At 44.5% G+C, this 144,179-nt stretch overlaps 6 protein-coding genes and 1 non-coding gene across 7 annotated transcripts; 5 read left to right on the plus strand and 2 right to left on the minus strand.

The window, feature by feature from the left end:
• Positions 1-28,651: 28,651 nt before the first annotated feature.
• Positions 28,652-32,184, plus strand: LOC124648630 (phosphoenolpyruvate/phosphate translocator 3, chloroplastic-like). The gene is made up of 9 exons (XM_047188356.1): positions 28,652-29,292; positions 29,411-29,533; positions 29,676-29,828; positions 29,925-30,010; positions 30,520-30,604; positions 30,695-30,814; positions 30,908-30,976; positions 31,626-31,755; positions 31,852-32,184. Exons 1-9 carry the CDS (start codon positions 28,900-28,902, stop codon positions 31,926-31,928), a joined length of 1,236 nt encoding a protein of 411 aa, XP_047044312.1. The 5' UTR covers positions 28,652-28,899; the 3' UTR covers positions 31,929-32,184.
• Positions 32,185-33,613: 1,429 nt separating this feature from the next.
• Positions 33,614-37,672, minus strand: LOC124647263 (phospholipase D alpha 1-like). Its single transcript, XM_047187230.1, has 4 exons — positions 37,565-37,672; positions 36,389-36,392; positions 34,263-36,188; positions 33,614-34,188 (listed from the first exon to the last, which is right to left on the minus strand). The coding sequence occupies exons 1-4, from the start codon at positions 37,670-37,672 to the stop codon at positions 33,755-33,757; spliced, it is 2,472 nt and encodes an 823-aa protein (XP_047043186.1). The 3' UTR covers positions 33,614-33,754.
• A 12,088-nt stretch (positions 37,673-49,760) lies between these two features.
• Positions 49,761-49,832, plus strand: TRNAP-AGG. Its single transcript has one exon. It is a non-coding gene; the product is annotated as a tRNA-Pro (tRNA).
• A 66-nt stretch (positions 49,833-49,898) lies between these two features.
• On the plus strand, positions 49,899-51,029 carry LOC124647264. The gene is made up of 3 exons (XM_047187231.1): positions 49,899-50,090; positions 50,187-50,399; positions 50,498-51,029. Exons 1-3 carry the CDS (start codon positions 49,899-49,901, stop codon positions 50,939-50,941), a joined length of 849 nt encoding a protein of 282 aa, XP_047043187.1. The 3' UTR covers positions 50,942-51,029.
• A 35,945-nt stretch (positions 51,030-86,974) lies between these two features.
• Positions 86,975-90,725, plus strand: LOC124708082 (adenine nucleotide transporter BT1, chloroplastic/mitochondrial-like). Its single transcript, XM_047239770.1, has 4 exons — positions 86,975-87,086; positions 87,178-87,967; positions 89,595-89,756; positions 89,853-90,725. Exons 2-4 carry the CDS (start codon positions 87,380-87,382, stop codon positions 90,321-90,323), a joined length of 1,221 nt encoding a protein of 406 aa, XP_047095726.1. The 5' UTR covers positions 86,975-87,086; positions 87,178-87,379; the 3' UTR covers positions 90,324-90,725.
• A 286-nt stretch (positions 90,726-91,011) lies between these two features.
• LOC124647265 (uncharacterized protein At2g34160-like) lies at positions 91,012-98,496 on the minus strand. The gene is made up of 6 exons (XM_047187232.1): positions 98,489-98,496; positions 91,814-91,979; positions 91,670-91,718; positions 91,384-91,446; positions 91,182-91,246; positions 91,012-91,113 (listed from the first exon to the last, which is right to left on the minus strand). Exons 1-6 carry the CDS (start codon positions 98,494-98,496, stop codon positions 91,012-91,014), a joined length of 453 nt encoding a protein of 150 aa, XP_047043188.1.
• A 10,523-nt stretch (positions 98,497-109,019) lies between these two features.
• On the plus strand, positions 109,020-112,135 carry LOC124648726 (glyoxylase I 4-like). Its single transcript, XM_047188440.1, has 3 exons — positions 109,020-109,353; positions 109,525-109,630; positions 111,444-112,135. Exons 1-3 carry the CDS (start codon positions 109,175-109,177, stop codon positions 111,792-111,794), a joined length of 636 nt encoding a protein of 211 aa, XP_047044396.1. The 5' UTR covers positions 109,020-109,174; the 3' UTR covers positions 111,795-112,135.
• The last annotated feature ends 32,044 nt before the right edge of the window (positions 112,136-144,179 follow it).

The raw sequence follows: 144,179 nt of genomic DNA on the forward strand, positions 1-144,179 counted from the left end.
CAATTGCAATAATTCACATTTAACAAACTCTAATTTACTATGTAAAAATATGATATATGTTTTGTACATGATCATGGGCTAGAATCAAAATATTGGCTATGTAGTCAATACTAGTCCATTTTAAACTATACCAAATTTTAGAATTTAAATCTATGAGGTGTAGCACCTCATTTAAATCATTTTCTCAAGTATTATGAAGTAATATGAGGACCTCTACTGCCTAGGTTCATACTTGCTCACTTGTAGAATTTAAATCAAATTAGTATTTAAAATTGCCATGGTTATTTTAAATCACATGAGATGATGAATCTCATTTAAATCACTTTTCTCAAATACTAAGTGTGAAGTGTTGACCTTGGTCAACATGGGATCATCACTCGGTTATGTGAGAAGATTAAATATTAAGAAGAATTCAATGAGAGGAAATTATTTCTCCCCAAACTAAATAGAAACCCTAACTCACATTTTCAATGAGAGGAAATTATTTTCCTAATATTAAATAAAGAAACCCTAGCATAATTTGTGAATAAATGTTAAGTAGTGGTGCTAGATCATTTGAGTGAGCCATTAAGGCTAATTAAGAGTACTTAAGTATTGTTTGGTGATTGTATCCTCGTTTTCGTTTTTAGACGCTAGTACCAGAGACTATCAAGAGGAGGAGGTATTCTACCAGGAGGAAGAGCAAGAGAACTTTGATCACATCACCAATCAAGGCAAGCTAGACTAATGCATGCTAATATTCTTGCAAGCTAACACTCTTGCAAGGTTCCCTTGTGCAAAGCTCTACAAGAGCAAGGCACCAATATTTTTTACTTTATGCTTAATGCTCCTATCCCAAGTTTTTACTTTACAAGCTTTTCTAAATTTTGTTTATCAAAGTTTACCTTTTGATTCATGATTCACTTGGTTTAGATATAGAGTAGAACAAGGGCATCAAAGTTAGCCTAGAGCAAGACAAGTTAGTTAGCACCCCTCATGACTAGTTGCTATTGCTAAACAAATAGAATTGACTACTCTAGATGGGATCATGTGAAATGAAATGACTTTGAAAACCTTGGAATGATGCTTCATTCTATTGAAAGATTTTGAAGGTGAATATGACTGGTGAAGGACTTGGTGAATTTTACAAAAACTGATGGTTGGGTTCGGATGCGATACCATTCCAATTTGAAAGTACCCCCACAATACCCAATATGGGTAAGGGCTTAACTAGAAATTTATGTGCTTTAGTATGGGTTCCCTCTAACAAGCGTCATCGGGGTTAGGCCGAGGGCTGCCTCCACAACAAACAAAACGATGCAATATGACGTGGAATGAGGTGAATGTCCGGCCCAAGCCCCGTGCGGCTTCCCGGGTTGATCGCGGTTTTCACCGGGAGGCCAAGCTCATGGGGAGAGGTGCCTATACTAGAGTATGTAAGTGAAAGGTTATGGTTGGTAGTCCGCATACGGAGTATGGTAAATCAGGGCCGCTTAACCCCGACGGATTATTGCAAATATTGTGGCACAAGTGTACGACCTCTCGCAGAGTGTAGAACTATTCGAATAGCCGTGTCCACGGTTATGGACGGTTGGAAAGGCCATACTGTTCCGTCATCAGACCCTTTTCAAAAATGTGACATACTTGTGACTTGAATTTGAAAGGTGAATGGTGACTTTGCATTGAATCACAACGAGTTGTGGGAATGACACTAATGTTCCCACTTGAGTTAGTTTAGCAAATGAAGAGTCTTTTCTAAATGTTTATGAAATAAACTTGGCTTTATGCAAATAAACTTAGAGCTTAGCACCCCCTTACTATAGTTTATAGTACTTACACTAGTATTAGTTTGCGAGTACTTTAAAAGTACTCATGGCTTTGTCCCTGGCTATTCAAATGGCCGGACTATGAAGGTGAACAACAGATGACGAGGAAGATGGACAGCAGGACGTCTACGACAACTAGGACCGCTCCCGACGTCAAGCGTTGGCCTCGTGGATTAGATAGCCACTACTACTTCGCTTCCGCTATTTGTGATGTTCGTTGATCGATAGATCAACTACTATTGTAATTTTGGATCATGTGATCTACCTTTGTAAGACGATTATGTGTTGTAATAAATGATGACTCTATGATATTCAACTATTATGTCTTGCAACAACAATATTCCTGGGATTGCGATGTATGGCATAATAGGCATCTGGACTTAAAAATCCGGGTGTTGACAAGTTGGTATCGAGCCATTGTTTGACCTTAGGAGACCCTAGTTAGAATGGACGTCCGAAAAACTTAGTTTCAAAACCAATGAAGTGAATATTTGTGAAAACATATTCTCACTCTTACCCTTGAGATCTTTTCAAAATAATAAATCCATGCTCTACTTTTATTTGAAATGGTACATAAAATTTTGCACACTTGATCACTTCATTAACTTACTTATCCTAATTGCTCACAGATGGAGTACCAATGGGAGTCCTATCAGCTTGGTTCCGGAGGCGACCTAAGGTTCGAAAAGGAGTTGAAGCAAGCTGGTTGACCATCTAGGACACCCGTATCCCGAATTCTTCGGAATACCCCTCAAAGCTCGGTTAGGAGAACCACCTCGGTGGGACGTTTCTACCGATCTACGAAGGAAGCTTGATGCCCCGGTATGGGAAACCATATGGTTTTCCGTAACGGGAAACACTTGGAAGGAAGGGCTAGACAAAGCTATGCAAGAAGCAATTTTCCGTCTGTGTGGACAAAATGAGGACAAGATCAAGAACACTCGTTTCATCTACTACCCAAGACATGACTCCATGGGAAGACCGATGACCATGCCTCCACCACAACCAAAGATGAACCCCTATGAAGCACCTCAGGACTTCAGGCAGTACAAAACCCGCAGGGATTTGGACAACGCCCTCGCCTCTCGCCAAGCACATTACCCGTGAAGACGCAGAATTCCACCCTGAAGAGTAGTATCACCCAAGCACTTAAGTAGGTGTGAGTTGTATCAGGATCCCCTTGTATCGTAGAGCGATGAATGGTTCTTCAAACCAACGGTGTGTTAGCTTTGTAATGTATGATGCTTGGTATGAATGAAAAAAGTGTTGTTGGTTTTTACCCCCGCAACACTACTCAAGTTTTCAATATTATGAACTTTTTAAACTTTAACAAAACAAACCATAGAAATTTCCCTCTTATCTTATCATCTACCTCAATGTTCAGATGGCCCCACCAACCCGCAACGCCACCCAGGATGCCATGATGCAACTGCTGCAGACAATGATGGCAGACCGAGAAGCCGAGAGAGCTGAACGCCAAGCAAACCTTGCCGCACTGCAACAGATAGCTCAGAACAATCAAGGCCACGGAAACAATGATCACCCTGGATCAAAGCTGAAGAACTTTCAGCACACCAACCCTCCGGTGTTCAACAAGACCGAAGAGCCCCTAGATGCCGATGACCGGCTCCGGACCATGGAGAATAACCTCGAAGTTGCGGGAGTTGAAGCCGCGAGAAAAGTACTGTTCGCCACCCACTACCCGTCGGGACCTGCCGAGCCCGGTGGACAAGTGCCCGTGCAATGAATGCGGGACAAATGATGACCCGGGAAGACTTCAAGCTGAAATTTAGCAAGTATCATGTGCCCCAAGGACTGATCAAGAAAATGAGAGACGAGTTCCGTGAACTCAAACAAGGAAGGATGTCCGTGGTGGAATATCGCGACAGGTTTCTCACTCTGTCAAGGTACGCCCCGGATGAGATCGACACCAATGAGAAGAGGAAGGAAAGATTCCTGAACGGACTACACGACGAGATGCAGACTGTGTTAGTGAACATTCCGTTCGCTGACTTAGAAGCCCTCGTAGACTCAGCCATACGTGATGGAAGGAAAGCTGCATCAGGCCAATGAGAACCGCAAGCGCAGAATGATGAATCAGAATGGACCCCACCATACCCAGAAGTACCGCAATAACTCCTCTGGAGGATTCACCCCAAGATACAACAAGCCCCCTGCTCAGAATTATCGCCCCAACTACCCCAACAACAACGGAGGACCCCCGAAGACCGGAGGCAACAACAACAACAACCACAACAACAACAACCACCACCACATCAACCACAACAATGGGAACAACAACACCAATACTGCCCGAGAACTGGAAACAATGCCATCCCCGTCAACCCCAAGGACAAATCCACGATCAACTGCTATGAATGTGGAGTTGTGGGTCATTACTCCAATGAATGCCCCAAGAAGCTTGCCAAGATTGCCGCCAACACCGCTGCACCTGCCCAGCAACAGCGTCGCTTCGCCGGTAGAAGGAACCAGAACAACAACAACGGCCGCCTCTACCACATGACTGCCACTGAAGTCCAGGAAGCACCCCAGACCATGACAAGTATGTCTTCCTGTTAATCAAAATGCTCAATCTCTCTTAGGAACCTAACTTTTCTTAAAATCTCGGGACGAGATTTGTTTAAGGGGGAAGGGTTTGTAACATCCCAAGAATTTCAAAATAAAACAAATGAATTTCACTAGTTCCAAATTTTGGAACCAACAAAAACTTTTATTAAATGAAGTATGATACATAGTGATCTTGTTTAATTCTTGTGCTATTGCGATGATTGATTGTTATAGTAGTTTGAAATAAACTTAAACCCTAAACCTCACCCCTCTTTTCATCATCCTAGTTAAAATGAAATAAAAAGAAATTAAATAAGAAAAAGGCATATGTGCCTATGACTATAATTATAAATCTTTACCCTAAACCTTTCCACTTTGCATAGAGGTTTGGAAAACCTTCATACACCTTACCAAAGGCTTATCAAATCAAATCCAAGTGTTTTCCAAAGAAATTAAAAAGAAACTAAAAATGCCATAGAGGCATATGAGAGTAAAATAGTAAATAAGGGAATTGAAGAAAATTGACCCTAGGACTTATTATAAATGGAGGGATCACCTCCATATATCATGTCAACACTTAAACAACACCCTCGTGACTCAAACCAAGTCATCTTAAAAATAAAATACCACCTATGCATAGAAGCCTATGTGACACATAGCCATTTCACTAAAACTTGACCTAGGTCTCTAAACCTTGACCAAATGGTGTGAAACCATCTCTAAACCTATTATAACACTAAATGGACCCTAACCCATGCCCAAGTAAGGCAAGAACAACCCTAGTACAAGTTTATGAAAATTTGACACCTCATCTCTTATGTATTAAGGCCAAATTTGCAAATCTTTGAACAAGACCCTTTGATTTAGTTTCAATGCTCTTAAAAGGTTTCTAAACTCATAAGAACCCCATTAGAGTCAACCAAAGTCAAATTAAAGGGAAAGAAATCAAATAGGGAGAAAACTCCCAAAATTCACTCACATACACATAACCCAATTTGCAAATCTTCAAACAAGGCCACAATTGCTTGATCCCTTGCTTGTAGAATGTTTATATATGATAAATAAACACAATTGCATCAAAGAAACCAAAAACAAATCGAAGCAAAACTCAAAATCAACATACATGTGATAATGGTCATTTTGTCACTTTATAAAATGTTCCCCACTTTACCCCTCTGTATTTCTCAAATCTCAAACTAAACTGGGTCAACTATGACCATGTCATCCAAGACCATGTCAAGGTCAACAACTTTCATGTTGACCATCTCTGCTAAGGTTGACTAGGTTGACCAGAAAGACAGGTACAAGTGGAGACTTTGGATTAATGTGAAGATGACCCCCATTTTGGAAATCTCACAAACCACCACCAAAATGGACACCACCACCACCATTCCATCACTTTATTTATATAATTGAATTGCACCAAAAAGAATTTCGAAATTTGAAAAGAATTTTCATGCGGCCATTTCATCAAACACATGGCAGGCAGCATCTTTGTTTCATGTTACATGCTATTATCCGAGAGGATTTTGGCCTAAACCCCTTTCAACTCGTGATGATCACCACCCTCTCGCAACCCCTGCATCAAGCCAGGTCCTTGCACCGTCGATTAAAGCGTGGAGAAAACCTAAACTAAGCAATGCCGTGCACCATGCCGGCCATGCTTGCCACTCCTCTCTCGGCCTTCCCCTCTCACTTTAACCATGTCACGGAGCTCCCCTAGCACACAAGGACGAAGCCGGCACCAAGCCCTAGCTCTCCAAGCCAAAGCATTGGCCGAACCAGGCGCGCCCATGCACGCCCGTAAACGTGCCGGGCACGCGGTGACCGTGCCCCGACACGACCCCGGGCGCCGCAAGACACGTCCTCGCCCCGACAGCCTCGTCCTCCCCGCCAAGTCTAGAACCGCGTCGAGCACCGCCTCACCACCCTCTGCAAGCTAGACAGCGTCGCTAGCCTGCGGCCGCCGTGTCACCGTCGCCATCATCAAAACTCGGCCGCGCCATACCGAGAGCACTCGAGCGTCGCCTGCACGCCTCTGTCCACCATTTGATGTGCCGTCGCGCTCAATAGCTCCTCCTAGCAGTCGCCTACACGCCGCGCGTCGTAGCTTGACCCTTCGCGCCTCAGAACGCCGGCGCCATGGACGACCCCTCTCAGCACCCACGGCCTCCTCCCCTCCGCTATAAATAGAGAAGCTCTGAGCCTCGATTCTTCACAACATCTGCTCCCCTCTCATCCTTGATCCTTCTCCACCCCTCAATTTCACCAGCCATCGCCGGAGCAGCCCCAATCGCAAGCTCGTTCCCGCCGGAGCCCGCAGATCATCTGCTTCGACTGGAGCCGCCCGAGCCTCGAAGCCGTACCAGGAGCCTCTTCGTCCTCGCCAACGACGCCTCGCACCTCTCCCTCGACCGCCGGCGGCCCAGGACGCTCCCCGACCCCCAACCTCCGTCGCCGGCACGCCCTCCTCTCGCCGGAGAAGAAGACGAACCCGAACCGCACGATTCAATTCTAATCCAACGGTCGACGTTGCAGGTACCGATTCGGTGTAAAATAGAGACTGACATGTAGGCCCCACCCCTGACAGCCCACTAAAACACCGAACCGTTACTGGGCCTGTTTCCCCCATTCAAACCATTTCGGCCCAACTCCGTTCCCGCCCCCGTTTGAATTCAAATTTGGTTTAATTCTTTTTCATTTAAAGTGCTATCGGATGCTTTGCTAGAAATCAAATATCTCCAAATCTACTTGGCAATTTTTAGTGAATTTCATATGGTTGGAAAGCCTGTGAAATTATCTATCCAATGCCACTGGATTCAAACCAATAGCTGTTTTAGAATTAAAGTAGCAAAATAAACAAGACATAGACTTTTCCGACTTAGAATAAATCTTAAAAATCAACCACTTTGAATTTTGAAGTGAATCCAATTGCAATAATTCACATTTAACAAACTCTAATTTACTATGTAAAAATATGATATATGTTTTGTACATGATCATGGGCTAGAATCAAAATATTGGCTATGTAGTCAATACTAGTCCATTTTAAACTATACCAAATTTTAGAATTTAAATCTATGAGGTGTAGCACCTCATTTAAATCATTTTCTCAAGTATTATGAAGTAATATGAGGACCTCTACTGCCTAGGTTCATACTTGCTCACTTGTAGAATTTAAATCAAATTAGTATTTAAAATTGCCATGGTTATTTTAAATCACATGAGATGATGAATCTCATTTAAATCACTTTTCTCAAATACTAAGTGTGAAGTGTTGACCTTGGTCAACATGGGATCATCACTGGTTATGTGAGAAGATTAAATATTAAGAAGAATTCAATGAGAGGAAATTATTTCTCCCCAAACTAAATAGAAACCCTAACTCACATTTTCAATGAGAGGAAATTATTTTCCTAATATTAAATAAAGAAACCCTAGCATAATTTGTGAATAAATGTTAAGTAGTGGTGCTAGATCATTTGAGTGAGCCATTAAGGCTAATTAAGAGTACTTAAGTATTGTTTGGTGATTGTATCCTCGTTTTCGTTTTTAGACGCTAGTACCAGAGACTATCAAGAGGAGGAGGTATTCTACCAGGAGGAAGAGCAAGAGAACTTTGATCACATCACCAATCAAGGCAAGCTAGACTAATGCATGCTAATATTCTTGCAAGCTAACACTCTTGCAAGGTTCCCTTGTGCAAAGCTCTACAAGAGCAAGGCACCAATATTTTTTACTTTATGCTTAATGCTCCTATCCCAAGTTTTTACTTTACAAGCTTTTCTAAATTTTGTTTATCAAAGTTTACCTTTTGATTCATGATTCACTTGGTTTAGATATAGAGTAGAACAAGGGCATCAAAGTTAGCCTAGAGCAAGACAAGTTAGTTAGCACCCCTCATGACTAGTTGCTATTGCTAAACAAATAGAATTGACTACTCTAGATGGGATCATGTGAAATGAAATGACTTTGAAAACCTTGGAATGATGCTTCATTCTATTGAAAGATTTTGAAGGTGAATATGACTGGTGAAGGACTTGGTGAATTTTACAAAAACTGATGGTTGGGTTCGGATGCGATACCATTCCAATTTGAAAGTACCCCCACAATACCCAATATGGGTAAGGGCTTAACTAGAAATTTATGTGCTTTAGTATGGGTTCCCTCTAACAAGCGTCATCGGGGTTAGGCCGAGGGCTGCCTCCACAACAAACAAAACGATGCAATATGACGTGGAATGAGGTGAATGTCCGGCCCAAGCCCCGTGCGGTTCCGGGTTGATCTGCGGTTTTCACCGGGAGGCCAAGCTCATGGGGAGAGGTGCCTATACTAGAGTATGTAAGTGAAAGGTTATGGTTGGTAGTCCGCATACGGAGTATGGTAAATCAGGGCCGCTTAACCCCGACGGATTATTGCAAATATTGTGGCACAAGTGTACGACCTCTGCAGAGTGTAGAACTATTCGAATAGCCGTGTCCACGGTTATGGACGGTTGGAAAGGCCATACTGTTCCGTCATCAGACCCTTTTCAAAAATGTGACATACTTGTGACTTGAATTTGAAAGGTGAATGGTGACTTTGCATTGAATCACAACGAGTTGTGGGAATGACACTAATGTTCCCACTTGAGTTAGTTTAGCAAATGAAGAGTCTTTTCTAAATGTTTATGAAATAAACTTGGCTTTATGCAAATAAACTTAGAGCTTAGCACCCCCTTACTATAGTTTATAGTACTTACACTAGTATTAGTTTGCGAGTACTTTAAAAGTACTCATGGCTTTGTCCCCGGCTATTCAAATGGCCGGACTATGAAGGTGAACAAGCAAGTACGAGGAAGATGGACAGCGGGACGTCTACGACAACTAGGACCGCTCCCGACGTCAAGCGTTGGCCTGTGGATTAGATAGCCACTACTACTTCGCTTCCGCTATTTGTGATGTTCGTTGATCGATAGATCAACTACTATTGTAATTTTGGATCATGTGATCTACCTTTGTAAGACGATTATGTGTTGTAATAAATGATGACTCTATGATATTCAACTATTATGTCTCGCAACAACAATATTCCTGGGATTGCGATGTATGGCATAATAGGCATCTGGACTTAAAAAATCCGGGTGTTGACAGATCATTCCATAGAAGCCCAATTGCGTTTGATGTTCCAAAAATTGTTCATTCAATGTATGACTTTGGTCTTTGATGTACTAGCTTTTTCTGAATATAGCGTGAAGCCTGCATAATAGAACACGTCGCTCGAAGTTTTAGTTACCCCTTTTAATCGCTCACGAGTGATGCACCTGTACCACGAGTGCCGCAGCCTACCAAATAGCATCCCTCCACGATTGGTGCTCATTTGTCGATTTCTTGCGCAGTTGATGCTTTTTGTGTTGATATGTCAATCACTATTTGCTTTCTTCGGTGATGCCTACTATTTGTTCAAGTGAGTAGGTTCATTCGGTTTTAACCGAAAACCGAACCGAATTTGTCGGTTAACCGAATCTTCGGTTTCCTAAATTTTCATGCCAATTTCGGTTAGCATTTTTAAAAACCGAATTTGTTTAAAAACCACAAAAACCGAACCGAAATTTCGGTTAAAACTGAATGCCCACCCTGGGTTATAACTTACTTTCTATATATCATCTTGCCGATGCCGGTTACAATTCATATTTTACTAAGTATTATGTGCAAGTCTTTAGGAGTGACAATCTCAAATTGGTCCTTGTTGGACATGTGGAGAACAACCTTTATGTGGTTGACCTCTCGAAAGAGAGCCCTCTCCCTCCACATGTCTAATGGCGGCCAAGCATGATGAAGGATGGTTGTGGCATCGCCGCCTTGGTCATGTTAACATGAGAAATCTTAAACAACTCCTAAAGGGTGAGCACATTGTTGGACTAACCGGCATTTCTTTTGAGAAAGATCGTGTATGCAGTGCATGTGTAGCCGGAAAACAACTCAAGAAGAAACATCCTATCAAGAGTATTGTCACCACATCTAGGCCTCTGGAGCTCCTTCATTTGGATCTCTTTGGGCCATCACATTATGATACTCTTGGTGGAAGCAAGTATGGACTCGTCATTGTTGATGATTACTCAAGATACTCTTGGGTCTTTCTCCTTAAGTCTAAGGATGAGACACATAGAGAGTTCATCACCTTCGCCAAGAAAGCTCAACGTACATATGAATCCGAGATCAAGGCGATTAGGACCGACAATGGCACCGAGTTCAAGAACTATACTATGCAAGAGTTTGTTGATGATGAGGGCATCAAGCATGAGTTTTCGGCGCCATACACCCCTCAACAAAATGTTGTTGTTGAAAGGAAGAACCGGACTATCATTGAGATGGCAAGAACCATGTTGAGTGAATTCAACTCACCCCACAACTTTTGGGGAGAAGCCATCTCTACGGCCGTCCACTACTCCAACCGGCTCTTCCTCCGTCCCCTCCACAACAAAACTCCATACGAGCTTCTTACCGGTAACAAGCCTAATGTCATGTATATTCGTGTCTTTGGATGCAAATGCCTTGTTAAGAACAACAAAGGAAAGCTCGGTAAATTTGAAACTAGAACCATAGAGGGTATATTTGTTGGATATGCGGAGAACTCTCACGCCTATAGATACTACAACCGTTCCACCGGGACTATTGAAGTATCTTGTGACGTGGTGTTCTTGGAGGATAATGGCTCCCAAGTGGAGCAATTTGATCCATGTGTTGCAGGTAATGATGATGATCCATCTAGTGCCATCAAGCATATGGGCATTGGACACATCCGGCCCATGGAAGTTCATAATGATGATCAAGATGATGGAGTAGATGTATCAAGCACGGCTCAAGTGGAGCCTAGCTCAACTCATGCCGAACCATCAAGTGCAACTCAAGAATCATCCTCTACTCAAGATGAGTCACGTTCCGAAGAACAAGAAGAAGATCCTCATTCCACGGAGCAAGACCATGATAATGATCAAGAAACATCCTCAACTCATGATCAAGCTCAAGTGGTCCCTCATGATCAAGTACTAGCAAGAGATGAATTCATTGATCATGAAGGAACCATTCGGAAGATCAAGGCCGCTACAAGGGCAAGTGACATGAAAGTGGATCATGTCCTTGGTAGCATCTCAAGAGGAGTGGTAACTCGTAGACACCATGCATTACTTATCACGTATTGTCAACATCATGCTTTCGTGTCTAGTTTTGAACCACTTAAGGTACATGAAGCCTTGGTCGATCCGGATTGGGTAATTGCCATGCAAGAAGAATTGGAGTGTTTCACTCGTAATGAAGTATGGTCTCTAGTTGAGAGACCCAAAGATATCGCATCAATGTTATTGGGACCAAATGGGTGTTCAAGAACAAGCAAGATGAGAATGGCATTGTCATACGAAACAAAGCAAGGTTAGTGGCGCAAGGGTTTGCCCAAATAGAAGGTATGGACTTTGAGGATACCTTTGCGCCGGTAGCCCGTCTTGAAGCTATTCGTCTTTTGCTTGCATTTGCATCTTTCCACAATTTCAAATTATTTCAAATGGATGTGAAAAGTGCATTTTTAAATGGTCCTCTAAAAGAAACCGCATATGTGGCTCAACCCCCGGGTTTCGAAGACCCATGCCGACCCAACCACGTGTATTTACTCCATAAGGCACTCTACGGTCTCAAGCAAGCTCCACGTGCTTGGTATGAGTTCCTTAGGGATTTCTTACTACATGATGGGTTTTGCATGGGTACGGTCGATTCCACCCTTTTCACCAAACGGGTTAAAGGGGGTGGCTTATTTATATGTCAAATATATGTTGATGATATTATCTTTGGTGGAACTAACCCCAACCATAACAAAGCTTTTGAGCTATTGATGACTAGGAAATTTGAGATGTCCATGATGGGAGAGTTGAAGTTCTTCCTAGGCTTCCAAGTGAGGCAACTTGCAAAAGGCACCTTCATCTCTCAAGAAAAGTATGTGAAGGACATGCTCAAGAAATTCAACATGACCAATGCAAGCCCAATGAAGACACCCATGCCCGTAAAGGGGCAACTTGGTTCATGTGACGGTGAGAAGGATGTGGACATAAAGGTATACCGCTCCATGATAGGATCCTTGCTCTACCTTTGTGCCTCTAGGCCGGATATCATGCTAAGTGTAGGGATGTGTGCTCGTTTTCAATCCGCTCCCAAGGAGAGCCATTTAATGGCGGTCAAACGGATTCTAAGATACCTTGTTCTCACTCCTACTCTCGGGCTATGGTATCCAAAGGGGTCAACCTTTGAACTCATTGGCTATTCGGATTCCGATTGGGCCGGTGATAAGGTTGACCGGAAGTCTACCTCCGGGGCTTGGCATTTTATTGGCCGGTCATTGGTGAGTTGGTCATCCAAGAAACAAAACTCCACCGCCTTATCCACTGCCGAAGCCGAATACATATCCGCGGCATCTTGTTGCACTCAATTGTTATGGATGAAGCAAACCTTGAAAGACTATGGTGTGTCTCTTGGTACGGTGCCTCTTCTTTGTGACAATGAAAGTGCAATTAAGATCGCCAATAACCCGGTTCAACATTGTCGCACCAAACATATTGACATTCGCCATCACTTCCTACGTGATCATGTTGCCAATAAGGATATTGATCTCACTCATGTGGGAACAACCTACCAATTGGCGGATATTTTCACTAAGCCTTTGGATGAAGCCCGCTTTGTTAACTTGAGAGGAGAACTTGGTATTCTTGATCCTAAAAACTTGGATTGATTAACTTCTTGCACTATATTCTTGCATTTATCTTGCTATCTAGCTTAGAGGCATAGCACATGTGGGGATAGTCATCCTACCATGTCTTGGTAAGATGCATACCTATGTGTGCAACATAAATAGACCCAATGTCATTATATGGACCCAAGCATGTCTCTTCGAGGTCTCATGACATTTGCGCTTTCACATAGGGGGAGTAATCCCCCGCCCCTCATTGAGCCTTCATTACAACTTGATTTGACTATATAAGGCCAAATGATCTTATTGCAAAAATCATTTCAAAATGACTTATGATTCTTGATATAAATATACTTCGAATCATACCCATTGTCGCTATTTATATTTTGTTTGGATTTCATTCCAATGGGTATGCCTAGAGAACTTTGTGTTTCCAACCCCATGTCTATGCTCATCTCATCATCATCTATCTATCTATATGTACATGTCATCATCCGAGCACTCACACACATTTACACAAAGAATAGGGGCAAAACGAGGCAAAATGACACATTTTTGGGCAAATTGACTCCGGCCGGTCACTGGCCCGGTCGGACCGGCCTTTGCGCCGGGTCGTCCGGCGTCTGGCCCGGTCGACCGGGCGCCCGACCGGCCGTGCGGGCTGTTATGTCTTGGGAGAGGATACCCCTTGGGGATCTTCTTCCTCATTATCCCCCACCTCTCAAACCTCCATGGCCGCCGCCTCCACCATCTCCACCACGCCCTAGGCACTTCCCACCACTAGTTTCTCCCCAAACTTCACACAACCATAGATCGGGATCTCTCAAGCCTCTTCACCAAAGGATTTGGTCCCTCTCAAGCTATTTTGGGAGATCTTGGGGATTTGGTCCTCAAGCCTTCTTCACGAGTTCTTCCTGCTCACTTGGGCAAAGAGGACGATGTCTTCGGGTATATCTTTCTCCCTATCCCTCTCCCTCTTGCTTTCCCTCTCCCGTTGCCCATTTTTTTAGGAAAGTTGAGAAAAGTTGAGAAAAGTTGAGAAAAGTTAGGGTTAGGGTTAGGGTTAGTAAGTCCTCATGCCACCTAGAGTGTCACACCCCTCCTATGCACATTGTTCACTCTCCTGGTATAATCTATGTTCAAGTTTGTGAGTTTTTGCATGAGTTTGTGTCGAATTTCTGGGCAGACATCACAACTCAGCACGACCCGGTTTACAGCCCGGTCGACCGGCCTCTCAACCGGCTGGTCCGGCGCACCGCCCGGTCAACCGGATGGCCAACCGGCTCGTCCGGTCTGTCGTCCGGTCGGACCGGCCCCTGCGCCGGCTCGCCCAGCTTTTTCGCATGATCTCGTCGAAACACTTGGATATAGGCTATGCTTTTGGCTTCCTCATATATGCTGATGACATGTACACTTACCTCATTGCTCTCCTCGCCCTATATTGCTTATTCACAGGAGACTGGAGCGGTGAGGACCGTGACACCACTGCCAAGAGAGGGAGGCATGCAGGACACCCACCATGCCGTACTAGTGGTCGTGCACCTCAGCCCACTGGTGGCAGCTCAGCTAGGGGCCGAACCAAGACATCTGCCAGTAAGAGGAAAGATAAACATGCAGCACAGGATGGTGATGAGGTACTGCCAGAGTTCCATGTTGGTGATGTACATATTGGTGCATGGAGAAGACTCAGAGAGTCCAACCCCTATCGCTTTGAGGAACCCACTTACACAGGGGGAGATAAGTTTTTCTGGACCAAGACACAACAAGTCATGTGGGACGACTACTATAACTCCCAAGAGCACATGAAGAAAGGCACCATTGTTATGCCCAAGGCCATCAAGGATGTCATTGGAATGTATGAAGCCACCAAGTTTCGCTTTGTGGTTGAGACCTTGAGGCGGATGGGGTTGTATGATCTTATGTGCTTGACACCTACTGATGGGTGCTATTGTCCAATCTTGGTGAGACAGTTTCACTGCACAGTCTTTTTCCATGATGATGCAGCTCGGACTATGACTTGGATGACTGGCAAACAGAAATACACTTGCAACTATCTTGATTTATGTGAAGCCTTGGGGTTTGGTGGAGGCAGTGCTTCTGGTTTCAAGATATATTCTCAGCAGAAGTTCACCAGAGGGGACATTGCCTTTTGCTATCCTCCGGAACCCACACCTGGACCTCCCACCATCTCTGGCATGTACTACTCCTACCTTATACTTGCCAAGCTATTCCGTGAGACTCTCATCAGCAAGTCCGGCGATACAAGTGAATGCCGTGCATATCATCTGAACTTGATGTACTACTGTCACCCTGAGCACCGGAAACTTATTGATGGCTGTGATCTCATCTATCGTGAGTTACGGCGCTGTGTTCGCGAACGGTTGACTCCTAATCTTGCCCAGTACATTCAGCTGCTCATCAACAAGGTTGTGCCCGCACCTCTCAATACTCAAGGTGAGCGGGTCAGGATGGAAGCTTTCAAGGTACCTGCCCAAGGTGATAGACCGGATGTTGCTGACATGATGCCTTCTGAGCGCCGGTCCAAGGAACGCCATGACCATGCTAGCTCCAGCTACTCTAGGCGCCCACAGCGTGGTGTCTCACGGTTCTTCTCTAGCTTATGGCAGATGTGCAAAAATACCAATGATGTTGCACATCAAAGTCTTTCTTTGAACCAAGAGACAAGGAGGCGCCAAAATGAGTTCATGGCTACTAGGAATGTACTTGTCCCTCCTCCTGGCCCTGAGTTGGAGCCTGTCCACGCACCAAACTGGGAGATGCCTCTTCTTTCTGATGAGATGTTCCAGAACTTTGATCCTTCCTTGTACTTTGGTGGTCCTCCTCCTAGACCTGCTCGTGCACCTCCTGCTGATGCTGATGATGAAGAGGATGAAGGTGATGAGGATGACAATGGCGAGGATGATGATGAAGAGGATGACGATGAGGATGGTGATGGCAGCTCTCCATCCGCGGGGCACGAGTTCTATTGATGGGACGCTAGCATCTCTCCTCTTTTCTTCGCCTTTTTGGTGTTCCGATGCCAAAGGGGGAGAAGAGAGTAGAGTCTAGAATCACGGGGTTCTTTGATTGTCACAAGTCATGGGAGTTGCTTTATTTGAATTTTATATGGCTTGTGCGTATTTGCTTTGATTTCTCAAGAACCATTTGCTACTTTGAATAATTCATGTATGGATATGTATGGACGACTATTATGTGTGCTACTCTATGTTAGGATAATCATGCTTTATGGATAATCATGCTTTATGCTTATATATCTTGATATACTTGTCCATACCATGCTTGTTTCCTAAAGATATTGGGGGAGCTTCTCATATTCCACAAATGGTGCACTTTGCATTCAAACGCAAATTCTCCAAGTGCGCACATTATGGGGGAGCTGTCGTAATATCTTATATGGAATCAAGGTTTAGAGCTTATCATAATATCTATATGTAACTCTAGCTCGGTTTGTCATCGTATACCAAAAAGGGGGAGATTGTAAGGGTATTTTACCCTTATCCATTATTTTGGTATCTATGATACCGTGCTAGAGTATTTGGTCTAATACATGTCTACAAGATGACTTTCAGGTATTAGCCAAAGAGGTATGATGGTGTAGCAATGGAACAAAAGGCAACGGGAGACCCCCCCCCCAATTCGACGAAAAATCAGCAAGTTTTTCAGAGTCTGGCCGGTCCCAGATCCGGTCGGACCGGCCCTGGCACCGGACAGCCCGGTCACCAACCGGACCCAGCACCGGTGCCATCCGGGCATGTTCCAGTAAAGAAGGGCAAGCCCTCCGGTCGGCGTCCGGTCGCCAGCCCGGTTTGGACCGGCTGCTCCGGTCCATGTCCCGGTCGGACCGGGCACCAGACCGAGCGGCCCGGTCTGCAACCGGATTTTGCGCCTGTGCCATCCGGGCGCCATCCAGTAACCTCAGACGCCTGCCCGGTCAAGACCCGGTCCCAGCTCCGATTGGAAACCGGCCGGCCCGGTCTGTGGCCCGGTCTGACCGGGCTGTGGACCGGCCTGTCCGGCGCCAAATCCGGTCGACCGGGTTCCTCGACGAATCTGCTGATGTGGCAAGTGACCAACGGCCTTATTTCGAAGAACACTATAAATAGGTCTTCTCCTACCTCTGAACGGTTAGGCAACATACTACAAGCTGTTCTTGAGCTCTCTCTCTCTCTTACTCCATTGCTAGAAACACCAAAAGCCTCAGATCTCCCTCCTCCTCCACTCAAACTCAAATCCCTCCGGGGAATCACTAGAGGAGGACCCGATCTACCGTTCTACCAAGCCAAATCTCATTCCCCCTTGTATTCATTGAGAAGCTTGCTTCCTAGGGTTCCTTGGAAACCCTAGGTGGGCAAGAGGAGTCCGGAAGCATCCGGGCTGTGGATTTGCTCCGGGCAAGATTGTGAAGGTTTGGAGGCTACCTCAAAGTCTACCACAAGTGAGTGAGCTATTCCTTCGTGGGATAGGCTCCGGAGAATAGGGTGAGCCTTCGTGGCGCGGGAATCCTTCGTGGGACCTCCACTCCTCCAAACGTGACGTACCTTGTTGCAAAGCAAGGGAACACGGGAATACATCCTCGTCTCCGCGTGCTATCGGTTATCTCTAATCGAACTCCTTACTTGTGATTTAATCGCTCGTGAGAGCCTTCGTGCTCGAGTTAGTTGTATCCTCATATAGGTTGCTTCACCTAGTTTGCATTAGGCTCACCTTTATATTCCGCAGAGCCTAATATTGCAAAGAAAGAATTAAAATCTGTAGAAACCTATTCACCCCCCCCCCCTCTAGGTTTACCATCTTTATAATTTCAGTTTATATGAGGCATGGGTGAAGTGTTTTTGGGATAGTCATGATTAACTTCATGGAAATTCCCTAGAGAGGCCGAGGCCGTACTAGGAGGAGGTCCACTAGTTAATTTTTTAAGCATGGAAGACATTTCTGTCATTTGGTTTTGTAGCTCATCCTCCTTTTTCTTCTTCTCGGCATCATATGCCAAGAGTCTAGATTTCATCTCTTTAACCGAAAGGTTAGAGTCGTCATCTAGACCCTCGAAGAGTTTATCCATCTCACTCTTAAGGCGGTGAAGCCCTTAATAAGAGTCAGACTCTGATACCCATTGAAAGTATAGAGATGGTAAACCTAGAGGGGGGGGTGAATAGGTTTCTACAAGTTTTAATTATTTCTTTGCAATATTAGGCTTTGCGGAATATAAAGGTGAGCCTAATGCAAACTAGGTGAAGCAACCTATATGAGGATACAACTAACTCGAGCACGAAGGCTCTCACGAGCGGTTAAATCACAAGTAAGGAGTTCGGTTAGAGATAACCGATAGCACGCGGAGACGAGGATGTATTCCCGTGTTCCCTTGCTTTGCAACAAGGTACGTCACGTTTGGAGGGGTGGAGGTCCCACGAAGGATTCCCCACGCCACGAAGGCTCACCCTATTCTCCGGAGCCTATCCCACGAAGGAATAGCTCACTCACTTGTGGTAGACTTTGAGGTAGCCTCCAAACCTTCACAATCTTGCCCGGAGCAAATCCACAGCCCGAATGCTTCCGGACTCCTTCTTGCCCACCTAGGGTTTCCAAGGAACCCTAGGAAGCAAGCTTCTCGATGATTACAAGGGGGAATGAGATTTGGCTTGGTAGAACAAGAGATCGGGTCCTCCTCCGACGATCCCCGGAGGGATTTGAGTTTGGGTGGAGGAGGAGGTAGATCTGAGGCTTTTGGTGTTTCTAGCAATGGAGTAAGAGAGAGAGAGCTCAAGAACAGCTTGTAGTGTAGTTCCTAACTGTTCAGAGGTAGGAGAAGGCCTATTTATAGTGTTCTTCGAAATATGGCCGTTGGTCACTTGCCACCTCAGCTTTTCCCTCGACAAACCCGGTTGACCGGGCCACAGACCGGACTGCCCGGTGGTGAGGCCGGTCGGACCGGGCCAGTGACCGGATGCCCTTTGCTGGTCCTGGAGCTCCTCCGGTTGGCGGCCGGTTGGCGCCCGGTTGGCGACCGATCGACCGGGCCGTGCGCCGGACTCGCCGGTCTGTAGGCCGGTTGACCGGTCGGCAACCGGATTTGCTGTGTTCTCGTGTGGAGCCCGGTTGGCGGCCGGTCGACCGGGTCGTGCGCCGGACTTGCCCCGGTTGGCGACCGGTGGACCGAGCAGCACGCCGGACTGGCCGGTTGCTGGCCCGGTTGGACCGGGCTGCAGACCGGATTTCTGCTGTAAACCCCTTTTCGATTGTTGTTGAAGTGGGGGGTCTCCTTTAGCCTTCTTGTTCCTTTGATACACCATTTACGCCTCATTGCCTAATACCTGAGATTATCCTTATAAACATATTAGGCCAAATACTCTAGCACGGTGTCATTGTTACCAAAATAATGGATAAGGGTAAAATACCCTTACAGCCGGAGGCGGCGAGGATAAATCGGAGAAGGCGGCGGCGACCGCGGGTCGCCAGAGCGAGAGGAGATTAGGGTTCATCGAGGCGACACGGGGGAGAAGCGGTGTGAGCGACCGAATGGGTCGGTTGGACCCGAGTGTGTCTAACCCAACCCATTCGGCTCCACTGACAGGTGGGCCCAGGGGCAAAAATGTCATTTCACAATTTTGTTTAAAATAGAAACTTTGAATAAAGTTAGAAAATAGATAAGAACTCTAAAAAAATAAATAAAAATATGTAAACCACTCAGCATAAAATTCTCTATCATAATAAATTATGAAATGGAAATTTTGAGACAATTAAAAATTGAGTCATAATTAAATGCAAGGAATAAATATTTTAATCATTAAAAATCTCACTTTATATTTTTAATGATAAAATAAGTCCATACATACATTTGGACTTAAAAACACCTTGGCAATATTCCAAGGTAGAATTTTACTCTTAAGGAGTATCCCTAAATTGTTCTTAGTAATTACCTCTGACATGAAATAATAAAACACCGGGAAGGGGGAACAAAACCCTAAAAGCTGAAAGCATGCATAATTGCTTCTTTAACCATTGCCCTTATCGAACAATGATGCTATCTTTCAGAAACAGAGGACAAGGGTCAGTCCACACCATCGAAATGCAACACTTTGCAGTCTACAGGCAAGTTCATCGCTTGCTCATGTCAATTTGAGTGTTTTTACCAAATTACTTGCAAATTACTATACTTATAACTCTTGCATGAAAAGTAAAATTTGTTATCTTCATAACTATGAATGTGACTAAATGGTGGGCAATGGAACCATGGTATGAGTATGGTGGAGGTTCCATTGCAATGGGTTTGTATCCATCTAGGATTAACAACAAATGTCGTCCAGTGATTCTTGTGCCGTAATAACCATGTTAACCATGAGATCTGGAGTGGGATAGAGTAGTCAGTTGTGTTTCTCCCTCTCGTTCTTCAACGAATGCGCTTACCGTAGTCACTTGAATCCCGAGGGACAAGCGGAGTGGTTGGGGAGCCCTAAGTCCCCACGGTAATGCGGTCTATGATGGGTTGCAACGACCGGCGAAGGTATGAGGTCGGATGGTATCCTATGGATACGCTGGCCGGCGAGAACCCAAGGTCGGAATTGCAATAAAGGGTGGGTGTTCGGGGTTGCGGAGAAACATAATGAATGGCTAGGACCTTATATCGGGCCTCACACCAAAGGAAGTGTGGACGGGAAAGCTGCCCGGTTGACACCAAGGTTAAGATCTCGTACGGGTAAAGCAACACGCCTCTGCAGAGTGTAATGAATCGTGACCTGTCACTCCTTGTTCCGGGATTTGGAACTGCGAACGCTGCCGGAAAGGAACTCCATGAAGTTCTAGTAAACCGGTGAAGGCTGACGAACATAGTTCTTCTGAATAAAAGCAACTTTTTGAAGAAATGATTATAAAAACATGCATTGGTATTAGATTTTCTAGTCTAATATCGTAGCTAGTGCATTAAACACCTATTTCCTAATATGAACTTGTTGAGTACGCTTGTACTCATACCTCTTATAATCCCTTGCTTAGACTGTCTGAATCACCTCGAGGAGGCAACTGACGGACAAGGCAGAGCAGAGGAGATCTGCTATGAGGAGCCAGACCTCTCAGGTGGTGTAGAAGGCGTAGACTACCTTATCGTCTACGGAACAGGGGAGGCTTCCGAAGGAGAACAATCTTAGACTACCGTAGTAATAGTAGTAACCGAGCAGTGCGAACACTTTAGTACTTAGCTGCTCGGGTGGAATAAATGTATAACATGTTAAGACTCTTATATTGTAAGTTAAGTTGGGTTCACCTCGAACCCAGGAGTAAACCTCTCTGGACCCAGGAGGAGCTCCGAGATGATGTATATGTTTGGATTGTAATAATATGTGAATGAGTTATGGACCAACTATGTTCTGTTGTACTACTCTAAGGGATGTAATATTTGCGGATTGGTACTTCGCGGATATTATATCAACGACTGGCATACTACAACATGCAGTGGTATGCAAGGTCACCACAAGTATCGCCCCCACCTCCGCGCGTGCAGCCCCATTTGGCCCTGCCAACACTGGCCGGTAGTACCGGGCCTGCCTGGCCGGTACTACCGGGCTGCCCCTACGCCCTCGCCCGCTGCCGCCTCCCCTCGCTACGCGCCCAGGCGGTAGTACCGCCGGGGCTGGCCGGTACTACCGACCCCAAGTCGAGCCAGCCCCAACGAGCAGAGTGTGGCAGCCCCTATTTTAAGTCTTTTTCCTCTCTCTCTCTCTCTCTCTCTCTCTCTCTCTCTCTCTCTCTCTCTCTCCAAGTGTTTCTTCTTCCTCCTCCTACTCTCTCTCTCAAGCTTTCTCTCTCACCACTATTGTTCATTCCTTGAGCTTGAGATCTCTCTCTCCTTCCAATGATTCTTCCATCTATTTGAGAGAAAGATTGAGAAGATCTAGATCCACACTTTGACCAAACCAAATCATCTCTTTGTGAGTGAATATTTGGGATGTAGATCTTGAGGAACTTTGTGTTCTTCTTTTGTTCTTCCTCTCTTATTCCCCCAATAGCTTTAGTAGCTTTGTTGGAATTTGAGAGTGAAGGATTTGGGCATCTTTGTGGTGTTCTTGCCATTGCATTTGGTGCATCGGTTTGACTTCTCCGCGGTGATACGTGGAGGTGAAAGTTCGTGAGATATTCACTTCGGGAGCTTGTTCCCGGAGCTTGTTCCTCTTGGGTCTTTGGACCCTAGACGTCTTAGTGGTCTTTGTGGTCTCTGTGGTGTTCTTGGGGACTCCAATTAAATTGTGGAGATTCTTCAAGGGCAAGGCCTTTGTGGCAATTTATTGTGAGCCTCCAATTAAGTTGTGGAGATAGCCCAAGCTTTGTGTGGGTTCGGTGACCATCCTAAGGTTCCATAGTGGATCGAGGATATCCCTTTTGGTGGGAATTCGCGAGGAGAATACGGTGGCCTTCGTGTGTTTGGAGTGACTTGTCCTCCACACCACTCCAACGAAGAGTAGCACTCGCAAGAGTGTGAACTTCGGGATACATCGTTGTCTCCACGTCGGTTATTCCTATACCCGTGCTCTTTACTTATGCACTTTACTTTGTGATAACCTTCGTGCTTGAAGTTATATATCTTGCTATCACATAGTTTCTTGAATTTTTTAGCATAAGTTGTTGGTGCACATATGTGAACCCTAGTTATATAGGTTTTGTGCTTGACAACTTAAATTTAAACCGCCTATTCAACCCCCCCCCTCTAGGCGGCATCTGTGTCCTTTGACATGGACTTTTTTTGTGTGCAAATCTCTATACTATCATGTTTTTATTGTTATCCCTACGTTTCTAAAAAAAAGCTCAGGCAGTGATGGTTGATTCCACACAAGGTCACAAGTGGACAGTAAAGCCAAATATCTACAAAATCTCTTCATGCAAACTGATAAAGATAAGTTCTCCAACCTTGAATTCACGAAAAAAAGTTCTCCAACCTTGTCATGTTATATTTATTTTCAATGGTTATACTTTTAAAGGTTTTGCTTCCTTATGCTTATGCCTCCATGGGCTTTTCCGTGTTGCCATCGCTGGAGAGTAAAATAATTCAATCTCACGACATGCAATTGAAATTACAAAGAACTAGTCATCAACCCGTGCGCTGCACGGGGCCTAAAATTTAAAATGTAGACTACGCATTTTCCACAATTTTCGTAGTGTCATATTTGCTACTCAACAGTCAAAAAAATTATAATATTTCACTTATGTTCTTACTTAGTATTCAATCATGTTCATCTACATGTGTATGTTTGCGTGAGTTATACTACAAAAAAGTAAGCTATAATTCATTATTCGATTGGAAGTTAGTGCTGCTTTTGTCAAGTTAGGATTTCTTCAACTCATTCTAGCTCAGCATTAGCTCATAGATCAGTATTCCAAATCCCAGATGCTCTATCTTTTTTTTTTTTTGAGCTGCATATGGTATATCTTGCATCATAGTAAATCTGTCACATAGTTCAAATCCGTTGTCTTTTGTGTATATATTCTTACCAGTTATTAGCAAATCAAAGAAAATAACCAATTCATGGTTATCAAATATGTAGACATAGTTTAAACCACATGACTACAAATTAAGCTCATCTACAACTCTGTCAGAAGCTTATGTCGTCATCCCTTTGTATTAGACATCTATGCTTATCTTTTTGGCCTTAACTTTCTAATATTTTCCTTCTCGGGTGGTGGTGAAATTAAGCTCACATACAAAAGAGTACCAAAAATGCTCCGTTCGTTGTTAAGAAAGCTGAACCCATTCATCAAAACTAACTGATCCGTGAAATAAATTTGAAATCGAATTAGTTTACCTTCCTTGAGTGAGTTTGCATATAAGTTCTGAACAGGCAGGATTGGTTGTATATACTCCAAGATTTCATAATCAAGCTTATGCGTTCTGGACTAAAGAAAAAAATAAAATCAGCATAAGAATTAGTACCAGAAGAAAATTCAAATACGAAGTCAAATGTAATCTTACATAAATTCATTTTTAGATCTTATGATGACTGTTCCTAAAATCCAGCAATAATTGGACTTTGTATCTGCCACTCAAATACAAAAAGCTCAATTTCAGCAAGTTACATTCAGTAATAGGTATTCAAAAGAAATTTCATGGACATGCAATTTCTCGGATGCAAAATAAAATACTCTGCACATATGAATTCCGACTTGCACTCGCCAGCCATGCGTCCTAATAACCATGGAAAGCGATGCTTAATTTAGCTTGAGCCAGGACTGAACTTGCAGTTTACACAACAAATACTTATCCATGGTGTTATGTTTTTAAGTAGGATAACTTTTTGTGCACAACGAAGAGCTATAGGTCCAATAAAATACATGATACGACATTCCAAATACCTATTACTAAATGTGCCATATTGTAGCTTAGCTCTCACGTACGCCTTCACCCACATTCAAATTTTGGTTTTTTTCATGCAACTATCTTGCCACAGATTACTGCAACCGGTGGATCTATGCATCAACTAACTACTACGTATTTCACGTGGACTCCAAGTCTGAAAGCGTATGCAAAAAAGTCATATGTGACCAATGTATTTACTTTCAAAAATTCAATGCAATCTGATATGTTTCTACATACTAAAACCCAGGTAAATAAAATTAGTGAACTAATTACCGTAACATATCATCACATTGTAGGGAAGATCATGTCGTCACGTACGTGAGGGAAACCCTAAACGATGGGATTCCGACCGTTGGCACCCGCTGTTGCCGACGATGTGTTGACTGAGACAATTCGTTGGCATCCGATGTTACCGATGATGTGCTGCATAAGATGACTTGATGTCTGCCACCGGCTGTTGCCAAGTTCAGGAGATCAGTCAAGGAGTGAAGGTGTTGACGGCGACTTGCTCACGATATAATTTCTGGGACAATCCATTGACATCCGTTGTTTCCGATGATGTGTTGCCAGAGATGACTGGATATCTGCCACACGCTGCTGCCGAGTTCAGGTGATCACAGTCAAGCAGTGAAATTGTTTCCGGCGATGGGATTCCGGCTCTCGTCGGCCGACGTGATGAGAAACATCACCCATGATTTCCTTGCCGAGCAAAAACCTGATGTCTAGATGCATCCTGTTGGCCAAGCTAAACTTGGATGATAATGGATGACCAAATGGAGGCATTGCGCACAGTAGTTCTGTAATGCACATCGCACGCGCCAGGCTTGTGATCTGCATGTGCGTCACCGCCCCGCTAAATCTGCATCTACATGCAATGGTTAAACAAACAGGATAAAAGATATTAAATTTGTCTAGCTAGATGAAACTAATCTGTGCACAGAGTCTGGCCAAATAATGTCTCAATTCAGCCGCGAGATCATAACAGTCTGTTTTGTTTCTCTTGTCTTTTTTCATGTGCGATGCTAGCCTGTTAGTCACGTCCTAGAGGAAGGAGAGTCCGTGCTATACATGATGCTGGCTCTATTCAACCGTTTAAAAAGTATATAAGATATAAGGATTGGGCTCGTTTGTACGTGGTGAGCCCCATATCTGGCGTATAAACACCACAAAACAAATCTAACGTGCCAACATGACCTTTTACGTTACATTACAAATCATGACTTTTTGATTAATCCTAGCCGTAAATTTTAGATCTAATTGTCTTAATTATTTTAATGATGTGGATTAATGTGGTGGCTCCTATGGTGCCTCCAATTAGTAAATATAAGATTTCAATCTATCTAAGCAACGCCGTCACGTTAGTACAACCCATCTTGGATGTTGATATACCTTTCTCGCTACCTACATCATCAGCTGGTATTCCAGAAAGTCCAGATAGGTGAATGCTCAAAAAACAAACGCAAATATTTTACTATGTTTCTTTAATATTCAACATAGTGATGAAGCATTCATATACATGTATGCCATCGGGTTATTTTTTTAATTATGCTCTCAAGGAATGGTAAAAAAGTGGTTCATCCAATATGCATGGTGGGTATCCTACACTGCTATTTTTCATGTGAATTATGCATACTAATGACAAGTATTATTGTGTAGGATGTTTAGAAGACGAGGAAGAATTTCTTGGTATGTTTGCTCAACTACCATGGAAATACGAGTGCACCCAAAATATCCCTAATATTGTCGGATAGTATCTAAGGAGCATCCAGGAGTAGGTATTTGTTAATAGACAAAATAATTTCCTGGATGGCTTATTTCATATTCAAACATTGTCAATGTCACTTATATTGATTGTCAAAATATAATTCAAACGAGGTAGAATCTTATGGATTTTAATATATTGTGGCTATTTTCATACATGTGAATTTTTGCATGTATTGTATTGACATGTTGCGAGGAAAAATAAGGACCCTAGCAACGCACGAACATTCAACTAGTTTGTTATAATAGATATCAAGAAAAAACATAAAAGGATGGATCGAGGTCTAAAATTGGCAAGAAAGGATAGACAAATGGAATCATGAAAATTCACCAAAATCAACCTAATAAATATGACGAATGGGTTGACAAAAGAAAAGCATCATTATTAGGCAAAGTTAAGTTCTAAAATTGCTCGGTGAAAAATTCTTCAAAATTTGTCTCCGCCTACACCACCGCCTTTGGAACGGAACTAGTCATACTCCTCCTCTGACTCCACTGAAGACTCCGGGAATGTTGCGCGAAGAGAGGCCAATATATTCCTCTATTGCTGTTGGAGAGACCACGACACGATCATAATGATCTAGAGGTCGTCGGGGAGATGAGTTCTAACTACCCAAAGGATAGGTATGCGGAGTACGAGCTTGATGTAATTGTGGTGACGCTCACACACGTCATCAGCCTCATGCGGCCACACTGTAAGTGCAAACTTGCCAAAAACAAGGCATGTACGCAGATTTTTCGTTCTGTTGAATCCCGTTTCAACGCATGAGTTTGTGTGCTAGTTTGTTATTATAAAGCAAGAAAAAATGAAAGGATGAATCAAGGTTTAAAATTGACAAAATACAATAAACAAATAAAATTACAATAATTCACCAAAATCAACCTAATAAATGTGGGTACTCACAACTTTTGGAAATCCCTTTTCGAAGATTTTTTTTCCAAAGATCAAACCAAACTGATACTGACAAAAACTAGTTGAGCAACCGGTGCCCACGAAAACAAATCCTTTTTTCGAGAGTACGCCGAAAACGCACCTTATCTTTATAGAAGGCATATATTTGATTACAAGACTACCACAACTAGTTGCGAACAAACGATCGTAGTTCGGCTCCACATAGGCTAGTTTGAAGACAACCACCACCGAAATTACAACTCCGACGCAAAAGATCATATCCTAAGAAGAACACCCAAGCCATGTCTCTCTCCACGCCGGTCCCCTAGGAAGAACAACTACTCCTACTGAACTCTCCTTGTCAACGCACCTTCAAAGGAGAAGATGGCAGGACTTGGTCGGTCCCGAGAAAGGCGTCGTCTTGGACTCTCCGACGACGTCATACATAGCGCCCCAGACGATCAACCTTGGGTAGGGATGAGCACCGGAGGAGCGCAAGAAGACATGACATGCCATGTCTCCAAACGCAATGCTCCCAACGGAGCGACGACATCGATATGCCGCCATTGCGCTGATTCTACTCCGAACCTAGGCAAACCAAAGCGGGAGCGGGGAAGTGCCGACACACCTCAACGACGCCTCCATGGAGGGGAACGACGCGCACGGGGATGCATCCTCCAAACCACCATTTGCACGCACCAGGCCACTCACCACGGTCCGTCAGGCCACTCCTGGCTGTTAACCATGCAAAGCTCCTGGCCCGTGAAACCCAAATCGGGCCTAGGAAGGACCCAGATTGCCGCCCCTCCGCCTCCTACTCAGTCGCCAGCACCACCGAGGGGCTCCACCGCGCGTCCACATGCCATATCTCCTGGGAACTCCTACCTGGACGCACTCCAGGGCCGCCTTCGCCTCACCCGGCGCCAAGCCACCACGCGCCCGCTTCCGCTGCCTCCTCCGCCTAGCTCCGCCTAGCTCCGCCACTCCTCAACGCCTTCCCACCGTGCTCCGGCAAACACCACCAGCTCCACGCACCCACATCACCTGCGTCGCCCTAGATACGTCTCCCACCGCGCGAGAGAAACCCGTCAGGGCGCGCAGACTCTACACTCCGCCTTTAACGGCCGGGCGTGGCCCACCACCGCCAGCGGCAGCAGCCAGGGAAAGCAGATCGACGTCGGCCTTCTAGGGTTTCGGTGGGGGGCCTCCGGAGCCGCTCGCGCAAGTGGGCCAGGAGGGACAAGGATATATATGACGACAAAACAATTCCCACACGACATTACAAACCAAACCCCACGTGAGCTGAAACCATCCCTGGACGAAAACATGCGGGAAGAAGACGCCTGCCATGCTCTCCGAAGCGCAACCAGATTTGGAATTGCCAGATGGATATCAGTAGGTGTATCCCACACCGTAAAAGATTCCAAGAAATTAAAACCCCGCCGTCGTCGTCGGAGAAAAAATCCGAGCAACGTCGGCCAGAAAAAGGCAAGCGCTCCGTTTAATCCCTCCTTTGTTTCGTGGAAGAAAACTGCTTTGATGAGAGCAAGATGGCGGCAGGATCTCGTCTTTACTCCGCTCCTTCCAGCACCTTCTCTGGCGTTCGCAGCGAGAGGAGGACGGCAGCGGCCGCGTTTGCGTATCTTCTTCCCCATCCCCCGCTCTCCATAAATAGCGCCGGCGTGTGTAGGGACCGCGGCATCGCCTGCTACTGCTACTGCTACTGCCACCTGTGTTTCCACCGAGATTCAGTTGGCACAGTCGCGCGGTGCGTTTGAATCCAAGAACCGGCGGAGTTGGGCCGCGAGATGCAGACCATGGCGGCGACGGCGGCGTCCTCCTCTTCCTCTTCCGTTTCTAGAGGCTGGGCGGCGGTGCGCCGGTGCCCCTCTCCTTCCCTGGCCTTGCGGCACGCGGCGTTCTCCTCCTCCGCCTCTTGCTGCCGGGTGGCGGGCGCCGGCGCGCCCGTGCTGCCACTTGGCATTCGCGGCGGCCGCCTGCTGCTCCCATGCCCCTTGCTCCCCGAAGGCGGCAAGAACGGCCCCTCGACGAGAAGGATGACAGCGGCCGCGGCGGCGGCGGCGGCGTCGCCGTCTGCCGAGGGAGGCGGGAAGCCTGCCATTCCGCGGACTGTGCAGCTCGGCGCCATGATCCTCGTCTGGTACCTCCTCAACATCTACTTCAACATCTACAACAAGCTGGTTCGTCCCCAATCAATACCATTCCCCTTTCTTCTTCTAGGATCGCAGATCGTTTCTTATTTGATACTAATCCAATCTTCTGAGTTTGCATGTGATTAATGATGATGATGCTACGCAGATTCTGAAAGCGGTGCCCTTCCCTTACACCATCACCACCTTCCAGTTCGCATCCGGCTCCTTCTTCATCACTCTCATGTGGCTGCTGAATCTGCATCCCAAGCCAAGGCTCTCCCTTCAACAGGTGAGACACAACACTTGCCTTTTTCATTTACCTGATCCTGTAAAAATAAACGTGTTTCCTTTTCAGTAACAGATTCCTGTTTCATGTAAAGCTGTAAAGTAATGTAAATAAATTGGCACACTTTTAACTGTTGGTGATGCAGTACGCAAAGATCCTACCTTTGGCAATTATACACGTGATGGGCAATGCATTCACCAACATGAGTCTGGGCAAGGTAGCCGTCTCCTTCACGCACACCATCAAGGCCATGGAGCCCTTCTTCTCTGTTCTACTCTCCGCGCTGTTTCTCGGGCAGGTATTTGATTTCAGGCTCCTTTAAGTGATCTACTGTGATAATTGGAATATGCTGAAAGAGTTGAATATGTTGTCCTCAACTGTTTTCTTCTTGCAGGCACCTTCTTTACTGATATTAGGTTCTCTCGTGCCGGTTGTCGGTGGAGTTGTACTGGCATCTATGACTGAAGTGTCTTTTAACTGGTTAGTGGTACATTTTGCACCATTTCTAAATTTCCAATGTCAAAGAACTAGGGAAACATTTTGCACCCACTTTGACAACTAATATGGAACGGAGGGAGTATATAAATATGCAATGTATGACACTGTCCATTTGTTGAGTCAACCTTATTCAACGTCGTTTTTGAAAGAAAGGAACCACTAGTTCAATTATTAGCAATTGAGTTAGTCTTGTATGTTTGCGTACATTCTGCAGAAAGTCATCTTTTGACCTAAACATTTATATTGATGTATCAGTATCACTCAAAAGTCAAAATATTGTAGTATTGAAGAGTGAGGTGTCAAATTTGGATAGATCTTGGTTAAGTTACAGCTGTACACATTACCAAATACGCAAACGACAATATTTTTGCGGTTAGTTTACCTAGAATTATGCAGCATATTTTTTTCGCGATACAAAACATTGGTTTCTTGTGGTCTTATTCAGAGCCCTCTTGTATCATGTATAATAGCTGTGTACTCTGCGAAAACAGGATAGGATTTTGGAGCGCCATGGCTTCCAATGTTACAAATCAATCACGAAATGTTTTCAGCAAGAAACTTCTTGCTGACAAAGAGGTGATTTTACCACTTTATTTTTCTCACTGGAGACTCACATCATGGGAGCATAATAAATGTCATTCCCCTTACACATTTTTGTTACTACAGGAAACACTGGACGACATAAATCTCTTTTCAATTATGACTGTCATGTCATTTTTGTTGTCAGTCCCATTAATGCTATATGTAGAGGGCATCAAGTTTAGTCCATCTTACCTACAGAGTACTGTGAGTATTGCCAGCTTTCAAAAACAGAGATGGATTATTTATCTCTTCTTTTGGCTAATCATGAATTTTCCGAACACTGTACCTTTTATATAGGGTGTAAATCTTCAAGAACTATGCTTGAAAGCGGCAATTGCTGGTACTTGCTTCCATTTTTACCAACAGGTGAGCTAATCTTCATCAAAAATCAGTTCCCTCAAGAAATATGTGTTAATAAGTTTTGGGGGTTCTACAAATTACAAAGTTTCTTAGAATTATCCAATTAGGCCATCTCCAGTGCTAGACGCTTACATAGACTTGCTGAGAAATCCAATGCATGAAAAATAAGCGCTTAATTACAGATGTGTTTGTTGTAAGACTTGTACGTTTCTGTTGGACTTTCTGCTTTCTTTTTTGTCGTCCTGGATAGCGCCAGATGCTTGTCAAACCAGATTTGCGCGGGAAAAAAAGCTGGGGCGCTTGGCGACAAGTTGAACGCTCACACAATCTTTTCCGCTGGTATTGGACCGGAAGCGAGCGTAACGGCTGGGAATCCTGTCCTAGCTCCTGGCGTTAGCGCCCCCATTAGGGATGGCTTTAGTAGCTTTAGGGGTTGGGTTTTTTCCATTTTGTATTACGATGGTGATTAGCTTTTGAGAGAACGGTTATATCTTACCTTTAGTGGTATTGGATGAGTGGTCCTGCATAATAAATTTCATGACGTGAAATCCAACTTGTACCACTTCTCTGTTTTTCCAACTTGATATATACCATGACTTTATTTAAGTTTGTCTTTAATTACCTGTAACAAAGTTTATTTTTGTTTCCGAGGCAGGTTTCATATAGTTTATTGGCCAGAATATCCCCTGTGACCCATTCTGTTGCGAACTCTGTCAAACGGGTGGCTGTCATCGTGTCGTCAGTTATCTTCTTCAGAACTCCTATTTCACCTATAAATGCCTTTGGTAACTCCATCTCCAATCGACCCCATCTTACCAGAAGATTCTAACAATTCACACTCTCATTTATGTGTCTGAAATATGTTGTTTCCATGACTGCAGGAACTGCTTTGGCTCTAGTCGGAGTTTTCCTGTACTCTCAATTAAAGAAAGCAAAACCAAAGACAAAGACTGCATAAAGATAGCTTACATAAAATAAAATTAACTGCAGAAGGATCAGGATCAGGATCAGGATCAGGATCAGGATTAGGGGAAATGGACTGCTTTAACTGGTAGCATACACTTGGCTTTCCCCAGTTTACCTCCACCATGTTCAATCATCTTCTTATTTGGCTGTTACTACCTTGTATAGAAGATTTTTCTGAAGGTTGTGGTGGAGCAACAAAGACATAGCATTGTCAAAACATTTTACAATTGAACAATAATTTTGGCATATACTTCTGAAAGTTCCAGTATAGATTATTGACCTTTTTACAGTGATCCTCTTATAAATAAATCTTAACATGTGGATGAAACTTATACCTCTGGTGCAGTCTGCATCTGTTGTTTTCCAGGCAAGTGCAACCAGATGCATTATTGGTCAGCGTCTAATATTTTATTCATTCCATGACTTCTGCTAAATATTGTTTGAGTACCTCAGTGATACTGACGTCCAAGGTTCTAACTTGTCAAAAGGAAAGTCCTAATATTCAATAAGATTCAGTGGCATCATGAAAGCAAGACCATATCTAGTTCCCATACTTTCTAATTTTGTCCAAATGATCATGTTGCTTTACTCAATGGACTGAAATGTTTAACTGCCATGTTGTTTTGGTATATATTGTCAGGTGTATGATCCAATGACTTCATATATTGTTATGCACTTCAAAATTTTAAGATATAGCAACGATTTAAACTTATTCATACATATATATTTGGTTTCGTGTAATCAAATATGCATTATAAAGTTAGTGTCTTATATACGGAAATGCACTTTTGATCCCAGGTTAATATGTGCAACTTAAGTGTGGTTCAAAAGTTCTCTTTTAGGGAAAATTTGCTCACTAGGCACGAAAATAATTCTCTAGGTGAATTAGAAACGTCCACATCAATTCAGTTCCTCACAAAATAGATAAACATGTTCTCTTTTTATTTCATTTTGCTTCAAAGAATGGAACATTCTGGACATGTACTGGGTGAAACAGATGGTTCATTGGTGACATTCAGTGGCCATAATAACTTGTTGATAATTTCATAAAATTGATGTTGCCTTTGTGGACAAGGAGCTAAGAAGTGATGCACCATAAAAATAAGAGAAGATTGACAACAACACAATAAAGATGTGGACGGAGAGAGCTTCTATCTCTGATTCAGAGTGAAAACCAGAGGACTGTGCTTCTCTTCACACAACTTCATGTCCAAGGTGAGGTGGAGAAGAACTTCAAACAGATTAGCCCATACTCCAACCATCCAATAAAATCTAATTTACGCCACAGATAACTTAGAGAAGGAAAAAGGTACAACAGGAAGTCTATAGAAAGTAGTTTTTTTTATAGTCCATATGTATGATGCCTTGATAGTGAAATCTACCAAAATAATAATAACATAGTACTAGCTGGTAGGAGTAGTTCTCCATGGTTATCCGACAAGAAGTAACGCACATTGAGTAGAGTAATCAAGCAAACAGACAATCCTGGATGAATTAAATCAAAAAAATTCTTTTTTTTTTGCGGGGGAAATCAAAAAAAATTCGATAATGAATTAAATCAAATTAACTTCATAAAGTACTCCTACAGAATTTACCTACAGTCACTATAACCATAACTCCAACGTCATCATTTACAATAGTACCATATGTATTGGTGGATTTTTTATTCTCTAAAAGTATCCAAAAATAATCTAGTGCTGTTCTTATTCAGAATATTCAGATGAAACACCAAATGTCCAGAGAAAAACCAAACAGATACTAAAAGAAAGAAAGAAATCAGTTCAACGTGATCCAACGACAACTGCAGAGTTAGTGCTTCTATGTGGTAAGGATGGGCGGGAGGTAGTCGGACTTGGCGCCAAGGATCCGAGCCTCGGTGTCCGGGAAGAACTCCACCCCGGGCAGCTGCGTCACGGCGCCGTCGCTGGTGACGCCGACGGGGTACGTGAGGAGGTGGCCGGGGAGGTCGCGCTCGGGCTCGCCGCCGGCGTAGAGGTCCCAGTACCTGTCGGCCATGGCGTTCACCTTGCGCACGCACTCGACGCTCTCCGGCCTCTGGAACGTGTCGTCGACCATGCCCATGTGCTCGTACCACAGTGCCATCCTGAACCCATGAACCTGGCCCCTCGCCGGCCGGCTCGCCGCCAGGTGGTACGGCTGGTACGCGCCCATGGCGATCTCCGAGTCCCGCGCCCCGTCCATGGACCTCTGGTTGATGTTCGCCGACCCCACGATGATGTACTCGTCGTCCACTGAAACCAAACAAAGAAACAGTCAAGAACACTGAAATTACAAGACTTCTGATTCCTCAATGTGCTGTACGTACCGATCATCATCTTGGTGTGGACGTAGATCATGAACCGGCGGTTTTGCTGCGCCTTGAGGTAATCGGTGTCAGGGTCGGCCGGCTCCGGCGGCTCGTACTCGCCGGCCTTCTTGGCCTCCCGGTTGCCGAGGCAGAAGAAGGTGAGGTAATCCTTGGGATTCGCGTCGATCCCCTTGGCCTGGATCGCCTGCGCGATGTCGGTGTACATCATCTCCATGGTCCTCCTCTGCCAGTCGAGGATCGCCTGCACGGAGCCGCTCGCCGGGATGCCCTCCGGCCACATGGGCACCACGACGTAGATGGTGAACCGCTCGCCGGCCTCGATCTTGCTGACCACTTTCATCGAGAGCTCCTTCGGGAGGAGGTGCAGCGCGCCGACGTCGTCGGGGTTGATGCCGTCGGGCTTCCAGCAGTAGGAGCTCCCCAGGAAGTACTGGTTCTCGATGTAGATGAAGTTCTTGGCCCTGCGGATGGCGCAGATGTACGCGTCCTGGATGCTCCGGTCGATGATCTGGTCCTTTCCGCTGACGAGCCCTGCCCTGGCCGCGTCCTCGGGGGTATCCGGGAACCCGAAGGCTGCGCCGCCGTCGATGGACCGGAACAGCTGCACGTTCCACGTATCCCTGTCCTCCGCGTACACGACGGGCGACGGCGGGATGATGTCGTCGGCGAGGTCCCGGAGCTGGACGAGCAGGTCCTTGCCGCCCTGCTTGCGCCACCGCTGCTCGAAGTTGTAGAGCACGTCCCACGCCACGGGGCCCTCAAGGCGGCAGTGGATGTCGTGCCACGGCTCTCTCGGCCCGCCCTTGCCGATGACCGCCGTCGCGAAGTTGGGCTGGTGGAAGTCGTCGTGGTGGGCGCCGTCTAGCGTGCCGAACAGGGGGTGGAACGGCGTGTCGTAGCGGCCGTCGCAGAGGTCCAGACCGCCCACGAAGCTCATGATCCGCCGCCGCCTCGACGCGTGCTGGGGCTGGGGCATGTCGTGGTCGACAACGACGATCTTCTGGTGGTGCGTGAACATGGTGGAGATCTGCAGGTCCTGCACGATGCTGCCGGAGTCGTCGGGGTCGCGGGGGCAGAGCACGCAGTGCACGTCGGTGCCCTGGAAGAAGTTGAACGTGTCCTCGTCGTGCGTCCCCATCAAGCCGTCCTTCTTGAGCGCCCCGACCGAGGTCCGGTCGTCCCAGACCAGCATCAGCACTCTGACGCCTTCGCTGGCTTTCTTCTTGAGCAGCTCGCCGAGCGTGACGCCGCCACCCGGCGGCTTGGGCCGGTTCGCGTCCCTGAGGAGCGTGATCTCCGTGTACACCGACCATCCCGTGATGTAGATGAGATGCTTGGCGTTGCTAATGGCGGCGAAGATGTCCTCCCAGCAGCGGTGCGGCTCGTAGTACCGGCCGTCGTCGAGCGGGATCCTGGGGATGAAGCCATCGGGGACGTGCGCGTCCTGGTAGAGGGTGACCTTGCAACCCTGCCGCTGCGAGAAGAAGGTGTAGGGCACCCCCGGGTGCTTCCCGGAGCGGATGCCGCGGCCCCAGCTGTGGTCCTTGGAGATGTCGAAGTACTGGAGCTTGACGTGGACCTTGCCGCCGCCCTCGACGGGGTTGCGGCTGTCGTCGCAGAGCGGGAGCCACCGCTCGACCTCGTCGCCGCCGAAGATGTCGCGGACGGGGAGGTAGCCGATGCCCACGACGGAGGCGCCGATCGGGTTCTTGGCCTTGATTGTGACGAGCACGTCGGAGGCGAGGTGCGCGCAGTAGATGTGGAAGGATTCGAACCAGCGCGGGCTCGACGATTCGTCGGTCAGGGTGCGGGTGCGGCCGATCCGGGCCTTGCCAAGGCCCACCGTGGCATAGAGCTTGCTCGCGCCTTTGCCTACGCCCACCGTGTCCTCGATCCCCTCCACCAGCTGGTGTTCACATTTTTCTTGAAATTAGTTGAGCTCTCAGTACGATATCACGATGAGCTCGAACAATGCACACCATCATGCAGAATCATCAAAATAATCAGTACTCCAATTAAAGGAGTCCATTGTGATGATTTTCAGTTGTATTTTGGATATTTTTTAATGTATATATTATCTCAAACGGAAGGAATAAACGTTCAACAATCCAAAAAAGCATAACCGCGCTACATCAGTTTAATCTATTCAAAAATACCACAATTCATGCACATCGTACAGTTCGGTTAGTAGAGATAAATAACTGAATTGACAAAACTAAATTTGGTTTGTGAAATTTGCTACCCATTAATTTGATCGGTCTTTTCAGGTTTGACGTCAGTCTGGTTTCGGTTTTTAGTCAGCGGTTTTTCTCTCCACCTCTACTGGTAGTAACAAGATCAAGCATTTCATCGTTCTCTCCCTTCTCCGTCTTTCGTCCTCCTTCCTTTTCCCTTCTCCTACTGCCATCCATCGTCCTAGTTTCTTTTTTGCGGGTAACACCCATCGTCCTAGTTGACAACAATCAATCAATTACTCTCTAAGACAAACTTATGACAATATCTTTTTTTCTAATATGCAGTCAATTACTCAAACAACCAAATTGCACCCCTCACCCCCTCATTATTTTTATTTTCTTCCTCGGGGTTCACCCTTACTCCAACCCATTCAACAAATGGTCTACCCCTCCCCCTCCACAATTGTCATCGCTCGTGTTGCCCTCGATCCGTAGCTTCCTAGCCACTAGGTTATTTTGTCGTTTTTCCTCCTTCACTCGTCGAGTCGGACAAAGCCTTAGTAAAAAAAAACAGGTGCAACCAAAACCTTAGCAAAAGGTTGTTTGGCAACTTTTTTGGGTGAAATACAATTGAGCTTAAACCAAAGGCGCCATGAGATTACGAGCCTAGATGCCGACATATATTTAGAGTGCAACTATGTCTCGGTCAACTGGCGTTGAAAAATATAGTGTTGACTAATTCCCTTGGATTTTATAAAATTCTATGTATCTATAAATTGTTTACAGTGATATGATAGTTTGTTTATCGAGTGTTACAAAAAATGTGTGAATTATTTTAGTTCAAAAGAATATAAATCTTGCATGGATCTCAACATCGGATAGACGACGATTTTCGGTGTAGACTGAGAATTAGTTTGTTCTTCTGCTCGGAATTAGCAAAACGGACAAATCACGGTGGCAAGGTGGATAAGAAAACAAAATGAATAAACGCATGATTATAAGCCACAACCTAGAAAAACTGAATTACGGCATATATATAGGGCGATCACACCGGTTAATCTGAGGCAACAATGGTGTTTCCGATCGAACGACACGCAGAGCCGGTCGGAGGAAAGACGGACATACCTTTCGGAGGAACTGCGGCGCTTGGCTGCTGGGCCTGCTGGTGTTTGAGAGCTCCTGGGCCTCGAACACGGTGACGTGCAGCGTCCCATGCAGCAGGATCTTCGCCATTGGTTACCTCTTCCTCCGCCGCCGCGCTAGCTCCGAGAAGAGACGTTGGATGGGTTAAGAGAGGAGCTGGACGAGAATGATGTATGGGCACTGGAGGGGCGGTAGTCTTGCGGTGGTGGTGGCAAGGAGGAAATCAAGGAGGGAGATGTGGAGCCGGTCAGAAATAGGAAGTCGATCGGAGAGGAAGACCAGCGGACCGACGGACGGACATGGACGGAGGACGCGCGCCGCGCCGCCGCGTACGTCGGAGCAGCGGAAGCAACTCGGACATGTCATGCACTGCATGTCTCTGCATGTCCCGTGCTAAGCCACGATGCACATGTCAATCGATCTGCGAATATGGCGAATGCCCATATCGATACCGCACGCCGTGCATGGAGGCCGAGATATACTACCGTACCGTCAATCCGTCATGCTTTGTTCTTGCCGAGCGCGCGGGCTGCTGTTTTAAGTCATGCACGTGATTATCGCTCGATCGTGTTGCACAGCCTCAAACTTGATGTTGCACCAAATAATCCCAAAATAATAGTGTGCAACTTCAGTTTTTGAAAAATGCTGAGCATTATTTGGAATCTACATTTTCTTTTGACAGGCCAAATCTACATTTCGATATAAACCTTTGTTCTAGAGGATTTCAATACAAACCTAACTTAGCAAATTTGCACATTGTTTCTAGAATGTGCAACTATTTGATTGCTATGGGTGGGATAAACTTCGGGACTTGGATCTAACATCTTAATCTCCTAAGCATTGGACACTCCATTTTCTATATGTTTGGAAACATGCAAATCTAGAAGTCTGCCTTTTCACTGCTCCAAATCGGTAGGAACAAAAATTGATCGTCACTTAAATGGTCTGTGCAATTGACCGAGTCTTTAATGAGAGATGATCCGTGCATATGTTCTCATTTCGTATCTTAAATGGGAAGAAATTTGAGTTACATCATCTAACCCTCTACGGGTGAACATCAGAGTTGCTTGGGTCATACTGCCGTGGAAGACCGCATAAGCTCTATGTGTCCAACATTCTTGTAAATAGTAATTCTGATTTTTCTTTACTTATGTACATTAAGAAACATGCAATGCTCTTGAGCTGAAACAAATTGACCTAAAGTGCTTTTAGGTTGACAAGATATTGAGACTTGTTGCAGTTGGCACTATTGTGCATTATGGACTATGGTGATCTTTTTTTCACATGCTAGTATTTAACAACCTATTCCTTTCACTAACAATTGTATATATTTCCACAGCAAATCTTTGGGTGTGGCCGGCTGGATATCACAACCCTAACTATGGACAACTAGATAACGGAATTGCCTCACATACGACTTTTTGTGTGCGATTTTAGTACGACTAGACTCACAGGTCATTTCCAATGATGGGTCCCTTATCCTGACTGAGCCTAATTTGAGTCTGGTCGTACGTAAATGATCGTACAATTCGGGCGTACGTGTAGCATTGCTCACTAGATAATGACCAACGTGTTGCTGCAGACCATAGTACAAAACGATAATTACTAAGAGTGAGCTAAAAGTACATGCATAGAAAAACAAACTTGTACAAATATAATTAATTACTCAACGGTCACATTTTTGCAATAAAGTATAAATCATGAACATAATATACCCGATAAACCGAAAGGTCGTTTATAGTAGGAATATATACTACAATGTGATTCATAATGTATTTATCTTATATTGTAGATGATGATATTTTATTCTTTGTGGTTACTTAGTAAGGATTGAATTTTGAAATATTTTTACGCCTTATTTATTGGAATGGAGGTAGTAAAAAAATCAAACCCATGCTTCGGCTCCCTACCGGAAACCCTTGTACATTACCGAAGTTCAAGTTGCACAAATGAAAAATGGTGCAATTTAGGCATGAGACACAAGGATTGAACAAGAAAAATCTCTAGATAAGCTATCTACTGGTGTTCATGATATTCAAAGCCTAGTTCTACCAAAAACTCAGTCCTAATATAGCACAATGCTCATGTAAACTCACTGGTGATTTCAATATGTTGGAAAAAAGTATATTGGAGGCACATTTTCAGTTGTGGTAGTTGCGTGTTCTTAAATAAGTGCAACCTATATAAATAACTAGACAAAAAATTGAAAAGTATGAACCCTAGTTGCAATTTTCTTGATGTGGTTGTTGCACATTTCAAAAAAAAACAATTAAAACTATGGTTAACAAAAAGTGGAACATATAAATAACCAGACAAGAAAAATGACAAATATGTACAGAACCTTTGGGATGCTTATTTCTTGGTGGGGTAGTTGCGTATTTCTAAAAAGCTGCACCTATCGTGTGGTGAAAAATGCAACCTATATAAAAATAGCAGACAAGAAAATAAAAGATACACACATTATCTAGTTGCAATTTTCTCAATAGGAATATTGCACACTAGCAGATGTACACTATGGTGTAGCAAAGAGTGCAACCTACAAATAACCAGACAAAAAATAGACCGATACATGGAGAACTACATATAGAACCCTTAGTTGGACATTTTTCAATGAGGTAGTTGCACATTTATACAAAAAAGAAGTGCAATTATGGTGCTGAAAATAGCAATCTATATAAATAACCAGACAAAGATGGGTTTCTCCATGAGTAGTTGCACATCACCCCCCACCCAAAAAAAGGATACATGTATTGTGTGGTGAAAATCGTAGTACTCCAATGCTATAAATAACCAGGCCAAAATAAATGACAATACATCTCCTGTCTGCACTCTTATCGATGAAGCCACTTTTCTTGATGGTGTGGTGAAAAATTGCAGCCTATAAATAGCAATCCCAAAAAAGGAAAAAAAAAGTGAAAATTGCAGCTGGTTTTGCACTTTTATCGATCAGATATTTACATATTTATTAAAAGAAATCAAGCACGGCCCGTTCCAATGCTCGTACTCATCGCTAGATGATTCAAAGATCAATTTGTAATTTTATTACCTTTGATTGTATTTACTGCTATTGATGATTACTAATAGACGGATGGTCATTTTTTCGCATCAGAGAAGTCTTTCCTAGTAGCAGAAAGAAGAAACGAAAATGTACCGTGCACAATTTATTCTTCTTTCCATACTTAACAAAAGTATGCTACGAGTTGGGATATTCATTTGAAATCTGATGGTCCACAAGTCAGACTTAAAGAATCCTCGGTCGCCTGAGAGAGGATCTCCAAGCCACATCTAAGGGCATGAACAATGGTGGCATACACAACTAGTTGCTCCATGTAAAAAAGTTATCAGAAGCAACATGTTGAATTTTATCTCTCCAATGGAAGCTACAACTTTAGTAAAAAAAATGGAATGACCCCACAAATATGACACTATGTATCTCTTTCTCTCTCCAAAAAGCATGCTTTTAGGTTTAAGATCCCACTTCCTCAAGAGAGGCTGTCTCCTCATCCGAATCTACTTTGGACCACCTGAACCTAACTAAAGGTGTGAGGCAGCACCTCTAGGGCAGTGCATTGGGCATGCCCTAATGATCCTCACGTCGACTTGAGAAATTTCAGTCTATTGTGTCGCAACAACGGAGCCTAAGAAAGGAAGAAGTCCCGTCGCCAAAAAAAAAAAAGTTACAACAGGATAAACATGTATTGTCAAAAAAAAAAAAGAAGAAAAAAAAAAGAAGCAGATGTTGAGTATTGGCTACTCTACCCGCTCCCCTCGGTCGCCTCCTCCAGGCGACAGGGGAGCCCAACCCTAGCTCCCCGCCGCCGCCACCTAGCCCCCCGCCCCGCTCCCTCGTCGTCTCCCGAGGCCGCCGGCGGCTAAGCCGTCCGCCGCCGATGAAGGGGGCGGCGAGGCCCTATGCCTCTCGGGATCTCGCGCGCTCGTCTCGGAGGGAAGACGTCGTCGCCGGGCCCCGGAGGCGTCGCCGCCGCCCGCCCCTCCTGCGCCCCTCGCCGGCCTCGCTGCGGCCTCCTGCTCGCCGGCCGTCGGCCCGACCATGGCGCGATACGGGCGGGGAGGGACCTGCGGCCGGGGTACTGCCGCGGTCGGGCCCGATCCGGGCTTCGGCGGGCCTGCGTCCAAGGCGACGACGGTTGGTGGCCTGGGCTCCCGGCGGCTCAGCGCTCGGCGGCCGGATCTGCTGCCTCTGCGGCGATGCTGCCGGGTTGCGCTTCTCGGGCGTTTGGTGCGTGTTTGGTGGACGGCGACAAGATCCCTTGCTCGGCTGGCTACGCCTCGCGCTAGGGCCTGCGTTGCGCATGCCAACAGCATCGACACTCCGGGTGAAAGCCTCGCACCAATTGGTGCCGATGTCGGCGGTGCCTCTGGGTACCATCTTTCCCTGTTGAGGGCTTCATCGGGGAGTTTGGTCTCCTGCTGTCGCGAGTTGTTGCGTTCTCCGGGTGAAAACCTCTGCTCCTCGGAGCGGGCGGCGGCGACACACTGTGCCGTTACCTTCTTGAAGGCGCCGCTTTTGGAGTCTGTGCTCCTGTTATCACCAAGATTTGACCGAGTTAGAGGTGGGCCGCAGTCAAGATGGGCTTAAGGAAATATACGTGGAGAATTATATGAATCGGCCTGTTGGGCTTAATTGCCCGTGTATCTGTAACATATTAGATCTATTTTAGTTTAGAGATAGAATCTTAGTCGTGCACGGTTTAGTGCATGCCCACATTAGAAAGTCCCCTGGACTATAAATATGTACCTAGGGTTTATGGAATAAACAACAACTCACGTTCAACCCCAAAAACAAACCAATCTCGGCGCATCGCCAACTCCTTCGTCTCGAGGGTTTCTATCGGGTAAGCGACATGCTGCCTAGATCGCATCTTGCGATCTAGGCGGCACTAAGCTACGTTGTTCATGCGTTGCTCGTCTTGAAGCGCTTTTGATGGCGAGCAACGTAGTTATCATTAGATGTGTTAGGGTTAGCATTGTTCTTCGTTTAAGCATGCTTACGTAGTGCAACCCTTGCATATCTAGCCGCCCTCACGCCTATCTCGGGTGTGGGGGCGGCACCCGCTTGATCATTATTTAGTAGATCTGATCCGTTACGATTGCTCCTTGTTCTACAAGGATTAGTTTAATATCCGCAATAGTTTGGCCTTACAATGGGGGGAGGATCCGGTGGCACGTAGGGTGGCGTTCGCAAGTCCTAAACGGGATGTTCCTAGGATCAACTTCATGTTGGTTTTCGGCCTTGTTTAGGATCGGCTTACGAGCACCGTGCGTGGCCGCAAGGCCCAACCTGGAGTAGGATGATCCGGTTATGCGGTGAAAACCCTAAATCGTCGTAGATCTCATTAGCTTCATCTTGATCAAGCAGGACCACCAAGTATTCGTGCACCCCGCACGGATCATGGGTGGATCGGCTCTTTGAGCCGATTCACAGGATAACTCGAGAGCCGATCGAGGCTCGTATTTAACGTTTACATGTATGCCCTGCGAGAAACTAAGCGAGGCATCCTCATCACCTTCCGACCGGGTATAGGTCGGGTGGCACGCCCTTGCACGCCGCAACGCCGCGTGTGACCGAGAAGAGCATTGCGGGCCGTCGCTCGGAGGGGTCTCGGCCAGCCGCGGCTCTAGGCTCCCCCGGCTCTACGGTGTTGACAAGGCCGCTGCCCGCCGGTGGGTTTTGGCGGTCAACACATTCCGGCACGCCGGTGGGACAATCGTCTACATCAACCACATCGCCATCTACATCGAGATGGCGGACGGCACGCCGATCACCTACGAGGATCTGCCGACGACCTCAAGAAGCAATACAACGAGATCAAGGCTACCCTCGAAGCCGACCTCATCGGCTCTTTTCGGAGAACCCGTTCCGGTGGCATCGGATGGAAGGGGTTCTCACCGGAAGGTGCACTCGATGGGATAGACCTCTCTGCCCCGTCGGAGGAACGCACCGGGGTCTGCGGCGAGGAGATCAACTACACGGTGGCTCACTCGCTACACCGCCACTGCGAGAACTTGGTCAACGTGCTTTGGAGCGTGTCGCTCTGCGCGTGATCCGAGGAGATCAGGGGCCACCAGTACTCGCCGTCAGGGCCAGCTCTCGGGACTCATCAAGGAGAGTTGCCATTCCAGTCCCGTCCACCGCTGCCATTTGCGTTGGCAGCACCTGCTGAAGTGCCGACTACACCGGCATTCCTCGTCTACAGAATTGGTGGCGACCCCAGTGACTACCAGTTCTTAATGGAGGCGCCTAAGGAGATCCCGCATGGATACGCGTGCATGTATGTGCCGGATTGTGGTGACTGGGCACTCACAAACCAGGCCACAACATCAGGGACTCCGGCGAAGACTGGAGGAACGTCGGCGACGGAGCGAGACGTGGCTAACTAAATACGCCACACCGACGAAACTCCCGAGCCCGGCTCTGCAGGCTGGCTCGGAGCTGGAAAAGCAAACGTGGCAGGCCAAGTACGCCACCCCGGCGAATCTTCGGAGCGCAACTCCTACGGCCAGCACGGCGGATCGGATCGGTACCATGCGAGAGACCAGTTCGGCATGATGCCGAAAAGAAGAGGCGATCGGCTATTCCAAGCCGTACCACGACGATTACGAGATGATCCCGCTGCCACCTAAATATCGGCTCCACGACTTCTCCAAATTCGGTGGATCGAGATGGCTCCAGCTCCATCGAGCACATCGGCCGATATTTGGCTCAACTAGGACCGGCTTCGGTGTCGGATCAGCTACGCGTGAGGCTCTTTTCACGGTCCCTCACGGGATCGGCTTTTGGATGGTACACCTCTCTACCGGCGAACTCCATCCGGTCTTGGAAGCAATTGGAAGAACAGTTCCATATGCAATACCATTCGAAGCTTCCGAGTGCGGCATTGCCGATCTAGCACAACTACGTCGAAGCGCGGGAAACGGTGACGAGAATACATCCAGCGCTTCGGGAATCTTAGGAACCGATGTTATTCGGTTCGTATAAGCTGAAAAGGAAGCGGTCGAGTTGGCGGTAGCGAGGCCTTGCAACACAGCTCAAGGACATGGCCTCCCAAGCGAGATTATCCCTCGGCGGCGCACATGGTTCAGAAACTATCGGCATATGAACAGCGCCACCCCGACCTGTACCAAGACAAGTTCAAGCGTGCGGTAGTTATGGTCGATACGGAAGAGGATGAAGTGCTGCGGGAGGCCAAGAGATAGCGATGGCTGAGTGGACTCGGGGGGAACCCCTGTGGCTCGCAAATGGGTAAAGCCACCAGGGCCGCCCAGGGGATTTGATTTTGACGTGACCAAGACTGAACAAATCTTCGACCTCCTGCTCAAGGAGAAACAGTTGACGATTCCTGAAGGTCTCAAGTTCCCCACGGCGAAGGAGCTAAACGGAAAGCCGTACTGCAAATTCCACAACTCGCTTTCCCATGCCACCAACGGCTACGGGTGTGGCGTCGGCACATCCAAGCGGCGATAGAGAAGGGGCGGCTAATTTTCAACCAGTACGCCATGAAGGTCGACACCCAACCCTTCCCCGCCGTTAACATGGTAGGAATCATCTGCCTGAAGGTTGCCGGCCGGGTCCCTCGTTCGGCATCAACATGGTAGGACTTGGAAACCACTGCGGCAAAGATGGAGATGAGGGCAGCTGCTCTCATAGCAAGGATACGAAGGAGGCCGCTCCACGCGATCGGCTCCGTCATGATGGCAAGCGCTATGTCACGAGAGGGAGAGGTGAAGAATATAAGATATCGGCGACCCCTCTCCGATCACCTCCTCAACAAATATGTTAGTCGGTATGACCAACGCCGGCGACCCAATTACGATGATAGAGAAGATCGTTTGGCTAGAGAAGCCGAGAAGACATCGTCGGCGAGAATCGCGATGAGGAGGAGCACGAGCGCTATGCCACGGAAGCATCAAGGGAGCAAGACGACGACGCCGGGCATTGGGACTGCCCCTTCTTCGGACACTTGCTGGGATTCGGGAATGAGCCGATTGCCCACAATCGGCAATTGCCCGAATGCAATCGGAAAAGAAGGAGGCAGCCAACGTGTACGTGTTCGAGCGCCTAGGGCCTCTCCCGCCACAAAGCGAACGCGGCCGAGTCACCTCGTTGGGCAGATCTTGAAGATTCGGAAGACGAGGGAGAAGTGGAAGAAGACAGGTACCACCGGCCAAGGTGGTGCCCTGACGGACTCAGCCGTTCCCAAAGCGCGGGGTTCGGCGATTGCGCGGCCTGGAGGAAGCCGAAGGTTGTACCGCATACGCTAAGGAAGGCACGGCCTGATCCGGCTGCAAAGGTTCAGCGAACCACTGGACGAAGAGGGTCGTCCACGGAAAATGGAGTGGCGCCCTAAACGGAGGAAAGCCGATGATGAGACCTCGGGCGGCACAAACATGGTACTCGTCTTGCCGACGAGCTTAGCCCTCCGCGACTCTACGGAGCACTCAAGGTGGACGACAGCAAGCGCATCAAGTCAGAGGTTGGGTTGGTTTCATCCAGCCTGACCAGGTAGCAAGATCAAACCAATGAGCAAACCAGGAGAGGCTGATCCTTGTGATTGGCCCCAAAAAATTTACGAAGGGAACTTACAAAACCTTCAACGAGCAAGCGACGTGGAGGCCGATTCCAGCAATCGGCCAAAATTATCCTCACCTAACCTTTCTGCCTGGGTTCAACATGTTATCCAACGAGCCGATACCATCAATTTTCTTGACGAGAATCGGCTCGGGGGGCACCCGAGTATATGAAAATACGAGGATATGCAACGAAGCATCTCATCTTTTGTTGATGGGTATTGGAATATGGGGGCCGATGCACGGGTCGGCCGTAATAAAAATGAAAATTCGAAAATTTTCGAGCACGGCCGATGCGGCGGACATCGACTTCGGAATCAAGAAACAGCCGATGCGTAGCCATCGACTCTAGTTGTGCGAGGATTATTAAGCCTTCACCAAATCCGGGACTTCCAATCTGTGGGGCTAGTGCGGCTGAAACGAAAAATTATCGGCTGTCAGAGGAAGAAAGAGGATCGGCTGTGGCACATTCTCGCCTCGAGTAAGAGCTCGGGGGGCAGCTCACCTTGAAGGCTTTCCGCTCAGAGAAGCCGATTTGTGTTCAAATCGGCTGACGCTGCATAAGGAACTTCCCCACACACGATCAGGCCCAGGTCTACACAGTTCATGCGCGTATCCTCGTCTCTGTTTTTGCATTAGCTGAGACTCGGGGGCAACGAGGCCTGGTAGATTGCTCGTTGAAGGACCGATGCGTTGTTATCGGCTCATTACGCATTGGCAAAGGGGACGAATCGGCAAGGTCGGTAGAAGAGAGAATCGGCTCAATTAAAAGGAATCGGCAAAATCAAGATTGGGGAAAAGTTCTTCATTGATTAAGAGGAGATTTCTTACATAAGGAGCTAATTGCTCTCAAAAGGGGAATACTAGGGGATCCATTGCCCCATCTACTACTACGGCCCTATTCTAGAGGTCCTATCTATGGGCCATCACTGCCCTCGTCGTCGGCTGTCGTCGCCACTATCGGCGCTGCTCCCGGCGGGCTCGTCGTCGCTCCAATGGCCGCCGACCGGGCCCTCGTTGTCTTCATCTTCTTCGTCGGCGTCGTCCTCGTCGGCTGTCGAAGTCGCTAAGATTGCCCGGCCAAGGGCAGAACCGCTTGGCCGGCGGCTCGTCGGAGGAGCCCTCGTCGTCGTCCTCCTCCTCCTCTTCCTGCTCCTCCTCCTCCCCGGGAGAGGTGAAGTCGCAGGAGAAGCCGTCGTCGTCGCTCCCCTCTTCCGTTTCCCCAACGGCGAGGAAGCGGAGGTCGCTCTCCCCGTCCGTCAAGGACTGGTCGTCCTCGGACCAGACGGAGAAGTCGTGGTCTGATTCTTCCCCGCCGCAATGGCGCGGCGGGTGTTGGCTGCGTGGACCGCCGCCGCGTCGTACTCCGGCGTCGGCTCACGGGACGTGGAGGATTGGCTAGCAAGATCCGATGGAGCGAGAGGAGGAGGAAGACATGGTGGCTGGGAGGGTTTTTGGAGTGCTAATGCGGAGGAGATACAAAGGAGAACTGTTCAGAGCGGTTAAATCAAAGGAGGATATAGTGGAAATTCAATGCCACAGCAGTTTCCAAGGAAGTGGTGCCTAAAAGAAAAAAAAAACTGCCAGGTCACGCGGAGAAGTTGAGAAGGCAAGGCATCATCATGAGGGATACTTGCGACGGTTACGCCACGACATGACCCGACGAAGGAAAGCAGAGTGATTTTGGAATTACCAATTCCAAAACCAGGGGGGCATGTGTTATCACCAAGATTTGACCGAGTTAGAGGTGGGCCGCAGTCAAGATGGGCTTAAGGAAATATACGTGGAGAATTATATGAATCGGCCTGTTGGGCTTAATTGCCCGTGTATCTGTAACATATTAGATCTATTTTAGTTTAGAGATAGAATCTTAGTCGTGCACGGTTTAGCGCATGCCCACATTAGAAAGTCCCCTGGACTATAAATATGTACCTAGGGTTTATGGAATAAACAACAACTCACGTTCAACCCCAAAAACAAACCAATCTCGGCGCATCGCCAACTCCTTCGTCTCGAGGGTTTCTATCGGGTAGCGACATGCTGCCTAGATCGCATCTTGCGATCTAGGCAGCACAAGCCACGTTGTTCATGCGTTGCTCGTACTTGAAGCGCTTTTGATGGCGAGCAACGTAGTTATCATTAGATGTGTTAGGGTTAGCATTGTTCTTCGTTTAAGCATGCTTACGTAGTGCAACCCTTGCATATCTAGCCGCCCTCACGCCTGTCTCGGGTGTGGGGGCGGCACCCGCTTGATCATTATTTAGTAGATGCTGGTCCGTTACGATTGCTCCTTGTTCTACAAGGATTAGTTTAATATCTGCAATAGTTTGGCCTTACAATGGGGGGAGGATCCGGTGGCACGTAGGGTGGCGTTCGCAAGTCCTAAACGGGATGTTCCTAGGATCAACTTCATGTTGGTTTTACGGCCTTGTTTAGGATCGGCTTACGAGCACCGTGCGTGGCCGCAAGGCCCAACCTGGAGTAGGATGATCCGGTTATGCGGTGAAAACCCTAAATCGTCGTAGATCTCATTAGCTTCATCTTGATCAAGCAGGACCACCAAGTATTCGTGCACCCCGCACGGATCATGGGTGGATCGGCTCTTTGAGCCGATTCACGGGATAACCTGAGAGCCGATCGAGGCTCGTATTTAACGTTTACATGTATGCCCTGCGAGGAAACTAAGCGAGGCATCCTCATCACCTTCCCGACCGGGTATAGGTCGGGTGGCACGCCCTTGCACTTCGCAGCGCCGCGTGTGACCAGAAGAGCATTGCGGGCCGTCGCTCGGAGGGGTCTCAGCCAGCCGCAGCTCTAGGCTCCCCCCGGCTCTACAGTGTTGACAAGGCCGCTGCCCGCCGGTGGGTTTTGGCAGTCAACAGCTCCTCGTGGTGTGGTAGATGCGTGGCAGTGTGCATGGTTGCCTTGTCGTCGAGGATGGTGGATGCCGGGGCGGCGGCCCCGGACGGTTGACGTGCGCCGAGGCGGCGGCCTCGGATGGTCTTGCGGCGATGACTCCATGGGGTGTTGTCATGGTCTTGCAAGGCTTGGGTGGCGTGTTGGTGCTACGTGGGTAGCGAGCTCGTCGGCCCGGCCTACACGACGGGGCGGTCGGTGTGGGCGGCATGTCGGGGCGGCGGCCCGGATCTTTTGGCGCGGCGTTCGTGGTCCGTGTGTGGTCGCCTTGGTAGTTTGGGCTACAAGACGTCCATGTCGTGCGGCGTTGCGGCTCGGCTCGCCTCCGAGCAGGGGACGCCGGAGCAGCGGCTCCGGGTTTGGTGGTGTGTGTTTGGTCGTCGGTGGTCCGGTATCGTGTGGGCGATGAGGCTCCGGTGTTTGTGCGGTTTTCGGCGGTTTCCCTTATAAACTCGGCCGCTCTGTATGGTTTTTCGGCCCGGTTTCCCTTATTAACTGAGCCAAATCTTCCTCTATCAATACATCGTGCAGCTCACCTGCCGAATTCTCAAAAAAAAAAAAAGAAGTCCCGTCGCCATGTAATTGCATTTGTACTGCAGGCACGCAACAGGATAAACATTACATGTTAGTTTTTCTTGGATAACAACTATTAGAATTTTATTATTACAACAAAGGGCATTTGGTCTAGTGGTATGATTCTCGCTTAGGGTGCGAGAGGTCCCGAGTTCAATTCTCGGAATGCCCCTATTTTTAAACTGATTTTTTCACTCTTTCTTTCTCCAATGTCGTTTTTTTTTTACTGAAGCGCATCATGGCAACATCGTTCTCAGCTCTGATGATTTTCCGCAACTTCTTCTTCCAGAACCATGCCAGCTTGTTGTCTCTCCATTATTTCCACACTACCAGAGGCTCTCTGCGGCGCGTGTGCCCGGCGCTGGACGCTTCTGTCCGTCGACCTGCGCACCACATCAGCTCCGAGCAAGACGACACACGCAATCCTCGTGTCCGTCAGTGACTGAATTGGCGTGACGACGCGATGCGACGCTAGCCCGCTCGGCCGCAGCCATTGTGCCAGCGCGCATCTTGTCCATATCCCCAGTCCCGACACGCCATCCTGCCGCGGCAACTATTTACCATCCTCGTCGCACTGCGTAGTCCATCTACTTCTCGCGGTTCCATCCTCTTCCTGCCATCGCCGGCAATGGCGAATCCCGGCGCCGGAGCGGCCGCGTCTCGCATGGCGCTGCTAGCGCTGCTGCTCGTCGCCGTCTTCGCGGGGTCCTCCCTCGCGCAGGCTCCAGGCAACCGCACCGTGAGTTTTCTTGCACGCTCACATCTCGCGGTGACATTCCAGAGTCTGGCAACAAACGACTGCCCTCTGACGCGCGCTGTTTTGGGTTCTGCGTGCAGGAGGCTGCGGCGGCGGCGGCGCGGACGTGCAAGTACACGGTGAAGGTGAAGACGAGCTGCGCGTCGCCGGCGCGGACGTCGGACGCGGTGAGCGTGGCGTTCGGTGACATGTACCGCAACGAGGCGTACGGCGCGCGGCTGCCGGGCGGCGGGAGGGCCTTCGAGCGCTGCGGCGCCGACACCTTCCACGTCAACGGCGCCTGCGGGTACGGCGTCTGCTACCTCTACCTCCGCCGCGCCGGCCGCGACGGCTGGGCGCCCGAGTGGGTCCAGGTCGCCGAGCCGGCGGGGCCTGGAGCCGGGGAGAGGCCCGCCACGTTTCGCTTCGGCGAGCCGCTGACGGACAATGTGTGGTACGGCCACAACCGCTGCCCCAAGGCCGCGCGCACGGCGGCGGCGAGGACGAACACCTCCTCGATTGATGCTGCTTCACCTCTAGGCTAGGCGAGCTGGTTCGGCTCTACTCACTAGTAACCAGGCACATCCAGAGTTCCCTTCCTGTATGTAATTGGCATCCACCGAGAATAATAATAAGCAGATTTCATGTTTCCATGGTCCATGGATAACAAAAAATGAACGATGGCACATTCGATCACTCCTGATGCTCCAAGGCCAAGGCCGCGCGCACGGCGGCGGCTCGGACGAACACCAATGCTACGGCGGCTTCGCCCTACGGGCGTCTTTGCTAGGCTGATCCAACTTAGGGGCCGTTCCGCTAGTGGAGATTAGTGGAGATAATACTCTAAAATATTGGATGAATTTCTGTTGTCACCCAATCCTCACAAAACCTCATCTCCAATCCACCGGGTAGGGGTAGAGTATTGAGATTTCAAAAAATTACACTAAAATTTGGGAAAAAATGGGGATAAGTGAGAATTAAACTCGCTCATACTTTAGCACCAAACATGTATTTACAATAAGATCTTGTTTGGTACTAGTATTTTAGTGGAGATTAGTGGGATAATAGTATTGGGTGAATCTCTGCTGTCACTCAATCCCCACAAAACCCCATCCCCAATCCACTAGGTAGAAGTAGAGTATTGGGGATTGACAAAATTACACTAAAATTTGAGGAAAAATGGGGATAAGTGGAAATTAAACTCGCTCATACTCTAGCACCAAACATGTATTGGGAATAAGTGGAGATTTGAAGTTTGGAGATACCTCATCCGTGAACCGCATGGCGTGGATGTGGCTAACTGCATCACGCTATTTTCCGCACGAAGAACAAAAGCTTTCGAACAGATACTTCATCCAAAAATCGTAAATACGATTTCGTTGATTTTACCGCTAGATTTTCAAACTAGTTCATCCAAGTTTTACAAGATTTTGTAAAAGGGGAACTAAAGGTTCCTAAAAACTATGTTAGCTAGCTTCGGATTTAGATTACCATCACCGGGACTTGGGGGCGGCGACCGGCGGCGGAGCTTCACTCCTCCTCCTCGTCGGAGTAGTAGACGATGACGATGCCACGTGATACGTTGCAAATGTATCTATAATTTTTTGATGCTCCATGCTTGTTTTACACAAATTTTTATATGTTTTGTTTACACTTCGTAGCATTTTTATGCATTTTCTGGAACTAACCTATTAACAAGATGACATAGTGTCAGTTCCTATTTGCTGCTGTTTTTGTATTTCAGAAAAGTTATACAAGAAATATTCTCGGAATTGGACGAAACGAAAGCCGACGTTCCTATTTTACTGTAACGAAGACGGAGTCCAGAGGGGAGACGGAAAAGTGCCAAGAGGCAGCCACACCATGCCTAGGCGCGGGCCACCCCCTGGCCACGCTTACGGGTGGTGTGGGCCCCTCGGGCGTCCATCGACCTCGCCCTTTCGCCTATAAATTCATCTGATCGGAAAAAACCTAAATACCCGAGCTTCCATCCACGAAAAGTTCTGTCGTCGCCGCCATCGTCGACCCTAGCTCGAGAGGGTTCTGAACCTCTTCTCGGCACCCTGCCGGAGAGGGAGATCTTCACCGCAGGCCTCTACATCGTCATGCCCACCTCCAAAGTGATGCGTGAGTAGTTCATCTCTGGACTACGGGTCCATAGCAGTAGCTAGATGGTTGTCTTCTCCAATCTATGCTTCATGTTTAGATCTTGTGAGCTGCCTATCATGATCAAAATCATCTTTATGTAATGCTACATGTTGTGTTTGTTGAGATCCGATGAATATTGAATACTATGGTTAGGATTGATTATATTCTTGGCATATGTTATTTGTGATCTTGCATGCTCTCCGATGTTAGTAGATGTTCTAGCCAAGTATGTGCTTGTGACTCCAAGAGGGAGTATTTATGCTCGATAGTGGGTTCATGCCTCTAGTAATCTGGGAGAGTGACAATAACTTCTAAGGTTGTAGATGTGTTGTTTCTACTAGGGAGAAAACAATAATGTTTTATCCAAGGACAATTCTATTGTTTACTATACACACTTTACTTAATGCAATAATTTGATGCTTGCAACTTAATACTGAAAGGGGTGCAGATGCTAACCTGAAGGTGGATTATTAGTCATATACGCAGTTGGATTACGGTCTATGAATCTTGTTGTAATGCCCAAATGAATCTCATAGTAATCATCTTGTCATGTATGGTCCTTATTCTGTCAAATGCCCAGCTGTAATTTGTTCACCCGACATGTTATTTATCTTTATGGAGAGACACCTCTAGTGAACTGTGGACCCCGGTCCTTTCTTTTACACTGCAAATACCTGTTCTTTTTATTGCCAACTACCACGGCAAAAACTGTTTTCTAGCATCCACACATTGTTCTCTTTATTTCACTGCAAACAAACATGTCTTTCCCTATTATACGTCTAATCCGTTGTTTTCAGCCAAACCGGTGAGATTGACAACCTCACTGTAAGATGGGGAAAAGTATTTCGGTTGTGTTGTGTGCAGGTTCCACTTTGTTGCTGAGACCGTTAGTGCACCCTGCCAAAGTCAGCTAGCAACACCTTCAGAAGTGATTTCTTTCTCCTATTGCTCGATTAAACCTTAGTTTCTTACTGAGGAAAAACATGTTACTGTGCTCATCATACCTTGCTCTTGGGGTTTCCCAATTGCGTGTTTTGCACAATATCAAGCTTTTTTCTAGTGCCATTGCCAGGGAAAAATAGGATTTCTGCAAGGGGAGTCTCTCATCTCCAATCTCTTTACTTTGTTATTGTTTTTCTTAGTTTATTTTACTTTTTTCTTGTTAGATGTTAGAGTGCTTGATACGTTGCAAACGTATCTATAATTTTTAATCATATGCTTGATACGTTGAAAAATAGGATAGATGTCTTATTTAGCATGTCATGTTAGATGTTATTTTAATCATATGCTTAGTAGTTATTGTTGTAGCATGACTTGTCTCAAATAGCTGAGAGTGCTTGATATGTTGCAAACCTATCTATAATTTTTGATGCTCCATGCTTGTTTTACACCAATTTATATATGTTTTGATTACACTTCGTTGCACTTTTATACATTTTTCGGCACTAACCTATTGACAAGATGCCACAGTGTCAGTTCTCTGTTTTCTATTGTTTTGTATTGAAGAAAAAGTTGTACAGGAAATATTCTCGGAATTGGACGAAACAAAAGCCGAAGTCAATATTTTACCGTAACGAAGACGGAGTCCAGAGGAGGGACGAAGAGGCGCCACAGGGCGACCAGACCACCCCATGGTGCGGGCCCAGGCCTGCCTGCGCCATGGCATGGTGTGGCCCCCCTGGCCTCCACCGACCTTGTCCTTCCGCCAATTTATTCACGATCTCGGGAAAAACCTAAACACTCGAGCCTCCATCCACAAAAAGTTCCGTCGCGGCCGCCATCGCAGACCCTAGCTCGGGAGGGTTCTGAAACTCTTCCCGGCACCCTGCTAGAGGGGGAGATCATCACCAGAGGCCTCTACATCGCCATGCCCGCCTCCGAAGTGATGCGTGAGTAGCTCATCACTGGACTACTGGTTCGTAGCAGTCGCTAGATGGTTGTCTTCTCCAATTTGTGCCTCATGTTTAGATCTTGTGAGCTGCCTATCATGATCAAGACCATCTTTATGTAATGCTACATATTTTGTTTGTTGGGATCCGATGAGTATTGAATACTATGTTGAGATCGATTATATAATTGTCATATGTTATTTGTGATCTTGTATGCTCTTTGTTGCTAGTAGATACTCTGGCCAAGTAAATGGTTGTGACTCCAAGAGGGAGTATTTATTCATGCCTCTAGTTTTCTGGAAGAGGGACAATAACTTCTAAGATTGTAGATGCGTTGTTCCTACTAGGGAGAAAACAACAATGTTTTATCCAATGGTAATTCTATTGTTTATTTTACACACATTGCTTAATGCGATAATCTGTTGCTTGCAACTTAATACTGGAAGGGTTCAGACGATAACCAGAAGGTGGATTATTAGTCATAGACGTAGTTGGATTACGGTCATTGTATTATGTTGTAATGCCTAAACGAATCTCATAGTAATCATCTTGTCATGTATGATCTTTATTCTATCAATTTCCCAACTGTAATTTGTTCACCCATCATGTTATTTATCTTTATGGAGAGACACCTCTAGTGAACCGTGGACCCTGTTCCTTTCTTTTACACTGATACAATTATCATGTTTTGTTTACTTACTACAAGCACTGTTCTCTTTAATTCCACTGCAAATAAACATCTATTTCCGCACTATACATTTAATCCTTTGTGTTCAGCAAAATCGGTGAGATTGAAAACCTCACTATAAGTTGGGGCAAAGTATTTTGGTTGTGTTGTGTGCAGGTTCCACGTTGTTGCTGACGCCGATAATGCGCCCTGCCGCAAGTCAGCTAGCAACACCTTCAGAAGTCACGCCTTTCTCCTACTGTTCGATTAAACATTGGTTTCTTACTGAGGGAAAACTTGCTACTGTGCTCATCATACCTTCCTCTTGGGGTTCTCCAACGGTGTGCAATCTGTGCTCATCAAGCTACTTTCTTGGCGCCGTTGTCGGGGAGAAAGAGGATTTCTGCAAGGGGAGTCTCTCATCTCCAATCTCTTTACTTTGTTATAGTTTTTCTTAGTTTATTTTACTTTGTCTTGTTTGCTTCATTGTATCAAAAACACAAAAAAAAATAGTTTCTTTTATAGTTGTTATTTTGTTGCTTTATTTTTAGCTCATTATGTTGATTCCTAAGTACGTTCTGAAAGACCTATAAATAGGTAGTGGTTCTACAATTGGGAGAGATAACATCGAAGAATTTTTTAATAATGTTAGTAAGCATAAAAATATTGAGGATAAATCCCTGGTAGAACTTGCATGCTCCTAATTATGAAACTGCTGCAGCTCATTTAGTTCAAATGTTAGAGGCTAGATTTGTTAGCCTTAACCCCATAATGCACCAAATGTTTCTTAAACTTCATGAAGTTGAGGATGATGAAAAGAGAGATTTTATCCTAGGGATGTTGTTATATAAGCTAGGAAAGTCTTTGATCGATTTAAGATGTTAGGCTCATGTGTAGATGTTATTGGTACACTTGAAAACATAGAAAAAAACCAAACATTAAAATAGGGAGGAAATAAAAGTACCAATACCTTTCAAACTAGGTGGAATACATGAAGCTTTGGAAAATAATTTTGATTGGATTGTTCCTGAAAACCCATTTGATGAAAGTGGTGAACATAAAAGTGCTGAGAGAGGGTATTCTAAAAGTTATATTGATAAAATACAAACCCTTGTTGAAAAGAATTCTGGCATTGATCTTGATGCTTCTTCACTTGATAATACTTGATGCTAGCTCTTTCTCTGCGCCTAGCTGAAAGGCGTTAAAGAAAAGCACTCTTGGAAGATAACCCATATTTTATTTTTGTTATTTTTTATTTTGTTGAGTCTTGGAAGTTATTATCTCTGTAATAACCTCTCCTTATTATTATTTCATTTTTGTGCCAAGAATAGCCTCTAATAGGAAGAAAATAACATTTGGGGAAGTTGCTCTCCGGAACAGATTCTGTGATGTCACCATAAAAATTCGTATTCCCAGCCAGAACGTAATTTTGCGCTGCAAATTTTTGAGCATATGCCCCAGGTTATTATCTAACTTTCGTTAATTGAACACTTTTCGATCTGAGCAATAAAAGATTTTCGAAGATCTTTGCCTGCTTTCCTGTTCTGACAGATTTCTGCCACTATTTGTATTTGCCTCTTAATCTCTTTCTTTTTGAGTTCTTTTGAGGAAAGAGCTTTTTGAAGAAGTTGCTACAGTAACTAATGTTTTAATAGATGTTTGATATATGTTAGAACTGAACCAAAGTGGATTTGTTATTTTGATTGAACTAATGCTGCTAATAAGAATTGTGTGAAGTTTTGTATGAAGGAAGTTTTCAGGTGTAGGGAGAGAAGAATGATGTAATGAGATGAAGTATGGATAAAAGCTCAAGCTTGGGGATGCCCATGTCACCCCAAGAAATATCCAAGAGGTACAAGCGTTAAAGCTTGGGGATGCCCAAGGCATCCGCTCTTCATCAACAAAGCATCAGATCATCTTTCTATGCGCTATATTCTTAGTGCTTCATATACTATGTGTTGTTCTTGGAGCGTCTTTATTTTTGTTTTGAGTTTTGTTTTGTTTTGTTTTGTTTTGTTTTGTTTTGTTTGCTATAGCATATGGTTGGATCGCAACATATTTGTTTTGGAGAATGACACACTCCATTTTAATTGCATAGAACGCTCTAGTTTTCGCTCTTATTGTTCTGCGAGTGTTCTAGTTTGCTAGTACTACGTTTAGCTCTTGGTTTTTCACTCGTATTTTGTTCAGAGCTTGTTAGTTTTCTTTATTCATGTATGATTATCTCTCTGGTCTTTATTGATTTTCATCTATGAGAGTTGTTTCAAATAAATTGATTGGTGTTGGAGACGAGTAAAAAGTTTCATGTTTATAGTGATGCAAAAGGAAGCTTGTCTAGACTGTGGCATAGACTTGGCATGTCATGTTGGATGTTATTGTTACTAGATGATACCCCGCGCGATGCTGCGGAAAATTTAGCTAAAGAAAAAATTATAAACGTAATATATTAAACAACTAAAACCACATATTTGTGTAAAGGGGAGATGGGGAAAAAATTAAACATGAATCTATTAACTATTAACCCCGACATAATTTTTTTAAGTATATAAGTTTTCTAGCAATCTTATGGGTATCTTCACCGATCATATTATACTTACAAATAAGAAGACAGATTAGTTGTGAAATGCGTCGCTAAAGCCAGATAGATGAAGCCTTCAATTTGGTTAGGTTACAATATCATTGCTTTTGGTTGAGAATTTGAGATACTCATGGAGCATGTGGTAATATGGGAAATCATAAACCAATGAAAAACATGTGAAAGTATTGAACATTCGAATCCTTTCACTCCTTAAACTGGAAAACACAAATGAGTACACTGCACAAAGCAAGAGAACCGTTGTATGATTCGGACATAGTTTCCGTTGCAAGAGAACGATATGTGCTTCTTCTCCTTGTTCAAAAAATACACACTGAATTTTCCTAAGGTAGATTCCATTGGCCTACGGCGAAAGATCAACAACCATCTTGCCAAGATGAATATAATTGAGCTTATGTAATTTAATCCTTCCGAGTACGGACTATACCTGAGTAGGAAAAGACCAAGATGCGGAGTAAACTTAAACTTTAAAGTAACAATATAAAACAGGGGATTAGGGGGAAGCCTGGAGCGCCTATGATATATAGTTTCCTCAGTGCGATCGTGCAACCGTGTGAATGATCCCACGCATGTGAGAATCTCCGCATGCTTTCTCTGCTTTAGCTCTCTCAGGAAGCTGCACTTGAGACATATTTGTTCACAAAGAAATTCGATAAGCAAGTACCAAACAATTAAAGTGTACTCCATTCGCAAGCAATGAACGACAACTAAAAGAAGGAAATTGACATCTTCAAGCGCAGATCTGGAAAGGACAGAGGCACCTTCAAATTCCGGATTAAGAAGCAAATTCATCTCGTAGAACCGGCCATCAAGGCTATTAGAAGGAATGCATGATGATGCGCCAACTCATGACACCATGAAATGGAGAAGCCGGAATGGAAAGTAATGGCAGCGTCTTAGAAAAGCAGAGCGAACCGAGTGAAGCTAATATATAGGTTGTCGGCCCGGCCGGCAGCGCTTGCTTTCCTTGCCAGTTATTATAATTTCGAACGATTCATTTCTACCACTATTGCGGGGAGATGAGAAGATTGCACCCACTAAAACTGCAATTTAAACTCTGAATTATTTTGTGGGGTAGCTGAGAAGTTAAGAGTAATAATGGATGAGCGGGTGCTAATTATCAGCAAAAAGAAATATGGAACATCATGGAGAGAACCGTAAAGCATGGAAGTGGTGACAGGAAGAGGGCAACCATCCGCACTTGGTTTGCATGCATGATACATGAGGTAACCAATATGGTGGGCCTGCTGAGGTGGCATAGTTGCATGTCAAGAGAAATATGTTAGTGGGGATGATCTTCTTAGTTATATAGGATTATATTCTTAGTATTTATTGTTGTAGCATGACTTGTCTCAAATATCTGAGAGTGCATAATGTGCTATTGAAAGAATCATGTGTTGTTTCCATCATACAAAGCATAATATTGTGGTATTCTCCTTTGATGCTTGACGACCCACAAGTATAGGGGATCACAAAAGTCTTTGAGGGAAGTAAAACCCAAATTTGTTGATTCGACACAAGGGGAGCCAAAGAATTTTTATAAGCTTTAACAGTTGAGTTGTCAATTCAGCTGCACCTGGAAATAGACTTGCTCGTAACAGTTTATCAGTAGTAACAGTTTTATAGCAGTGGTAGTAGTGAAGTAACAACAGTAATGAAATAAAAACAGCAGTAGCGAGGATTGTAGTAGACAGCAGGATTAAAATAATGTAGGCACAGGGATGGATGAACGGATGCTGCATGAATAAGATAGTTCATATAATAAGCAAGACGTGGGTATTGCAAGTAATAATGATAAAAGAATCCTAGTATAAAATAACCATAGGCGCGTGTTCCTATTTAGTCGTGCGTGCTCGCAATGAGAAACTTGCACGACATCTTTTGTCCTACCAGCTGATACGTCCAAAACGTATCTACTTTCCCGAACACTTTTGCTATTGTTTTGCCTCTAATTTGTGTATTTTGGATGCAACTAACACGGACTAACGCTGTTTTCAGCGAAGCTGTTACTGGTGTCTCGTTTTTGTGCGAAATCCAACTTTCAGGAAAAACCTCGGGATTTTGACGAAAGGGCCTATTTTCCCAGAATACTGACGGAGCCAGAGGGACAAGTAAGGTGGAGGCCCGAGGGCCCCACACCATAGGGCGGCGTGGCCCAGGGGGGGCCTGCGCGGCCCTGTGGTGTGGCCCCCTCGGCCGGCCTCCGACGCCCTCCTTCGGACTACTTATTCGCCTCGACCTAAAAGCGCACGGGAAGAAGTCGAAGTCGCCAGAAACCCTCCAGAACGCCGCCACATCGCAAAACTCCGTCTCAGGAGCCAGAAGTCTCCGTTCTGGCACTCCGCCGGGACGGGGAATTGGAGGAGATCATCACCGCCATCACCGCCAACGCCTCTCCATCAACCAACAATGTTTCCCCCATCCATGTGTGAGTAATTCCCCCGCTGTAGGCCGAAGGGGATGGTAGGGATTGGATGAGATTGGTCATGTAATAGCATACGATTGTTAGGGCATAGTGCCTAGTGTCCGTAGATGGTACTTTTATGATATTGTTGCAACTTGTTATGCTTAATGCTTGTCACTAGGGCCCGAGTGCCATGATCTCAGATCTGAACATGTTATTGATTCATGAAGATATTCGTTGTTTATGATCTTACCTGCAAGTTGTATACACATGTCGTTGTCCGGAACCAATGGCCCCGAAGTGACGAAATCGGGATAACCGGAGGGAATGGCGAGTGACGTGAGGATCACATGTGTTCACGGAGTGTTAATGCTTTGCTCCGGTACTCTATTAAAAGGAGTACCTTAATATCCGAGTAGTTTCCCTTGAGGCCCGGCTGCCACCGGCTGGTAGGACAAAAGATGTTGTGCAAGTTTCTCATTGCGAGCACGTACGACTATAATTGGAACACATGCCTATTGATTGATTAGTACTTGGATACCGTTTTATTATTATCTGCAAATGCCCTGCTATGATTGTTACATGGGTTTCTCTCATCCATGCAACGCCCGTCATCCGTCCCCGTGCCTACAGTATTTTAATCCTGCTGTTTACTAAAATCACTACTGCTGTCTTTGTTACTCTGCTGTTGTTATTTCACTACTGCTCTTGCTATAAAGCTGTTACTACTGATAAACTCTTGCGAGCAAGTCTGTTTCAGGTGCGGCTGAATTGACAACTCCGCTGTTAAGGCTTTCAAGTGTTCTTTGTCTCCCCTTGTGTCGAATCAATAAATTGGGTAATACTTCCCTCGAAGACTATTGCGATCTCCTATACTTGTGGGTCATCAAGACTATTTTACGGCGCCGTTGCCGGGGAGCATAGCTTTATTTGGAAGTTCACTTGGATTGATATTGTTCGCTGTAAATTCTCCATCATGGGTAAACCTCGCGATACTAAGGTCGCCATATTACCATCCACTACAAGAAAAGGTACAACTCTGAGTACCTCTGCTGCTCTTGATTCACCATCTGTGATTGATAAACTTGTTTCACCACCACAAGCTTCAAATGCTGATACTTCTGCTGAATCTGAAAACTCTCATAATATCGATAATATTTCTGCTGTGCTTGATGATAGTGGTTCATTGGGAACTTTTCTAGATGCTTCAATTGCTAGGTCTAGACAAATTGAAATTACTGAAACTCCGATGCTACTACACTGTTAATTCACCCGAACTTGAATACTCTAGTGATGATCTTGATGAAGATTATGTGGAACTTGATGATGATTTTATTGAAAAATGCCATGCTACTACTGATGCAAGAAAAATTAAAAAGTTGCTTGCGTGAACATACTCGTTAGATATAAAGCTGTCTCCCGATCCTAAATTTGCCACATCTCCTATAAATATTAGGGATAAAGATTATGATTTTTCTCTTGATCTATCTCATATAGCTATTGTTGAGAAAACACCCTTTTGTGGTACTGAAAAAGAAAGTCTTTGTTGAACACATGATCGGGTTATCTACTTTGAGTAGCTTGTTTTCTGATGATGTTAAGAAGCGTACTTACTTTGTTGCTAAAATCTTTCCATTCTCATTAAAGGATGACGCTAAAACTTGGTATAATAGTTTGCCACCTAGTTCTATTAAAAGTCCAAAAGAATTGCTCAATGTTTTCTTCCGGAAATACTTTCCTGCTAGTGCTCAACATGCTGCTTTGCAGAGAGTTTATAATTTTGATCAAGGAGATGAAGAGAAATTGCCCGAGGCTTGGGCGAGATTTTGCTCTCTTATTAGAGCTCCGCTCGACCATGATTTAGAAAAGCATGATTTACTTGATATATTTTATAGTGGACTAACCATTGAGTCTAGGGCATACCTGGATAGTTGTGCTGGTTGTGTTTTCGGAAAAGAACTCCGGACGAAGCTGAAGAATTATTGGCTAAAATAGGCCGGAATTATGATGATTGGACTACGCCTGAACCAACTCCAACGCCAATAGTGAAGAAGAGGGGTTTAATTAAATTGAATGATGAAGATATGAGGGAAGCCAAGAAGTCTCTCAAGGAGAAAGGTATTAAATCTGAAGATGTGAAGAATCTACCTCCCATAGAAGATATATGTGAGATAATTCCCCCTTCATCCATGATTGAGGTAAACTCCCTTCAACGCTTTACTAGGGAAGATATTCCGTATTCAAAACCTCCTGCACAATGCTTAGATGAGTTTGATAATTATATTGTTAAGCAAGAAAATTTTAATATGAGAGTAGAGAATCATCTAATGGAAAATTCTCAAGCTATTAGTGAATTGCATGATATTGTGGAGAGAACCTCCAATGATGTTAAGATGCTTGTTAAACATTTTCATATGGTTCAAACTCAAATTGATCAACTCACTAAAGTGCAAAATGACTTGTTAGGAAATAATGCTAAAGAAAAACATGCTTATGAAGTAACAACTAGAGGTGGTGTCTCTACCCGGGATCCTCTATATCCTGAAGGGCATCCCAAAAGAATTGAACAAGATTCTCAACAAACTAAAACTAGTGCTCCATCTAAGAAAAAGAAGAAGAAACATAAAAATGTTGTAGAATCCTCTGAACCTGCTAATGATCTTTACTATTAAATTGGAGTTGGTCATTTGACACTCAACGCGTTTGGTGGTCGTCATTGAAAACATCCTAACCGTCAAATCTAATTTGGAAGTCTCCGCTTAAAATCCATCCGTCGGATCCGCTTTCACCGTATAAATGTCCCTAGCCTCTAGGCTAATCATGGTATGTATCAATCACGGTAATCAATCTTTGTCTACTACCTAAAAAATGAAATCGTGTTCTGAGTTTCGCTTCCTCGCACGATTGCCTTCGCTGCCGGCCATCGCGCGGAGAATGAAGTCAACGCGACCGGATGCTGACGCTGCCCAAGCGCCCCTCTCCTGCACCTGCACGGCGTCCCTGCCCGCATCTTCTTCCTTACGACGTTGTGGCTCTCGTACCACATCTGTTATCCCCATCTGGCTCAGTAGCATCTCCGTCGCAACTCTGCATCCATCTCCTTCTCACGAGACGCATCGCTCATCCAAACCCTAACCCCGGTTCTCAGCTTTCGGCTAGCGCCAAGATAATGGGGATAGGTGACGGCGGCATTCTGATAATGGAGCTCATATAGATCAAGCACGCGCCAAGATCCCTCTTGGACATGGGCGGCAGGGGCTCGACCGATCCATCTGATGGTGTTGGCAAAACAAGAGATGCTGACCCATGTGGCTCGGTCCCAGCAGTGGTGGCGATGCGACTGAAGATAATGCATACGCAAGTGGACTGGCTCCAGCGCCGCCTCACAGGCATCAGCCCGCTCGCCCAGGAGATGGTCAGGACCCAGTAGCTCCCGTCATGCATTCTATTCTTGCCTGTGCAATTGCCAAACTTGAATCGGTATGTCACTTTTTAAATTTCAGGGTATTGATTCTCTGGAAAAGTAAAATATTGCTTCCGGCTTTTGATTTATGATTTACCTAAAGCTGGCTGGTATGGGGTTGGTGGTCCTACGTGGTGTGGCGTCGTCGCCGCGTGGGAGGTGCTTGTGCCAGTGGTTCGCAGGCTGGCGGCGTTGTGGGTCTCCCTCATCTCCGTTCGGCAACGTAGGAGTGCGGAGGTTCGGCTGCTCCGAGCGAAAGCTGATGGCGCGGCAGCTGCGGATGTCGCTATCCTCTTGGGGGTCTTCATGGAGCCTTCGACCTCCTCCGCTCCCGGAGCATAGTTTTCGGGCGAAAGCCTAGGCCGTGTTGTGCAGGGCCGGACGACGGCGTCGATCCACGTCGCTTCCCTCTTGGGGACGTCGTCTTGAAGACTTTGTTCCCCAGCGTGCTTTCCTGAGGCTGGACTCGCACGGTATCGCGGCGGGTGGCCGGCGATGTGTGAGGTCCGTGTGGTGGCTTGTGTGACAACGATGGCGGTGTTGAGCGATGGTTTGGTAGCGTCAAGACCTTGGCTTCGGCGAGCGTCTGAGTTTCTTCGTCTTGTGCTTCGCTTGCGGTGGAGTCGGAGCTGCTATGGTTTGTCGAGAGTCTTCATTTGTGCAGCGTACGATGACCTGCAGGGTGGCCCTCTGGCGATGATCTTCCTCGGCGCAGGTCTTGCGCTTATCCTCTTCAGAGCTCGTCATCAGAGTCGGAGCTGCCTGTTGCTTCACGAGGAGTCGCTTTGTTTGGCGTTGGCCGGCTTGAGCTTCACGGTGCCGCTTCGGCAAGGTCTTGGTGGTTGGTTCTTCGGTGAAGTCGGAGTCGCTGAAGAGTGATGATGATGACGTTGAAGGTCAACCGCGATGACTTCTCGCTTCGGCGGCCTGTGTATCTTGTGTGGGTTGCCAGGGTGGCTTTGTGTCCCTGCGGCGGTCGTGCTCCATGACGGTCAACGGGGCACTTGTTTCGGTTTTCGGCCGGTTTTCCGCTAATAAACTGGCCAAATTCTGTACTTCTTCTTTATTAATGAAAATGGCAAGTCTTTTGCCTCGTTTCAAAAAAAAAAAAGCTGGCTGGTATGTGTTTGGACGCCCATTTACCTCAATTAATTAATGTTCAAAGAAGTGGTGTAGTGATAGATGGTGTAACAGAGACATTGTGTCTCTTTTATCTTCCATAAATCGTACAAAAGCGTTCTATACTCTTTCACGTGGTGTGATATATGTTCTGATCAAATTCTCACATGTAGTTACCTTTAATTTAAGCAATACAACATATAAGATGTTTGTGGATATTAACTACAATTTCTGCAGTAGTAAATTCAGAAAGATGCTCTTTATATATTAGAAAAATTATATATGCTTATCTTGGATTTGTCATTAGTACAATCATGAAATCATTTATTGGAGATTAGTCTGCTGACTAGGTGTACTCAACAAATGGTACATTTCTTGACTTGTATGTGCTACCTGATGCCTTTTAGTTTTACACTTCAATTTTTGTAGGTTGCTGATGCCTGCTACATAAGTGCCTTCACCTTTACAGGAGAAGGAACAAGGTTGCTAAATCCATAGCTCTACTGTTAGCACCTTTATTCATGAGCCATTTTCTACAAACAAGTAATTTTGTTGCAGCTTCCCAATATTGCCTGCAGATCTTGGTAATTTTACGAACCTCTAGCACCCATGTCTACATCTTTTTTACTTTCATTTCACATGCAACCTTCAACTATAAAGGTTTCAATTTTCATATGGCTGATTTCTTCTGTCAGTCTTTCTCTTGAGCATGTTCACAAGAAGATATACATTTCTCAGTTGTATGTAGTATCAACCGTGTTTGATGCAATGATTTTGAATGAGATAACACCTTTTGCACGACGGGAAATATGTAAAGTAGGTAACTGAAGGTGAACTCAAGTCATGAAGTATTCACTTCTCATGCAGGACCCCATTAGCTCAGTTCAATTAAAATATCTGACATCTCAGATGTTTGTTTAGGTAACTGTTATTTCCAACCTGCGATAGGCAAGTGATATGCATTTGGTTTAACTATGAGCATTAATATCTAGATTTTTTTAATGGTTGTGGACCCTAAGCTCCCTCTTAGCGCTAATGAACCTGATTACACCCACATGTTTTATCAAGCTTTATACTCATTGATCCTTAAACTGAAAGGCATATGATGTTTTATCAATCCACCTTGAGTAAAACTTTGGGATAACGCACAACTCACATAGCTTCGTATTTGTTAGTTTTTTCACAGCTCTGAGGTGGGAGTGCAATATCTCTGAAGTGATGGGCTATGGGGATGACTACGTCGATTTGTCGGACTTGGAGAAAACACTGGTGGATAGCAGCGAGTGCCACGGGTGACTACAAAGCACAGTGGTGGCATTGTTGGAGTGGGGCCACTAAGATGTATATATAGTGGTGGTGCAACGGCCAAAGAGATGAAAAAGAGTGGCCGGTGGGAGAGGGGGAGGGAAATGGAGTCCATCTACACTTAAATTAGATGGCTCTGCCACCAACTACTATAAGGGTCGTGTTACTCCATGTGGTTGCTTAAATTTAAAATACTTTATCTATATTTCTGTCTATTTAGTGTGTTTCCTTTGATTATTTTTTCCTTTGCTTTTTTGTGAAGTGTTTTGCCTCATTACTGTCCGGTCATCTCATGGCTCATCTGTGATTTGGCAGGGACAAGATAAGGGAGTAGATCAATGGTGGAGCTAGATTGGAGCAAACCTCGGGCCGAAACTAAACGCAAAGAAAGCTCTAATAATTTCATATTTTGTACACAAAATTGGGTACAATTGCAAGGATGCACATATAATTTCATTGCAAAAATTTTAAATCCATGAATCAATTCAATTTTGGATAGTCGGCTTAAATCAATCCAATTGAAGACAAGATGAATAGAAATTATGTAGCTCACATGGGAGCCACACCTGAGCCGGAAAGTAAGGGACTAGGTACCGCAGAGCAGAGATGCACCAGCACGTAGCGCCAGCCGACGGTCGATAGGTCACGCGGAGCAGGAGGCTGGAGGTGACAGCACAGCAGTGGGTCCGGGAGCCTGCGGGCCGAGTAAGATAAACTGGCCAGCGGCGATGATGTTGTTGCGGTGCACGCGACCGGCCGCAGCCATGGGGAGCTCGTGCGTTCGGCGCACCCTCGATGTCCACATGCTTGTTTTGGTGCCTTGGACATTTTGGGCAGGAAAAAAATGGGGGTTGCAACCAGGGCCAAATCCAGTATGTATATAGGTACCATGCCGGAAAAAAGTTCCTACGCCCCAGGCCATGGCCCTGGTTGCCCAGGGCGTAGCTCCGTCGTCATGCATGCATGTGATCAGTCTCCTACATCAGTCTTGAATTTAATGCTCGTCGAATTACGCAGGTTTGATTTCAACTCTTTGATAGTTTGTGGTTTTATTTGTAGTGTATGCTTAATATCGTTTCAATTTTCACAGCTCAATGTAGTACCATTTCTTGCCAAAAGTGGAAGCGCATAAATGTGTACCAGATTTTATTTAGTACTTCCAAGTATGTTTGCATTGAGCATTATTGTTCAAGGGTTGCACGGTCGAGCCAATATTAAGTCCCCTTATATACTGAACTGCCACACACGGGTGCAACTAGATTATATTGTTTGATGTTTATAGGCTATTAGGCTTTAATGCAATGAAACGGGTTTGCAATAGTGGTACAGGGGAGTCATGTCCCCGTGACTCTGATGAATATCACCATCTGCTTCGAATCATCACATTTGGACATGAATAAGTGGTAGGAACAAGAGATTTGGTAGGAAAGGATTCTGAATGTTGCTAAGTTGGAAGTCACAAATTTGTTAGCATATCCAAAGCTTTTGGTTGACAAAAGGAACTAGGGCTTTAGCATTTAAAGCTTGCACACTGATCATGTTGCTAACCTCGCACAATGATCTAAAGGAATATCATTGTTAGCATATCCAAAGCTTTTGGTTGACAAAAGGAATATCTAGGGCTTCAGTATTTAAAGTTTCCACAATGATCTGAAGAAATATCTAGGGTTTCAGTATTTAAGGCCTGTGAACCTTGAGAAACCACACTGATCAAGGAATGTAAAGAAAGGAAGTTGCTCACCTCGCCTCTAAAAAAGCACAATGATGATGTTGTTGTTCGGTTTCACAGTAGCAAAAATAAAAAGGTATAATTCAATATATTTGTTAGGAGAAAATTACTGATGCAATCTGCCTCTGGTGGCACAATACTGAAATCTTGGAATTTCTGAACTCTTATTACTGAATGTCCTTTCTGTATTCCTTATGAAGTGTGTGGAGAAAATTACTGATACATCTTAGGTTCTTTTCTATTTCTGAAGTATATTAAGTTTCGCTGAATCTTTTGGCAAAAGTGCCTCATGAGTTACCACTGTTTTTAATTGCCAAATTCATCCAAATGTTTTTTTTATTGTGCTTTATGGGCACCAGGGAACAAAAATAGATCTATAGGTGTCTGTTGTTCTGAGCTGCAGCCTGGGCGCTATGGACTTCGATAAACGACACTGTTTTTTTTATAATTTTGTTCATCCTCTCTAAGTAATGTGTTCAATTGCTTTCCTCTCGCAGTGGAGAACGATGTTGCCGGAAAAGTGTGTAAAGGGACTAAGGGAGTTGGATGTGGAGGTGCACAAGCTTCTTCTACTGTCAAGCATTTTGCAACTTGGAGGATCTGGTAGCCAACCTGGAGTTGGTTGATGCGCTTATTTTCTCTCTTGATGCAGTGATGGATGTCTCGTGTGTATTGCTCCTGCTTGTTATTTTATTTGTTGTCTTTATGCTAGAATTGTTCCCCTGGTGATGTTTTGCTATTGTTGGAACTCTTTAGCTTTTCGCATTTGGCATTTGGCTTTGTAATTGGTAATCCCAGCTTAAACGTTGAGGTTCCAGTTTTCTAATAAAGGTGGGCCTGATGGCATCATTTCTAAAAAATGTTCTCTCATTTTCTCGTACTGATACTTATTTCGTATTTTTTTTTCTTGGAAATGAAACGAATCCTCGACCTCCCTGACACTCAACACTTCCGCCTTAGTTTTGGTACTCTGTTTCATATTTTGTGGATAGATACATCCAAATATGCAACAACTAATATGGTGTATTGATTATTATTAGTCAATCAAGTTCACTAAAATCCAAAGAATAGCTCAAGACAAGGCATCTAAGTTTGAGCACTGACATGATCTTCAACATGACATCATCTCTGCTAACATCAAGTCAATATGGATTTCCAATATAGGTATTGGATGATGAAGTTTTTGTTGTACTATTACATAGAGATTTGTGATTGATATAAGGGGTTTCATAAGCTGAGATTTATATACTGGTAGGAACCATAATTTGATCTTGTGCTGTTGGTTTGACGAAAGGGTGAATTGATACAAAAATGGGAATTCAACGACATTGATGATACTTCAAAGATGGGACAATGAAGTGCACTGTGACAAATGGAGCATGGCACAGAATGTTAAGAAACCGTAGCAACGCACGGGCATTCAACTAGTCCTAATAGTATTTCTATTTCTGATGCTGAAACTGAAAGTGGTAATGAACATGATAAAGATAATGATAAGAATGATACTCCTGATAAAGAAGAGGTTGAAAAAGAACCTGAAAAGCATGCTAAAAATAAAAAGTATACTAAAAAAGATTTTATTGCTGAGAAACATGGTAATGAAAGAGAACCTTGGGTGCAAAAGCAAATGCCTTTTCCTGCTAAAAAACTAAAATCAAAGGAAGAAGAACACTATAATAAATTCTGTGACTGGATGAAACCTTTATTCTTGCAAATCCCTTTGACTGACGCTATTAAATTGCCTCCTTATTCAAAGTATATGAAAGATATTGTTACTAACAAAAGGAAAATCTCCAATGAGGAAATTTCTACTATGCTTGCCAATTACTCTTTCAATGGCAAAGTTCCAAAGAAGTTGGGCGACCCGGTATACCTACTATTCCTTGTTCTATTAAGAATAATTATGTTAAAACTGCTCTATGTGACTTGGGCGCCGGTGTTAGTGTTATGCCTTTTTCTCTTTATAAGAGACTTTACTTAGATAAGTTGATACCTACTGATATATCTTTGCAAATGGCTGATAAATCTACTGCTATTCCTGTTGGTATATGTGAGGATGTTCCTGTTCAAGTTACTAATAACTGCTTGATATTAAGCTGATTTTGTTGTGTTGGAAATGCTCGAAGATGATAATATGTCTATTATTCTTGGGAGACATTTTCTTAACACCGCAGGGACTGTTATTGATTGCAATAAAGGAAAGGTTACTTTCAATGTTGATGATAAGGAACACACCGTCTATTTCCCCAAGAGGATTGAAAAAGCGTGCGGAGTTAATACTATTTCTCATGTGAGAACTATCAAAGTGGGAACCATCGATTGTCCTATATATGAGCCTAAAGAAGAATATCAAACTCTTGTGATTGGATCCATATCAATACAATTCAAGGTAACATGATTGATTTGAGGTTTATTTCTTCATATGCTATGTAAAATTTATTTGGTGGCAAGACTTGATCAACCTTGTTAACAAATACCTTTTATATGCATAGAGGAGGTAAACAACATCTCTTTCTTCCTCCTCTTGCTTTAGTTGTTGTAGCATTTTTAATTTGCAAAGTTTCTTAGTTGATTTGAGATTTCAAAAATTTTCCTGGCCAGTAATAATAAACTTAATACCCAGAAATGTGCATTTTTCAAAGTTTTCAAAAATTCGCGAAAATTACACCGTTGATCCTATTTTTCGACGAGGCACTCGGGAGCACCAGAGGATGACCTGTGGGGCACCACAGGGTGCCACACCACAGGCCGGCGCGGCCAAGGAGGGGGGCGCGCCACCCTATGGTGTGGGCCCCTCCTTGCCCCACTTCTTCATCTCTTTCTCCCAGCATCTTCTCTCTCCCGAAAAAACTCGAACCAACTTTCTCTCACTCGCGTTTTTGCTCAAGAGCTCAGGATTTTTCGATCTCTTTGCTCAGCCCAGATTTCTGCTTGAAATTTGGCACATTTGCTCTCCGGTATGTGACTCCTTTGATTATCCAAGTAGAATTTTGTTTGGTTGAGTATATCTTGAATATTTTGCTGCTGTAGGTAATATGTTTAGTGAGCTTGCATGCTTGTTCTAAGTGGTAGAAACTAGTTTTGATGCATGATTAGTACTCTAGCAAGTTCCTATGGTAGTTTCCCTCAATTATATGTCACCAAATCAAGTTTTATATTGTTTGTTGAAAATTTCAGAAAATGGAAGGAGGTAGGCACCAACTCAACCAACATGAGTTGGAGGTGCCACAGGTCATGAGAGTTCACCGAGAAGAAGGAGTATATCCCACTTACTATCCGTGTGAGGATTTCATGAGAAGTGCAGGGATCTTGCAGGACGTCCAAAATTTAATCTCTCGTGCAGGATTGGATGATTTTGTTGATGGGGAACCATGCCAATATGTGAAACTGACTATGTCGGTAGTGCAAGATTTTAAATTCAATTGGTCACGATCTAACCCGATGGTTCGGTACAAAATTTATAATAAAGCTGTCAACTTGCCATTCGGTGATTTTTGTGCGGCAATCGAGTGCCGCAATGGGGATCATGCGAGAAGATAAAGGGATCGCCGCAAGAGCTCTTGGACCTCTTCAAGATGATTTGTCATGGAAGAAGCTTCTCGGAGGATGATGGTAAAATCAGTAGTATTCATTTCCCGGCTATTCGTTACTTCGCTTATTTCATTACCAAGTGCGTTCTAGCGAGAAAGAATGGAGGTAAAGTAACTATCCCGGATCTAGCCTTTCTAGCTGCTGCATTACAAGGTAATAGGACTTATAACTTGGGAGCTTTGATAGCCAACAGACTTGCCATTAACCGTGAGAAAGGAGGAATTTGTGGGGGTCTCATCGCCTCTCGCTTATTAGCTATGCATAATGTAGGACCTCACCATCTTGATATTCCGCTCCCCATGGAGAAACTTGACATAGCTTCCATGATTAAGCATGAATTTCTTTACTGGTTCGTCTAATTTAGGGAACCTGTCTTATAGAATAACATTTTACAAGAAATCTTGGACAAGGACTAAGAAAGTTGAAAAATTAGTAGGATTGCCTGCACCTTCTTTGTTTAACCTTGATTCCAGGGATGATTGGTCAGTCACGGAAAGTGCGGTTAACGCATACATCGAGGGAGGAAGCCATCGTGCACGAGACAACACGGATGAGGTCGAGGAACACCTCGACTCGTCATCCGATGCAGCAAGCTCTTCGCATCCACAAGCTGGGTATGAGGAACCCCCACGCTTTTCTTCTGCATCGGTACCTTATTATGACTACTCCATGTATGATCCACCGGCGTGGAACCCAGACCCTCGATGGGGTTGAACTCCACTTAGGCCAAAAGCCTAAGCTTGGGGGGAGGTATACCGGCATCACTCATTCTTTGCATATTATGATTGCTGGATACTTGTATATACTTGTTTAGTCTCTTTGAGTGGTTTTCTAATGAGAGGAAGATGATATTTGGGGAAGTGTTGCCTGAAAACAGATTCTGGGCTGTTACCGTAAAAATTCGTGCGCACAGCCAGAACAGTATTTTGCAAAGCCAATTTTTTTGCATGTTCCCCAGGTTGTTATCTAACTTTCATTAGTTGAACACTTTTCGAACTGAGCAACGTAAGATTTTTGTAAAAATCGATTTCTGTACTGCTGTCAGGTTTTGGCAGATTTCTGTCATCTCGCTTTTCTGTGTTTCTTTCAGTTTGCTATTTCTTGTTTCCACTTTGTTTCTTTCCCAAAACACAAAAAGACCAAAAATATTTCTGTTGTTTCTCTTCACCATTTGTTTATTTTGGTTGCTTGCATTTGTTTCGCTTTATTTGCTATTGCTAGTTTGCTATAAGAAAACCCAAAAAGATTTTGCTTTGTTTGCTTGTTTCCTTTTGTTCTTGCTCTCAAATTCGAAAACACCAAAAATATTTGCTGTTCTTCTTTGGTTTGTAAAGTTCATTATGAGTTCAATGGTCTTCGGTGGCTGGAGCGTGGTTTTCATTTCATATTATCCAAGCTACACAAGTGAAAAGGCAATAATGATGATCTACGACAATCTGATTGTGGTGAGAGGCTGGTATGAACTCTATTTGTTTTCATTTTTGTACATATACTCATCCATGTGAGCATGCTTAGTTGGTTCATGTGAGGTATATGTCATTTAAGAAAGTCTAGTAGTTCATGATCTCTCATGATTAGCTCCAATTTATTAATATGAGTAGCATGTCATGGATGTTTGCTTGCATTGTTTTATTCATAAGTAAGTATGGCATTGTGGTATCCTCCTCTGAATAATTCATTTATATGGACTTGGCACATGCTCACGCATGCATATGACTGAACAAAAGTAAATTAAGCCTCCATGATTTACAATTGCTTCAGAGTTCTTGTATCACTTTTATGCCTCAGTTGATTTATTTTGCCGCAAGCATGATTATGACGATTACTTGCTCTCTTGATTTGTCGCTCCCTAGTCTTTTGCTAGCCTTCACTTGTACTGAGCGGGAACGCTGCTCGTGCCTCCAAACGCATGAAAACCAAGTTATTCCGAGTGTCCACCATAAATACCTATGCATGGCATTTCAAACCATTCCAAGTAAATTCTCATGCGCTACCTTTAAAACCTTCAAAATGCTTCTCAATTTGTGTTAATGTTTCATAGCTCATGAGAAAGTATGTGGTGTTTAGCTTTCAACCTTGTCATTTACTTTTGACGGACTCTCATATGGACTAGTGGCACATCCGCTTATCCAATAATTTTGCAAAAAGAGCTGGCAATGGGATTCCCAGTCCCGAATTAATTAACTTAAATAGACAGTCCTCCATGGTTTGTGATTGTTGGACGGCACCCGAAGGATTCGGTTAGCCATGGCTTGTGTAAGCAAAGGTTGGGGGGAGTGTCATCATCATAATAAAACTAAACTAAAAAAAGGCACTCCTTCATGGTATGTGATTGTTGGCGGGCACCCGAGGATTCGGTTAGCCATGGTTTGTGTAAGAAAGGTTGGAAGGAGTGCCACATAAAAATGCAAATAATTCATGGGAGCCGCTCTTGAAAGTCCGGTTGGCGAGGTAGTTGGTGTACCCATTACCATTCGTTGACAACAACAAACACCTCTCAAAATAATTTTACTCCTGCTTTACAAATGAAAAGCTCTAGCGCATGTTAATCCCTGCTTCCCTCTGCGAAGGGTCAATCTTTTACTTTTATGTTGTGTCTCCATCCTTTCTTTGAGCACTTTCTTGAGAGCACAACTTGTCATTCTTAGTATAATATGCTTGTCTCGAAATATGATTGATTGTGGTATAACTTTGATGCTTTTATCTTTGACAATCACTACTTCTAGTCTTTCTATGAACTCCAGAGGTGCCCGGGCATTTATGTTTTGCCGATCAAATACAGGCAAGCGAGATACCATTTTATCATACTCCCTTATGAACATTGCAATCCTGCTTATATACATGATTCATGATGCTTATTATTAATTGTTGGTACCTCTTCATGATTGACATAGCTGTTAGATGATCTTATTTGCATGTATCTTATTATGAACTGCTTAAGTATTAGCCATATCATGAGAATATATACATCATATGAACAAATGTGTTCGTGAAAGTTCTTTTATCGCTCGGTTGTTAAGCTGAATTGCTTGAGGACAAGCAATAAGCTAAGCTTGGGGGGAGTTGATACGTCCAAAACGTATCTACTTTCCCGAACACTTTTGCTATTGTTTTGCCTCTAATTTGTGTATTTTGGATGCAACTAACACGGACTAACGCTGTTTTCAGCAGAAGCTGTTACAGTGTCTCGTTTTTGTGCAGAAATCCAACTTTCAGGAAAAACCTCGGGATTTTGACGAAAGGGCCTATTTTCCCAGAATACTGACGGAGCCAGAGGGACAAGTAAGGTGGAGGCCCGAGGGCCCCACACCATAGGGCGGCGCGGCCCAGGGGGGCCCGCGCGGCCCTGTGGTGTGGCCCCCTCGGCCGGCCTCCGACGCTCTCCTTCGGACTACTTATTCGCCTCGACCTAAAAACGCACGGGAAGAAGTCGAAGTCGCCAGAAACCCTCCAGAACGCCGCCACATCGCGAAACTCCGTCTCAGGAGCCAGAAGTCTCCGTTCTGGCACTCCGCCGGGACGGGGAATTGGAGGAGATCATCACCGCCATCACCGCCAACGCCTCTCCATCAACCAGCAATGTTTCCCCCATCCATGTGTGAGTAATTCCCCCGCTGTAGGCCGAAGGGGATGGTAGGGATTGGATGAGATTGGTCATGTAATAGCATAAGATTGTTAGGGCATAGTGCCTAGTGTCCGTAGATGGTACTTTTATGATATTGTTGCAACTTGTTATGCTTAATGCTTGTCACTAGGGCCCGAGTGCCATGATCTCAGATCTGAACATGTTATTGATTCATGAAGATATTCGTTGTTTATGATCTTACCTGCAAGTTGTATACACATGTCGCTGTCCGGAACCAATGGCCCCGAAGTGACAGAAATCGGGATAACCGGAGGGAATGGTAGTGACGTGAGGATCACATGTGTTCACGGAGTGTTAATGCTTTGCTCCGGTACTCTATTAAAAGGAGTACCTTAATATCCAGTAGTTTCCCTTGAGGCCCGGCTGCCACCTAGGCTGGTAGGACAAAAGATGTTGTGCAAGTTTCTCATTGCGAGCACGTACGACTATAATTGGAACACATGCCTATTGATTGATTAGTACTTGGATACCGTTTTATTATTATCTCGCAAATGCTCTGCTATGATTGTTACATGAGTTTCTCTCATCCATGCAACGCCCGTCATCCGTCCCCGTGCCTACGGTATTTTAATCCTGCTTGTTTACTAAAATCACTACTGCTGTCTTTGTTACTCTGCTGCTGTTATTTCACTACTGCTACTGCTATAAAGCTGTTACTATCGATAAACTCTTGCGAGCAAGTCCGTTTCCAGTGCGGCTGAATTGACAACTCCGCTGTTAAGGCTTTCAAGTGTTCTTTGTCTCCCCTTGTGTCGAATCAATAAATTGGGTAATACTTCCCTCGAAGACTGTTGCGATCCCCTATACTTGTGGGTCATCACCAGCCCGTTGCAGCATGGCCTCAAGGGAAACTACTAGTAATTAAGGTACTCCTTTTAATAGAGTACCGGAGCAAAGCATTAACACTTTATGAACACACGTGATCCTCACATCATAGCCACCCCCCGGTTATCCCAATTATTGTCACTTTGGGGCCTCGGGTTCCGGACAACGATAGGTGTATACAACTTGCAGGATATGATCAAAAACAATAATTGTCCTCATGACTCAATAACATGTTCAGATCTGGGATCATGGCACTCGGGCCCAAAATGACAAGCATTAAGCATAACAAGTTGCAACAATGTCAAAAATACTAACAACGGATACTAGGCACAATGCCCATAACAATCTTATAGCTATTACATGAACAATCTCATCCAATCCCTACCATCCCCTACAGTCTACAGCGGGGAATTACTCACACATGGATGGGAGAATCATGTATGGTTGATGGAGAGGCATCGGTGATGGTGATGGTGATGATCTCCTCCAATTCTCCGTCCCGGCAGGGTGCGAGAACAGAGTTTCTGGTTCCTGGATTGGGGTTTCTAGTGGCGGCGGAGCAGCGAAACTCTTTCTGAAAAAACGTCGAACCCCCCTCTATTTTTAGGGTCAGAGGCTTAATATAGTCGGGAGGAGAGGTCAAGGGGGTGGTCGAGGCGGCCAGACCACCCCTAGGCGCACCCAAGCCTGGCCAGCGCCTAGGGCAGGTGTGGGCCCCTCGTGGCCCCCTCCGTCTCGTCTTCTGACTCCGTGAGTCTTCGGGTGAAATACGGATTTCCGGGAATTTTCCTGAAAGTTGGATTTCTGCAAAAAAAAAGAGACACCAGAGCAATTCTGCTGAAAATAGGGTTAGTCCATGTTAGTTTCATTCAAAACACACAAAATAGAGGGCAAACAACAACAAAAGTGTTCGGGAAAGTATATATGTTTTGGACGTATCAACTCCCCCAAGCTTAGCTTATTGCTTGTCCTCAAGCAATTCAGTGACAACTGAGTGCGATAAAAGAAACTTTCATGAACCTATTTGCTTCATGTGATGTATATATTCTCACTATGTGATCAAGTACTTAGGCAATTCATAATAAGAAGTATGCAATTGAAGCTACTCAATAGTTATGCAAGCTATGAAAAGATACCAACACAATAATAAGCAACATGAAATGTAAGTATATGAAGGATTACAATGCTCATAACATGATATGATAAAGTGGTATCTCTCTTGCCCTTATTTGTGGAGCAAAACATAAATGCCAAGGCACCTCTGAAGTTCAAGAGAAGACTAGAAGTAAAAATATCGAAAGATTCAAGGCATCACAGTTATAACACAATTAATCTTATTCCAGGACAAGCACATTACACTAAGAATGACAGCTATGCTTTCGAGAAAGTGCTCAAATAAAGGAGATGGTGACTCAACATAAAAAGTAAAACATTGGCCCTACGCAGAGGGAAGCAAGATTACTCACGTGCTAGAGCTTTTCATTTTGAATGCAATAGGAGTGTTGAAAATATTTTTATTGAGAGGTATGCATGTCTATGTCAACGACTGGCATTAAGTGATTTATCATCCTTTCATATAGTGACCTCAAGAGCGGCTCCCATGTAGTTCTCTAATGCACACCATTGTTTAGGATCTCTCCAGTACATAATGTGCGGAGCAGTGTTTGTTTATTTGTTCATTTTTTTTTGGATGGGTACCCGGTTGCCTTGCTCTTTTTGTAATATTATGGACCATCATATTATGAATTCTAGTCACTGTATGAAATCATGAAAAGACAATAAAGCACTTAATACTTCCTGATTAGCTAAAATGAAACACAAAACATGTGGAAATTTTGAAAGTTTAAAGGTAGCACACAAGCAATTCACTTTGGAGTGGCGGTGAAATACCACATATAGGTATGTATGGTGGACACAATTGGAACTTTGGTTTTTGGTGGTTGGATGCACGAGTAGAGCTCATACTCAGTACAAGTGAAGGCTAGCAATAGACTGGGAAGCAACAATCAAGAAAGCAGTAGCTGTCATAATCATGATTGCGACAGACAAAATTAACAGAAGCATAAAAGTAATACAAGAATTTAGAATAAATCATCAAGGCGACTTTTGTTTAGTCTTATTCATGCGTGAGCATGTTCCAAGTCGATTCAAATGAAGCATGCAGAGGAGGATACCACAATGTCATACCATTATATGAATAGAGCAATGCAAGCAAACATCTATATGACATGTTACCTACTACTAGTAAGTTGGAACTAATCATGAGAGAGCATAAACTACTAAGCATCATTAAGTAGCATACACCTTACACAAACAAACTAAGCATGTCCACATAAATGAGCATATGTACAAAAACGAAAACAAATAGAGTTCATACCAGCCTCTCATCACATCTCGAGTTGTCGTGACCGTTATTATTGCTCTTTACTTGTGTGGCTTGAATAATATGAAATGATAACCAAGCTCCAATGGAGCCACGGAAGACCGTAGAACCCTGCAGCAACTTTACAAAACCAAAACGAAACAACAAATATTTTTGGGTTTTCGATTTTTAATCAACACACAAAGCAAAATCTTTTTGGATTTTCGAATAGCAAACCATAACGAGAAAATGAAATAATTTAAAGAAGCAAATGAAGAGAAACAACAGAAATATTTTTGGTCCTTTTGTGTTTTGTAAAGTAGAAACAAAACAAGAACAACAAAACAAAGAAAAACTAACATAGACACGCAAATGCAACTTGTGGCAGAAATCTACCAACACAGAACATCAGGCAAAGATTGATTTTTTTCGAAAATGTTTTGTAGCTCAAATCGAAAAATGCTCAACAAACGAAAGTTAGATAACAACCTGAGGCATATGCTCACAAATTGGCAGCTCAAAATTACGTTCTGGCTGGAAATACGATTTTTTCGGTGACAACATAGAATCTGTTTTGGGACAACAACTTCTCCAATTCTTAGCTCCTTCCTATAGAGGCTATCCTCGGTATAAAAACGAAATAAATAGGCTAAGGAGAGGTTATTATAGTAGTAACAACTTCCAAAATTCAATAAAAGAGAAATTACAGAAATATACTAAACAAGAACAAAATAAAGCGAAACATGGATAAACAAAGTTTCGACGGAATATGATATATAGATGAGTGAGATGTCCTTATACCTCCCCCCAAGCTTAGGATTTTGGCCTAAGTGGAGATCAATGCCAGGCGGGCCAAGAAGTGGTGCCTCCATAATATGACGAATAAGCACCTTCGTCCTGATATGAACTCGAGGACGTCCCAGTGTAATGCGCGTCGTAGTCATCAGTGGCCGCCTCCTCCTCCTGGTGCTTCCCATGGAATCCAAGCAGACATAGTTGCTCGTCCAACTCTTCCTTCGAGCGCGACCATGGCATCATGTGAACACTAAACAAACTAGATTGTGGCAGGGGAACCTCCCTTTCGTCTTCATCAGTAAATATCATTCTATACACCAGCTGCACAAGAGTCAGCGGTAACAAATTGATGGAATTTCATAGCAGCAAGATCAAGTCTCTGTGGTGCCAACAACACATCATTTGGATCAACGGGAAGTTCCAAAGTAGCTATAATACGTGCAACAATAATTCCCCCATAGATGGGTCCTCTAGCAGATAAGCGACGAGCAATAGGAGCACCAAGGTTGTACTTAATACTATTATTGAGTGTAGTAGCTAGAAAAGCCAAGTGATAATGAGAAATATTACTAGTGTTTTCCCTACCAAGAATTCTAGTGGCAAGGTAATAAGTAAAGTATCGAATAGCTGGGAGTTGAATGTTCCTTATCTTGCCACGCTGAGCTCTGCGGTCATCATCATTTGTCACCCCTCGGTAGAGCTCCAACAAATCAGCGGGAGTGTCTTTGATCCTCTTCGTTGTCCCAAACATAGGAATACCTATGATATCACAAAATCTCGGCAAGGGTAAAGTAACAGACCTATTATAGATTTTAAATGCAACATATGGATTGTAGGCAATGTTATGAAAGGAAAAACTCTCAACAAAGGTCTTAGTGAGCAAAGTATATTGTTCACTCTCATCATTCATGTAAGTAGTCAAACCAACCATGCTAACAAGGAGCAAGAAATCCTCATAGATCCCTGCATCTATCATAAAGTTAGCACAAGGGAAAGTGGATGGATGTGCTTCTCCATCATCCCTCTCACCAATGTCTGGTGCAATAAGATATTCATTATAGGATTGCCTAAATTGAGTAGATGATCTTGAAGACCTTCTTGACCTTGGTGCTTCTCTCTCAAAGATTTCTCCATAGGTATGGTTGTCCATCCTTCTTCTCTGAATTTTTTCGCAAATCTCATAAAAAATAATTTTAAGACAAACAAATGAAGGAGAACACTTATAGATACTTGCAAGAGGGCTAACCATGCATCAAAACAACTTATCTAAGCATAATACAAGCATGCAAGCTCACTCAACATGTCATCTACAACAACAAAATACTTAAGAAATACTCCACTAAACAAAATTCTACTTGGAAAATCGGAGGAGTCACATACCGGAGAGCAAATGCTTCAAATTTCAGCAGAAAATATGGGCTGAGCAAGGAGATCGAAAATCCACGAGGAAGAACAGAAGAACACGGGTCTGAGCAATGGTGAGGTGTTTTTTCAGGAGAGAGAGTGGAATGGCAGAGGAGAGAGCAAGTGGAGGGCCAGGGGGGCCCACACCTGGCCATGGCGCGACCAGGGTGTCCCCCGTGCCACCACATGGTGTGGTCGGCTGGTGTGTTCCCCTGGGCTGCCCCAGGTGCCTCTCTGCCCCTTTTCATGCGTAAAATTTTTGTAGATATTTTCTGGATTTTTTCGAGAAACTTTATTTTTGGGCAATTTTCAGAATTTGAATAATGATTCTAACACAAGAAAAAAATTATGAAATGATGAAAAACAAATTCAAAACCAAATCTACAACAAATATAAGACATTCCAATATGAAATTAATCAATGGTACATAGGTGAAAATATAGTTTCATCCATTCAAAATTCCTTTGTTAACAAGGTTGATCAAGTCTTGGTATCAAAACAATTTTATATGAAACAAAACTTTGCATTTCACTAAGAGGTCGTTTGGTATCCATCATTTAAGCCTGGAATCCTGGAATTCATTTTAAAATTCCATAGGTGGGCTGTTTGGTTGCCACAAAATTGGGCCATCATTTCATTTGGGAAATCCAGCAAAATGATGCCATGTGTAATTACAATTCCGAGCTGAAACCTGTCATTCACAATTCCTGTGGCAACCAAACAAATTCAATATTGAATTCTACTGTCATTTACAATTCCTGTGGCAACCAAACAAGTGTCCATTTCTGAAATTACAATGTAAATGAAATGAATACATGTATTCATTTCAAAATGCTACAAATGAAATGAAAACCTGGCTTCCAAACGACTTCTAAATGATTATGTTACCTCAATCTTGACAGGCATAGTCCCAATCATGACAATATCATTCTCTTTCTTTGGCATGGGAAAAGAAAAATGAAATTTCCCAATTTGGATGGTATCAATATTAATAATTGAATTTAGACCATATTTCCTATCAATCTTCTTGGGAAAATAAACCGTGTGCTATTTGTCATCAACATTGAAAGTACGTTTCTTTGGTTGCAATCAATAACAACCCCTACAGTGTTAAGAAAATGTCTCCCAAGAATAATAGACATATTATCATCTTCAGGCATTTCCAGCACAATAAAGTCAGTTAATATCATATAATTATGAGCAACTTGAACATGAACATCCTCACATATAGCAACATGAATAGTAGTAGACTTATCATCCATTTCCAAGGATATATCAGTTGGTACTAATTTTTGTAGATCAAGTCTTCTATTGAGAGAAAATGGCATAACACTAACTCCTGCTCCCAAATCACACAAAGCAGTTCTAACATAATTATTTTTGATGGAGCATGGAATAGTGGGTATACTGGATCTCCAAGCTTCTTTGGAACCTTGCCATTAAAAGAATAATTAGCGAGCATAGTGGAGATTTTCTCATTTGAAATCGTCCTTTTATTAGAGACAATATCTTTCATATACTTTGAATAAGGAGGCAATTTAATAGAATCAGTCAAAGGAATTTGCAAAAACAAAGGTTTCATCCATTCACAGAATTGTTCTAGTGTTCTTCTTTCTTTGGTTTGTGTTTCTTATCAGGAAAAGGCATTGGTTTTTGCACCCAAGGTTCTCTCTCACTACCATGTTTATTAGCAATGAAATCTTCCTTAGTGTACTTTGTATTTTTAGTATGCTTTTCAGGTTCTTCTTCAATTTCTTCTTTTTCCGAAGCATCATTTTTATCATTACCACTTTCAGTTCCAGCATCAGAGATAGATATACTATTAGGATCTTTAGCAGGTTCAGAGGATTCTTCAACAGTTTTATGTTTCTTCTTCTTTTTCTTAGATTAGTCCTAGTATCATTAGCTCTTTGAGAATCTTGTTCAATTCTCTTTGGATGTCCCTCAGGATATAAAGGATCTTGAGTAGAAATACCACTTCTAGTTCTCATTTCGTAAGCATGTTTTTCCCTAGAAGCATTAACTAGCAAATCTTTTTACACTTTAGTGAGTTGATCAATTTGAGTTTGAACCATATGGAAATGTTTAACAAATTTTTTTAACAGCATTAAAGGTTCTTTTCACAATATCATGCAAATTATTGATAGCGCTAGAATTTTTCATTATGTAATTTTCCACTCTCTTATTAAAATTATCTTGCTAAACAATATAATTATCAAATTCATCTAAGCATTGATCAAGAGGTTTGGATTAGGAAATATCTATACTATCAAAACGTTGGAGAGAGTGTACCTCAATAGTGGAAGAACGAGAGATTGGCTTACATAATTCTTCTATATGTGGTAGATTCTTCACATCTTCAGATTTAATACCCTTCTGCTTAAGAAATTTCTTGGCTTCCGTCATCACTTTATCATTTAATTCAGTCATTACCATTTTCTTCGGTGTCGGTGTTGGCTCCAATCATCATAATTTTTGCTTATTTTGGCCAATAATTCCTCAGCTTCAGCAAGAGTTATTTCCTGAAAACACCACCAGCACAACTATCCAGGTATGTCCTAGATTCAACAGTTAGTCCATTATAGAATATATGAAGGAGTTTATTTTTAGCTAATGGATGTTCAGGTAGTGCTCTAATTAAAGAACAAAATCTTGCCCAAGATTCAGGCAATTTCTCTCCTTCTACTTGCACAAAGTCAAAGATTTTCTGCAAAGTAGCATGTTGAGCACTAGCAGGAAAATATTTCCGAAAGAAAGCATTAACCAAACCAATAGGACTATCAATAGATCCAAGAGTACCAAATTTTAGCTGCACCTTTCAGAGAGAAATAAGGGAAAATTTTAGTGACAAAGTAAGTGCGTATCTTAATATCATCAGAGAATAAACTGCTCAAAGTAGAGGGTTCATTCATATGTTTCATAGCACTATCATTTTTAGTACCACATAAAGGTTCTTTCTCAACATTAGATATGTAAGACAAATCCAGAGAGAAATCATAATCCTTATCTCTAATATTTATGGGAGATGTGGCAAACTTAGAATCAGGAGGCAGTTTATATCTAACAACTCGTCTTGCAGAAGACTTTTAATAGCATTTGCATCTCTAGTAGCATGACATTCTTCAATGAAGTCATCATCAAGTTCAATATAAGTTTCATCAAGATCATAACTAGGATCCTCCCTAGCTTCAGGTGAACTAAGAAGTGTTATAGTATTTTCAACATTTTCAATTTGTTTAGCTCTAGCAATTTTAGTATCTAGGAAAGGACCTAATGAACCACTCTTATAAAGCATAGTAGAAGCATCATCAAAATCATCAGGAGCACTTTCAGATTCAGCAGAAGTAGCAGTATGTGTAGCATGTGGATGTGGCGGAGTAAGAAGCTTACTCATAACAGATAGCGAATCAAGAGCAACAGAGGTGTTCAGAGTGGTACCTCCTCTTGTAGTGGATGGCAATATAGGGAACTTCGATTCAGAAGCTTTCCCCATAATAAATAAATTGCAGCAAACAATATCACCTTCAAGTGGGCTTATAAATAAAACTATGCTCCCCGACAACAGCGCCAGAAAATAGTCTTGATGACCCACAACTATAGGGGATCGCAACAGTCTTCGAGGGAAGTAAAACCCAAATTTATTGATTCGACACAAGGGGAACCAAAGAATATTTATAAGCTTTAACAGTTGAGTTGTCAATTCATCTGCACCTGGAAATAGACTTGCTCGTAACATTTTATCAGTAGTAACAGTTTTATAGCAGTGGTAGTAGTGAAGTAACAGAAGTAATGAAATAAAAATAGTAGTAGCTATGATTGCAGTAGACAACATGATTAAAATACTGTAGGCACAGGGATGGATGAACGGGCACTGCATGAATAAGATAGTTCATATAATAAGCAAGATGTGGGCATTGGAAGTAATAATTGAGCGGGTGGAGGAGGCGAATGACATTTGTGGGCTTGTGGAAGAGGATGAGGAGGCCGACGGTGTCGGAGATGTGGCAGTGATTGGAGAGCACCGGGAGGTGGACGCCGAGAGAGGCCGCAATGGCGAGGTTGAGGAGGCGGCGTTGGGGCTCGTCGTCGGGGGCGATGGAGAGCACCATCCAGTTGCGGGGGCGGAAGCGGCTGTGCAGTAGGTCTGCTTTGCACACAACACGGAAGCAGAGATACTCTGCCACGTCGAGGGAGAGCAGCCAACAGGAGATCTCCTCGACGAGGTCTGGAGGAAGCAGGTCAGCCCAGTCCCTCCATTCTGGCGGATCAACCACTTCTGTCTTTCTCCTGGATTCACGTTCACCTGATGCGCCAGGGTGAGGATGCTGAGCCTGACACAACCCGAATCGCTCGGAAAATTCGGCAAGGAGCCGCCGCCGATGCCGCGCTCATGTCATCATCCCTTCAGACCCGTCATCACTGGATGACGATCCACGAGGGGGAACGGCAAGGCTCTAGCGCAACGACAGTTGCCTCACCATCTAGGCTGAGATGGATCCAGGTATGAGGTTTTGGTGGGCGGGGTTGATTTCAAACAGGAGGAATGCAACAGGTTAGGTTTAGGACGCGAATGGCTGTGGGCTTTTTGTTGTGCGACGACAGACTAGTAATGTGGGATTTAAAAAAAATTGTACTCCGTATAAGATTTAGGGCTTGTTTAATTCAGATGAGTTTTATGGAAATTTTGTAAGAATTCTTACCACAGGAACTTTTCTATAGAGGCCATTTAGAAAAGATTGAAGTCTTAAAAATTACTATGGAATTCTTTCCTATACTATAGTATCATATGATTTCTCTGAAAGAGGTTAGACCTCTTGGGAAATTTCCTATGTGTATATGAAAACTATAACATATACTCAATCTATATATTAATTTTCTACTTTTTCTGTGGTGCAGCCAAATGACTCGTGCAACTATTCTTCCATTTTTATTTATGTAGAATTTCATATGTCAGTTCCTACATTTTTGTATTCCCGTGGTATTAAAATCATTTGAGTCAGACATGACTTTAGATCCTATGGAACTTTCCCCGATAAGCCATTCGATTCATAGCATCATATCACATTGAAATTAATCTCATTACAATCATATAATGTAAATTCCATAGCGTTAGGTTAGACTTCATAGGTAAAAGCCGACCGCTCGAAGATTATGGTTAGTCGCCGTCTCGCAAACTCTGTGAGATCAGATGAGAGAGCTGATGCATGGCTCGATTCAGGCCTTCATGTTGTTATTCAGGAGTTTGGTGATGAGCTAGATGTAACTCCTACTTAATAGAGGTCAGTTTTACCCGCAAAAGAGGTTCGACTTCATAGAAAATGCATCACCACAATCAAAGAGAAACCCCACTCCTTCGATTCATAGGCGGGTAGAAGAAGTAAATAAATATGAGACATGTAGAACTAGGGAATTAGGATGCCTATGGTGAATGAATTTTTCATGTGATCTCACCAAATAATTTTATTCTATAAAATTTTACTACAATATATCTATGATTATTTCCTATATAATATGATGCTATAAATCTTTTTTCGTGAGATCCTATTCTTGCGTTTTTTGTTCATTTAGAATTTCACATGTCATGACATGTTCTTACTTTTTTCTACTCCCGTGGTTTTCAAAATCTTTTGAATCAAACATGAATTTAGATCGTTAAGACTTAAGATCATTAAGCTCGTTAAGAATAACACGTTGAAATTATTGTTTGGATATGTTCATTATGTGCTCGTGAGCGTTCACGAGCTGCTCGTTAAGATCGTTAAGAAAATATTGGCTCACTTGTTGGTCGTGTTCTGTAGCCATTTGGGTGGCGATGAGCAGTTGGTGGGGGCCCATGGTGGTGGCGGTGATTCGACAATAACATCTCCCTAATCGCAATTTGAAGGCCAGCAGGACACCCTAAAGGGCACCGATATGCGTACCATCTTCATGTTAGGGATCCAGGTGAATTTTTTTGACATTTCGTCTAAGAGATGGTGGCGCGTCGTTGCTCTCTTGGGAGTGTCTCTAGCGGAGCTCTACTCCCCTCAAGTCTCGTTATAGTGTCGCCGATAGCAAGTTTTGGTGCTTCTAGTATTTTTTTTTTTTTGTTTATCGTTTGCTTGCTCTATAAGAGAGTTTTCTCATCGTCTTGTATCATGTGTGACTTTATTATAAAATGAGACCAAAACCTATTTTAAAATGTTATATCCGTTAAATTTGGATTACTCGGCTACCGTATCAAGCCATTGCGCTTTTATTTATGGTGGGCGTCTACCTCTATCCACATCGTCGGACCAGTACGAACCAAGGTGCACCTGACACGGCGAGTGAATTCCTTCTGTATCTTCTACAGCTGTCGAGCGGAGCAAATGTTTATATATCACATTTTTCTTTGTTGAAATATAAATTTTGGACGAGCGGAGCAAATGTTTATAAATCACATTTTTCTTTGTTGAAATATAAATTTTGGACTTAAGAAAACTTTGAGTAGGATCCTAGGAGTGGAGCGTGGCACCACCGCACCACCACCATTAATGGGCGAGCGAGTGCAGCGCCGGTCCTAGTCTTGGATGGAGGAAAAGGCGAAGTTGAAGGGAGGAAAGATACATCGCGAGAGAAAACAGCAACAACAAAAAGTGCAGTTTGTCGCTGTGCTCTGTTTTGAGTCTCTTCCCGACGGTACCGGCCGCACTCCTCTCCTTCTTCTCCACCGGCGGCGGCGGCTGCGGCGGCGGACTGGTAGCGCGAGTTAAATGCGTGTCCGAGGTAATCGCTCTCATTCCAGCTTCAGATCACGCCGTGGAGAAAGAGGTTCCGAATCTATATAATTGATTAGTTTTTCCTGCCCCCCATGCAGATTCTTTGACTGTTCTAGCGCAATCCCTGGAGTGAATTGATCTGGGAAGCCGCAACCTTTACCCGGCCCCAAGATTCCCCTCCCTTTCCGCGTCTTTCCCACGCCACGCCCGCTGAATCCCTTTGATAGCCTCTTTGGTTCTTGGAGGAGGGCCGTACCCTGCCGAGCGCATCACGGTAATCCAAGAAGACGAGCCGAGGCGATGAGCAAGAAGAGCGGCGGCGTGCGGTTGCAATGCGCCGATGCGACGGCGGCGGATTGGAGCTGCTGCTTCCTCTCCCTGCCACCCCCTGCATCGCCTGGTGACGTCGACAGCAGTGGTGGATTCGACCTGGCATGGACCCTCCACCAGTCCTTCCACCCACCTGCCGGTCTCTTCGCCAGCGTCGGCCAGAAGGTAGGGGTCGGATTCCCGGCCTCCTCCTCTACCGCCACATCGCCGGGGAATCCTGCAGACCCGTACATGAAGTACGTCTCCTCGGAGCTTGGACACCAAGTGCTGGGCGAAGGAGTGGGGTTGAGGGAGAAGGGGAAGAAGAAAGCGGTGAGGATCAAGATCAAGGTTGGGAATTCCCACCTCAAGAGGCTGATCAGCGGGGGGATTGCGGGAGCAGTGTCGAGGACAGTCGTTGCCCCTTTGGAGACGATTAGGACGCATTTGATGGTGGGGAGTAATGGGAATTCATCTGCAGAGGTGTTTGAGTCTATCATGAAGCATGAAGGATGGACCGGGTTGTTCCGCGGTAACATTGTTAATGTCATTCGAGTAGCCCCAAGCAAAGCAATTGAGGTAATGAATTTCCTCGTGGCTACCATGTTTGATTGATTATGCACCATGGTTTCCTTATTTTCGATACCAACTGTTCTATGTTGTGCTTTGTGATGTACATGCAACCCAGAAAATTGTTAACAATCATGTGGAGAATCTTTCCTGCGAATTTTCCCTTTGATTAACATGTTAACGTCTCACATTCATAACTAGGCGATACTCGTTGTCAATCAGTGTTCGTTTCTCTCCAAGTTTTGGCTTGGGGACCTATGGCCAAGTGCATATGTACTGACACAAGACCAATAGCGGCAATAGGGCGTCTTTCTTTCACTCAGCTTAGAGTTAACGAAAGTAACATAAAACTTTTCTATTATATCTCACTGAGTAGTCCAATGGCGTCTAACATTTGTTAGGCTTTCCCCGAGCTACGCTACTTTTAGCTAATCTATCGTAGTTCAGAAGAGACCTCAACCATCTATGTACTTCATCATACCATCAGACCAAAGTCTGTATGTTATATGAAATATTTTCAACATCTTATTAGGGGAAGTAACTGCCCCATGCTATCATGTGTTCTTTATCTCACTATCGTTTCCCTTTTTTTTGATAATGAACCTGTATTATGCTTTACTGATTTGTTTGTGATTTACATCCAAGCCCTGAAATTGTTAACCAAAATGTGGAGAATCTTTTTCTATGGATTTTCCCTTTGAGTAACATCCGTCAACACAGCTAGGCATTTTTTAGTGTAAATCAATGTTTGTTTCTGTCCGTTTTGGCTTGGGGCCCTTTGGCAAGCCTGCAAGCCCCTATGTGTTTAACCCAAGACCATTTGGCCGCCCTTTTCTTTTGCGCAGCTTAGCGAAAATTACTTTGGTATTAAATCTCACAGAGTAGTCCAATGCCTTATGGGCTAACTTGACCCAAACATCTATTTACAGCTTTCCTGAGCTAGAACACTTTTGACTAATCCAGCATAGTTCAGAAGTGACCTCAAGCATTAATATACTTCATCATATCAGTTCTAAATAGAAACTTCATCATATCATAAAACCACAGTGTATGCTATATGAGTTATTTTCAGCTGATTCATCTTAATATATTACTGTCCCATTTTTCCCGTAAGGGTCTTTTAAGGTCGGTATACAAGTGGCTCTTAAGATTGGGTTAACAGAGCCAGTTTGAGGCTTATATAGCAAATTCACTATAATTTACCTCTTTTTAATCATAGTCCAATTTGGCAATTAGATTTATCATTTCATGAATTTTAATGCAACAAGTATTGACTGGATGAGACCAAGGGTTTAATCGTCCATCTTGTCTGGACCATCCAAATCCAATTTAGTTACAATTCTTTATCACATTTCGACTGAGCATTAGCATTAGTTCTGTCGCGGTTCTGCACCCTTGCTTAATGCTCTGTACATAGCTTTTAACGTCTCCAATGGATAACATTACTTGATGGATTGTGCAGTTGTTTCGTATGGTTTATAGTCTTTACCTTTTCTACCTAGTTCATATACATTCGAGGGCTATATGATATCAATGGAAGTTGTGTAATGGGAGCAACATGTGCTCAGATGAATTGTTGCACATACATTGAAGTATCTTAATGCTTGTTTTGACCTTTTCTTTCCTATTGTTGCAGCTTTTTGCCTTTGATACAGCTAACAAGTTCTTAACCCCAAAATCTGGGGAAAAGCAGAAGATCCCGGTCCCTCCATCACTAGTGGCAGGGGCATTTGCTGGTTTCAGCTCAACCCTGTGTACATACCCTCTGGAACTAATTAAGACTCGATTAACTATACAGGTTAGTGTTATCCCACAAGAGTTGTCTTGATGCTAGAAAGTATTAGAGATCTATGACCTTAGATATAACACATGAATGCATATGACAATTGTGCAGAGAGGTGTGTATGATAACTTCCTCCATGCCTTTGTCAAAATCATCCGTGAAGAAGGCCCCACTGAGCTGTACAGAGGCTTAACCCCAAGTCTAATTGGAGTGGTGCCGTATGCCGCAACCAACTACTTCGCTTATGATACCCTCAAGAAGGCGTACAAGAAGATCTTCAAGACTAATGAAATCGGAAATGTTCCTACCCTGCTTATTGGGTCTGCTGCAGGAGCTATCTCAAGCACCGCCACGTTCCCTCTTGAGGTTGCCCGCAAGCAAATGCAAGTCGGAGCAGTTGGCGGCAGGAAGGTTTACAAGAGCATGCTTCATGCTCTCCTGACAATTCTTGAGGATGAAGGTGCTGGGGGCCTCTATAGAGGACTGGGACCGAGTTGCATGAAGCTAGTTCCTGCTGCTGGGATTTCGTTTATGTGCTATGAAGCTTGCAAGAAGATACTGATTGAGGAAGCCGATGAGTGAAGTCCATAGTTTACTACAGTGCCAAAAATGTGGTACTCATCATATGTTGGACCGGAGCCGTGGTATGCCTGCCCCTGCTTATCCTCACCAGAACTCGGTTTCACCACTCTGGCAGCGGGGCTTCTTTTGGTCATCGAATCAAGACATGACCAAGCTTAATAACTGTAGCTACAGGATTTCAGACCTTTTCTGTACTGTACGCTTGATCTGAAGAAAAGTTACCAATGTTGCCAGTTTTGCTTTTCGATATTACATGTGTTGAGATGTCTTTTCAGAAACTGATTGTGAGGTATGAAATCATCGAAAAATACCCATGAGCAATCATAATTCACAAGGAGTGAAGCTCTTTGTAGCAAGCATGTGTCTTGCAGATTTATCTGATTCAGTTCAGTGTGTTCTTTGATTTTGATTCTGCCGCTATCTCACAAGGTGACATAAACGATTGAAAATAACGTTCTCAATTATGTCAGCAATTGTACAGCTCTCAATTACTACCAAAATAGCAAAAGCTGCCTTACATATATCCAATAATCCAAATATATGTTTCATTGATTAAATTCTACTACTACTAATGTTGACATTGGTAGATAAATGAACACCGTAAACACATTCCATCCTCAGGCAGCACCCAAGTTAACCAAGCCTAACAAAAGAAAAATAAAGCCAGTCCTATGTCTATGGTAACATCTTAGTTCTGCTCGTCGCCATCGACCACGCCTACGGCTGCTTCTGCCGCAGCTGTGGCCATCAACTCGTCGAAGTTCTCGCTCTTTGCCAGCACTATCTCAATCTGCAGAAAAGTTCAGAGTAAATACTTTACAGAGAACAATGTCAGAGTATGGATTATTGCGAACAAACCTTAGCCTTCTGGATTGGTCGCCCTCTCATCTCATCCTTGATTTCCACAGTAGATGTCCTGATCTCTGCAAGTATTCAGAGGCAACAGGTTAGAAAAGGCGTGTACCTTAAAAACCAAATAAGGCAGGATCTCAATATAATAAATATCATCATCATCGGTACGATCGAGTATATATTCTTGGGTGAAGGATTGGGTCCTTACTTGTTTCGACGGCGAAACCGTTGTTCTTCAGAATTTCTGTTACTGTCACAACAGTTGCTATGGCTGCAAGTACATTAACAATGATGTCAGCGATCCAGAAAACAGATGAAACTATATCAACCGTTGGATATTTCAAATTTCAGAGTCAATCTAAATCATGCAACGCGGAATTAACAGCGCCACAATGGTGCTCCGACATAATTGCAATTTTCTAGATTTGCATGTCAATTATTGAACCAAGAACGTGGATATATATTTTCGTGTAAACTATGTATGGAGTACGTACCCATGCCGAGGGCGGAGAGCTCGACCTCGCCGTGCTGCTGCATGTACCTCTGCACGCAGACGCAAAGGGTGAATAAGAATCGGCACCAATCGAAACCCGGAGGCAATGGATGGATCGATCGACGACGCGCGGATAAACAAATACCTTGGCGAGGTTGACGTAGAAGAAGAGCGGTTTCTTGGTGTTGGACACCTGAATCCGGTTGCTGCTAGCCCCGACGCCGTTGGTGCCGGCCCTTGTTCTCTGCGCGGCGTCGCCGCCTGCCTCCGCCGCGTTGCCGGACATGGTGACGATGACGATGCTGCTGCTGCTAAAAAAATCGAACGGTGATGCGGCGGTTGCTCTCGTGCGTTTGGGTGGATTCGAGGCTCGTTCGTGGCTTCCTTGAGGTCGGAGGGTGGTGGTATTAATGGCGGTGTCTGGGACGATCGGATGAGAAGACGAGTCGGATCGGGACTCGGGAGCGGGTCGTACGACGAGCGGGTGCCCTTCTCCTGCTCGAGTAGTTTCCAGCTGTTGGGTTCCTATTCGGGTTGAACACGAGAGCACTTCCGGCCTGTGGGCTGTCTGCCGCAATCTGTGGCGGGCCGTCCCCAGGCTCACTTCGCAAAAAAAAAGAAACTTCCCGACGATACTTAGTTTTGCACCAACATTCCTGGATAAAATAGCAAAAAAGTAAGAAAAGAAAATTCAGAAATAAAAACAACCAAGAATCAAAATATTAAAAACCATACATTATCCGCTTCGAAATTGGCCTCGAATCCGTTTTAAGGTGTCAATATCCGGTTTTAAATAATCCGGCGGATAAGGATATCCGATTTTGAAATGGTGCTCCGGATACGGTATAGGAAATGGTATAGCAAATAACATGCGGATATGGATTATCTGATATTTTATTAGAATAATATAAATGTTTTAAACCGGATAATCTGATTTTTGAGTCAAAAGCCAAGGCCAATTCACAAGGTTAATAGTTATTGAGTTTCCAAATTCATTGGCGAGCATGTTTAGCTCAAAATTCTATCAATTCTTAAGTTTTAACGTAAATTGTGTCTCTTTTTTCATAACTAAACAAGACTAAAAGTTTAAATCACTCTTAAGATTTGCAAAAACTATTATTATCTACCGATGAAAGCATATATCCGACTATGTTTGTTTCTGGATCGAGTCCGCCCCATTTCCAATTCGAATCCGTAGTTCGGTATATCTGCTCTGATCCGCATCCGAGAAAAATATATGGTAAAAGATATGGTACGAGTAAATCCGATCCGTTTACGCCCCTACATAGCAACCTATCTTAACCATCTGGCCTACAGCTTGGTTTGCATTAGATTATAGGGTCAAACGGTAGGAGATTTCCCAGTGCAATTTTTATTAATATAAGGAATATCTACAAAGTTACAAATGTACAAGGATTAAAAAAGATAAGAAACGACAATTGTTGCATCTGAAATCACATGTTGAACTCTCGGCATGTTTTTTTTCCTAATCCTGTTTTTTATACAATATAATTCATGCAGAAGGATGGTTAGCTAGCTATCCTTGTACGGGTCGCAGAACCACCTCCCGGGTCGCCTCTCCGGTGGCTCCGGAGGCCTCCCCGCCGCCGCCGGACCAAAAAACCACCTCACCGCCGCCCTGTTCACCCGTTTTGTGCCTCTCTACCTCTTAGCCTTTTTTCGCCTCGTTTTGTGCCCGGTGTTTTCTGCCGTCGTCGCTGGGTACGATCCGATCTTTCCGCGTATTCGCCATATCTCGTGAATCCACCGTGGGGCTTCGTCCCTGGAGTCGCCGTCCCATTGGTGCCGTCCTCCAATGTGGCCTCGTGACTAGCATGTCGTGGTTGCGCTGCGCCCCTGGCTGGGACTGGTCGAGCGTGACCAAGGCAGGTCATCAAGGCTAAGGTGCGTCGCTCCAGCAGCAATCCATGATTTGGACGGGGCAGGCCATGTATTGGCTCTCTGGCCGTCTTGATCGACTGCATCTACGGCCTACGTAGTACATCGGATGTCGATGCAACGTCTCAAGGTGAACCGACGAGGCAGTCACCTGCAGATTGAGTGCTTTGGGTGTCTGATGTGAGGAAGCAGCCTAAACATTTGCTGCATGCTAGTCACTAATATCAGGTGAGGGTCTGAGCTTTGATGCTGCTGGATTGGCCTTTCTGGATTTTGGTGGCATCCCATGACCTGAACCGGTGATCTGTGTGACTACGGCAAGCCATGCTTGATGTTTCTCGGCAGCATCATGGGCATGGTAATCACTGTTTGGTGATATCCGCGTCAACAAAATGCGCATGAACTGCTATTTCAAGTGATGGTCAATATTTTTGTTCGTCCTCGTACGGGCGTGGCAGCCTGGGTCACTATTCTACCGCCTCTCCCGGTTGGTCGGGCGGTCGCTGATGGTCGGATGCGTGGAGGCTCGGCCTGAATAAAGACGGCAGTCCTAGGGTTCCTCTCGCGCTAAGATGAAGTTATGCTTGATGCATGTCCTACTGATTTGGCTGGAGTGTCGAGTTCGGAAGGCTCCGCCGGCGAATGTAACAATGCACGTTATGTCTGGAGTTTGCTGGATCGGGTGATATTCGGTTGTGCGCACTTATACTTTTATTTCGACCATTTGGTTCTGGAGGGAGCGGCGCGAAGCTCTGTTCTGTGTTATCATCAGATGACATTCTAGTCCATGGTGAAATCAGAGCGGAGAATATCATGAAGACCGGACTGGAGTACTTGCAATGGAGGTTCGAGTCTATGTGATGTTGGGGGACTTGCTTGGTGTTCTGGGTTTTACAGCAACAGTATGCAAGTGGAGGCGGCAACATAGGTGAAGTTCAGAGTCTTACCTTTCAGGGTGAAAATCAAAGATCTGGTCTTAATTGATCGTGTCTGACAATGTCCTTGTTGAAGGCATTGTTTTGAGAGCGGGGACTATCTTCAGGGTGAAAACCTAAGATCTTTTAATCGGGCGACGGCGACGCTTGTGCAATGTTCCCCTCTTGGAGGCGTCGCTTTTGGAGAGTCTGGAGTTCAGGTGTTGTTTTGGTGGTGAATGTATTGTTGCTGCTAGGGCTGGAATATCGTAGCGGGACTTTTTTATTTCTTAGTATTCTTTTTCCTTTTTTTGGTTGTGTACATCTACACTACCATTATGGTATTGCATTGTTGCAGAGGCTAGGTGGTATCTCTCGATATTAATATATTCTCTTTATCGAAAAAAATAATTCATGCATATAGATTTATTTCCATCATTTGAAAGATGGCCTTCGATCCTTAAAGATTTTGTTGTTTCTGGTGATCCAAATTTCCCGAGAGGCTAGAACAATAATTTCCATGTAGAAAGGAACATTTAGCTTCTCTGTTCTTTACTCCTTTGCGGACAAAGTCCCAACATTGAGATGCATTATTTTGCATTCATGACCTCCGTAGCTTCCCGGTAGTTATCATTCTGGTCAATTGTCACCATCCTTCCCTATGATTTCCCTCCCTATATGATTTTAGTGTTCAGTTCATATATGTGTACTCTAGCTGTCCATCATTTGCAAACAGCTCGTTCTTAAGAAAACCTCACAAGATAATTGTTGCCTTTGAGATTGCTAACCACGTTTGCCACGCGGTCTCACTAGATGGTTGTGAGGATTACGTAAAATGAGATATTATATCTGCACATCACGATAGGAGATCGTATATGAAAAATAAGTTTATTGTGCGGGTGCATAAAGAATTTGAACTATGAACTATTCGCATAGAAGATACTCCTATGATCATAGACCCCTTTTCGTTGTTTCCTAACAATGTCCACGGGAAACAGGTGCACCACCTTTGAATATTCCAGATTTCCAGCTATGAACTATACCATAAAATGACATTAAATAATAGAGGAACATAAAGAAGATCACCCGGGATATTAGCAACGCGTTGTCGTTTCTTATTCTTCAAACTGGGTTCGATGCTCGGTAGGCTGTGACGCATCAGCTTGAGAATGGATACAAGCGCGCCCAACGTTTCAATCTGATGTTGTCCATAGCACTCCACGGCTCCCTCGTAGTTATCATCCTGGTCACCATCTTTCCCTTTCCTTAATTTAACTGAGCTTTGTTCCATCTGATTCTGGTGTTGAGTGTGGCTTTCGTCTTCGGTCATATGCACCAATCAACTGCACCTGCAGAAAAGACCAAATTTATATTAGAAAATAATTAAATAACGCGCAACTTGGACATATGCAAATGTGGCGTTTCGACTTTGCTGCTGAACCATCTAAAACTATCACTTCCTATTGTCGGAGGGTGCAGCACTACAAACAACGTACCACATCGAGAAAGATAATCCTCAAATTAATTAGAGTAGATAACGAGGAACATGCCATATATGTTGCCATCCCCTTTTTTCATCTTCTAAATTGACGGCCCAAATTATCCCCCCGTACTCTAATGGTGTTAAGTGGCCTTTGTGCTAAGCAAGGAGCATGCTTAGGTTACTTTTAGACCACTTGACAGCGAGTTAATTGAACTTGCCTGCTGATCAAGTGATACTATATACTCACATGAATAGTCGACTCTTTACCGGTGGGAAAACTACATCGGGATGGTACACAGTAAGAGACAGAAACATCAGTAAAAGTTAGGTAACTAACATTAATCTTATTCTTTTTTTGCTTCTAGTGGTGATACCTAACTCAATCACGCATTCATGCATCCAATCCAATACATGTGCAGCTAGCTAGGTGTCCTCCAGCTCAATCAACAAATACCAGTTGTTTTTGTATGCTCAGTGGTTTTATCAACATGTTGATCAGTCGGCAGGCCACATTTTGACATGATGTGAAGTAAAGTTGAGTTGAGACTGGACTTAATGATCAGGGATGCACATGCTTTGTTAGGTTCCACTTATACGTGTCTCCTGTTGTCATGGCGTGTGAGGCAGGAATCGACATGGGCGGCATATTTTTCTGGCATCCTTTGTGTCTTAGGGCATCTCCAACCGCGCGACCCAAACCGCGCCCGCGCATCCGTTTGGGTCGAGCCGGACAAAAACGCGGCCCAGCGCGGGGACGCACCGCAAAAGCGGACGGCCGCGGCGTCCGGAACGACGCAAACCCGGCCCAAATCTGGGCTAGGTTTGCGTGGCCGCGGATGGCACGCGCCGTCCGCTCGCGTCCGCCCGCTGGTCGCCTCGTCTCCCTTGGGCCCACTCGTCGGTGACCAGGGAGACTATTAAATGGGGACTGGAGGGGATCTGGCCCTCCACTCCAGTCCCCACTCCACTCCCCGAGCAAAAACCGCTGCCATGGCCCCGAAGCGACGGTTCGCTCCCGGAGCGAATGACGACGAGGCCAGCAGCAGTCGGCGTCGGCCGCCGGCGCTGCGGGCCGGAGGGAACCGCGGCGGCCTCCACATCGGAGAGGCCGCCCGCGGTGGTGCGGCATTGCCGCAACCGCCACCTCTCCTCATCGAGCCCAAGCCGGAGTCCTCGGAGGAGGACCCGGACCTCCGCGCCGCCCTGATCATCTCGGCGGCGGAGGAGGAGGCGAAATGGCCGCAGCTCCATGCGGCCATTCGCACCTCCGAAATGGAGGAGGCGGCGCGGCGGGAGGTGGAGGAGGCGGAGGACTGGGAGCTCTACGCCCAGGCCCTCCAGGCGCGACGGGAGGAGGAGGAGGAGGCGGCGCGGCGGGAGGAGGCCAGGCGCCGCGCCGACGAGGCCCGCCGCCAGGAGCAGCGGCGGCAGGAGGACGAGCGGCGGCGCCGGGAGGCCGGGCGCCGCGCCCGGCGGAGAGACAGCAGCGCCTCGGGGAGGAGGCGCCGCTCCGTGCGCCGGCACGGCGCCGGGTGGCTCCGGACCCCCACTCGCCGTGGGAGGAGGCCCTGTGATCTCCGTGGCCGGAGTCCCCGGCGCGCTCCAGCCACGACAGCGCGTCGCCGCCCGGGGTGGACGACGACGACGTCGCCGACGACGCCCACAGGGGCTAGGCGGCGCACCGGCGGCCACCGCGCCGCCGACCAAACCCTAATAGAGGGTTTTTAGTATAGGTTTAAATTTAAAAGCCCATATAGGGGCTTCTTTTGTTAGTTATTTGCCCAAAATAGGGCTATATACTAAATTTGCCCAAAATAGGGCATATGTTTTAATCAAATTTCGTTTAAATTTGCCTCTTTTTTTGTTTTCATTTTTCTCCGGTTTATGCGATGCGTCCGCGCGTTGGGCGCAGCGCGCGACCCAAACGGACACGCGGACGCGGGCAGCTGTCCGCGTGTCCGGGCGGCGACCCAAACAGCCCAAAACGAACGGCCCAGCGCGTCCGTTTGGATCGCCCGGTTGGAGATACCCTTAAAGCATCACGGGCGGGGATGCCATTGATGGAGTGGTGGCGCGTAAGGTCTCGTTTCATGCTAGAGTATTTGTGTGTATTAGGGAGTGTTTCGCGGAGAGTTTTTGGTGAAAATATACCCTAACACGGTTATTTCCATCACAAATTCAGACGGGTACGCTGCTGCTCCAGACCGTCCCAGAAGCTCGCCTCGCGCTGCCCGGGGCGCCCGTGAGGTCTCCCTCTGCTGCTCACCGGAGTGTTGCCATGAGGGTCTAGAAGTAGTTAGATTTTTCATCCCACGGTCTTCTTTCAGGTCTTCTTTCAGTTTAATACTCTCACAGGGTTAGAAGGTTGGACATGTATAAGTTTGAACAAAGAGAGACTTAAGAAAAGAGAGTCAACTACGGAAATTCGTCTTGGCTCCCGGGAGCATTTGCTCCCGGATTTTTGGGGAGCAAATTTTGTTTTTTAAAACTTTTCAAAAAATTCCGCAAAACCTCATGCACGTACCTGACCATGGCACGCACTACCTTGTAAAATTTCGCTGCGAAATATCACCGTATGCGTCCTGAGCAAAAATGACAAATTTCCAGATCTGAGATTCAAATTTTTGGATCTCATTTCATGTCAGAAATTTGTCATTTTTGTCCAGGGCGCATACGATGACATTTTGCAACGACATTTTACACGTTGGTGCGTGCCATGATCAGGTACGTGCATGATTTGTTTTCGGAATTTTTTGACAAGTTTTCAATTTGTTCTGATTTTTTGAAAAAACCGTGCTCCCGGGAGCCAAATCACCACTCTCAGTTAACTATTACAAGATAGCTAGTACTTATACAAATTTGAGTTTACTTCTACCGAGGTCTTCCTAAGTCAGAAACCTATAGTTAACACAATTCTCTGATATCATTTGTAGTGACTTCACCCGATAGGGTGCAGTTCCCTGTGCATTACTATCCCCTGAATTGAGTTGCTGGCATACACAATTTAAGATGTAATATACAGAAACAAAGGTCATTATATTAGATCGCACGATCCAGAATAAAGTAATCCATTACAATATGCATTAGTTAGCTCATTTCAGAGTTCACGACGAAAACATAAAAAAAATGGAGTCCTTTGTCTTCATATGTCACCGACGAGCATGTCGAGGATAGACTGGTAACCCTATCGCTCCTTACTTGTCGTCGAAATTTTCCAACATGAAACGTTGTAGCCACGAAGGATCAATACATTAAATGTATCGGCACGATTACGAGGTTATAAGTGGATCCTAGCAATTACATTTATAATTTTTGTTAAGTGGGTTGACAATGAACGATACCAATCTCTGTCCTAACTTTTCCAAACAGTTTTAACCCACAATGGCTTTAATATTCTAACTCCAAAGGGAGTACATGTCAGTAGGTTAGGCTCAAATCCCTACCATGCCAAGTCTTCATTCCATCATCATACATATCAGTAAATTAGACTCGTTGCCCTCACCATGTCATTCTTCATCCCACCATCGTACATGTCAGTAAGTCAGGCTCATAGCTCCTACCATGCCATTCTAATTATACATGTCAGTATTGTTTCCCTCACCATGCCATTCTTCCAAGTCGTTACATGTCAATAAGTCAATAAGTCAGAATCTTTACCGTTACCATGCCACTCTACACGTACTTATCAGCAAGTCAAACTTGTTGCTCTCACCATGCCATTCTTCCAAGTCGTGTACATGTCAGTAAGCTAGGATCTTTACCTTACCATGCCACTCTACACATACATGGTAGTAAATCAGGCTCGCGGCCCTTACCATGCTATTCTACACATATATGTCAATAAGTTAGGCTCAAGGTCCTTACCATGCTAACCTACCATTTCACCAGTGGAACACAACAATATCACTTTAACAATAATCTTATATGATTGCACTTATACTAAATCATAGACTTGTATAATAAAAAGATAGCACTAAATAACACTTGCCTTGCTGAACGTTGACGATCTAGCACTTCCCTCTACCAACCCAGAAGTTGTACTCTGTTCAATCTACGTAAGAATAGTATAGTGAACATACAATCCAAAGAATAATCAAACAAGATAAAAAAATGGGAAGAGTTGATATTCATTTTAACTTAGTCTCCATTCATCTTATGTCTTGATGAACATAAATATTCAAGGCATGAGGCTGGCTTGATATGGTTGGAGAGGTTGAATGGCTAAGTGAAGAACTTGTAAAGAAATAGATATTGGAAAAGATTTCATATTCCACATAAGATAGAATTGTGGAAAGGCTAAGTCTCAAACGGTGTTTCTGAAACCATTTGATGGTGCCAACCCTTGGCAAAATATTGCGAGACAGAACTTAGGCTTGGGTGGAGAGGTTAGATAAATTATAAGTCATGAGGCATCTTGTTCTTCTGAAGTCATTTCTCCTAGAGAATCTTGATTCTTTTTTATCTTCTCTCCTGACTTGCCATTTCTTCAGAAGTTGTATTTTCTTCATGCTTCTCCTCCATGGCCTTGAGATGATATAGAAATATGTATAACTAGTATTTTTGGTGGATGGTAATGGGAGTCAACTACTTAAAATATTTTGGGTAAGACGGAGTTGATAGGTTATGTACTTAGGCATATACAGAGAGGAGATATTTACTAAGTCATAAGCATAGTTGGATGGTCATTAAGACTTGGTGAAAATTCCCAAATGTGCCTTGTAGATATATATTATCATAGGGTTTATTTTTGTACAATAACCATGTCCAAATTTATTATAGGATTAAACCTAGGAAGGAAATACTCAAATTTCCAATTTGAATTTAAATATTTACAAAATATTTAAACTGATGTTGGCATTTATGCTAATGTCACATGAAAGAAATAAGATTCGGATTTATAGAATTTAAATTAGACCAAATATACTCAAATTCACATATTCAAATTTGAATATATTATACTTGCCCAAAAGTAAAATTTTATTAGCCTAGTGTGTTCTTCTCATTTTTTCTGAATCCAGGGGTATCTTATTTGATAAGTTTTAATTAACAAAACTAATGTTATGAATTTTAAAAATTTATCCTATTTTCTGCCTATTTCTAAAATAAGTAGAAAACATTGCAACGTGGCAGACACATGTCGGTCTATAATTGGCTTGCTGATCGGATTGGGCAGTGACTAGGCGCTGATTAGGCTACCACGTAGGCGTACCGGTTTGGCTAAGAGAAATAAAGAAGTGGCTGCTAGATCTGGGTATAACGGCCCAGATCTGTCTGACCATGACCTGGCGGTGCTAGCCACCAAAATATCACCGACGGTGATGGCGGCGACGTGACATACAACAATGTTTTGACTAATAAAGATGGTCCCGGGACACAGATGTTATAACTTCTTGTTAGTAGCGGCAAGTCGGACTTAGTGGCGAAGCTGTTCGTGTCAGTGCGGACAGGGACAGTCGGAATCCTTCGCTGGAGTTGTTGCCGCGCAAACTCGGATCTAGTTGAGGACGGGAAGCTCATTCTGGGGAAAAATAAAAGGTGCAAATATGTTAACGAGATGCGCATGAGAGAGAGAGAGAGAATGGAAGGAGAGGGAGGTCGAGGGGAGGTTGTATATCGCCAGAATCATTGCCGAAGTGCAGCGGTCATTGCAGGATGTTGAGCTCGACTTCAAGCTCTTGAGGAACGAAAAGGGGAAATGGGGAGGAGTGATGATCCATAAGTATAGGGGATCGCAAAAGTCTTCGAGGGAAGTAAAACCCAAATTTATTGATTCGACACAAGGGAAGGTAAAGAATACTTATAATCCTTAACAACGGAGTTGTCAATTCAGCTGCACCTGAAAAAGCACTAGTAACAAGAGTGATGTGAAAGCAGCAGTAATATGAAAGCAATAGGAATAGTAACACAGCAGCAGTAGCAGTAACACAGAGGCGATGGCACCAGAAAATATTCCAGTGCAGAGTTGACTGTAGAGCAATGATGATGACAGAAGGACCGGGGTTCCCAGCTATCTACACTAGTGGTAACTCTCTAACATGTGTTGGGTGAACAAATTACGGTTGGGCAATTGTAATTGTGAGGGCATGACAATACATGCTATGATAATATAAAGGTTACTGTAGTATTTAATTGGGCATTACAACATAATACATAGACCGTAATCCAATTGCGTCTATGACTAATAATCCACCTTCGGGTTATCATCCGAACCCCTTCCAGTATTAAGTTTCAAGCAACAGACTATCCCATTAAGCAATGTGTGTAAAGTAAACAATAGAATTATCCTTAGACAAAACATTGTTGTTTTCTCCCTAGTAGCAACATCACATCTACAATCTTAGAAGTTATTGTCAGTCTTCCAGAAAACTAGAGGCATGAACCCACTATCGAGCATAAATACTCCCTCTTGGAGATACAGACAACTACTTGATCAGGGTAACTACAAGTATCGGAGAGCATGCAAGATCTTAAATAACAGTAGTATGATAATATGATGAACAATCTGATCACAATTCCACAATTTATCTGATCCCAACAAACACAACACCGATTACATCATATGGACTTCAATCATGTAAGGCAGCTCATGAGATCATTGTATTGAAGTACATGGAAGAGAGAGTATCAACTAGCTACAGCTGAGAACCCATAGTCCAGGGGGAACTACTCACGAACCATCATGGAGTCGAAGTGGAGGCGGTGGAGTCGATGGAGATGGCTCCGGGGGTCAATCCCCCTCCCGACAGGGTGCCGGAACAGGAACTTCTGACCCTCGAAACTCGTCTGGACGATGACGGCGGTGGGGGAACTTTTTGTGGACGGAGGCGGAATTATTAAGGGTTTTCGCGTCGGAGGAAATTTATGGGCGGAAGGGTGAGGTCGGTGGGCTCCAGGTGGGCCCACACCACCCCTAGGTGCGGGCCAAGGCTAGCCGCACCTAGGGTTGGTCTGGCTGGCTCCTGGCCCCCCTCCGTCTCTCCTCTGGACTCCATCTTCGTTTTGGTAAAATAGCAACTTCGGCTTTTGTTTCGTGCAATTCCGAGAATATTTCTTGTACAACTTTTCTGAAATACAAAACAACAAAAAATAGGGAACTGCCACTGTGGCATCTTGTTAATAGGTTAGTGCCAGAAAATGTATAAAAGTGCAACGAAGCATGAGTAAAACATATATAAATTGGTGTATAACAAGCATGGAGAATCATAAATTATAGATACATTTAAAATGTATCATCATCCCAAAGCTTAACTCTTGCTTGTCCTCGAGTAGGTAAGTGATAAGAAAATAATTTTTGAGGTGACATGAAGCCAACACAATCTCGATCAAGTTATTGTAAAGTATTGTGAGCTCGGGGCTTCCTATATGCATGGAGCGATGTCAAAAGGGGGCAAGAAATCGTCGTCAATGAAGGACAGAAGAAATTAGTGCTCACGATGGTCACCGACGGTGATTTTGGGTGGAGGAGGGAGATGATGACGTGGCCTGATGGGGAGTCCACCAATCAGCGAGGGAGAGAGAGGATCTGCGGGATTAGTCCGAGTTGAGCCATGGGGTGCATGTGCGGTTGGGCCTCTTTGGTTCCTACAGCCATTTATCTTTTTTTTTCTTCTTCTTTTCCTTTCGTGATTTATTTTATTTGAATTGTTTTAAATTTCCAAACTAATTCAAAACTGAACCAAGACCTGTCAGAATTTTTCGAAATAAATACCAGTGCAAGCTTGTTCAAAATAGAACATTTTGGAATTGTTTATAATTCAAAATAAATTTTAAAAGTATGAATATTTCACATAGGGTATAATATACCTATATGTCAAAAAAATCAAGATAGGGTTTATTTCCTAGATAACAACTTTTAAAAATTACAAAAACTTTTAGAACTAGATAGTGTATTATTTTAGAATCCATTGAAACCAAAATATTTACGTAAATTATTATTTTTGGGAAAATATTTTTTAATTAACATCAATTTTTTTAATTCCATGTGAATTTTTAATCAAGACAAAAAAAATCAATAAAGTTAGTTTAATTAATTAGTTTTTTTTGAACATTCCAAAATTTGGAAATCTTTTGGGATGTTACATACATTTTCCTAGAAACCACGCTCATGTCTCTCAATTCTGTTCCAATGGATATATGCTAAGCCATCTATATGCTCCCTCAGTCTCATGTTGGCTAGTAGTACATTTCCTCTCCGTCGAACCACCACTTTTCCATCCAAACTACCTCAACATCTCCATGCTTCGCACACCGGTTTGTTCCAGGTGTTGTTCGTGTTGCTCTAGGAGAGATATTACCGAAGCAAGCCCTGAGCAAAGCTTTGGGATGAGCAAAATCATTAGAACCATCGTCACCACCTCTCTTCTTCCCGACCTCTGCCCGCATGTCTCTACACCTTCTTATGTTCTCTTCGGGAGAAGCCTGGAAGGTGTCAGATATACATACAAAGCAAAGGGGTAGAATCACGGCCACCACCAACACCTCTCTCCTTCATGTGCTTCTTCCAGTTGCGTAACTCTGTTCATTTCTCTCTCCAGGGAGACGATTGACCGGTGTTCATAGTTAGAAGAAGCTCATGATAAGCATAAAATTTGCACAAATGGGCAAAGAAGCCGCACAGACGGTCAATCGGAACCAAGCGTGGAAGAACTAAGCGGTGGCGCCATCGCCGACTGCAACCGAGGACATCACAAAGAGGAGGAGGAGAAGTAGATGCTTTTAGTTAGTTTATGTTTCCAAAATACACTTTATTCTCCTTATAGCAAATCATGCCATAGTTTGTATAAAATTTGTTAAATTAGGCATCTAATTTCCTTTTGTTGTCATCTTCATGGTAACACAAAAGTATCGATCAAAAAATTAACATCCGGGGTGGTCAATACAATCAATAGCGGTCCAACTGTCAATCGAGGGGTTAAATACCATGTCGAAACAATTAAGGAAAAATATATTGATCCTCTAGCAGGTCATGTCAGTTGCAAGTCCCACACTTAACGCTCAAAGGCCTTGACTCGACAGAAACGCTGGGTTTGTTTATACTGGGTTTGGTTATATGTGAGGCAAAAGCAAAGAGTGTTTTCAATATTGGGCAAAACTAAGTACTACAAGCCTATTTGAGAGCACGGAACTAGTTTTCTCAATATCTAATATGGCCATAATCACAATACAATATAATATAATACAATATACAATATAATACAATACAATGCAATAGCATGTTGATGTGTACCATCAGTTTGGTGGTTGCTTTATTGACCTGCTCTCATTCGCCAAAGAGACTATAATCACGAAGTATTTTTCTTTGTGTCCTGCATGCACCTTCTATCTTAGAATTTCTAAAATGTTCACCTCAAAACAAATCGCAGTTTTAACTGATTCGTTGATAATTTCGGATCAAAAGCTTGTGAGCTTTTTTTTCTGGATAATGGCCGCTTCATTATTCAAAAGTTTTAAGCATTACACTCAGCCTCTGCATAACAAAGATGAATACAGCCGTTCGAGTATCAAGTGAAACCAACTATGAAGTTGTAAAAGAAGCAAAGAAGCCCAACTAGATTAAGCTGTGTTGGCTACAATCCGATGATTATGCAGCCACCCATGTTGGGAAATAAAATCCTTGGCCGTATTATCGAACCGTGTAGACACCTTCGTAAGAGGTCGTAGTCCTCCAAGCGTTGAAGTAGCGACCATGAACAGAGCAAATCAAAACACCGGTAAATGACCTGCATGAAAGAACATATTTTATCATTAAAACCTTGTTGTTTCTACATAGGAAAAGCGACCATATGAAAGCACTCGCGCCCACTCTGATAAGAGTTTTATACATAGAATCCACCCCATTTAGTAAATTACCAAAATATTTGCAATGCTACGAGGTGGGTAAGGTAGAACCTACCTGAATGATTAACTATATAGACCTAGCAACCCGACAGTTGAAGAAAAGGTATTTTATTGTCTCTTCTTGTGACAGAAAACACATATCGTGCAGTCCTGCCAGTTGCGTTTTGCAAGGTTATCTTTAATGAGAATCACACCCCGATGAAGATACCATGCAAAGATCTTTGTTTTCAGAGGTATGTTCAGCTTCCAGATGGATTTATTGTTGACAACCGGTTAACTGGCTATAATTAATGTTTTGTACATGGAGTTTACCGGGAATATACCATTCTTGGTGAGGCTCCAACGGAATTGACCAATCCCCTAAACCAACTGGATTGAAGCTAATCTATGTAGCAATTTATTCCAAGTAGCTAGGTAGGGACCAATAAGATCACGCCTCAACGTCATAGAGGGCGGAGAAGTTTTCATCACCTTCTGTAAGGTATATCCCTTATGTCGAACAATATTGTACAAGGCTGGATATTGTTCGAGAAGAGTGGTTGTTTCCAACCATCTATCCTTCCAGAACCGTATCACTGACCCATTCTCGATGGAGAAAGAACCATATGGGAAAAAGTGCTTCTTAGTTGCCATAATACCAGTCCAGAAGTGTGAATCACCTGATTTCCCAAGAACCTGGGAGATTGTTTTTGAGCCCACATACTTTTTCCGCAATAGTTGTTGCCAAACACCATTTTCAGTTAACAACCTGGCCAGCCATTTCCCTAGCAAGGCTCTATTTTTAACTTCAAGATCATGGACACCAAGTTCACCTTGATCTTTTGGACGGCACAACACTCCATCTCGTCAACCGATTTTTTTTTCTCACTATCTCCTTGCAAAAAAAATCTTGATCGGAAATAATCCAATCTATGCAAGACTCCTTTGGGTAACTGGAAGAAAGAAATCATATAAGTACCATATTCGTAAGTGCTGAATTTATGAGAACTAATCTTCCTCGAGGGATAATAATTTTTCTTTCCAACTACTAAGACGTTTTTGAAGTCTTTCCTCAACAATTTTCCATTCAGCCAACGACGTCAGCCTCCGATAGTGAATCGGAATACCAAGATAGCTAATTGGAAAACAACCAAGCCCACATCCAAATAACTCGACATACATGTTGGCATCGCTAAAACAAAATAATTCACTTATGGAAGTTAATATTAAGACCCGACAAGTGCTCAAATGCTGAAAGAATTAACTTCAGGTTTCGTGTTTTTTCCAAGTCACGATCCATAAATAAAATTGTGTCATCGACATATTGAAGAATGGATAAGCCCCCATCAACCAAATGGGGAACTACACCTTTAATCTAGCCATCAACCTTAGCACGCTCAATTATAATAGCAAGTATATCCACCACAATGTTAAACAACATTGGAGATAGGGATCACCTTGTCTCAAACCTTTTTTTGTCTAAAAGTATCAACCAATGTCACCATTGAGCTTAATGTCACCACTTCCACCAATTTTTTTTATTAATTAGAGCGTGTCACTCATCAGAAAATCCTTTCATCCTGAGTGTTTATTGAAGAAAAGACCACTTAAATTTATCATAGGCTTTTGAAAGTCGATTTTGAGCATGACCCCATTAAAGTTTTTGCAACGCATCTCACGGATTGTTTCATGCAAAGTGACAACTCCATCTAGGATGTATCTACCTTGCATGAAAGCAGTCTGAGTCGGGCGCACCACCTAGCCAGTCACGAAATTTAGTCTAATAGTAGTCACTTTGGTGAAATTTTTGAAACAAACAATATGAAGATATATTGGTTTGTATTGCTGAATCTGTTCCACATCATTAACTTTTGGTAATAGGACAATTTCACCAAAATTGATACGAAATAGATCTAGTTGCCCCACATGAAGTTCAGCAAACAGTTTTAATAAATCTTCTTTAATTATGTCTCGGAAGGTCTGATAAAAATTCAGTCAGAAAATCATGAGGACCCAGCGCCTTATTATGTTCCATTTGGAAAACCGCTTTTCTTATCTCCTCCTTAAAATAAGGGAACGTGGGAATAGCGTTCTCTTCTGAAGACACTTGGGGTATATCATCAATCCTGGATTCGTTCATGGTTACATCAGATTTCTCCGGAGCGCCAAAACAATCCTTTATAATATGATGTAAGATAGGACTTAAACTGCTCATGACCTTCGATCAGGACCTCTTTCAGAAAAAAGAAAAGAATGAATGAGTTTTATTTCTATATCTACCATTGGCCACATGTGAACTAATTTCGGTTGTTACAACTATATACTACTGAACGATGTAGCAAAAGAACAATCGTAGTTTTAACTGTTCTGTTTTTCCTTGTGATCAACATTACGGTGCCGCCCGCTGCGAATACGGATGCACAACTCAACAAAAGCAATGGTGTGTGTGCGCGCATGTGAGATTAGCGAATCAGATCACAAGCTCTGTGATCCGAAATTATCGCGATCGCATCTTGCGCATGCTCAAGACAGCTATAGCTACCCGACCAATCCGTCGTCGAGGCGACAGCACGGCGTCCCTATCAGGTGTCCGGTAACTCGTGTATTCTGGATTAGGCCTGCCAGATTGCTAAACAAGAACTTGAAAATCACGAGAGCAATTTCCTTCGGAATGGATTCCAAACTATCACGCTCAAGTTTGGTATGATACTTATATATAAGTACTGACTTGCTTGATTTTGAAAATCCTATTCTATTCCATTTCACGTGTATAGACTGAAGATGGAACCGGCATACGCAGTCTAGTGAGTACTCGGACTGTCGGACATAAACAAATGAACTGAAGAGTGTACGTACGAATCGATATTGCTCACTCAGATAAATGTAGTGTGCGGCTGAAGTGGTGATGCATCCTTCCGCTCCCAACCGCCCAGGGAGAGCCTCTCTGGAAATGTCTGGAACTGAAGCTAGTAGACAACAACCGCCATGAGAGTACGTACGTGAGGGCCGACTAGCAATTGCGCACTGCCAAAACGATGACCTTCTCATTTTGGCGCCATTTTCTTCTGTTTATATCCCGCAGATAGTCTATCTAAATCGTCGGATGAACTTGGGTGACGTGGCGTGCACGGACGGTCTAGATGAGGGTGACGTGGCGCAACGTGTCTGGAGAGGGACCGCTCCGCTGCAGCTATATAAGCACAGCTCCACTCTCATCATTCATTCATCAGTACAGAAGCAGCCATCACTGACGACAGTGAAGTGTAGACCATAGAGTAGTACGGGAGCAGCTATCTCTGTTTGAGTTTTCCTTTTCTTCCTTCGCTGGATCGATCGATCTATCTGGTGCTCGGATCCCTTGTCGGAGACGACGATCGGAAGCAGATCGGCGAGGATGGTGAACACGACTGCAGCTATGATGAGCGTCGGCAGGAGCGGCGGCCTTCCGCTGGCGTCGCTGAACCACATCAGCATCGTGTGCAGATCCGTGGAGGCGTCGCTCGACTTCTACATGAACGTCCTCGGCTTCACCCCCGTCCGTCGCCCCGGGTCTTTCAACTTCGATGGTGCATGGTAATTGACACAGATCAACTTAGATGTCTCTTCTTCTACCCTCTTGTAATTTTACTTGGACAGTTAGACCAAGTATCCACAGCAATGAAATTAACTGAATATTTAGCAGCACCAGCACCAATTGCATAACTAGCTCTGATGATGCATGATTTTTGTTGCAAATGAATGAAGGCTGTTCAACTACGGGATTGGCATCCACCTGCTGCAGTCGGAGGACCCCGATAGTTTACCGGAGAAGACAGAGATCAACCCAAAGGATAACCACATCTCTTTTCAGGTAACTAATAATTCAGATTGGTTGATTATACACACACACTACTGATATCGCTCAAGGCCATATGCATCCATTGATGCAGAGACGGGGGATGCTCCCCGCTTTTGAAAAATAAAGAACCGCTGATATTGCTCACAGATATCACTGAAAACGACCACACCATGGATACATCGTGTCCTTGAATTCAAGATGGCAACAGTTATCTTCCTATGACATGAATTAGCTTGCCTCGTACACGCTAGGTTCTGCGTCGCCGATAGCTAGTTGCCTCTTTATGTCCCTGACGTTTATCCCACCCTACTTGGAATTTGTTTGCACATAACGAGGGTTGTTTTTGTCTGCTTGGTTAACGCTTAGTGTTTGCTCTGCCAAGAGAGTTAGGACAGTAGCAGGCGAGCTCACCTCCTATTGCTGTCGACGGTGACGAGAAGATGTATAGGCATGGAGCAAATGGATGTGAAAGTAGCAATTAATTGATTCCTTGATGAACATGCGTTGCTTCTGTCCTAGGACACGTAATTTAGTTGGCCACGTTCGCTCTGTAACTCAAGTACAGAACCAAGAGGCAAGAGAAGACTTCTCTTGTGCTCGTGGAAAAGGGCTCTGCCTATGTGTGATTTCTGCCGTCCGGGCCACGGATGTCATGTGAGCACTTGCGTCTATCAATCTGCCGCACGTACTTGTCCCATGAAAATCTTTTGCCTAGGGGCTAGGGATGCCAAAAGTGCATTTAGCTATCTGAGTTCCAGGTCTTAAAAATAAAACGCTTCTTCGGGAAGTTGGAGCCGCTGCAGAGTAATGACGATGAACTGGTGGGAAACCTTGATGCATGACCATCTTCATTTCGGTAGGGTTTGTTCATCTTCTGTGTGTAGGGTAGCCCAGGTGGCTTTGTCTGCTCTCGCGATGGTTGTGTTCCACCTCCAGTGTCTAGTTCTTCCTAGATACTCATTCATCATTTCCACTTTTAAAAGAAACAGTAAATAATTAACAACATCTCAATTTCCAAATGACTATGGCCTTTGGAACTCTCTTTTTTCGATAAGGGGCGCTTTATTACTTAAAGTTTTAAGCATTACACCCAGCCTCTGCATAACTAGGATGCACACAGCCGTTTAGGAGTCCACAAATCATCGACAAAAGATACATAAAACGATATAAAGGAAAAGCCAACTACTAAGACGCTTCGTTGGCTTCAATCCTCCGATTATGCAGCCACTCATGTTGGAAAATAAACTCCATCAACATATATATACTTTGGAACTCTCTAGAAGTGCCTGTACAATTACATGTATATACTTTGCAAAAGTTAGTTAGGTCATCTCCATCGACGGACAACAGGGTTGCGATCGGTGTACGGTGTAGCTTTCAGAAAGCCTTTCGCCGCGAGCAGGCCCTGGCCGGTGTCGTAAGTACTATGATCCAAACCCACATGTGTGTCAGTGTGTCAGTGTCGCGAGCTAGTAACAGTGCCGTTTTAAATGTGCGATCCATCGGTTCTGTGGATCAATCATGGGTGATGCCTAATTTTCTAACGATGCTCGACTGCGACATGTATCGGATCGATCTGTGTAGCTTACCGACAGGTGTTTTTGGCGCATCGGTACCTACCTGCTCCACGCGATGCACGGGTTGTTCTGGTATGCATGGATGGTCACCACCCACAAACTAGGTGGATGCGGAGTCACATCACAACCTCAGAATCTCATATGCATCGATACCTCGATAGTGCGTTAATAGTCACTGGAAGCAAGCTGATAGTCCGGTTGGAACTGAGATTAATGGCGTTTTCTCGGCGTGTGCTTTGTGTCTGCAGTGCGAGAGCATGCCGGCGGTGGAGCGGCGGCTCAAGGAGCTGGACATCCCCTACATCAAGCGGTGCGTGGAGGAAGGCGGCATCTTCGTGGACCAGATCTTCTTCCACGACCCCGACGGCTTCATGATAGAGATCTGCAACTGCGACAACCTCCCCGTCATCCCGCTCGGCGACCACACCTTCGCCATGGCTTCCTGCAAGAGGGCCGTCGCCGCCAAGCAACAACCGCTGACGCCGGTGCCGGCGCAAGCTGCTCCTCCAGCGACGGCAGCCCAGTGCGTGCCGTCGGCCAACAAGGCCATGCCGCGCGTCGCCGGAGATGAGGCGGCGGCGCACATCTCGTGCGCGTGAATGGACGGACTAGCTATGCGGCGCCACGCGACTTCCACGCTCGGGCGTTTCCATTGCCATCCCCACCCGGCCCTGCCGTGCCTCTGCCGCCCGTGTCCGATCGGACGGCGCAGAGTGTGGTCGCGCTGCAGACCGTTACACTGGACGGTGCGATATCTAGGATTCTTACGGAGATGGAATGATGCAGCGTCGAACGGGCGTGTGGGTAAAGCTTGGAGCCTCGGCTGAGAATATTCTCGTGGCGTTTGTATAGTACACCCTACGTAGTAAGCAATGTAGTTTGGTATTACTACTTCTTTTCGTTCCTGCACGTACGAATAATATCAAGGTGTTATCGTGAAGAGTCAAGGTCTTCGATTTGCCCACATCGCTACTTGGTGTGTTCAATTTATCTATATCTCACCATCTATCTACTTCTCTATTCTCTCGGTTTGACTTTCCAACCATTGAATTGCATTGTAGTTGGTGCCAGCTGAATTACAACATAATTTGCAGCTGAGAAAATAAATCTGAACTGTGGAATTGCTTTAAAACTCGTGTTAGTTCTGAGTTGCAGCATGAGATTCTATTGACGTTTGTATAGTACTATTGTACTATTGTATTAGGATCCTTGTTCGCTACGAAATTTTACATGATATCACGAGCCAGCTCTTCCATCGAAGATCACTCTCACTAGACGAAACCTAGATCGATTCTCCCATCGCCGCCCACCACCACTGCCGCCTCATCCTACTTGCCTCGAGTGCCATGGTCTTCGATTTGCCCCCGACGCTTGTCGGTGTGTTCAGTTTATCTATCTCGTCATGTATCTGCTGCTTATACTCTATTCTCTTGGTCTAACTTCTAAACCATTGGATTGCAGTATAGTTCATGCTAGCGGAATTATAAATTGGTTTGCAATTGAGAAAATTAATCTAAATCATTAAATTGCTTTAAGATTTATGTTAGTTATGAGTTGCAACATTATATTCTCGTGACATTTGTATAGTACTACCTGCTGTGCACAGTAAGTGTGACACCCCGATCCAAGTGATCTCGAGACATCCACCATTCACGTCCATGGAACTCGGGCAATGGGACAACTCAGTAAACAATGACAAGACCAATTTTATTGCTATGGTTGTGCGACACAAATAGATTCATATTACACTGATAGTGAGGCAAAGCCATCGCTCGACATGAGCACACAATAATATTCACATTAGTTATGGAACATGAATCTTGGCCTCGAGCAGAGTAGTGACAGCGATAACGTAGACTTCTATTGGGCGGAAACGAAAGATTTCTATGACTAACAAGGTTCTGGCTGGGATATTGCTCCTAGGTCTCATAGAGGAGGAACTTCGGTGCTGGAGCCACGGTCTCTGCTTGTGTTAAAAGCAGCAAAGGATGAATATGTTTAAATGTAATCGCAATACTAAAAGTGCATGGATCCTCCATATGTGGTTCTGGTAATTAATGACAATCTTTATGGACTAATAGTTGCATTGAGTTATATTTGTAGGAGTTGCTCATAGACAACGCTAAAACCATATGTTGGCTTCAAGGTTCCAATAAGAAGAAATAAAGTGCAAGTTCAAGATGAGCCATCTCGAAGAGATCATATGCTTGAAGCTTGCCATCCGTATGATGATCATGGATATGTGAAGATGCGCCGAAGAATAAGCTCTCCCGTAGTGGATTATGGGAGAGCAATCCACAAGAACTTCATCAAGCAAGTGCAGTCAAGAAATGTGTTCCATCTTGTTGCGGTCGAGATCATCATCATCGAGCTCAAGTGGAATATGCAAGGTTAAGGTTTGCTCTTGATAGGGTATGTTTCTTACCGGTCTTGTGGTTTAGTTGGGAGACCAGTTTATAGGTTAGTTGTTGTAGTATCAAGAGGGCTCTTGAGTGAGTAACTCAATCGTATCGTTCGGAGCTCAAACTGTTGCATCCTTGCATCAACTTTTTTGGTTGTTATTTGGATCTTATCCATCTGGTGTTTTAGATCTTGTGGTTATTTCCATGACAAGCTCTAGTTCATCAAAAACGAATTTGGCATGTATCACTTGTTCAGTTTTTGAGTTCGGTGATTTTGTCGGTTTCTCGTATTGAGGGGTTACACCTCTAAAATTCATAGAAAATCATCCCCACTTGTTTTCATATTTTGTTGAGGTAGCTCTTGTCATCCTCTTTCCAACAAATTTGGTTTCGGTTCGATCAATGTTACCAAGGCTAGGCCGCCTGCAGCCCACTCCTGCGCTCGGCGCCAGGCCGCCTACCGCGGTCCGGCCCGCGCGGCAAGGCCTCATCCCTCCCTTGCTCGACCGCGTCGCGCGCCTGCCTCTGGCGGTCGCTAGCGCTGGCTGCATTGACATGCTCAGTCTGGCCGCCGCAGTAGTGGGTGTTGGGCGGTAGTAACGCCTCCCAGGCCGGTACTATCGGCCCATGCTCCGGCCAGCCTACCCAACGGGAAGAAACGCCCTTTCTCCTATTTAAGCATTTTTCTCTTTTCTCTCTTGCTACTTCTTCTTCCCACTTTGCTCTCCTCCATTGTTGCAAACTTGAGAGCTTCGTCTCCCTCAAATTCGTCTCCCTCAAATACCTTGATACGTTGCAAACATATTTATAATTTTAGATGATCCATGCTTGTTTTACACTAATTTATATATATTTTGCTTACACTTCTTTGCATTTTTATACATTTTCCGGCACTAACCTATTGACAAGATGCCACAGTGTCAGTTCCCTGTTTTCTGCTATTTTGTATTTCATAAAACTTGTACAGGAAATATTCTCGGAATTGGACGAAACAAAAACCGAAGTTCATATTTTACCGTAACGAAGACGAATGTCCGGAGGAGAGACGAAGAGGCGCCACAGGGCGGCCAGACCATGCCTTGGCGCGGCCAAAGCCCTGGCCACGGCAAGGGGTGGTGTGGCCCCCCTGGTGTCCACCGACCTCGCCCTTCCGCCTATTTATTCACGATGTCGGGAAAACCCTAAATACCCGAGCCTCCATCCACGAAAAGTTCCATCGCGGCCGCCATCGCCAACCCTAGCTCGGGAGGGTTCTGAAGCTCTTCCCGGCACCCTGTCGAAGGGGGAGATCCTCACCGGAGGCATGTACATCGCCATGCCCGCCTCCGAAGTGATACGTGAGTAGTTCATCCCTGGACTACGAGTCCATAGCAGTAGCTGGATGATTGTCTTCTCCAATTTTTGCCCCAAGTTTAGATCTTGTGAGCTGCCTATCATGATCAAGATCATCTTTATGTAATGCTACATGTTGTGTTTGCTGGAATCCGATAAATATTGAATACTATGTTGAGATCGATTATCTACTTGTCATATGTTATTCATGATCTTGCATGCTCTCCGTTGCTAGTAGAAGTTTTGGCCAAGTAAATGCTTGTAACTCCAAGAGGGAATATTTATGCTCGATAGTGGGTTCACGCCTCTAGTTTTCTGGAAGAGTGACAACAACTTCTAAGATTGTAGATGTGCTTTGCTACTAGGGAGAAAACAATAATGTTTTGTCTAAAAATAGTTCTATTGTTTACTTTACACACATTATTAACACGATAATCTATTGCTTGCAATTTAATACTAGAAGGGGTTCGAATGATAACCGAAAGGTGGATTATTAGTCATAGATGCAGTTGGATTACGGTCTATGTATTATGTTGTAATGCCCAAATAAATCTCATAGTAATCATCTTGTCATGTATGGTCTTTATTTTGTCAAATGCCCAGCTGTAATTTGTTCACCCAACATGTTATTTATCTTTATGGAGAGACACCTCTAGTGAACTGTGGCGGTCCTTTCTTCTACACTGATACAATCATCTTGTTCTCTTTATTTACTGCAAGCACCGTTCTCTTTAATTCCACTCCAAACAAACATCTCTTTCCACACTATACATTTAATCCTTTGTGTTCAACAAAACCGGTGAGATTGACAACCTCACCATAAGTTGGGGCAAAGTATTTTGGTTGTGTTGTGTGCAGGTTCCACGTTGTTACTGACGCTGGTAGTGCATCCTGCTGATGACCCACAAGTATAGGGGGTGTATCGTAGTACTTTCGATAAATAAGAATGTCGAACCCAACGAGGAGCAGAAGGTGTTGATGAGCAGTTTCAACGAAGGATTCTCTGTAAACACTAGCAAACGGGTTTTCAGGGGTACTTGATATTGCAAATAAATAAAATGCGAGTAAATAAAAGGCAGCAATAATAATTGAAGCAAGTGGCCCAATCCTTTTTAGCACAAAGGACAAGCCGGTTGTTCTACTTATGTCGACCAAACGTTCCTCAGGACACACAGGAGGTTTTATGTCAAGTGCTTTCGCGTTGCATCTGTGAATAATCTCTATTGGTATGGTCAGTGTTGTGTGGGTGAACCTATGATAATGCACTACCCTTACTAGGATAATACATACTTGTGATTAAACACCTTGCAAGCATCCGCAACTACGAGAAGTTAATTAAGATAAAATCTAACCACAACCTTAAACTCTGAGATCCTACGCTCCCTCATGCAATGGTTTCCTAACGGGGGTTCAGGTTTCTGTCGCTCCGATAACCCCGCAATTAGTAGCCAAATACACGATGCATTCCCTAGGTCCATAAAGGCGAAGTATCATGTAGTCGACGTTCGCATGATACCAATAGAAGAATAACACCACAACTTAAATATCATATCAATACATATTACTCACATAGCTCCACTACTAACACAAGACTTCTCCCATGTCCTCAAGAACTAAACGAACTACTCACGGGACAACATATGGAACATGATCAGTGGGTATATAATGATGAATAACAATATGGACATAAACCTTAATTCGATGGTTTCACTCAATAGCATCAAATACAACAAGTAATCAATATCAGGAGAGTTTCCCCTTCGAAATATGCGAGGTACAACCCAAATAGTTACAGCGGGACGAGGTGGAGACGACGGTGATGATGGTGCTGATGGTGGAGATGATAAGGATGATGATCACGATGAAGTCCAGCTCGATGGCGGTGGTGATGGCGATGATTTCCCCCTCCGGGAGGGAATTTCCCCCGGCAGATTCCTATCTGCCGGAGAGCTTTTCTCTCTCTGGTGTTTTCCGCCTCGTAGCGGCGGCGGAATATTTCTTAGGTTTTCGTGGGGATGATATACGCGAAAGGGCGGCGTTAGATGTGGGCCAGGGCGGCCATACATGCCCCAGGCGCGGACAGGGTAGGGCTCGCGCCTGGGCATTGTATTGCCCAATGGTGGCCCCCTCAAGTCCTCCTTCTGGCTATCTCCGTCATCCGGGAAAATAAGATTTTGGTGAAAGTTTCTGGAATTTTCTGATCTTCCGAAGTATGGTACCCTGATGACCACTTTTCCAGCAGAATTCCAGCTCCGGCAGCAAATCCCGTGAAAATCATCAAACATGCAAAAATAGATAAAATAACATAAGTATCATGTCTAAATATGAAATATATCAATAAATAACAGTAGATTATAATACAAAATAGTGATGCAAATTGGACGTATCAACTCCCCCAAGCTTAGACCTCGCTTGTCCTCAAGCGAAAGCTGAGCTCAGTAAACCGGACCACTGGTTTATGGAGTGAAGTGTCGATAACAAAATACGAACAAGAAGCATCACACTAACCAACACACAAGCTATCATAGACAGCAACATCCTCAAATATGATCCACTTGCAATGAATAAGGAATCAACACATAGGAGTATGTAAAGGAAATCATAATTGGCATGGCAAACCTTTTGTTCTTGGTCGGAGAACAATTAACAACTAATAAATTTTCACATACCGTAATGCTCAATTATTGCATCCTCTTTTCATTCATAGATGGCTTTCAACATTGTATTCATTTGGGTAGAAACATTGTGCTGCACAAGTAAGAGTTAAAAAGACAATTGCATACATTAACATTCATAGATGATTGAATCACAACGGTTCACATGCTTGCTTTGAGATAGAAGGAATAGGTGCACTGACTCAACAAGAAAGTAAAAGAATGGCCCTTCGCAGAGGGAAGCAGAGATTAAACATGTGCTTGAGTTTTTTGTTTGCAAAACTGAATAAAAGATTGCTTTGAGAGGTGGCTGCTTTTGTCAACAAATAGGTACAAGTGTTTTTGTCATCTTCCATACTAAACAAGTTTGAGAGCGGTTCCGAAATATTTGGGTGAAGCCTCTTTTTATTCATGCTATTTATAAAATCGTGACACTCCTCCCATCCATTTCTTACACATACCATGGCTAGCTGAATCCTTGGGTGCCGACCAATAATCACAAACCATGGAGGAGTGCCACTTTCTTATACTTTCCTATTTTCTTACCCTTTTGGAAGTTGTGGTCAAACCATCTCTTCTTCTTTTTTATATCTATCATTTTTTTTATTGACAAGCGAGATGAAGCTCACGAGTCTTGCTGTACTTAGTAAAGTATGGAAGACGACAATAATAACTTTCACATCCTCATGAGCTAAAAACACAAACACAAAATGAGATGTAGTTGAAGGTTTTAAAGGTAGTACACGAAAATTTACTTGGAGTGGCGGTGAAATACCACATATAGGTAGATATGGTGGACACAAACGGCATGAGTATTTTGGTTGGGATTTGGATACATGAGAAGTATTTCCTCTCAATACAGGCGTTTGGCTAGCAAGGCTGGGTAGCAAGCATATGAATATAAGTGAAACAAGAAAATATACATGTATCAAAAAGCAATTCAAATAACTCATCTTGAAAGTACAAACGATCTTGATTTGAGAATACCAAGCTTTTGAGCCAATCAAGAAATAAAGAATATGAATAATATATCTGCATGTACCTTTTTCTTTTTCTCTTCGATCTTCAAAATAATGTTGCTACTGACCAATAATAGATTTGCCAAAGCCAATAAGATGTATTCAATACTCCTGAAATGATACCAACACCAATTAGAAAGAATGATCACACCGCTGAAATTGCAAACTAAAATAAAGTATGCATAACGTAAATAACAGGACTTCTCATTAATAATTCATATAGGCGACTCACACCAAGGGATACAATGAGACAAAATAAAAGAGCGATACCTCCAATCCGCAAACTATCCTATATGTCAACCACTTTATTCATGATGTCGAGGGTACTCCTCGACAATGCCCTCCGATTGGGGCGTAGGGTTGATGGAATCCTGTAGGGTGACACGAGACATCGGTTAACAGTTAAGAGGGGAGAGCGATTTACCCAGGTTCGGGGCCCTCGATGAGGTAAAACCCTTACGTCCTGCCTGTCTGATCTTGATTATGAAAATATCGGGTTACAATAGGGTGCCGAAGGTTTCGGCTGTGATCTCGTCGAGAGGCTAAGTGCTACGGGAACCTAACTCTGGACTTATGGTGGCTAAAGTTGCTACGATTGATTGTTGTCCCTCGGCAGCCCCTCTCCTGGCCCCTATATAGGGGGCCATGTCTCAAGAGATCTGTCCGGGTACGACTAGGTTACAAAAGACCTAGCTCTAAACTTTCCTTGTTCGGTTCCTCTTCGTCTTGTTCTTCAAGGAATCTTCTTCGGCACCGCCGTAGTGGCCCACCTTGCAATCGGGTGTCTTCATGGGCCTCCAGTTGGGCCGTACAGGATAGGGCAATAACAGTTACCCGAATGTTAATGCCCACGTCACATGATATGACTCGACTAAAAATAAAGATAAAGGTGATAGTGATACCGCGGTACTCCCCCAAGCTTGGAACAAGCCAAGGGGATCCCTATACCGAAGACAATCACTCCTCAGGTGTCGGTGGTGGTGGCCCGTTCCTGCAATTCTTAAAGATCTCCTTCATCTTCAACTTCTCAGTTTATGTCAACACCCCGATTTTTAAGTCCAGATGCCTATTATGCCATACATCGCAATCCCAGGAAGATTGTTTTTGCGAGACATAACAGTTGAATATCATAGAGTCGTCATTTATTACAACACATAATCGTCTTACAACAATAGATCACATGATCCAACATTACACAAATAGTTGATCTAATAATCAACGAACATAAGTAGCGGAAGCGAAGTAGTAGTGGACTATCTATTCCACAGGCAACGCTTGACATTAGAAGATGCTCCTAGTTATCGTAGACGTCCTGTTGTCCGTCGTCTTGATACTGTTGCTCCTCTTCATAGTCTGGCATTTGAATAGCCAGGGACACGGCCATGAGTACTTTAAGTACTCGCAAACTAATACTAATGTAAGTAATTATCAATTTTTAATAAGGGGTGCTAGGCTCTAGGTTTATTTGCATAAAGCCAAGTTTAGTTCATAAACATTTAGTAAAGATGCTTCATTTGCTAGACTAACTCAAGTGGGAACATTAGTGTCATTCCCACAACTCAGTTGTCATTCAAGTCAAGTCACCTTTCAATTCATCATTCCTTCTTTAAGAAAAGTTCTGACAACGGAACAGTATGGCCTTTCCAATCATCCGTAACCGTGAACACGGCTATTCGAATAGGTTTAAAACTTGGAAGAGGTTGTACTCTTGTGCCACAACTTTTGATTACATCCGTCAGGGATAACCCTGAATCATCATAACTCAGTACGCGCATCATCAACCCTAACCTTTCACTTATATACCCCAATATAGGCACCTCTCCCCATGAGCTTGGCCGCCCGGTGAAAACAAACCATCAACCCGGGAACTACACAGGGCTTGGGTCGTACATTCACCTCGTATTCACATCATTTCACTTTCAACGGAGGCAGCCTCGGCATAACCCCTATGATGCTTGTTTAGAGGGAACCCATACTAAACTACATAAGCTTCTAGTTAAGCCCTACCCATAATCAGGTATTGTGGGGGTACTTGTATAATTGTAAGGGTATCGCATCCGAACCCAATCATCAGTTTTCACAAAAATTCACCAAGTCATTCATGTCACATTCACCTTCAAAATCTTTCAAAGTCAATTTCATTTCACATGTTCCCATCTAGAGTAGTCAATTTTATTTATTTAGCAATAGCAACTATTCATGAGGGGGCTATCTAGCTTTGTTTGCTTAGGCTAAATTTGATGCTCTTGTTCTTATTCTAGACCAAGTGAATCATGAATCAAAAAGTAAACTTTGAAATACAATAAGTAAAATAATTGTAAGGTAAAATCATGGGATAGGATCATGCATTAAACATAAAGTAACATGTAATGGTGCCTTGCTCTTGAAGAGCTTTGCATTAGGGTGGCTTGCAAGAATATTAGCTTGCCTTGGGTGGGGTAGTGATCAAAGTTCTCTTCCTCCTCCTGAGAGTAGCCCTCCTCCTCCTGGTACTCCTCGGTACTAGCGTCTATACATGAATACGAGGTATACAATCACCAAACAAAACTTAAGTGCTAGGCTAAACACACCAAAGGCTCACACAAGCTTATTCTAGCATCACATCCTTATTAGCATGGTGATTGACTTAGTCTTATTTTAAATAAAAATAATTTCCTCTCATTATAAATATTGATTAGTATTTCGATTTATTTCATTGGAGAAATAATTTCCTCTCATTGAATCTTATTAAGATTTAATCTCCTCAAATAATAACAAGGTATGAATATATGTTGACCAAGGTCCACACTTCATATTTATTATTTGGAGTATGATTTAAATGAGGTGCTACACCTCATGCATTTAATAATAGCATGGTAATGATTTAATATCACTAAGTAATAAAATATGAGGTTCATTAGACCAATGTCATTACCTCTTATTGAATTACTTAGGATCAAGATTTAAAATGAGAGAGTAACTCTCATACTATTTAAATAAATTAATTTGGGATGATTTAAATGAACTAGAAATGGCCACATAGCCATTATTTTGCTCTAGTCCATGATCATATGAAGTACCCATGTCATATTTTTACATAATCATGTAGAGTATTTGAATTATGATTTGTGAGAGTTGGAATCAACTCAAAATCATTTGTGGTTAATTTTTAATAATTATTTGAAATTTGAAAAGGCCTTGCCTTGTTATTTTTGCTATTTGAATTCTACAATGAATCTACAAGTGAGACCAGTGTGGTTGTGTAGATAATTTAGTAAGCTTTCCAAATATATAAAATTTGTCAAATTTGGTTTAGTGGATTTTATTCTATTTAACTTTGAAAAAGCATCTGCAAGGAAAATGGATTTAATCGAATAATTTGAATTCAAATAAATGGGCTTAGGCGGGAAACGAAGTTGGGCTGCCAGGCGAAAAAGAGTTGGGCCGGACCACGTCGCGTATGGCGCGAGCAGGCCGTCTGACTGCGGGCTCCACCCGTTAGTGGCACATAAAATGCGAAACGGTAAGGGCGAGCGTGAGACGTAGGATTAGAACACGATCGTGCGGTCGTGGATCATCGTCGTCTCCGACGAGATCCCGACGTACTGGCGGAGAGGCTAGGGGGTGGGAGAGCATACCGGGGCTCCGGCGGTCGACGGCGAGGTGCGCGGCGATGTTGGCGTGGACGGTGAGTCGACTGGTACCGGCGGCATGGATTGAGGAGGCTTCAGTCGACGGCGAGGATCTCCGTGTACTGGCGGGCTCCGGCGATGAATTGGCGGTGCTCCGGCGACGATTTGGTTCGGGACTTGGTCAAGGAGAAGCAAGGATGGGAGGAGAAGCTGATGGTGTGAAGAAATGGTGCGCGGGGAGGCTCTATTTATAGCGGAGGAAGGGGTGTTGCGCCGGAAGCTCGGGTTGTCCATGGCTCGGCCGTTCTGGTGCTTGAAAGGGCAAGGTGAGGACGGAACTCGATGGCTAGCAGCATGGCGATGCTCAACGTGTCTCTGGCGCAGCAAAAGCATGAGGTGATCGCTCGGGCGCATGCAATGACTGCCACGGTACTGGCGGCCAAACGTCGACGAGGACGACGATGATGGTGCACTTGCAGGTGCTTGAGGATGTCTACGGGCTAGAGATTGCAGTGGAGAAGCTCGATGCAGAAGTAGAGGTGTAGGGGAGGACGGAGGCGACGGGTCGAGTCGCCGCTCTGGCGCGTCCATTACGTGGTGAGCACGCATACTGGCGTGCACTGGGCAAGCTGGGCACGCTCTGGCCTGGCCAATGCCAGCCTCGCGCGAGCTCAGGCCGTGCACCGTGATGATCAACGTTGCCAGGGGATTCTCCAGGACAAGGTAAAAGGGAGAGAGGAGGCTCAGAGAGATTGAGTGGCATGAGGCCGGCATGTGCACGACATGGTCATGCAGTGGCACTCTCCACACTTTAATCATCAAAAGCAGGTACTCGCCTTGATGCAGGGGATGTAGAGGAGCAATGATCAACAAAGATTGAAAGTGGTTTAGTCAAAAAACCTCTGGATAAAAGAGTGTGTGTGCCGGAATTTTGCCTGCCAAGTGCTCGATGAAATGGCCTCATGAAGAAAATGTTCAAAATTTTCAATTCTTTTTGGTGGAGTTGATTTGAATAATATATGGAGTAGAGTGGTGGTGGTGGTGTGCAAATTGGTGCTAGTTTGCAAAGTTTCAAAAAGTGGATGATCTACACTTTGTTTTAATGTTGCAACTTGTCTCATTTATATTGGTCAAACTAGGCAGAGTCAACCATGGTGGTCAACACAAGAAATGTTCATCTTGATATGGTCTTGGATGAGGTGGAAAGAAGTGAGAGGTTTTGGTTTAAGAATCTTCCAAACCAGGGGCTCAAAGTGGGCATGATGTTATAAAAGTGCAAATTGACCATTATCATATGTGAGTGAATTTTGATATTTCCTTTCCTTTGCTTTGATTTGTGTTTCTTTGATGCAAATGTGTTTGTTATTGATATATTAGTGTTTCACAAGCAATGGCACAAGCAATGGTGGCCTTGATCAAAGTTTGCATATTTGGCTATATGTGTATGTGAGTGAATTTGCAATTTTCCATTTCTTTTATTTCTCTCTATTTGGGGTTCTATGATTAGGTACTAGGGTTTAAGCTCAATTGATCAACACACCAACACTCATCATGGTAAAAGCACACAAGAATGCATTAACACTATATGTAGCACTATATGCAAATAAAAGTTTTTGTTAGTTGTAAAATTTGAGTAATTGAAATTCCCTTGTCTTTATTAAGTTGAAACTTGGGATGTTACAAACCCTTCCCCCTTGCAAAAGATCTCGTCCCGAGATCTTAAAGAAAACTAGGTACTAAAGAGATCTGGGTATTCAGTCTTCATGAAGTCTTCTCTCTCCCAAGTGGCTTCTTCTTCGGTATGGTTACTCCATTGGATCTTCAGAAACTTGATATTTCTGGTGCGGGTGGTTCTGAAAGCTTCTTCTAAGATGCGAATAGGTACTTCGCGATAGGTCAAGTCAGAGTTGATATCCACAGCTCGGTGATCGATGTTCTTGAAAACCTCGGTCTTCTCCAGCACTTCCAGACATTTCCGGAGCAATGAGATGTGAAACACATTGTGTACCGCTGACATTTCTTCCGGTAATTCCAGTTGATATGATACTTCTCCTTGGCGACTCAGGACTTTGAAGGGTCCAACATAGCGGGGTGCAAGCTTCCCTCTAAGCTGGAATATCTGCATTCCTTTAAGGGGTGATACCTTGAGATACACAAAATATCCGATCTCGAAGGTCATCTCTCGGCGTCTTTTGTCGGCGTAGTTCTTCTGTCTTGATTGGGCTGTCATGAGGTATTCTCGGATCTTGTGCACCTTCTCTTCAGCTTCTCGGAGAATATCTGGTCCAAACACTTGGCTCTCTCCGACTTCCGACCAATTCAGAGGGGTACGGCACTTCCTTCCGTACAACGCTTCAAAGGGGGCCATTTGCGAACTGGCTTGATAGCTGTTGTTGTAGAAAAATTCTGCATAGGGCAGACAGTCTTCCCACTTGGATCCATACTCAAGTACACATGGTCTCAGCATATCCTCCAATATCTGATTGACTCGTTCAGTCTGTCCATCAGTCTGCGGGTGATAGGCGGTGCTGAAATTCAGACGGGTTCCTAGTCCTTCATGTACCTTCTGCCAGAATCTTGAGGTGAATTGAGATCCTCTATCTGACACGATTGACTTCGGAGTTCCGTGCAGGGTGACTATTCTTGAGATATACAACTCAGCTAGCTTTGGTCCTTGGTAGGTGGTCTTGACGGGGATGAAATGGGCGACCTTGGTCAATCTATCGACCACTACCCAGATAGAATCATTTCCTTTACTAGATTTGGGCAATCTGGTGATGAAGTCCATTCCTACCGAATCCCACTTCCATTCGGGAATCTGTAGTGGCTGCAGCAATCCTGTGGGTCGTTGATGTTCCGCCTTGACTCTTTGACAAATATCACACTTGGCGATGTAGCTTCCAATTTCTCGCTTCATTCCATGCCACCAAAATTGTTCCTTCAAGTCTTGGTACATCTTGCTCCCACCAGGGTAAATGGAGTAAAGGGTGTCATGGGCTTCCTTCAGGATAACTTGTTTCAACTCTGAATCCGACGGCACGCACAAGCGTCCATTATACCAAAGCACTCCTTCTTCATCTTCGGTGAATCATGGTGCCTTTCCTGCAGCTATTTGGCTCTTGATTCCGTCAATACTAGCATTCCCCTTCTGTGCTTCTTTGATTTGGCTAATCAAAGTAGGCTGAAGCTCTATGCTTGCGAGGTATCCTTCGCTAACTAGCTCCAGTCTAAACTGCTCAAGTTCCTGATACAGGCTAGGTTGCTCTTCGGCGATCATGGAGTTCAACTGACACGGCTGTCGACTCAAAGCATCCGCTACCACATTGGCCTTGCCGGGGTGATAGTGAATCTCTAGATCATAATCCTTGATTAACTCGATCCATCTTCTTTGCCTCATGTTTAGCTCCTTCTGGGTGAAGATATACTTCAAGCTCTTGTGATCTGAATAGATCTCGCATCGATTACCCATGAGGTAATGACGCCAAACTTTCAAGGCTAACACCACTGCTGCAAGCTCTAAGTCATGGGTTGGATAATTCTTCTCATGTTGCTTCAGTTGTCTTGACAGATACGATATCACTTTTCCGCCTTGCATCAACACACATCCAAGACCAATCTTGGAGGCGTCACAGTACACGTCAAATGGCTTGGTGATGTCCAGCATGATCAATATTGGGGCTGTGGTTAATCTGCTCTTGAGTTTCTGGAAACTCTCTTCACATTTGTCAGTCCATTCAAACTTCTTGTCCTTCAACAGTTGAGTCATGGGTCTTGCGATGCTTGAGAATCCTTCACCAAATCTGCGATAGTATCCCGCTAATCCGAGAAATGCACGGACTTCAGTCTGAGTGGTTGGGGCTTCCCATTCTGCAACGGTCTTGATCTTTGCGAGGTCCACGTCAATTCCTCCTGCAGACAAGATGTGTCCTAGGAATCCTACTTCCTTCAACCAAAACTCACACTTGCTGAACTTGGCGTACAACTTGTGCTGTCTAAGGGTTTCTAGGATGATCTCCAGGTGTTGCTCATGTTCCTCCTCGGACTTGGAGTAGATTAGGATGTCATCGATAAAGACAACGACAAACTTGTCCAAGAAGTTCGTGAAGATCTTGTTCATGAGGTTCATGAAGTAAGCAGGGGCATTGGTCAATCCAAATGACATGACGTTGTACTCATAGAACCCATATCTGGTGGTGAAGGCAGTCTTGGGAATATCCGTTGCACGAATCTTCAGCTGATGATAACCAGTCCTAAGATCTATCTTAGAGAACACTCTGGCACCGGTCAACTGGTCAAACAGGTCTTCTATTTTTGGCAAGGGGTACTTGTTCTTGATGGTGACATCTTTAAGCTTACGGTAATCCGTACATAAACGAGTGGCACCGTCCTTTTTATCCACAAACAAAACTGGCGATCTCTAGGGTGACGCACTTGGTTGGATCAAACCTTTGGCTAGCATATCATCAAGTTGCTTCTTCAGCTCCACTAACTCTGCGGGGTTCATGTTGTAAGCTCTCTAGGCTATGGGTCCTGTTCCAGGGATTAACTCAATGATAAACTTGATATCCCGATCTGGGGGCATACCGGGTAGATCATCAGGAAACACATCAGGGTATCTACAGACGACCCTGATCTGATCCAAGGTGGGCTTGGCTAAACTCTGGTTACAGGTGAACTTTCTGGGCAGCCTTTCAGATATGTGCTCTACTAACACTCCGGTGCTACTAGTCATGGTGATGGCCTTCTTGGCACAATCGATCAGTCCATGATGCTTGGACATCCAATCCATACCCAATACTACTTCCAAACCCTTTGTTCCCAGAACAATCAAATTTGCATAAAAATCTATTTCATGTATTCTGATAGGCACATCTTTGCAAATTTTTCTAGCTTTTGTAGTTGAACCGGGTATTTGAACTATCATGACATGCTTTAAACTGATGGGTTGAATGTTACTAGTGCATGCAAAATCCTCAGTAACAAATGAATGCGATGCTCCGTAATCAAACAACACTCTTGCAGTGCTCGAGTTAACAGAGAACATACCCAGCACGACATCTGGAGCTTCCTGTGCTTCTTCCGCACTCATGTGAAAGAGGCGGCCGCTGCGGTTGTTGGGGTTGTTGGGGGGGAACTTTCTGCCGGTGGAGACACGGCGTTGCTGCTGAGCAGGTGCAGTGGTGTTGTGGGCAGTCTTGGCCAACCTTTTGGGGCACTCGTTGGAGTAGTGTCCCACTATTCCACATTCATAGCAGGTGATGGTGGACTTGTCCTTTGGAGCGATGGGAACAGCATTGCTCCCAGTCCGTGGAGCAGTGTTGGTGTTGCTGTGGTTGGCAGGGGCTCTCATCGGGGCACGGTTGAAGAGGTTGGTGTTGGCATGGTGGGGGTTGTTGTTGTTGCTGTTGTGGCCTCCTGGCCTAGGGTGTCCTCCACTCCGGTTCTGAAAACCCGGACGTGACATCTGCATCGGTGGCTTGTTGTTTCTCGGGGCAAACCCTCCGCTTGAGCTGGGGCAATACCTCGGGGTATTGCTGGGCCCACTCTGGTGCATCATGCGGCGCTTGCGGTTCTGGTTGGCTTGGTTCAGTTTGCCCTCCATCTGAATGGCGGAGTCAACCAAGGCTTCAAGGTCAGCAAAAGGGATGTTGACCAGCACATTCTGCATCTCATCGTGTAGTCCGTTCAGGAATCTCTCCTTCCTCTTCTCGGTGGTGTCGGTCTTATCCGGGGCGTACCTAGACAAGGTGAGAAACCTGTCGCGGTATTCCACCACGGTCATTCTGCCCTGCTTGAGTTCCCTGAACTCGTCCCTCATCTTCTTAATCAGACCCGGGGGCACGTGATACTTGCTGAACTTGAGCTTGAAATCTGCCCAAGTCATCATTTGTCCGGCATTCAATGCACGGGCACTCATCCACCAGGCTCGTGCAGGTCCTGCCAAGTAGTGCGTAGCAAACAACACCTTATCATTGGCTTCCATCCGGCAACTTCAAGATTGTTCTCCATGGTTTGGAGCCAATCGTCAGCATCAAGGGGCTCTTCAGTCTTGCTAAACACCGGTTGTAAGAGCAAGATCTATATCCCTTGCTTTGTGTGTTTGATAATAACACTCGAACAATTCTAACCGTGCACAAATTTTGTCATTGATAGGTTTGCAAGGCGTACGGTGCCCTCGCCGGACACATTATGATCAGAAGACCGAAGCGTAGTTCTTAGGATTTTTGGTTTTGTGTGTGTGTCGCGACGTAACATGGCTGGAGAGAAAAAGAGGAGAAAACCAGTTTTAGCCAGGCCGGTATTACCGGTACCTGTAGCGGTAGTACCGCTACCCCTATAGGTACCGCCCCACGGTACCGCTCTGAGTCCTGAGCAGGATTTGTCCCCCAGTACGAGTTATGTTACCTCTGCGGTACCTGGAGCGGTAGTACCGCTCACGAGCGGTAGTACCGCCCATGGTACCGCCCAGGTACCGTAACTAAGTTACGACAGTACCGCTTCGGTACCGCTGTGGTACCGCCTTGGATCCAGTAAGGTTTGGACCCCATTGCGGTACCTCAAGCGGTACCTCTAGCGGTAGTACCGCTCTGCGTCCACATGGACCAGATCTGGGGAAATTCGAACTCAGAGCGGTAGTACTGCTTCCCAAAGCGGTAGTACTGCTTAGGCAAAAACTAGACATAACGGTTGGATTTGGAGGAGCCTATATAAAGGCCCCTTCTTCTCCAGCTCGTTTTTAGCTCTTCTCTCTCTCTCTCTCCTCCATTGTTGCTGAGCTCAAACTTAGAGGATCTCCCTCCCTACCCAACCAATCTTGCTGATACTTTGAGGAGTGGTGTAGGAGACCCCGATCTATCGTTCTACCGAGACAAATTTCACCAATTCGTGGTAGTCCTTAGTGGATCTTGGTGGTAGAGTTCCTATAGTGGAATCTTGGAAGAAGTGCATCCATGGAGGCTTGCTTGGTGTTGTACTAGCCCCATGGGTTGTTGGGAGCCTCCTTGTGGTGTGGAGCTCGCCCCAACCTTGTGAAGGAATCACCGGCTCGACCGGTGCCTTAGTGGAGAAGGGGGAGCACCTTTGTGGAGCTCTCTCGAGGAAGAAGGTGAGGTCTTCCTTCGTGGTGTGGCCGTCTAGCCTCTTGTGTGAGGCTAGCACCTCCTCAACGCAGACGTACTCCCTTTGTGGGAGGAAGCTGCGAAAACAAACCTCGCCTCGTCTCCGCGCCCTCCGGTTGTCCCGCTCCTTACTCTTACTATCTTGTGTTGTTCCTTTGCTTGTTGTACTTGTCTAGGATCATTGTAGGATCACCCCCATCGCTAAAGCTATCACCTTTATCTTCCGTTGCACAAAAAATTGAAAAAGGCTAAAACTTGACGTAGCGCCCATTCACCCCCCCTCTTGTTCGCTACGATCCATTCAATTGGTATCAGAGCAAGATTTTCTTGTTCAGGCTTTACCGCCTAAGAAATGGCCGAACAAGAGAATGGAGAGAATGGGTCCTTCCCGGTGAGCAATCACCTCCACCATCAATAGTCGATAGCACTCCGGCTACTTTGGATGACCTCAAGAAATTGGAGTCATGCATTGTATCTGAAATGAAGGCTATGATGATGGAGTTGATTGCTCACAAATCAACCCCCATTATAAATCCTAATGCTAGTGTCGATGTTCCTCCACTACAAGTCAACACTCTTCTTCTTGGTGATTTTGTCGCGCAATCGACAAAACCACCTCGAGAAGGGGAACTTGAGGACATTGGCACTTTATCAAAAGGGAAGGATGAATCACCGGTTGAGGGACAATTAGGAGGTTATCATACGGTGCCCCCACCAAGTGATTACTCCCTAAATGTCCCAATACCCATGCCTCGTATTTTGACTCATGGCTCACCACCGCTACTTGATTCCAATACCTTTGAAAATTGGCAATTCTTGATGAAATCTCATGTGCGCAGCGCATCTACCGAACTTTGGCGCATCATTGAGGAAGGTTATTCACCAAGAGACCCAAAGAACTTGACAAGAAGAGAGGTCGTGGATGATCAACTCAACGCCACCGCCATCAACATGATTCACTTAGCCATCACACCCAAGGACTGCGCTCATATCCGCTCGCTCAAGACCGCCAAGGAAGCATGGAATAAGCTCGACAAGCTCTTCCTCGGAAATGAGAGCATCCAAAGCTCTCGTTTCGATGAAGTGAACAATATGGCGGACAACTTCGTCATGAATGAAGGAGAATCACCCGAAGAGATGTACCGGCGCCTTATCGCTCTCGCCGTGCAAATGCAAGATCTTGGAGCAACATTTGTGGATGACCCTTGGATCAAGCGAAAGTTCTATAATGCTCTTCTTCCTTATGAGGAAGTGAAGTTGACGGCCATCCGCCAAAATGCCTCCTTCCGTGCTATGACATCCGATGAAGTCCTTAGTGAAGTCATCGCTTTGGACATCTCCAAGAAGAATGCGGAAGATCTTGTTGCTCGTGCCCACAACGTCCGTAAGCCCAATCTTGCGTTGAAGATGAAGGTGCATGAGGCTAGTGAGAGTGATGAGGATCCCATCGAGTGGAGTCCGGATGACCTCAAGGAAAATTATCATGAACACATGGCCCTTGCCGCCAAGAGCTTTTGGAGTGGGAACAAGACAAGGGGCTCAAAGTTAAGAAGATACTCTCCCACAAGTCCAAGGGAACAGCAAAGGGGGAAAGCTTGCTATAATTGTGGCGACACAAGTCACTTTGTTGCCGATTGTTTCTTTGAGAGAAGAGAAGACAATGGTGGAAAGCTTGTACGAAAGGACAAGTTCAAATCTCTCTCAAAAGGTTTCTCCAAGTTCTCCTCCAACTCCGGAGACTCCAAGGCCTCCTACACCAAGAAGACTAGAGCTTTCATTATTCGTGAGGAATATTCCTCCGATGAAGGTGAAGAGCACAAAGACAAGGGGATGAACAAGGAGGAAAGGGAAGTGTCCGCCATCGCCATCTCCACTCCCTTCACCTCCCTCTTCGACCCTCCAAACGAGAACCTCATCGTCAACAACTTCCATTGTCTTGTGGCAAAGGTATCTTCGGAGACTCATGATGAGGAACTTGTGACTCAAGATCGTGTTGAAGCGGAATTGGAAATTGTCTCTCTCACTCAAGCTTATGAGGAAGAATGGTGCATGCGCATGTCTCTTGAAACTAGTGCTATTGTTCTTGAAGATTCCAACAATTACTTCATCTCCCGGCTCATCGAGGATCAAGATTATGCTCTTGGTTGGTTGAGAAGACATAATGCAAGACTCTTGGATATCATTTCTCGCCAAGAGGAAGCCTTGGATGAGTACTTTCGTTTGAGCAAGGAGAAGGTATCTTGTTGTGATCATGAAGAGGAGATTGCCACTCTAAAGAGACACAAGGCCACGTTAGTTGAAGAGATTGATAGACAAAATGAGTCCTTGATGGAGTACTTTCGCTTGAATAAAGGAAAAGATACTTGTTGTGACCACGAGGACGAAATTGCAACTCTAAAGAGAAGAAATGACAAGCTTATGGTGATCAAGATCATGTACGAGGAAGCCTTGGTGGAATATAAACGGGCTAGCAAGGACTATATTTGTCGCAACCATGAAGATGATATTGCCACCTTGGAAAGACAAAAGCGCTCACTCGTGACAATGAATTCTCTTCAAGAGGAAGCTTTGTTGGAACATTTCCGGGTGAACAAGGAGAAAGAGGCTGAAGAATTCGACATCACTCATCCTCATCCGGATCATGTTCATGAAGTCAACCGTTTGAAGTTCAAAATCGAAAGACTCCAAATTTAAGCGAAATACTTGGAAAGAGTCATTGAACATAGAGATAAGGCCAATGAGGACTCTTGCAATGAAGGAGTGGCTATAAAGCTAAAGGAGAAGAGAAGAAGGAGGATCAAGATAAAGAGGAGCATCAAGATAGGACCCATTGAAAAATGGGTTCCTATCTCCAAAGCTTGATCCATGAAGGTCTTTGCTTCCGGTGGTGCTTCATTGGTGGAAGATTGAAGCCACATTTCTTTTGACCTGAAGAAAAGAAGGTGTTGTCGCCCTCGAGCTATCTCACTCTATCTCTTCTTATGGCGTGAACACAAGCAAGCTTAAAGGTATTGGGCCTTGACAAGGCGGTGGCAACACCCGGCCTTGTCAAGACCCTTGTTTACAATGTTTTCTTTGTTCATTGCTTTACGCTCTTGGGTCTTTGTACCTACTATTATGAACATGTAGTGGTTCTCTTGTGGAGCTAGTCTCTTCAAGAGACCACGGCCTAGGACTAATGGAATTTGCTTCTTTGTGTAGCGATTGTGTTTTGTAGGAATTGTGTTGAAGGAAATGAACCTTGATGAAGTTTCTCAAACAATTTCAATACAAATTCTATGACATAATCCTTGCAAGAAGAAGCAATAATGGAATGGAGTTTGTGCTCAAGATCTTGGATATCTTTATTGGCAAAGAAGGAGTCCACTTTATACTCCTTGCCATACTCTCCCCAACTTCTTGGGGTTGCCGGAAGTGAGAGACAAACCTTAGTTGGAGACACTCAAACATGATGATGGAGTTTGAGTCTATTGTGTGATTGTGGTTTTGTGTGATGAGACTCTTTTGATGAAGATGATAGCTCTTTGGAGGGGGCGAAGTGCTTCTTGTGAGAAAGGAGATGCAATTCCCCGTACCGTAGGAAGGATGAGTGTTGGCACTCGCCGATCTCAAAAGCTACCTTTTATGAGTACCGGGAAAGGACGAAGTTCCATCTATATGGAGCCATCTACACCACAAGGACAAGCTTCTTTGATTGAACAACCAAGTGAAAGATCACCTCTTCCACAACTTCAAGTTCGGCATCAACGACAATGAGGGTCAAGGCGAGGACCTAAACCATAGTGAAGATCAAGGGACCACACAAGAATCGATTCTATTGGTCCACTCTCGCCGGGGTCCTAATACGTCAAGACTCCTTCATGACTCGAGCAAAGTACATCAAGATATACTCAAGAGCAAGATATGAAGGGGTCCAACGGTATAGAAACCCCAAGCTCATAAAGAAGTTTCAATGAGACCGACAAGCCAATGCACTCATTCTCTACCAACCGACGTCTAGGTTTGCCTCTCTACCCTTGTGCTTCTCATCCGGACGTCGAGTCAAGAGTGGATAATACCACTTTTGTACTACATGTCTAGATGTAAAGCACGCATGAACATAGGGGGAGTGCGGTTTAAATATATTGAGCTATCCCTCCCCCCATAATGCATAAAGAAATCCAAAGCATATGCTATTCGTCAACTAAGTGACTAATGAGCTTCATGTTGAGTTGTAGCCGTGAGTCCTAGATACATCTACGCGACCTCACACTACTAAACTCTTACACGGTGGCTTCGGCCACCAACCTCCTCCTTGAGGAGCCTTTTGTTTCTTTTGATTTCTTTTCTTTCATTTGTTTTTGGTTTCATTTCCTTCATGTTCTTCATGGGAGATTCACCCAAGCTTGGCTTTTCATGTTTTGATTCTTGCAAGCTTGGTTGAGTAGTACCTAAACAGTTCCGCCATCTAATCCTAAGCCATGATCTATCCCTCAAGCCAACTCAGTCTAAAAGCACAATTCTACACCAAAATCTGAGTATCTTTGAGATTGGAGGCCGGTACTACCGGATCTCAGGCCGGTACTACCGCTCTGGGCAGTAATCTGACGAAACTGTAATTTTGTCCCCAGAGCGGTACTACCGCCCGAGGTACCGGGTAAGTACCGGTAAGCGGTACTACCGCTTTTACGAGCGGTACTACCGCTTGCGCTTTTGACTAGAGGTACCAGTTGGGTCGGGATTCATCCCAAACCACCACAAATCTCCTTCCTCCTCAAGTCAACAGAGTCTCCAAGCTCAAGAACTCGAGGAGATCAGCCCCGATCTCCTCTTCCAGCCGCCATCGGCCAAATCTCCTCCGTGGAGAAGCTTCCCCACCCTCCTCTCCGCCATGTCCTCCGGTATGAACCCTAATCTCTCTCTCTAGGGTGTGTTGAACTCCCTAGATGCATAGGCTAGGGTTTGATGGAGGTTTTGCGGTAGAGAAGCCCTCTTGGAAGCTCTACATGTGCAGAGATACTAGCTTGCAACAATGTGTGACACTATGAACCTAGTTGCCATGTTCCCATCCTAGATCTCGATGTGCAGAGCTTGAGCGGTAGCACCGCTTGTTCGCAGCCGGTACTACCGGTCTAAGCGGTACTACCGGGTCTGGTTGCGGTACTACCGCTTTGTCTGGTTTCACCAATGTTGCTTGTTAGTGTCTTCCTTGATCTTTAACTCCATGGCTTGTGCACTTATCCCCTATTCCCTCCCAAAAATTTGCTTTTCACAGGATCATCTAGGCCCCATGGTGGAGGCAAGGTCAAGCCCTCCTCTCGTCATTATCGAGAAGACGAAGAGCAAGATGAGATTTTACCGGCAAGGACCACCAAGCGTCAAAGGGATGCAACAGAAGCGGCAGCGGGCAAAAGGACCATTCGGGGTCCTCAAATTTCTATGAAAGATCTCAAGAAAGCCCAATTCTTGCAAGTTCGAGGGGCCAATCCCTACATTGTGCCTAAGAACTCTCGTCTCTGCCCCAACACCTTCTTCTACCATGCCGATCAAGAGAGGATTTACAATGATGTCTATGGGTCAAAGGAGTTCCGGTGTTGCCCCCAATTCTCCATCAACATGGACAAGCTCCAAGCAAAGCCCGAGTACTTTGGGGAAGCACTTGAGATATGTGAAGTACAAGGTCTTATTCCTTTGATGACTTTCTCTCACGACTACTCCAAGGAGATAATATGCCAGTTCTATGCCACTGTCGTGTTCCTTGAGGATGAGGATGGCTTCCGCTCTTTGAAGTGGATGACTAGGGAGCATGTGATGGAAGCCACATGGGAAGAGTTTGCTCGAGGCATTGGATATGAACTCCCCGAGTTTGAAATCAACTTCTTCAAGATTCACCTCCAGGCCAAGCCTATGGCCAAAGAGAAGATGGCCAACCTCTACATCCCCGGAGGATGTTGTGTGGAAGTGCTTACAACCTCCTTCCCGTCTACGACATCATGAACCGCATCTACCGCAGCACCATCAACCCCAAGGACACCAACCATGATGAGGTGCATGACTTCCTTGTAAACCTTCTCGTGCGCACCCATGAGATGAGAGGTAGTGGGAAACAATTGGATATCATGGACTTCATTTGGCATGAGATGCGTGATTGTGCCTTCCTCCGCAAGCTCCCTCAATATGCGCCCTTCATCATGAGGCTCATTTTCCTAAAGTGGGATCAAGCGAACCGTGGAGATCTTCTTGAGCAATGCCGCCCCAACATCACTATCCATAAGGAGAAGAGCCCCCTTGTCAAGAAGCATGACCCTCCAAGGTATGGCAAGAATGTACCCAAGGACAAGGACGAAGACGAAGCCGACAGTGATGATTCTGACTATGTGCCCAACTCCGTCAAGACCAAGGGTCTCTTCGCCAAGCTCACCGCTCGCCTCAAGAAGTCCTTTTGCTTCAAGGAGGACCTCCAAGACAGGATGTACCAAGCCCACCATGACAACAAGAAGATTCGCCAACGCCAAAAGGCAATGATGAGGCATATGCAGCTTCCTGTCTCCGAGGGCTCCGAGGACAACATCACCCCTCCCGATGAGTGGAAGTCCAAGCTTGCTTGGTCGAGCTCCGAGGACTCCATCCCCGAGCGCATGGTTCGTCCCTCTCCACCACCTCATGGTAAGGGCCAAGTTGAAGATGAAGAGGACGAGGACGAGGACGAGGAGATGGATGATGATGGAGAGGGCGAGGAGGATGACGAGGAGGACGATGATGATGATGAAGAGTGATTCACCTCGGGACGTTAGTATGCTCCTTCTCCCTTTTTGGTGTCTCGATGCCAAAGGGGGAGAAGTTGATCTATTAGGACGGGAATTTGCATGGGGATGCCAAGGGCTTGGTGCTTCTTTTTGGTTCTTTCGGCCTTGGCATCATATCTTTCCCTAGTTATTCGGAACTTTATTCGTATGTGTGCTCGCTACTATATTTGTGGATCCCCCGATCCCCCGGTTTGTATTAAGACTTAATCGTTCGTAGCTTAATGGTCTTCACTATTTATCCTTTGATTGGCTACATCAATCCTATGGAGGCTCTCATTAGTATGAGTTTGGTTTTTCTCAAGGCAAAGGTATGAAAAGTATGAAAAGTTTTCACCCAAACTCTCCTACATGCATGTATACTTGCCTCCATAGTGCACTTGTGCTATATGATCTTGTCATATGCTCTTCTTAGCACTTGGCCTTGGTTTGTAGAATCTAGGGGGAGTTTCTCTCTAGGGTGTGTGCATTTGTATACAAATGCATATTCTAAATATGCACATACCTAGGGGGAGCTTCATCTACTCTTGCAAACCAAATACCTTATCATAATATCCTATGAGTTATTGCAAATTCATGTGTTGTCATCAAACACCAAAAAGGGGGAGATTGTAAGAGCAAGATCTATATCCTTTGTTTTGTGTGTTTGATAAAAACACTCGAACAATTCTAACCGTGCACAAAGTTTGTCATTGATAGGTTTGCAAGGTGTACGGTGCCCTCGCCGGACACATTATGATCAGGAGACCGAAGCGTAGTTCTTAGGATTTCTGGTTTTGTGTGTGTGTCGCGAGGTAACATGGCTGGAGAGAAAAAAAAAGGAGAAAACCAGTTTTAGCCAGACCGGTACTACCGGTACCTGTAGCGGTAGTACCGCTACCCCTATAGGTACCGTCCCACGGTACCGCTCTGAGTCCTGAGCAGGATTTGTCCCCCAGTACGAGTTACGGTACCTCTGCGGTACCTGGAGCGGTAGTACCGCTCACGAGCGGTAGTACCGCCCATGGTACCGCCCAAGTACCGTAACTAAGTTACGGCAGTACCGCTTCCGTACCGCTGTGGTACGGCCTTGGATCCAGTAAGGTTTGGACCCCATTGCGGTACCTCAAGCGGTACCTCTAGCGGTAGTACCGCTCTGCGTCCACATGGACCAGATCTGGGGAAATTCGAACTCAGAGCGGTAGTACCGCTTAGGCAAAAACTGGACATAACGGTTGGATTTGGAGGAGCCTATATAAAGGCCCCTTCTTCTCCAGCTCGTTTTTAGCTCTTCTCTCTCTCTCTCTCCTCCATTGTTGCTGAGCTCAAACTTAGAGGATCTCCCTCCCTACCCAACCAATCTTGCTGATACTTTGAGGAGTGGTGGAGGAGACCCCGATCTATCATTCTACCGAGAGAAATTTCACCAATTCGTGGTAGTCCTTAGTGGATCTTGGTGGTAGAGTTCCTAAAGTGGAATCTTGGAAGAAGTGCATCCATGGAGGCTAGCTTGGTGTTGTACTAGCCCCATGGGTTGTTGGGAGCCTCCTTGTGGTGTGGAGCTCGCCCCAACCTTGTGAAGGAATCACCGCCTCGACCGGTGCCTTAGTGGAGAAGGGGGAGCACCTTTGTGGTGCTCTCTCGAGGAAGAAGGTGAGGCCTTCCTTCGTGGTGTGGCCGTCTAGCCTCTTGTGTGAGGCTAGAACCTCCTCAACGCAGACGTACTCCCTTTTGTGGGAGGAACTGCGAAAACAAACCTCGCCTCGTCTCCGCGCCCTCCGGTTGTCCCGCTCCTTACTCTTACTATCTTGTGTTGTTCCTTTGCTTGTTGTACTTGTCTAGGATCATTGTAGGATCACCCCCATCGCTAAAGCTATCACCTTTATCTTCTATTGCACAAAAAATTGAAAAAGGCTAAAACTTGACGTAGCGCCGATTCACCCCCCCCTCTTGTTCGCTACGATCCATTCACCGGTGGATTGGTGTTCTGGAAGTTCTTCAGCTTGGATCCCGGGTGATCATGGTTTCCATGGCCTTGGTTGTTCTGAGCGATCTGTTGCAGTGCGGCGATATTGGCTTGCCTTTCAGCTCGTTCAGCCTCTCTATCGGCCATCATCATCTGTAACATTTGCATCATCGCATCCTGATTGGTGCTGCGAGTTGGAGGGGCCATCTGAACATTGAGATAGATCATGAGACGAGAGGGAATTTTATATGGTTTATTTTGGGTAAAGTTCAAAAGTTTAAAACTTGAGTTCTTGACATGTTGAAATTAAACATACTTTTATTTCATTCAAGGAGCACATGTAGGTCTCGCACAACATGTAGTCAGTGTGGTCCACATGGTGCTTCAACTCAGGGTGAGTTGACAGATCCATCGGTGCTCCCATGGAGTCATGCCTGGCCAGGTGGAAGAAGCGAGTCCCCCGAATCCGGGGCAGCTCCCGCCCACACAGACGGGTAAGTGCTTCCCTCATGGCGCGAGCTAGTCCATCCGCCCAGTTGTTCTCCCTTAAGGAGAACTGGATCCTGTCGGTCATGGGTGGCTCCAGCTTCCCGCGCAGGTCAGCAATGATGACCCACTGCAGTTGTCCTCCAGGCTGGTCGTTGACTTGACCCCCGAAGAACTCTGGGAACGGGCGCCCGAGGAACATGGATAGCTCCGTCAGGTCCTGCTCGAAAACCAGTCCTCCTCCATTGCCTAGCTAGTAGAACTGGGTCTGGGTGAACTGCTCCATCTGTAGAGGAATTGGATGAGTAAGTTAGAGAAGTGCAAGTGTTCAAAATTTTAATTAGCTTGTAAGGAAGTGCATGAACTTATTGTTTTTGAAAAAGATCCCAAAGGTAAGAGTGTGAATATGTTTTCATAACTATTCACTTCATTGGTTTTGAAACTAGGTTTTTCAGACGTCCATTCTAAACTCGAGCCTCCTAAGGTCAAAAAATTTCTCTGATACAAACTTGTCAACACCCGGGTTTTTAAGTACAGATGCCTATTATGCCATACATCGCAATCCCAGGAAGATTGTTTTTGCGAGACATAACCGTTGAATATCATAGAGTCATCATTTATTACAACACATAATCATCTTACAACAATAGATCACATGATCCAACATTACACAAATAGTTGATCTATATAATAATCAACGAACATAAGTAGCGAAAGCGAAGTAGTAGTGGACTATCTATTTCACACGCAACACTTGACGTTAGAAGATGCTCCTAGTTATCGTAGACGTCCTGTTGTCCGTCGTCTTGATACTGTTGCTCCTCTTCATAGTCTGGCATTTGAATAGCCAGGGACACAGCCATGAGTACTTTAAGTACTCGCAAACTAATACTAATGTAAGTAATTATCAATTTTTAATAAGGGGTGCTAAGCTCTAGGTTTATTTGCATAAAGCCAAGTTTAGTTCATAAACATTTAGTAAAGATGCTTCATTTGCTAGACTAACTCAAGTGGGAACATTAGTGTCATTCCCACGACTCAGTTGTGATTCAAGTCAAGTCACCTTTCAATTCATCATTCCTTTTTTAAGAAAAGTTCTGACAACGGAACAGTATGGCCTTTCCAATCGTCCGTAACCGTGGACAGGGCTATTCGAATAGGTTTAACACTCTGCAGAGGTTGTACTCTTGTGCCACAACTTTTGATTACATCCGTCAGGGATAACCCTGAATCATCGTAACTCAGTACGCGGATCATCAACCCTAACCTTTCACTTATATACCCTAATATAGGCACCTCTCCCCATGAGCTTGGCCTCCCGGTGAAAACAAACCGTCAACCCGGGAACTGCACAGGGCTTGGGTCGTACATTCACCTCGTATTCACATCATTTCACTTTCAACGGAGGAAGCCTCGGCATAACCCCTATGATGCTTGTTTAGAGGGAACCCATACTAAACTACATAAGCTTCTAGTTAAGCCCTACCCATAATCAGGTATTGTGGAGGTACTTGTATAATTGGAAGGGTATCGCATCCGAACCCAATCATCAGTTTTCACAAAAATTCACCAAGTCATTCATGTCACATTCACCTTCAAAATCTTTCAAAGTCAATTTAATTTCACATGTTCCCATCTAGAGTAGTCAATTTTATTTATTTAGCAATAGCAACTATTCATGAGGGGGCTATCTAGCTTTGTTTGCTTAGGCTAAATTTGATGCTCTTGTTCTTATTCTAGACCAAGTGAATCATGAATCAAAAAGTAAACTTTGAAATACAATAAGTAAAATAATTGTAAGGTAAAAACATGGGATAGGATCATTAAACATAAAGTAACATGTAATGGTGCCTTGCTCTTGAAGAGCTTTGCATTAGGGTGGCTTGCAATAATATTAGCTTGCCTTGGGTTGGGTAGTGATCAAAGTTCTCTTCCTCCTCCTGAGAGTAGCCCTCCTCCTCCTGGTACTCCTCGGTACTAGCATCTATACATGAATACGAGGTATACAATCACCAAACAAAACTTAAGTGCTAGGCTAAACACACCAAAGGCTCACACAAGCTTCTTCTAGCATCACATCCTTATTAGCATGGTGATTGATTTAGTCTTATTTTAAAGAAAAATAATTTCCTCTCATTATAAATATTGATTAGTATTTCTATTTATTTCTTTGGAGAAATAATTTCCTCTCATTGAATCCTATTAAGATTTAATCTCCTCAAATAATAACAAGGTATGAATATATGTTGACCAAGGTCCACACTTCATATTTATTATTTGGAGTATGATTTAAATGAGGTGCTACACCTCATGCATTTTAATAATACCATGGTAATGATTTAATATCACTAAGTACTAAAATATGAGGTTCATTAGACCAATGTCATTACCTCTTATTGAATTACTTAGGATCAAGATTTAAAATGAGAGAGTAACTCTCATACTATTTAAATAAATTAATTTGGGATGATTTAAATGAACTAGAAATGGCCACATAGCCATTATTTTGCTCTAGTCCATGATCATATGAAGTACCCATGTCATATTTTTACATAATCATGTAGAGTATTTGAATTATGATTTGTGAGAGTTGGAATCAACTCAAAATCATTTGTGGTTAATTTTTTATAATTATTTGAAGTTTGAAAAGGCCCTGCCTTGTTATTTTTTCTATTTGAATTCTATAATGAATCTACAAGTAAGACCAGTGGGGTTGTGTAGATAATTTAGTAAGCTTTCCAAATATATAAAATTTGTCAAACTTGGTTCAGTGGATTTTATTCTATTTAACTTGGAAAAAGCATCTACAAGGAAAATAGATTTAATCGAATAATTTGAATTCAAATAAATGGGCTTAGGCGGGAAACAAAGTTGGGCTGCCAGGCGAAAAAGAGTTGGGCCGGCCCACGTCGCGTCTGGCGCCAGCAGGCCGTCTGACTGCGGGATCCACCCGTCAGCGTGAGACGTAGGATTAGAACACGATCATGCGGTCGTGGATCATCGTCGTCTCCAACGAGATCCCGACGTACTGGCGGCGAGGCTAGGGGGTGGTAGAGCATATCGGGGCTCCGGCGGTCGACGGCAAGGTGCGCGGCGATGTTGGCGTGGACGGTGAGTCGACTGGTACTGGCGGTGTGGTTTGAGTAGGCTTCAATCGGCGGCAAGGATCTCCGTGTACTGGCGGACTCCAGCAACGAATTGGCAGTGCTCCGGCGACGATTTGGTTCGGGACTTGGTTGAGGAGAAGCAAGGATGGGAGGAGAAGCTGATGGTGTGAAGAAATGGTGCGCGGGGAGGCTCTATTTATAGCGGAGGAAGGGGTGCTGCGGCGGAAGCTCGGGTTGTCCATGGCGCGGTCGCTCTGGTGCTTGAAAGGGAAAGGTGAGGACGGCACTCGATGGCTAGCAGCATGGCGATGCTCAACGTGTCTCTGGCGCAGCAAAAGCATGAGGTGATCGCTCGGGCGCGTGCAATGAATGCCATGGTACTGGCGGCCAAACGTCGACGAGGACGACGGTGATGGTGCACGCGCAGGTGCTTGAGAATGTCTACGGGCTAGAGATTGCAGTGGAGAAGCTCGATGCAGAAGTAGAGGTGTAGGGGAGGACGGAGGCGACGGGTCGAGTCGCCGCTCTGGCGCGTCCAGTATGCGGTGTGTGCGCATACTGGCGTGCACTGGGCGTGCTGGGCACGCTCTGGCCTGGCCAATGCCAGCCTCGTGCAAGCTCAGGCCGTGCACCGTGATGATCAACGTTGCCAGTGGATTCTCCAGGACAAGGTAAAAGGGAGAGAGGAGGCTCAGAGAGATTGAGTGGCATGAGGCCGGCATGTGCACAGCATGGTCATGCAATGGCACTCTCCACACTTTAATCATCAAAAGCAGGTACTGGCCTTGATGCTGGGGATGTAGAGGAGCAATGATCAACAAAGATTGAAAGTGGTTTAGTCAAAAAACCTCTGGATAAAAAAGTGTGTGTGTAATCCAGAATTTTGCCTGCCAAGTGCTCGATGAAATGGCCGCATGAAGAAAATGTTCAAAATTTTCAATTCTTTTTTGTGGAGTTGATTTGAATAATATATGGAGTAGAGTGGTGGTGGTGGTGTGCAAATTGGTGCTAGTTTGCAAAGTTTCAAAAAGTGGATGATCTACACTTTGTTCTAATGTTGCAACTTGTCTCATTTATATTGGTCAAACTAGGCAGATTCAACCATGGTGGTCAACACAAGAAATGTTCATCTTGATATGGTCTTGGATGAGGTGGAAAGAAGTGAGAGGTTTTGGTTTAAGAATCTTCCAAACCAGGGGCTCAAAGTGGGCATGATGTTATAAAAGTGCAAATTGACCATTATCATATGTGAGTGAATTTTGATATTTCCTTTGCTTTGATTTGTGTTTCTTTGATGCAAATGTGTTTGTTATTGATATATTAGTGTTTCACAAGCAATGGCACAAGCAATGGTGGCCTTGATCAAAGATTTGCATATTTGGCTATATGTGTATGTGAGTGAATTTGCAATTTTCCATTTCTTTTATTTCTCTCTATTTGGGGTTCTATGATTAGGTACTAGGGTTTAAGCTCAATTGATCAACACACCAACACTCATCATGGTAAAAGCACACAAGAATGCATTAGCACTATATGTAGCACTATATGCAAATAAAAGTTTTTGTTAGTTGTAAAATTTGAGTAATTGAAATTCCCTTCTCTTTATTAAGTTGAAACTTGGGATGTTACAGTTTGGCAGTTCTGCACTAAGACTCGAAGAGATTCATTGTTATCTGAAGATGGCAGTGGTGGCCTTGTGATGGGAATTGAGTAATATTACAGCATTCTGCGAAGTCTGGTGTTCTCCTCAAGGAGTCTATACACCTCCTTCCTCAGAGCTCGATAATTATCACAAAACTCATCAACAACACGGACGGCTTCTTCAGCTGAAGGGACAGAGCTTAGGTTCAGAATCGGCGGCGTTGGTCCCTGCAAGTTATGAGAAAAGACACGTCCAATGTTAGTTGACCTTGTAGCAATATGTCCCTCCTTCTTGATCTCGGCAACAAGCTCGGCATAGATCTTGTGAATAATGTGCACTTCACGCTCCGCCATCTTCCTGTACTCAAAGACTTCCTGCTCCAGCTTTTCCACCCTGGCTTCAAGATCACCCACTCCTTTAGGTCTGCGGACATATTCTATTTGCACCTTCCCATCCTTGAACAACAACTCCTTGGGATGCGTCATCAACTCGTTCAGGTACGGGGTGATGCCACCCATGAAGGGGTTGTCTCCAGTTGATCCAGACGAAGACATGGCGGCACTAAACAGCGAATATTTCTGGCAGAAACAGGTCGAAACAAAACGCGACGAGAACTCGAGATACAGACCTCGGAACTTCCTCGGGATTAAATAGCGAAAAGTCTCGCAATATAAGGGAAACACAGGATGAAAACAGGGCGGAGGCGGACTCCGGGGTGGCAATACACACCCCAGGCGCGGCCAAGGGTGGGCTCGCGCCTGGGCCATGTATGGCCACTCCGTGCATCACCTCGACTCCGTTTTCATCTTGTAAATTCTTAAATATTCCGAAAACAACAGAAACTTACTTGGAAAAACAAAACGCGAAATTTCTCTTACCAGAACTG

Source organism: Lolium rigidum, chromosome 4 (assembly GCF_022539505.1).
Source record: "Lolium rigidum isolate FL_2022 chromosome 4, APGP_CSIRO_Lrig_0.1, whole genome shotgun sequence".
NCBI classification, from domain to species: Eukaryota; Viridiplantae; Streptophyta; class Magnoliopsida; order Poales; family Poaceae; genus Lolium; species Lolium rigidum.

Bases quoted from the DNA above. Each gene is read 5' to 3' on its own strand.
- LOC124648630 (XM_047188356.1), top strand. From the start codon at position 28,900: ATGCAGACCATGGCGGCGACGGCGGCGTCCTCCTCTTCCTCTTCCGTT. The intron at 29,829-29,924 runs GTATTTGATTTC...TTCTTCTTGCAG, and splicing joins CCGCGCTGTTTCTCGGGCAG to GCACCTTCTTTACTGATATT. The intron at 30,815-30,907 runs GTGAGTATTGCC...CCTTTTATATAG, and splicing joins CATCTTACCTACAGAGTACT to GGTGTAAATCTTCAAGAACT.
- LOC124647263 (XM_047187230.1), bottom strand. From the start codon at position 37,672: ATGGCGAAGATCCTGCTGCATGGGACGCTGCACGTCACCGTGTTCGAG. The intron at 34,189-34,262 runs GTACGTACAGCA...GTTTGGTTTCAG, and splicing joins CCACACCAAGATGATGATCG to TGGACGACGAGTACATCATC.
- LOC124647264 (XM_047187231.1), top strand. From the start codon at position 49,899: ATGGCAACATCGTTCTCAGCTCTGATGATTTTCCGCAACTTCTTCTTC. The intron at 50,091-50,186 runs GTCCGTCAGTGA...CCATATCCCCAG, and splicing joins ACGACACACGCAATCCTCGT to TCCCGACACGCCATCCTGCC. The intron at 50,400-50,497 runs GTGAGTTTTCTT...TTCTGCGTGCAG, and splicing joins AGGCTCCAGGCAACCGCACC to GAGGCTGCGGCGGCGGCGGC.
- LOC124708082 (XM_047239770.1), top strand. From the start codon at position 87,380: ATGAGCAAGAAGAGCGGCGGCGTGCGGTTGCAATGCGCCGATGCGACG. The intron at 87,968-89,594 runs GTAATGAATTTC...CTATTGTTGCAG, and splicing joins CCCCAAGCAAAGCAATTGAG to CTTTTTGCCTTTGATACAGC. The intron at 89,757-89,852 runs GTTAGTGTTATC...ACAATTGTGCAG, and splicing joins AGACTCGATTAACTATACAG to AGAGGTGTGTATGATAACTT.
- LOC124647265 (XM_047187232.1), bottom strand. The intron at 91,447-91,669 runs GTACGTACTCCA...ATGTACTTGCAG, and splicing joins GCTCTCCGCCCTCGGCATGG to CCATAGCAACTGTTGTGACA. The intron at 91,247-91,383 runs GTAAGGACCCAA...GAATACTTGCAG, and splicing joins CGGTTTCGCCGTCGAAACAA to AGATCAGGACATCTACTGTG.
- LOC124648726 (XM_047188440.1), top strand. From the start codon at position 109,175: ATGGTGAACACGACTGCAGCTATGATGAGCGTCGGCAGGAGCGGCGGC. The intron at 109,354-109,524 runs GTAATTGACACA...AAATGAATGAAG, and splicing joins TTCAACTTCGATGGTGCATG to GCTGTTCAACTACGGGATTG. The intron at 109,631-111,443 runs GTAACTAATAAT...TTGTGTCTGCAG, and splicing joins ATAACCACATCTCTTTTCAG to TGCGAGAGCATGCCGGCGGT.